Source organism: Maniola hyperantus, chromosome 7 (assembly GCF_902806685.2).
Source record: "Maniola hyperantus chromosome 7, iAphHyp1.2, whole genome shotgun sequence".
Taxonomy (NCBI): Eukaryota; Metazoa; Arthropoda; class Insecta; order Lepidoptera; family Nymphalidae; genus Maniola; species Maniola hyperantus.
Genome location: NC_048542.1, coordinates 14,966,289 through 15,095,203, shown reverse-complemented (window position 1 = coordinate 15,095,203; position 128,915 = coordinate 14,966,289). Strand labels below are relative to the sequence as shown.

Sequence of the window (128,915 nt, the reverse complement as noted above, 5' to 3'; positions counted from 1 at the left end):
AAATGTCGATTAAATACATACGATTGTAGTACAGAACCCTCAGTGTGCTAGTCTGACTCGTACTTGGCCGATTTTTTCAGCTTGTCATCCATTCCCACTGTCTACAAATACCTATCACAGCACCAATATTTATCCACAGCATTTTCATATTATCTCAAAGAGACGTATGAATCTGTCCCTTCATACAACAAGCGCACTTGATTGGTTGAATGTTATCAACAATCTGAAACGTGCTGCGACGGAGCCACGGCATCTGATAAGTCTGTCTGTACGCTCCCTCTTAACCGATGAACTAGTTAAACATGAAAGAAACTTGGTATGGGAACAAAAGGAGAATATTATAAATACAATAAGGAAAACTTCCTTACGAAAATAATAGAACTAGCTTTTTTGCCCACGACTTGTAATTCAAATTGTCTCATAGGTGACGTTCTTGGACGTCTGTGACCTGCAGGAAGGTTGATGCATCGATGTGGTTGATGGCTAAAGTGTGACTTATCTCGAGCTACGTCCGTGACGTCTCTTCCCTGGTCTTCCCAATTTCACTTGGTCACGTGACCTAAGAAAAATACCCTTAAATTCGTGTATCGTGTATGTCTTATGAGTGAGACAAAGAGATGAGAACTTGCGTGAAAAAATCAGAAAATAAGGCGCTTGTGAAATTTTAGACAGCAACGCAATATTAGGTGTTGGTCTTGTACCACATGAGCTGGTATGTTGGTTTGTCCTTCAATCACGCATGCGATGCATACGACTCGTGTGCGAGTGGTTACGTTTAAAGTCTAGGCTAGTTTTCACTTATGATTAGTGCGAGTGCAAGTGCAATTGCGAGTGCGAGTGCGAGTCCTTAGTGCTAGTTGTGTCCAATACTGTTTAGCACCTGCGCTTAGTAAAATTCAATTATTGGGCGTCGAACAGCAAGTAAAAGCTAGACAAGCTGCGAGTCAAGGGGAAGAAAGGGCGCGCGGGACGGGGCTACTCGCAAAAAAATAGACCGCCTCGGACTCTCGGACACTCGGACTAATCAGCTGCAGACCACACTTGTTTTGTACTAATCTCTAAGCACCTGCACTCGCACTAATCAAAGTGAAAACTAGCCTTGTAGGCGAAGAACCTCACGTGTAAGTGCCTACGCCGACACGTAACCTTAGGTTCTACGAAGCATCTACGCCTCTACGTTAAGTGAGTGTAGATGTTATAATTATGACGACCTGAACCATATTATGTATGATTTCTTCAATACTTAGTTCAATAAGTAAGTACCTACATCACTTACTGATCTATCATACGCATTGGATGTAGGACAGCAATAAATCCAGGAAACTTATTGTGTTTCATGTTTTCAACCCATTTCTCCCGAAACTGTTCATGCGCAGTGATAAATAACTACATAAAAGGCGTTCATTGAAAATATATTAATATGTCCGACGAGTTTCCCGTTGAAACTGACAACGGCCGTGGACATAATAAAGTTATTTACAACTCAATGTGTTTTAATTTACAGATTTAACGCCGATATGCCCTCCGCCCGCGCTGGGGGAGCTCAAACCGCGGGTTTACGCGATGGCCCAGTCCAACGGTAACTTTGTTGCATAAATTCATAAAAATCGGCGATAAATCAATCCAATTGTACGAAAATCTCCGAGTAAAATAAAGCATTTCACTACGAATATTATAAATGCGAATGTGTGTTTGTTAGTTGGTTTATTTTTCTTCTTCTGTGTACAATGCTTTAAGATTTGGTATCTATGGTTTGATCTGCATCACAATGTAATATTTTTTTATTCAGTTACAAATCAGCCCTTGACTGCAATCTCACTTGGTGGCTGGTGGTAATGCCCCTTTGGTTTCTACACGGCATCATTAAACCTCTTGGCGGCACGGTTTTGCCGGTAGGGTGGTAACTATCCACGGCCGAAGCTACCGGACAAAAGTAAGGGAAAAAATCCGAAAACCGTGAATTAGTTGATAAAAAATGTGTTTTTATTATTTCATTGTAATAATATATTCAAATAATTAGTATTGTCAACTTTCAAAGTAAGATTAATATACCAAGTGGGGTATCAATGAAAGGGCTTTCATTCTAAAACAGATTTTATTTATTTTTATGCATTATACTTTTCGATTTATCGTGCAAAATGTCGGAAAAATAGTACTTAGTACGGAATCCTCGGTGCGCGAGTCTAACTCAAACTTTGGTGGTTTTTGTTTTTAACTTTAACCATAAACTTTTACAGTTCTTCTGTTTTTAATAAACTTTTGTATAAACTCTGTAAGTAACTTTACATCAAAGATTTTGTTTTCATTCTTAACATATTTTTGTACATTAATGAAGAATTTTTCCGACCAAAGCGAACACTTTAAACAGAGTTTTTCACTGATTTTCATGAACGAAAATTTCATCCAGATTGGCAAAAAACTGCTTAAACTTAACTGGGTTGAATAAAACGTAGACTGCTTTGGCTTTGTCGCTAAAGCCATCCTGCTTATAATAGTGATGCCTGGTTTTATCGATAAGTCATTTAAACGCGATTTAATTTTTCTTTGACATTGAAATTATAGCTATTCTGCTTAAATAATGACGACTTTTATCATCTTAATTAATTATTATTATTAATTAATTATTGCTACACATATTGCATAGATATTTTGCATAGATTGTAGTTGAACACTTGGAGAATGACATAGGCTACTTTTTATCCCGACAAATTAAAGAGTTTCCCGAGTTTTTTTTTTTTGTAAAAAGGTTTTTAAAAACCTTAATCCATGCGGATGAAGTCGCAGGCATCAGCTAGTCTAAATACATAAAAGGAAAAGCTAACTGACTGACTGATTTATCAAGGTCAAACTACAGGACCGATCGGGCTTTTAGCATCTGGATAGCTATTATGACGTAGACATTCCGCTAAGAAAGGCTTTTTGAAAGTTCAACCCCTAAGGAGGTAAAATAGGGGTTTGAAATTTGTGTAGTCCAAGCGCATGAAGTCGCGCAGACATAAGCTCGTCTTAAATAAAACCTTTGTGCATGGTTTTTTATCATTTTCATCTCAACTCATCACTGAACATGGGTCTCCTCTTAGTATGAGAAGCGCTGAGGGCAAAGTCCACCACGCTGGCCAAGACATGCGAATCAGTTAAGAAATATGACGTAGTAACAAAAACACCATAACAAATTAAAGGTAACTTGAAATAATAACTAACAAAATCTTGACTAATTAACTTCTTGAATTTTCTTCATAACAAGTAAATCTGAGTTAATTCAGAAATGACAAAGCCCAGAACTTAAACAAACATTATTTAGGCATTAATTATCGAAGCAACCCGGTAGAGATTTCATCGATAAAATCAATTTAATTTAGTCGATAGCATCTCCACATCCCTATGTCAAAGGTTAAACCTGAAGTGAGGACATTTCCAATAGATTAGTTCCATTTTCAAACGGTTCCAGTTAGCTCTCAAAGATTCCAACAAATAATAATTACCGACGTAATGGCGGGGCCGCTTCACGCCCGGTGCTGGGCCACGTTGGGCGCTCTATGCAATTTTCAAATGTATCATAATGAAAGAGGTGGAGATTTTAAAAAGAAAGTCTCTTAATAAAGGTCGCTCTAAACTTCGTCATACTCGCGGCTTTAAAAGATTTAAAAATCTACTAAGGTTGGGCTAATTATACTAAGTCATACCTACTACTAGCGTTTACCAAAAATAACTATTTTCTAGATATTAGGGTAAAGTAAGGATAGATGCCCCACTTTTTGAAAAAGCGCTCTAATTTAAAAAATAATACTATTTAATTTGAATGATTCTTTGATTAACTTCGTCCGCGTGGACTACACAAACTTCAACCTCCTATTTCACCCCCTTAGGGGTTGAATTTTCAAAAATCCTTTCTTAGCGGATGCTTACGTCATAATAGCTATCTGCATGCCTTTCAGCCCGATCTGTCCAGTAGTTTGAGCTGTACGTTGATAGATCAGTCAGTCAGTCAGTCAGTCAGTCAGTCAGTCACCTTTTCCTTTTATATATTTAGAAGATGAACGAAAAATCTTCGCCTGATTTTTTTTTAACCAAATATACCCAGGCACAGAGCCATAATTCCCAATACAGAACAATGATAAAACAGCATCGATCGATAGGGTTGCCATACGTCCTGTATATACGGGACTGTTACCGTATTTGATCATCCCGTCCCGTATTAATATATGCCCCGGTTTTGTACCGTATTTCGACAAGTCTTCGGCAATGGCGATGTGCGGGGGCGCGCGCATGAGAGGCCTACGGGCCGATCGCTCACACAATTTTAAAATAACATACGATTTATACATATAAAAAAGAAAAATAATTTATTGCAAATGTAAAATCAATTTCTAAATATGACTTGGCGAAAAAATAAATTTACAATACCTAAATATAAAAAAATTTATTCAATCATTTTTATTTATTTATTTTATACTTTTGAAACGATTGAGATCACTTACACATGCATGCTATGTGTAGTGTATATGGGGTTTTCGGCATCGGAGGAGAAAACGTCCCGTAATGCTGAGGCAGTAGCCTTTTCAGCTCAAACAAGACATCATTTTTCTTTTTAGTACTGTCGAGCTCGTAGTTTTAAGCTTACCTAATTTTAATTTTTTAATTTGTAACATTTGGTTTGTGTGTTTTGCTTTTTTTTTGTCTCTTCTTGTTTTGTGAGCTGAATAAACTTTTATTTATTTATTTTATTTATTGGTACCTAGGAGTTATGGGAACCCTATCGATCGAGCCTAGCCGGGGCAGAAGGTAACGGTAATTGTAAAATATCTGTATTGGAACCGTTGGACACCGTGGAACCGATAAGCCAGATTAATGTGGACGCTGTGGAACTTTCGTACTATATGTTTGTACCTCGTCCAGAAGTTTGAAAGTAAAACAAATACATTTTAATTTGTTCATTGAAACTCGTTCCGAAACTTCCTTAATTAAATTTTTGATGGAAAAACTGATGTGTTCATCATACGAGGATTTTGACGACCTCCCTGGCGCAATGGTGTGTGGTCTTGTTAGTGGGAGGTCCCGGGTTCGATTCCCGGCAGGGGTGTGGAATTTTATAATTTCCAAATTTCTGGTTTGGACTGGTGGGAGATTTCGGCCGTGGCTAGTTACCACTCTACTGGCAAAGCCGTACCGCCAAGCGATTTAGCGTTCCGGTACGATGCCGTGTAGAAACCAAAGGGTTTAATAAAAACTGCCATACCCCTTCCAGGTTAGCCCGCATCCATCTTAGATTGCATCATCACTTACCAACAGGTGAGATTGCAGGTGGATTGCAGTCAAGGAGTAACTTAGTAAATAATACACATTCTGTGAAAATTTCAACTCTCTACCTATTACAGTTCAAGAGATACAGCCCGCTGACAGACAGACGGACGGATTGACGGATGGACAGCGGAGGCTTTATTGGCTTGGTCCCATTGGAACGCTTCTGGTACGAAACCCTAAAAACAGTTAAATTAATGAAGTAAATTTAAATTCTTGTGAATTTTTCATAATTTAAAGAAAATTTTATGATTAATTTTGAGTTAAAAAAAGTCACTCCTTTACTTTGGAGACCATTTACATCAAATAAACCCCTATTAAGGTTAGGTTTTTTTTTAATTATTTCTAAAGTGGTCCATAAAAGTTTTTAGAAATACTTAGATGCCATTGACGCCATTTTTTAATTTTTTTTTTCAAGTCTTGAAGTTTTGTAACTACTGCGCTCGAAAAATAATTTTGAACTTTCGATAAAATTTTAGTCATGTTCCATAATGCCTAGGTAAATCCTAATTTTTTAAGCGAATTTCCCGGATTCGGATCGCATGAGATCGCTCTCTGAGCCTAAGAAAACCAAAAGTAAGTATATGCGATGAGGGTCCATTGTACCTACCCAGTAGCTAGAATAGCAGTAACCAGGTGTAATTGTGAAATATCTGTATTCACTGTGCGCCGATAAGCCTGATTAATGTCGACACATTGGGGCTCGAACCTTATTTATTGTATCGCTTTTAACCTATTTTAAAACAAGACAGCCGTAAATATTGAAAAGGATTGTCGTGCGCTAATAGTAGGTACCTATAACCCGTCGGAAATATCTGTGAGCCTGGCTTAGTGACGTCATGCAACGCGCTCGCGTTGGCTCCAGTACTGGATAGGCGAAAATGGGCGAGCTGCGGGGAAGCGCATTCCAGCGAGGTGCGCAGATATTTCCGATGTGTTGTAAGTATAAAGGGGCTGATAGACTTGAGCATGATTATGTGAGAGATGTAACTCTGTCTTAAGTCTAAGCTAAGTCAAAGTGCGCTCTATAGATCTCACCCTAAGACCATCTTACAACTAAGTATTTCCACAAGACAGTTTCCTATGTTCCCGGCGCAATACAAACGTTCCTTCGGTAAACAAACTATTGTTTGCCCGAACTGGCATCATTCTCGTCACAAGACGAAGATGGGTGGCGTCAATTTTAATCAACGTAATATCTCGTCATAGCATGCGAGATCGTGGGAAATTTTAAGTAAGTGTTTGAAAACTCAATAAGTTAGTAAAGGCAGTTGTCTCACCGCCCGACGATGAAGCGACCAGCTATCGAATATTTATCTAGGTACTTATATCAAGAAACGTACTATCGATTTAATATGATTCCGTGTCAATAAAAGAGATAAATATATTAAGTAAAAGCTGATTGCCGACTGTGCATACTACTGGCATTAAATTGGATGTAGACTACAATATACTTAATTATGGATGCTAACATTCACGGTACGACAAATGACAATAGTGCAACAGACAGAGTTTGAACCAATGACCTTTTTGAAGGTTGACCTATTCAGGCTCAAATATTATCAAGCACCTCCACAAAATCCGCCACTATATCTCCAATTGCCAGCAGAAACGGCTATCTCAATTACATTAAGTCAAAATAGCTCCGTTTTGGTCCAGTTATGGTGGATGATGTAGCATCCATGTTTGTTAATAATTGAGGACAGTAAATAGCTGGCTCCTTCTGGCCGTGCGGCAAAATAATTGTACCCTAAGGGGTGGAAGTACATAGCAAAATGTACATATTTTATTCTGTAGTCATTGACTTATATATTACTTCGTAAGGACAACAACCAAAATGGCACCGACTCATTGGTAATAAAATGTTTATTTAGCACCAATGCAACCTCAGTGACGTCTGGATTTCAAACGGGTCGTTCATTATAGTATCTAAGAGGTGGCGCTGATTTATTTGGTTCCAAAACCATGAAAATTTTTGTTCGCTTGGCCATATCTTGTCATTTATATCGATGTCTGTAGTAAATGTTGTTACATCCGGGTGTAACTAATGGATGCTTTCTTTTTTTTCTAGCAACTATAAATAAACGTAAGTTCCTCATATAACAGTTTATCTCAATATGAGATCAAATTTTACACAACAAAAGCCCATTTTCAAATCGGTAGGTACATTATCATCCAACGTTACTGTCGGAACCATTCCTTAGGCTACCTTGACACCAGAACGTATAGTCTTTCAAGATAGCTAGTTTTCAATCAAACATAAAAGACGTGAATGGTAAGAAAGGATTTTTGAAAATTCACCCCCTAATAGCGATCACGCACCCAACCGATCCGAATCCGTGAAAATACAGTAGGGCGATTGTCTAAAACCTGCATCAATCATTATTACAATCTCAATTGTTCTGATTGGCTGAATTTGTGCGATTCTTGTTGCAACAATGCATTGTAGCCAATAGTGAGCGAGCATTAACCAATCAGAGATGATTGCGATCGTGACATTGTAGCTGTCAAACAACCGCGGTAGGGCCACTGATTTAAAAAATATCTACGACTACGAGTATGTCATTAGATTAGACTCGGATGGTTCCTAAAGTGTTGCCGATGTAAGCATGGCCTATCGGGTAGGTACACGGCTATGTATTGCAGACCAATTTCTATTGGTATCTACTATTACCTATACAAATTGTCATACCTATGTGTACGCGAACGGCCCGCACACCCGCACAGCCCCCGCGCTAACCCGGTGCAGCCCAGCGCGGGTGACGTGCGGGTGTGCGGGGCGTCCCCCGGCCTTATACCCCGATTGCCATCTCAACCTGGCGTGGACTATAAGTATACAAATATAATATGTCAGATGCTTCGCGTCCAATGCCGATATACCCGTTAATCAAACACAGCGTGGTCGCCCCAACAATGGCCAACATTGCGTAGGTCGTGTTGAGTAATCGGAATAGTACCAAACAATGCCCGCCCCGGCTTTGTGCTTTGAGCTCTACCTATATCTTGCTTGTTATCTATTGTTAAGTACAGTATTGAGATGAAGGGCCGACGTTTTACTCTACCTGTACGCTTAAAGATTTTACGTCTCACCAAACGTTGCTAGAATTCGAGAGTTGAAACACAATACCGTCAAAGTAAATTGGACCTAAAGTGCTTTGAATTGAAGTCAAAAATACAATGCCACTGATTTTAATTTCGCAACGTTTCCGCTTGGAGCGCTGGCTGTAGATGTGTAGACGAACTTGAGCTTTAAAACAAGTCAGTTAAGATCCAGTTTACTATAAAGCGGAAGGTTTTAGACACTCGAATACTATCAACGTTGGTAAGACATAAAATCTCGTACCTACTTACTTAGCGTACTGATTGGAATAGTAAAGAGATATTTTTAATTCATTATTATAGGCGCACGCTTGACCTGATGGGAAGTGATGATGTGGCCTAAGAGCCTATGCACACGGCGCTTTTTTCAGGTGCCGACGGGCACATTTGCCTAGAAGGTGCCTATTCACTGTTGTTTTAAGTACCTATACCCAGATTATATTTGGCAGGATACACTGATCTCGGAAGAGTATTCCAGACCCTATAGCAATGTGTATAAGGAATTGGGAATGATGACGTAAAGCATTTCGTACGCGTGGATATAAGTAGTTTGAGCTGTGCGTTGATAGATCAGTCAGTTTTTCATTTTTTAGATAAGTTCCCAAAATGACCTTACGAGGAATCAAAGCCTTGATCTCCCGCTTTATAAGCGCTAGCTAGCTATTACACAAACCGATGGGTGTATTTGAAGGCGTCATTATTTTTTGTATGTCATGGAATTCCGCAAATCATTGTCTGGTTCTAGTACCTACCTATAATGTAGGTAGGTTACAGAACAGATACCTACTACATAATATATGCTAAATACAGTAAACTAGATAGAGGTACAATTCAAACCTGTGTTTAAGCAAAATTTGATTGTGTCGGACGGAACGACGACGGGCCTTTCCAATCTGCAATATCTAGATTGTCGAGATTCTGCGCTGAAACTAGATTCAATTGTGTCATGTTAGACCGTGTCTCAATTTACATCTAATTCAAGATCCTAATAAAATAATTAATAGAAATATACCTAACTTAAAAATATAATAGAAAATACTTATCTACTCCTGAACTAGGTATTTTCTAAATGAAACTTTATCCTCATGACCCAAAAGAATTCGACATCCGCTCTCTAAAATTATTATCAATTTTAATTTTCCTGTCTCTAATTTTGTACAAAAGCTACTATCTATCCACCTCCCAATATTGTCAGATAGATGCTTATCACTCCAGACATAAAGCTCGATTACCCGGCAAAATTAAATTGGTACACTATACCGTTCAGTTCTTAGTACGAGTGGCATGAGATAAAACATCTAACCATACGTTGATAGAATTCTAGCGTCAAAACACAAAAATACCAGAGTAAAATGGACCTAAACTTGCTTGATTTAACGTCGAAAATTCAGTTGGTACCATTGAATTTCACAATATTTCAACTCAAACTCGCCGCATCGTATTGACACATTGCCACGTATCGCGCCGCGCATTATTGAAAGAAATCATCAACTTTACATCCTTTCTGCCATAACCACATTTTTCTTTACTAGATCGTAGTTTTATCATCTTTTTTCCTCTAGTGCAACCACCAGTCCACACGTCTGTATTCGTATGAGTCCACACGGTAGGAATGAAGATTGACTGACTGCGAGTTGCGACGCAGTAGCATCTGGTCGCTCAAAAAATGCGAAAGCCCGCTGTGGTACCCGACGGCATGCACTCGCATTCCATGACATTTTCTTCATCGGGCCGCACGCGGGTGGCTATTGCAGCATGTGGGCTTATACGATTCCATGCGATTCGATGCGATGCGTTTGATGTGAATCGTACTCAAAATAAGTTCATTTTGATTTGACACGGAAGTGTTTCGACGACGCTCAAATTCTATCAACGCTAGTGAGGTGTAAATGTCATACTAACATCCCGGTCCCGACAAATTTGTACGAATCTGTCCCATTTATACCTTCGTTGTCACCTCTACCGTCCCGTACGTTCATTTATAATTCATTCATTCTCTCACGAACCGAGTCGACATCCGAGTTTAAACCCCATCGGAGGATACGTCTATAATGCTACTAAATTGTAAATGACCATTCCCGACTTTGAGAACTTCGAATTTGGAGGTGTTTAAATTATTCATCTCAAATTGGCTGCGTGCCATACGGCTGTGGTTTTCATGAATAATTTAGCGTTTGGAATCTCTAAGGGTGCTGCTTGATAACGTTTAATTTTATTTCTACGTGATTTTACTAGCTATTTTGTGGGTGTATTTACGGTGAAACTTCGTCTGGAATTGAGTGGGTGACGGCGATAAAACAATTTTAAGCTCCTCGTTCAGCTATTATGCCTTGAGCAAAGACAAACTTAATATCATTTATGAGTTTCTGCGAGAGCAAGGCATGAAGCGTCGCATCACAACACTAATAATGTAAAAGTAAAGTAGGTAAGTAAAGTAAAAACGTTAAAAAGCTGTTAAAAACACAGTCTATGCAAATGACAACACGCGTTGAATGCGCCCGAATTCAATACATCCCCGGGTCGAACAGAACACACGGGCCGTAATTTGAAAGGGTCTCTCTAAACAACGGAAGTTACCAAAACTACTGTTAAAAACACATTCTATGCAAATGACAACACGCGTTGAATGCGCCCGAATTCAATACATCCCCGGGTCGAACAGAACACACGGGCCGTAATTTGAAAGGGTCTCTCTAAACAACGGAAGTTACCAAAACTACTGTTAAAAACACATTCTATGCAAATGACAACACGCGTTGAATACGCCCGAATTCAATTCATCCCCGGGTCGAATAGAACTCCCGGGCCGTAATTTGAAAGGGCCGCTCTAAACAACGGCCCGGCGTCCGCAACAACACAATCACTAGCATTCGCACTCACAATTGGCAGTATGACTACGAAGCGATTCAATTATTTCGTTCCGAACGTTTTGAATTTAGTTATATCCTTGTTAAAGCTCGTTACCTGCCTCTAGTCGCTTTAAACTACAATGCGACATGAATTGCTTAATTTGTTTAAAAGAATCGTTCGTTCGGTTGGTTCAGTGTCAACCGGTAGAAGGCCACGCCTGGGCATCTTGTAGAGACTCTCACACGCAGCGGTCTTGCACCGCCACCAGTAAATGTGGCAGTTATTTGCCAGTAAAAGTCCAGTGAAAATTGGTCCAGCAATTCAATTCAATTCAAATTTCTTTAGTTCGAATATGGGTAAACAGTGGAGATGTTACAAAAACAAAAAGGTACAGCCAAATTCTGCCTATAAGCATGCAATATGTTATTATATACCTACCTAGCAATTTTGGAGATACGAGTAATCCGGGCAAAGTCGGGGCAGACCACTCAGAACTCTAACAGAAGCCCTAGCTCTAGGTACTCTTCTAAATCCTCTGGGCAGAAACTTTCTCCCATTTTTGACCAAAGACTTCAGAGGTAACAAAAATGTAAAAATAGATCAATTGTGAGTCGGACTCACACACGAAGGGTTCCGTACCTTAGTACAATAAATAACAATTTTAATTGTTCTTAATTTTCATGGCGGCCATTTTAAAATCTTTATTATTTGTTGTTATAGCGGCAATAGAAATACCTACATTCTGTGAAATTTTCAACTCTCTACTTATTACGGTAACACGATAACACGAGAATATACAGCCCGCTGACAGACAGACAGACGGACGGACGGACAGCGGACACTTAGTAACAGGGTCCCGTTGGCACCTTGGCAAACCAAAGGGGCATGGCTTTAATCAAAACTGCAATACCCCTTGCAGGTTAGCCCGCTTCCATCTCAGACTGCATCATCACTTACCACCAGGTGAGATTGCAGTCATGGGCTAACTTGTATCTGATTTGATATACAACATCTTGTTTCAAACATATGTTTGAAACAAGATGTTGTATATCAAATCTTTGAAAAGAGCAACCGCTGAGTTTCTTGCTGGTTCTTCTAGGTAGGAAAGGCATTCTGAACCAGTGGTTGCAGTGATGCAGTTGACGATTCAAAAATACTTGTAATTAAGTTTAATTGAATAAAAATATTTTAATTTTTGAATAAATAAAACAAAAACCTTTTGGGTACGAAACCCTAAAAATGGAAAAAGACGACAAACAAAGAGGTTGTAGGTATAAAAGCCTACTTGAATAAAGCATGCCACTTAAGTGAAAAGCTCGGTTAGGAAGAAGTAAATTGAAAGCGTTCTGTTCTGTACGTGATAATTGAAATGCCTCTGTTAGCCCGCTAATGGAGTTCTCGTGATTGTTCCTTTGTCGGCTCGGCTCGTCTTAGGCGCAACGCACACCGCCAGAGTCAAGAGGAGCTGAGACGAGGCGTCTTTCCTAATGTACGTTCCTTTTGACGACCTCCCTGGCGCTGGTCTTATTAGTGGGAGCTCCCGGGTCACGCACAGTCTAAGCCGCTGTGCGTTGATATATATAATTATGTCAAAGGTGACTGACTGATCTATCAAAGCACAACTCAAACTACTGGGCGGATCGGGCTGAAATTTGGCATGCAGATAGAGACATCCGCTAAGAAAGGATTTTTGAAAAATCAATACCTAAGGGGGTAAAAAAGGGGGTTGAAATTTGTGTAGTCCTCGCGGACTAACTCGCGGGCATAAGCTAGTAATTCATAAACTATTGAGGCTTCAATACAATAATTAATCTTATGGAAATACATACACAATATTAATATAATAGCCATATGGTGACTGCATAAGTACAATAGAGAGTGAATTTAGCCATTTGTATAAAACAACAAGTGTACAATCCAATGCAGCTTGAATGCTATTGTACCAATACTCCAATTTGAAATTGGCAGTATTGCCGAGCGCAGATTCAATTATTTCGTTTCGAAACAGAATACGAGTACCCAAGTACGACGTCGGTACTTACCCACCTAACTAGTAACTATAACTCACCCTATACTAGGTATTAGGTATATTATATTCTGTGACCCTACACAGAGATATACTACGAGTACAGGTATCATTAATTATACAGGTAGGTAAAGTACTTGCACCTAATAAGGACTGGCTCCTAATAAAGACCACTGTAAAAAACCTCACACTTGTTATTTTTAAAACTAAGTAGTATAGACTTGACCTTGTCTAACTTTGAACTTTTTGAAAAGGTACCTACCTAATTGATGAAGTAACTTTTCAAAATCTCAAAATCAAATAAAAAGCCGATTGTGTTCAGAGACTTTAATGTAAATATCCTGGAAAACAGCGCGTTTAGTGGCAAACTATTAATAATTATTATAGACTGAAAACAACAATTCATAAATTAGGTGAGTAGTTTGGCTCTGACCAATAAAAACGCTTTAAAAACGATCATTTTCTGAGTTTTCTCTCACGGTTTCTTCATTGTTGCGATGTAGCTCGGAAATGAAATATTTTATACACATAAAATATGTTATTCATAACCATGTAAGTACGGAACCCTAAAAGAGCGAGGCCCGACTTTACACTTGGCTGGGTTTATTATTGGTTCTATGATTCTCTTTCTAATCACGTTGTTCTACTTATGTCAAAGTTCACCAACATGGATTTAAATGATTTAAATGACCGGAACCGGAAATCTGCCGTGTCGTTAGATTTGACGTGTCAAAAAGTTCTCTTAAAAATCAATTTAATAATAATTCAAAAGATTTTTAACATTATTAGAACAAAAAAAGCCAGATTTCTTACATCATTATTGTGTTTTACAAAAAGCCAAAAATTGCAAATTTTATTCATTTGAAAAATCCTAAATAGGTAATTGTAATATTCCGCATCCGGGGGATGTTTACTTTGTTATCAGATTTGACGTGTCCATGTTAGTGATGTTAACCCAAACAAATTGAAAAGTCTTTCTATATGTCAAATTCCCATACAATATAAATGACCCCTAAGTTTACTTAATTTAGTTGACTTCTTGTGTTTCTTGTATTCAGTCAGTGCATCATAGAGTAAAGTAATGAGTTAGTGGCAAAAAGTGCTGTGCAAAAGCGGGCAAAACTCAAAAGTCTAGACAAAAGAGGTACAGTGCCAGAATCTAGAAATTCCTGCTTGTAATTAAAAAATCTAATAAAATATAACTATTTACAGCAAAGAATAAAATTATAGTGGTTATTTGATCCAAAGACATTCTTTTATGGCACTATTATAATTATTTCTGTTTTATTTGCTATTTTCCTGAAGCCTGGAGTATCACTAAAGTGTTAATTAATTATAAGGATTTGAAAATACAATGCGATCAAGTTAAGAAAATAATAGGAACGTCAATGACCTCTCTCCATCCTCGCCCCTGGACCTGTCAATTGTTCCGAGTGTCAAAAAAATTTAGGCTGTTTATTTTTGTTGGATTTTTGTTTGTATAGGTTTGTTATTTTATTTCACTATTATTCTTCTAAATGAATCAAAATCAGAATAAGCGAGGCGTTGTTTTGGCTGGGAGAGCTCGAGAGATTGTCCATAATGTAGACAAATACTTTGAGCACGAGAAAAAACAGAGTCTTGCATTGCTCGAAGAAATGAAAACAGCGAGCGTTCAATCAAGACCAGATGGAGATATTACTGTGTCTCGTGAAGTATACGCAGGCATTTTAAAAACCCTTCAAAACGCAAGTAGAGTGGCGGAACGAGTCCATTTGGCCACTGGTATAAATAAAAATACAGTGACTCGTATTCGACGCGAATGGCGGGAGACTGAAGCTAGTAGTGGTGAACTGGCGACATCAATACTTGAGCCTCAAATAAAGCTAGAGGTAGAGGAAAATATAGAAAATGAGTAAAATGTAGACAGTGAGACTAACGGAAAAACAATAGTAGATGACTGACTAATCAGGTTAACTGATGTTCAAAGATTAATGGTATATACCTGTTTCCATTGTGTACCAAGACATTAGACATTGGCAAGGTAAGTAGTGCAGTCTGAAGTTGCAACATGACAGTCTCAGGCAGCTATAGCCTATGGACACAATCCCTACTGAGATCTGTTTTGTATACTGCACAGTTATTATTTACAGATTGGACTACTTCTTTGTCTCGGTAGGAAAGGCATCCCGAACCAGTGGTAGATGCATAATATGACGATTCAAAAGGACTTGTAAAAATTTAATTGAATAAAAAAAAAAATTATTTACTTATGTCTGATAGTGATAAGTAATTTGTTTGAAATATAAGTTCTTGAGTTAGAAACAGTGTTTTTTTTTATTTCCAGTAAACTAATTACTACTCCTCCCAGAAGAAGAACAAGAAATACTACTAACACTATACTACTGGATGGCAATGGAGGACTTCAAGTCTTTACTGCAAGTCTCTTCCGTTCTCACCAACGAGCAACTCAGTGAAGCTCTGACAGAATGGTTCAAGGAGCCTATGACGTTTACACATTGGGAGGTGAATCAGTACCATTATTATAAATGTGAAAGTGTGTTGGTTTGTCCTTCAATCACGTCGCAACGGCGCAAGGGATTGACGTGATTTTTTGCATGGGTATAGATAAAGACCTGAGAGGAGAGTGACATAGGCTACTTTTATCCCGGAAAATCAAAGACTTCCCACTGGACAGATAACTCCACAACTCAGTTTAAAATGCGTTGACTACAGTATCTATGATAATAACGCGTCCCATCTTAGGCAAGATATCATCACTTTCCATCAGGTGTGATCGTGGTCAAGCGTGCCTATAATGAATAAAAAATAAAAAATGTGTATCAGTTACTCTTAATTTTAATATAGGTACTGTTTGATATAGATAAGTAGAAGTAGATACTTATTAGTATCTAATCATTATTTATCAAAAGATAAATAACCATTTCAAGTGGTGTTGGAATAACTCAAATGTTCACTACTTCAAATGATTTTTATAGTAATTAGAGTCATCATCATCATCATCATCAACCTATAGACGTCTACTGCTGGACATAGGTCTCTTGTAGGGACTTCCACCGCGCCGCCTGAATTTAGCGGCTCCCTGCGATCGGCTGATGTCATCCGTCCACCTAGTGGGGGGTCTTCCAACCCTGTTCCTTCCGGTGCGAGGTCATCATGTAGTAATACCATATTTTACGTTCCAGTACGTGGGAGACACGGGAAAAGGAGACTCCTATTTAAGCGAACTGATTCGAATCAAAATCTACGGTAACTCAAACGGAGCATCGAAATACGTACAAGTCATACTCAAAAACATTCCCAAAAACGTGTGCAGACGCTTAACATACAGAAGCGACGAATTCTTCAGAAACGAGATCAATTTCTACCAAAAAGTCATTCCGAAATTACTAGAGTTCCAAGCAAATAAAAATGTTACGGATCCTTTCACAGGGTTTACTAAATTATTCCTGGCATACAGTGATGGTTTAAATGACGTCATATGCCTTGAAGATGCAAACGTCGAAGGTTTTGGCACAACTTCGCGACAAGAAGGTATCGATTTCGAGCATTGCAAGGTGACAATGAAAGCTTTAGCCCAATATCATGCCCTAACCTTTGCTATGAAGGATCAAAAACCGGATCTGTTGAACAGGATAAGCGACGCCGTTTTCGAAACTTACTACGATCCTAGGCTTTGGGATTGGTATAAAAGATTTTGGAAGAGAATTTGTGGTATTGCAATTGATGCTGTTGAAAAGGAGTATCCGAATTCGATATATGTAGAAAAAGTAAAACAGTTTGCTGTACCGGAGAGATATGAAGATATGATTCGGGCTGTGAGAGATAAAACCAATGCAGTTATGTCCCACGGAGACTCTTGGACAAACAATTTTTTGTACAAATATGATGGTAATTTATATTCATATCTTTATACTTAACTAGATGATGCCCGCGACTTCGTCTGCTTGGATTTAGATTTTTAAAAATCTCGTGGGAACTCTTACATTTTCCGGGATCAAAAGTAGCCTATGTCTTCCCCGGGATATAAGCTAACTCTATACCAAAAATTATCAAAATCGCTTAAACTGTTGGGCCGTGAAAAGCTGGCAGACAGACAGACACACTTTCGCATTTGTAATATTAGTATGGATAGTTAAAAAGGACTGACAGAATTTCATTAATTTAAAAAGTGTTTTCTTTGATTGGTTGAAGGCACTCGTCCGGTGGCCGCAAAGATTATTGACTTCCAACTGACTCGATGCGCCAGCCCAGTGCTAGATGTCGTATTCTTCATTTACGCTTGCACTGACCAGGTACATTTTATTATAAAATAAAATAAATAAACTTTTATTTCAGGCATAAGTACACCCATAATTGCGTGTTAGTACAGAAACAATTCCTTAACCTATGTTAGTACCTACTTATTACTAGCTTAAAGTTAAATTAACGCGGCATGCTTGCGCATGATCGCGTAGAAATCATCCACGCGACAGACAACCAGACAACATAATTTCATCCATTTTTTTTCGAATTGGATGAAAATGATGTTGTAATTAGCTGATGCCCGCGACTTCGTCCGCGTGGAATTAGGTTTTTCAAAAATCCCGTGGGAGCTCTTTGATTTTCCGGGATAAAAAGTAGTCTATGTCACTCTCCAGGTCTCACCCATGCAAAAAATCACGTCGATCCGTTGCTCTGTTGCGACGTGATTGAAGGACAAACCAACAAACAACACTCACATTTATAATATGGGTACTGACCATTGACTTATATATTACTTCATATGGACAGGGCTATTGGACAAATGGCACCGACTCAGTGGTGCTTTAGCACCAATGCAACCTCAGTGACGTCTGGATTTCAAACGGGTCGTTCATTAGTATCTAAGAGGTGGTGCTAATTTATTTAGCTCCTAAACCGTGAAAAATTTTGTTCGCTTGACCATATTATCTTGTCATTTATATCGATAGTACTGATCTATTTTAGTTTTTATTTTTGAATGTGTTTTTTGTAAAAATAAGTAATCCGGTATTTAACAATTATCAAATCAGTAACTTTTTATCAAACATCAAAACGCGCGCTTATGCGAAATTCTATGAAATGCCGGTATGTGACGTCACAATCATTTGACGTGCTTTTTTTTAGTTTAATCCATAATTTAAAATGGTTGTCACACATAAAACTAACAAAGGATGTGGAATTTACGTAGTAATAATATATAATTTACGTATATTACGTATTATTTACGCTCTATTTAATTATCACTGAGAAATAATTTATTTTTGACATAGTCAAATACCGTATTGTTTCAGGTTTTGCGAGAAAAGTATTACGATGATCTCCTAAAGTATTACTACGAAGTATTATCTGAACAAATCAGTCAGTTGGGCAGCGACCCTCACAAGGTTTACCCTGTGGAAACATTCATGCAAGAGATTAAAAAGTATTCCTACTTTGGCCTTGTCTTCAGTTTCGAGTCCACGCCGTTTATTATCTTAGCTCCTGAAGACGCAGTTAGTATGGATATGGAGGTATGTATTCCAGTCAGTCATAAGGTGCTGATAGACTTGAGCATTCACTTGTGATGAGCATTCGTGCGAATGTTACATCACAGAAAAATACGAGAACAGTTTAGCGAGCATTCTATCGAGCGTTCTGGCGAGCATTCTAGCGAGCAGATTTACGAGCGAGATTAGATTAAAAGTACCTGATTATTCATAAGCACTTGTAAAAAGTTTACATGAATAAAACGTTTACATTAATATGTAAACACATTTAATTGTACATTAATATGTAATTAATATGTAATAATGAAATGTTTACATTAATAATGAAACATATTCTATTCTATTCTATTTGCTTGGAGCGCTTTTTTCCGAGCCAAGCTGTCATCGTTCCGCGCCCCGCCGCTCTACAACGCCCTTCCCCGCACCCATGTTGCTTTTTTAACATAAGCAATGAGTATAAATGCAGCACACGCGACCGCCAAGTCTGACATCTTCATGAAGAATTGACGAGCATCGAATAGAGCGTTCGCTAGAATTCTCAAGATGTTTGTTGCAATATTTGGCTCTATGCTTGGCTCGGCTCGTTGTTTAGTTAGACAAAAATAAAAACGGCGAATGCTCGATGTTCTGTTACAAGTGAATGCTCAAGTCTATCAGCACCTTTAAGAGAGTAAGAGCACACCTATAGTAAGCGACAGGTTGAAATGGCAATCGCACCGCACACCCGCTAACCGGGTGCGGGTGACGTGCGGGTGTGTGGGGAGTCCCCCCCCCCCCCCCTCCCGTAAAATTTTGTAACGTAAAAGAAATAAGAATTGAGAATCTTTTTTAATGCGGCTAAAGATTTTCCTTATATTACAGGGTGATAAAAAACTAAACATCGACGACTTTTGGGCCATTCCACCCTTCAGGACCAAGGAGGGCCGCTTGAGGGAAGCCAACAATATAGTGCACTGTGTGGACAGAGGCTACATATAAAGCTGCATATCACACAACTCAGAATAAGAATACAGACCGATCACGGTTCACTATCACTTTGTTCCTTGCCGTCATGTTGGCACCATTGCACTTCACACAATAATAAACCCTAAGTTCTAAGGAATAAAGCCAATAAAGCAATAGTGCCAACATGACGATAAGGTAAGTTATAGTGAGAGGTCTGCAGTAGCAGCATAACATGCACTGACATCGACATATTCCACAACACTATACATATTTTAGATAGAATAGATAGATAGATAGAAATACTTTATTGCACACAAAAATATTACATAACTATTACAGAAACTTAAACTAACAAAATTATTGTATGCAAAGGCGGCCTTATTGCTCACAGCAATCTCTTCCAGGCAATGGTGAAAGGAGAAACTAGATGTGTTGGATAGTACTTACACGCAATACAGAAAAATGAAGTAGTATAATATTATATAATATAATTAACTATTAGCTTTATTTAGCTTATTATTTATTATTTTTATTTAGCTTTAAGAAAAAAAATGTAGTTACCTACCTGTATGAATAAATAAACTTTATTGTAATAATTTAATTTAGTCTAATGTTAATTTATTGTTTACTAGCTTGTACGGGAGCGATGTGCAAGCTCGACCGAACCAAAGGGAGATCTCCCACCGAGCGGTTGGTTGTGCTCGGTAGCGCCAGCTGGGCCGACGGTTGTGCCTTGAAACTTCTTTATATAGTCCAGATTGCAGAAAACTCCGTTAGTGCGAGTACTGTCGGCGGTACATTTGTTCGGGACTACGTCATGAAATGTTATCGATTGAATAGCGCCATCTAGTTGCATACATTTCTATAGTGTAGGCACTTCTAGTCTGTGGCGCTCAGTCGTGGTGGTGGGTGGCGGCGGTCGCGGGGTGTAGCGCGGCCGCGGGTTGGGCGCGCCCGTCATGTACTGCACTAGCTCGGGCTGCGGCATTCCGGTCTCGTTGGGCTCCAGAATCTTAGTATCCCCCACCGTCAAGTCTATACCCTGCGGCAGCTCGTCATCTGCGGATACCGATTAATCAGTAACACGTCTACCTATTACATCGTCGGTTTACTGCAAGAAGTAAGAACTCATTAATTACAAAAAAAATGGTCAAGTGCGAGTCGAACTCGCACACGAAGGATTCCGTCTTAGCGAGCTCCATTTTAGGCTGCATCAGCACTTGCCAGCAGGTTTTGATTGCAGCCAAGCGCTAATCTAAAAATTGAAAAAAAAAGCAATGAGAGCTCACCGGATCTCTTGGGCCTGGTGGTGGTGATAGCGCTGGGGTCGGGCGGCGGAGTGGTGGACCACACGTCGTACTCCGGCACCCACATGGACTCGTCCAGCGGCTCGAACCCATACAACGTTTGGTGACTCGGCCCTCTGTACTCTACTTCCCTCGCAGTAAAGTCCTTGAATACAAGAAATTGTTACAGCGGGGTCTTTTTCGTTTGACCTCAACCAAGACGGGAGTATACGGGCCTCAAAGCGTACCCTCGCACGGGAGTAAGGACTGCCGTCCTGGTTTAAGCCCCGTGGTTTTGGTCGGATGTTGGGTTCAGGGCCCCGAAAAGATTTGTGGCGGTCGCCACATGTTGTTGGCGACCACCACAAACCTTTTCGAGTTTTAAGCAATTAAATATCAATATCAGTTGCTTTAACGCTGAAGGAAAATACCAATCACGAGGAAACCTGTCCTGGGAATAATGTTCTTAAAGGTGTGTCATGTCTACTAATCCGCACTTGGCCAGCGTAGCGGACTATTGCCTTCCAAAAAGCCTTCTCATAATGAAACCCCTGCTTAGTAGTGGGCTGGCAATGGGTTGAAATGATGATGGGTTTGTCTTCAGTTAGTCCCTTACCTCATAATAGGTCCCCTCTTCCCACTTCCACTCCTGGATGTCGAGGAGGGTCATGTTCTTCTTCCAGCCCCACGCGAACATCTCGAAGCGACAGGTGTCAGAGAACATGAGGTATACGGATATTTCGAACACGGACCCTGAAATTTTACCCTGTTTAATAGTTTGGTAAACAGAGTATTCCAATATTTAGTAGAAATTTAGTCGAGTCGAGAAAACCGCCTACCGGAAAAGGGATTGATAGATTTGAAATATGGTGCTGGAACGGATGTTCAACATTTATTGGACGGAATATAGGACCAACACCTCGATTTTAAACAGATTGAAAATAAAGATTCGACGCATGTAGCATAGAGAAACTTATGGTTACTTACTGGCTACATTTAAGAAAAGAGACCCCCTGAGAAAAAAGCCCGAAACGTTTTTCCGACCAGATAAGAGAAGCGGTCGACGCACCCTTCTGCAATGCCTTTCGCTCGGCCTCCAACAGATTGAAAGCCACGATCCTCAAAGGTGAAGAACCGACGCGAGAAGAAGCCGAAGTCATGGAAGCTTGTCTCGTACCTTTGTACCTGTAGCAGGGCACGCCGAAGCCCTGGCGCACGCACTGGTGGCGGATGCGCATCTCGGACGTGGCGGACGCGTTCACCAGTTCCAGCGTGAGGCACGAGAACTCCACGTTGTCATAGATCGACAGCTAAAAGAAAGACAAGGTTTATTTAAAAATGGCACCACAACAGATGATTCAACCTCAAGAGTACGCATATACTCGTACAAGGTTTTATATGAAAACAAAATCGTAAAATGTTGGCGGGGGACAACCCACCACCTCTCATGGCCCCCACCAACCTTGCGGTTATATAGCCCGAAGCCCAGGAGAGCACCCGTTCGGTACTTGCTCGGTGCCTCTTTCCCGGGGCGCTTTCTTGACTCCCTACAAATTCTTTCTACCTAGTTCTTGTCCCCATGTGTCGTTCTCCCCTTTCTGCGCAGGTTAAAATCACCCACTCTGGAACTAAATCACCCACTGCACAGGTTAAAATCACCCACACAGTTAGAACTAAGTCACCCACTGCGCAGGCTAAAATCACCCACACAGTTGGAAATAATCACCAACTGCGCATGTTAAAATCACCCACACAGTTGGAACTAAATCAGCCACTGCGCAGGTTAAATTCACCCACACAGTTGAAACTAAATCACCAACTGCGCAGGGTTAAATCACCCACACTGTTGGAACTAAATCACCGACTGCGCAGGTAGAAGTTCCAGGCGGCCAGTATACTCACGTTGTATGTGAGGAACTGGTACTGCATATTGTCGGTGCGCAACACTATCATCTCGCGGAACACGAGGTTGATCTTCTCGCCCTCGTCGCAGTTGCCGAACTTCTGGATCGCGTAGCTGCCCGCTGGAAAAGGTCACTTTCGTGAGTTTTTGAACTTAGAAAGTTTTGGAGTCACACTTTTTGACCTTTAGAATGTGACTTCGTCCGCTACAGCTTCTTATAGGTCAATCATTATTACCAATCCCAATTGTTCTAATGGGCTGAATATATGCGATTCTTGTTGTAACAATGCATTGTAGCCAGTAGTGAGCGAGCGTCAACCATTATAGCTGTCATTCTACCGCAATCGAGCTGCAGATAGTTTATTGGAGGTCGGTGTACTTACTTCGCATGACGTATTTCTGTTTGGATATCTTGGAGATGCTGATGCGGCGGAACTGGCTCAGGCTGGACTCCACCCAGGGGTAGTAGCTCATCATGTCCAAGTACCGCGACGGCGCGCCGCAGCCCGGCCCGCGGACAGACAGACCGAGCTGAAATTGTGTAAGTAGGTACCTATAGTACGCGACAGGTCGAGATGCCAGTCGGGGTGGGGACGCCCCGCACCCGCTAACCCGGTGCGGGATAGCGCGGGTGGTGTGCGGGGCTTTCCCCCGCCTCATACCCGGATTGCCATCTAGACCTGTCGCCTTACTACTATAGATATAATTTGTTGTGCAGGTTTATACTTTAGGCACGACTTGAGAATAGTTTTTAAGGGTTCCGTACCCTAAGGGTAAAACGGGACCCTTTTACTAAGACTCTGCTGTCCGGCCGTCTGTCTGTCCATCTGTCACCAGGCTGTATTCATAAACCGTGACAGTTAGACAGTTGAAATTTTCATCGAAGATGTAGGTATTTCTGTTACCGCTATAACAACAAATACTAAAAAACCACTTTTTGTTTTTTACCATTTTAATAGAAGGTACGGAACCTGAACCTGCACGAGTCCGACTCGCACTTGGCAGTCGCTTAGCATAAAAGTCGGCCCACGCCCGTTCAGTACCCTCATTCCGCACATTGTGGCTAATTCCATTGTACACAATCTCTAAACTAAACTAAAATGGCACGTCTAAATCTATTGCTATCCCTTTCATAATGTTGCTTGCGGAAAAGGATAGCATTATATTTAGACCTGTTAATTTAGTTTAGTTTAGAGATTGTGTACTAGAGAATCGGCCCCATTGTCTTGATTACGTGACTTTTGAGTCCAACAATCATAACAAAGCATTCTCCCCTGTCCCCCGCCAACATTTTACGATTGTTTTCATGCAAAACCTTGTATATGCGTACTCTCGAGGTTGAATTCTCTGTGTTAGTGCCACACAGTGTTTCCATGTACACGGTAATTACCGTAGATGCACCTTAATTCAGCCCTAATCTACCGTCAAGGTAATATGGCCATTACCTTGACCGTGTCACCGTAATACAAAATTACGTTAAAAATTCATAATACGTAATACGAGTACGAATCTCAGTCACCTAAGCATATTTCGTAATGGCAACATTTCTCTTGCTCTCGGTTTAAGCATCAAATCTCAGCAATCTATTTTCGTCCTTATTCAAGCAATTAGGAAGGAGTAAAATGTAAAACTAATGAGATTTAACAAAATATTAATATGAATAAATCCGTATATGAAAAAGATATTGCTATGCTAGGAGAGTCAGATTCAGAATAATAAATAGTTGATTAAAAAGCAAATTCGTGACGTTTTTTCTTTTAAAAATGACACGGTATTTTACACGGTATTCTTTTAGCTAATCCACCGTAATTTAATCTAGAAACACCGTAATTTTAACCCTTGAACACGGTAATTCTCGATTTACATATGGAAACACTGGTGCCACATACCAGTTGCCACCGCCCCCATACGTCTCGCACCACGAGCGCGGCGCCCGCGTCCCAAACGCACACGTCCTCTTCCAGAGACACAGCGCACGCCACGTGCGGCGGACGCATCTTCTTTGCGTACAACTGCATATAAACAAAAGTACAAATCTAAATATATAAAATGAAAAGGTGATTGACTGACTGACTGACTGACTGACTGATCTATCAACGCACAGCTCAAACTACTGGACGGATCGGGCTGAAATTTGGCATACAGATAGCTATTATGACGTAAGCATCCGCTAAGAAAGGATTTTTGAAAATTCAACCCCTAAGGGTGTGAAATAGGACTTTGAAATTTGTGTTGTCCACACGGACGAAGTTGCGAGCGTAAGCTAGTGAAAAAATAATTAGTATTTTCAATTTTCAAATACCAAGTGGGATATCATATTAAAGGGCTCTACCTGTGCATTCTAAAACGATTTGTATTCATTTTTATGCATAATATTTTTTGATTTATTGTGCAAAATGTCTCAAAAATACGACCGTAGTACGGCACGCTCGGTGCGCGAGTCTAACTCGTACTTGGCCTGTTTTTTTTAATAGGACTATTGATTAAAAAGACAACATACGTTCGCACGGAGATAGAACTCTCGACAGAGGCCTGGCGGTACGTGCGTCACCGAAACCACCTGTTTTTGTAGTACATTGTAATCTGAAAGTTCAGAAGTAGCCATAGAGCCAAGGGGGGGAGAGCAATGGAGCCGACGTGAGCATAGTTCGTAACTTACCTAACGCATCGAAAACTTATAGATATGATTCTAATATTATAAACCAATGCGAGAATATTTTCTATGTCGTTTTTATAATGATATACTAGCTGATGCCCGCGACTTCCTCCGCGTGGATTTAGGTTTTAAAAAATTCCATGGGAACTCTTTGATTTTCCGGGAAAAAAAGTAAAATGTCACTCTCCAGGTCTTTAACTATATGCAAAAAATCAAGTCAATCGGTTGCTCCGTTGCGGCGTGATTGAAGGACAAACCAATAAACCAACAAAGAAACACACTTTCGCATTTATAACATGGGTAGGTACTGATAAAGAAGTGGCTGGATGAAGAAGACTTAGAACCAGGTGTTCTTTGAAAAACCTTGAGCACTGAATGTCTACAGGCCGATATAATGATGATGATGATGATGATAATTGGTTGGGTACCTATGTATAAAGGAGGTACTTAATTGTAAAGATTGCCACTCACCGTCGCCCTCTTTGAACTTGACAACATAAAATTCTGGATTCCTCAGTCTCTCCGGAGGTGGACATAAAGGTCTAATGTTTACTGAAACAAAAATTGTACCTAGTCAAATTGGAAATTTTTAATTTCTGATGTAGCTATAACTCTACTGGTAACTGGTGCGCATTATTGCCACCATAATGCATGTAAAACAGAATGTTGAAAATGTAAACAGAAACCCGAAGAAATTAGGAAAAGACAACTTTTAACGATTTCTTTGAGTGTGACTAAACATATGCGACGTAAAAGCGGCAGTTAAATCCTCCAGTATTGTTATGCTGCAACACTCTCCGTGCGGTATTGTACGTGCCGCAACACTCTCCGTATGCTGTACCTACTCTCCCAGCAGCACGCGACTGTTCTCTCTGCGACAAAGCATATATATTCATAGTTACGGTTCCGCACGGGCGACCGCAGCTGCACCAGCGCGACGGTGTTGTATGTGTCGCCGTACTCCGGGTGCAGCACGAAGTTCCGCACGCGCCGCCCGCCCGCGCCCCAGCGCTCTCCCAGCAGCACGCGACTGTTCTCTCTGCGATAAAATACTTAGAATAAGTACGCTACGACAATGCTACTCCAAAACAATTTGTTTTCGGGCGCAGCGTCGCCAAAAGAGCCTAACCTAGAACTGGTATGTGTTGTTTCATAATTTGATGGATCAATACTTAAGTATATAGGTCCGAATATGGAACCGAGTCATTTCTATCCTGAGACTTTTAGTTGATTATTGGTGTGATTCCAAAGTGTTAGACTGAGATCTGTCACAGTTTCACTCTGGACCTGTAGAGCGTAGGTACTTTTCGTACTTTTACTTTTCTTAACTTAAGCTTCAGTTAAAACGAGACAGGTCAGCGATATAGCGCTCTCTCGTTTTAACAGTGTCTTAAATCTGAGCAAAGTCAAAGTGCGCTATATAGAACTCAGGGTTAGATTGGCGTCTACGCATCACGACGCAGACGACAAAAGAACCGCTGGAAATTAGCGGTACAAAACTGTGATGCCCGAAAACTCTTACAAGACATCGATGTCTATAATTATCCAGCTGTCCAGCAGTTGGGACCCACCTAAAGTCCAGCTTGGGCATCGGGCCGATATCAGCAGCCGGCGCGATCACGAACTCCGCCTGTATCAGCGCCACCATGGTGACTGCTCGCGCCTCACTGTCGCCGCTATCTATAAGCATTTCCAATGTACGAGTAACTTAATTTATTACTACTATGTATAACTACAATTTCGGTACATGAAAAATAAAAATAAATAAAGTATAAACAAACGATAAGCAAATTGAAACCTGACAGGCCAATCAATGATGGAGTGGAATTGAATCCGCAGTAAAACTCAAAGTTTCAAACGTAATTACTAGACTAAAGTTTCCAGCTGATGGTATATTTTTACTTCGCCTGACGTCATTTCGATGTTAATGAGACATAGTTCCAGAGCAATAGCAATTTGCGAGACTTATAACTGACGTCATATTCTGTTAAAGTAAGTACTTGCGTGTGGAGCGTGCGGTTCTTATGAAAAAGTGCTAACACACATTTTAGATCAAGAAGGTTTTCCCTAGAATGCAATAGCTAACTTTGCACAGAATTTTATCGAGATCGGTTTAGTAGTTACACCGTTGAAAAGTTACAGATATACTAGTATTTAGGTATAACATCTGCCAATCTCCATTGGGCCGGCGTGACAGACTATGGCCTAAACCCTTCTCACTCTGAGAGGAGACCTGGCTCAGTAGTGGGCCGGTAATTAATTGATTATGATGAGGTATAAACAAGCGTAAGTAGCTGTACTCACAGAATGAGTAGTACAGCACGCCCAGCCAGGGGTACTGCGATACGTCGACGTCACCTTGCGTTACGTCAAGCTCGTGGTCGATGCCGCAGTCCACCACGTCCAGCTCTACAGTCAGCACCTGTAACACTGCAACAAGTACCTAATAGAGTAGAACGCAATTTTGCAGGTTAGCCCGCTACCATCTTGACTGCATCATTGAGTCGGAAAAGGTGACTGACTGACTGACTGACTGATCTATCAACGCACAGCTCAAACTACTGGATGGATCGGGCTGAAATTTGGCATGCAGATAGCTATTATGACGTAGGCATCAGCTAAGAAAAGATTTCTGAAAATTCAAGTCTTAAGGGGGTGAAACAGGGGTTTGAAATTTGTGTAGTCCACGCGGATGAAGTCGCGAGCATAAGCTAGTTCAATACAAATGAACAGCCCAAAAAGAAAATAAACTTACCTTTCACTAATATAAATATTGAAAGTAACTTAACACCCATTTTACAACAACACCAAATTAACTTAGGTATAAGTAAATAAATTGTTAACTCTATTGTACTTTCTTGGTTGAGTTACTTTTAACACTGAGTAACAACCAAATAGTCCATAAGACAAAATTATATAAACAAAATTGTTTATTATTTTGTTTGTATTGAGAAAGATTTCTTGTAGATAGGATGTTGATAATAAAACATTCCAAATGAAACAACAAATTTTTAAAAATATTTTATGTTAATCAGATGAAAAGTGGTTCTTTTAAGTTAGACTTATCTAATAATAATATGTTCTTAAACCTATAGAAAATTCTATAAACATCCATGTGCCATTCTATGAGTCTTTTACAAAAAATAAAGTACTAAAATAATCGTCATCATCATCACCCATCGCCGGCTCACTACTGAGCATGGGATCTCCTCTCAGAATGAAAAGGGTTTGGCATATTCTGCCACACAGGCCAAGTGGAGATTGGCAGACATGTTTTTTTTTATTCGTTATAGGCGCACGCTTGACTACGATCACACCTGATGGAAAGTAATGATGTGGCCTAAGATGGGACGCGTTTGCCTAGAAGATGCCTATTCACTCTTGTTTGGCTGTAGTCTACTATACATATTTCAACATTTAAATTCTATCAATATTGGTGCTATATATAAAACTAGCTGATGCCTGTGATTTCGTTCGCATGGATTTAGGTTTTACTCCTGTGGGAACTTTTTGATTTTCCAGGATAAAAAGCAGCCTCTGTCACTTTCAACGTCTTTAATTATACCCATGCAAAAAATCACGTCGACCCGTTGCTCCGTTGCGACGTGATTGAAGGACAAGCCAATAAACCAACAAACAAACACACTTGCACATTGATAGATAATATGGGTAGTGAATAGTGATTTCATACACACTGAGATATTCTCAAGTCGCGCCTAAAGAAGTTTCACTTCGAAACGGATCTGGAGAACATACACATAGTGGTAACATAATGTTGCAACAAAACACTACACTTAAACTGCACTTCGCATTCCTGTGCTTTTCCTGTAAGCACTGAAGTGTTCTAGGTACTGGTATATAGTGTCTATGGGGGTGTAGATCTCGTTCATTCTGCTGAGGAAATGCTGTGGGGGCTGCACGGGCACCGGGGGGCCCAGCAGACCCTGCAGGAACTCGCGCAGGAGACCCCACACTGCGTTCGCCATTACGCATGGACGGTACTCTACCTAAACAGTACAAAAGTAGATCATTTTGATTTTCTTCACAAGCTGATAGCGCGTAGGTAATCAGTGCCAACTGGTTAGTTGATTTAACCTTCAGAATCACTTCTAGTCTAAATACATAAAAGCAAAAGGTGACTGACTGACTGACTGATCTATCAACGGCTGAAATTTGGCATACTGATAGCTATTATGACATAGGCATCCGCTAAGAAAGGATTTTCTGAAAATTCAATCCAAATGGGGGTGGCAACCTCGCACCGGAAGACGCAGCGTTGGAAGACCCCCCACTAGGTGGACGGACGACATCAGACGAGTCGCTGGGAGCCGCTGGATCCAGACGGCGCAAGACCGTGGCGTGTGGAAGTCCCTACAAGCTATGTCCAGCAGTGTACGTCTATTGGTTGATGATGATGATGATGATGAAGGTGGTGAAATAGGAGTTTAAAATTTGTGAAGTCCACGCAGACGAAGTCGTGAGCATAAGCTAGTGATCTATAAACCGATTGGCCAATTGAATCTCAGTTGGCAAAGTAATGTAAGGTTTCTCTATACAGTGAACAACACAACAACTAGTTGAGCAAAGGTGCATTGCAGTTTTGAGTTAACATCCTCAAGTTGTTTAGACAACTTAAGGGCATATTATGTGTTTCCTAAATATATAAAAGGAAAAGCTGACTAACTGATTGATTGACTGACTGATCTATCAACGCACAGCTCAAACCACAAGATGGATTGGGCTGAAATTTGGCATGCAGATAGCTAATATGACGTAGGCATCCGCTAAGAAAGGATTTTTGAAAATTCAACTCCTAAGGGGTGAAATAGGGATTTGAAATCTGTGTAGTCCACGCAGACGAAGTCGCGAGCATAAGCTAGTAAAATATAATTAAATGAAAAATGTTTACCACCTACTAGCTGATGCATGCAACTTCTGTGTGGATTTAGATTTTTATAAATTTTGGGAACTCATCGATGGGGTGATTATGTAAAACTTAGCAGTAGCGACAGCAACACGACAGCAGTAGCAATCCGACAGTTCATTTGCTGTTTCTCTTCTTCTTATTTTGCTTTGTGGCTATTGCTATTATGATCGCGAGATTTACGCCTGACGCGAGATACGTAATCACCCCGCCGGCCTTCTTTTTATTATCACCACACATACATGGCACTCACCTCCACGAGGATTCCCTTGAAGCTCTGGTTCATAGTAACAGAGCCAAGTTTAACACAGAAGTCACCCAGCTCAAACCTGGTGCCCTTGCTCTCCATCTTGGTCTGTTTCTTAGAGGTGTAGATGTTGCTTAACTTCATCATGAGCAGGTCAAACAGGCTGTCTGCTACCACGTGGATGTTCTTTGAGCCACTCTCTAGTATCGAGAATACAGATGCTGGTTGCTCAGAGTTGTGTAGAACATGCACTGTTTTTGTTGGACCTAGAAGTGAAATAAATAATGTATGTCGGGTTCACTCGGAAGTATTCGGAACGCAAACGTTGTATAGCGACGTTGATATTAAGTTGAAAGGAAAACGCTATGGGCTTCTTATCTTATTTAACTTCACTTACCCATTTGAGGAAGTGACAGATAGCTCTCACAGTCGACGAGGAATTGTCCCTGTTGAGTCGCCCCCAGCGCTAATAGCCTCTTCGTGAGCAAATCAATCACATAAGTGCCAGTCTTGTTCTCTGGCACTGGATACTGCTGCAGACTAAAAAAACATCCATTACTTACTATTAACTTCAATATTAAGTTGGAAATTTTGGTACCTGTAGGATACTTACACTGTTACGCCCATTTTTTATTAAAAAATATGTATACAATAATTTATTGGGCTCTAAAATCGGCATCAAGTATTTCGTGTAGGTTATGTTTAGAGAACGCTATTTGTACGTGTAACACAGTAATTAATGCGTTTAAACTATTTTAGACGTAAAATTGTCTTCTCCGATAGTCTAATAAGTTTAAAGAAAAGGGTTTTATTGATGAAAATTAAGAAATTCAACAACGAACAACCACAAACACAAATCACAACAATAACAAAAAAAAGCAAAAAAAAAACATTCACAATGAGTTCACAATATTGACCACAGATTAATATTGACATTAGACAGTTGACACATGCGACGAGGCCAACGGCCAAGGCCATGCCACACAGATAGTCTAATGCCGGCTCCAGACAGTCGGCCAACACTCCAACTGTTCGTCCAACCTTCATCGTGTGGAGAAATATTTCGTTCATGTTTGACGATATTTGTTGATGTTGGCGCGTGATAGCTCGGATGGCGGTAAATCGTACCCAGCCGGCTTGATTGGGAATCGCCTACATCAATAATTTAATGCTCAGAATAAATACCTGTAAAAGTAGCCCTATTGTGACTGTTACTGTTAGAGCGAGATAGCTAAACACATTTATTATATAACAGCTCTTATTAGAATGTGACGAAATGATTATTTTTTGTCTGTCCTTATCACCGTGGCCATTTTTTTTTTGTTTATCAAGATGTATTTTGTACGTGAGATCTTGACAAACAACATAAATTGAGTTTATGCTGATGTTGAAAGAAATAATTGATTTGTTTTCTGTTTATAAAGTTATAATGCAATGGTGCGTTGCAGTATACTAGGCTACAATAGCCGAAGAGAACGTAAAATAGAAGGAATAACTTTCACAAGTACCTCTTGAGCGAGGGGCTGAGCGGGTCACGCTAGTTGCATATCTATAGGCATATTAATAATAATAATAATAAATACACTTTATTTGCACAACCACAAGAAGGATTACATTAAAGAATAAAAACACAGACAGAAGGAAGACACAAAAGGCGGCCTTATCGCTAATTAGCGATCTCTACCAGGCAACCTTAAAGATTGGAAAGTATAAGGAAAATTAGACTGCAGGTGGTGTGTAATATATAGGTACTAATAAACATACATTCAAATAACTGATACATACTAATACATAAACCACTAATACATGTATTAAAACAATATATTGTATAATACCAATATACTAATAAAATAGACTAATATATACTCTTTAATCGTACTTAAGGAGAAACAAATATGATTGTCGTCTTCAATTTGTAAGATAATGATTCTTCACTGCAGTTTTAAAGGAGTCTAGTGACTTTGATATTATCTGTGGGTCGCACCATAATTACCCGATTTACACGTTGGGCATACAGTGTTGGGGCCAGCATTGAGGCCAACGTTCTTCATCTTACGCTGACTCCACACATTCACCCAACGTATGGATCGGGAAATTAGCATTGGTCCCAACGATAGCAAAGCTAATTTCCCGATTCACACGTTGGGCGAACAGTGATGTGACCAGCGTTGGGGCCAACGTGTGGAGCCAGCGTTAAGTATTCTTGTGTCGGTTATTGTGTGGTATGAGAACAAATCTACTTCTATGATCATAGACAACAAAATAGACCAATCACAAAACGCGAACGCTTTATTAAAAATGTTTTCACCAATGACAATTAAGATTTGATGATAACTAAAACAGACATGCTTAAAAATACCTACTTTGCTGGACCAATAGGAAACGGACAGATAATTTTAATTTTTATGGCAAATTGACAAGTGCGGGGGTATCTACTATTATTTTGCGAAGTATTTATTTGCGAAGTATTATTCAACTAAAATCGGCTAATTTGCAAAACATGTTTGAAGATTCAGCAAAGGATTAGTGAAAATTACTTGTTGCATCATCTAAAAGTGATAAATTTGCGGGTCCTAGCTAATAGTATTATCTAACAACGTTCTCATATTTAATTAGATGATCAAAAATGATAGCAGATAACGTGACATTGATTGTGAAGGCACCGAATCAGCAGATCGAGGATCAAAACATCGAGTGCCAGACTTCTTGGACCGTGAGGCAACTGAAGGGTCATCTTTCAGCAGTATACCCAAGCAAACCGGTAATTTTATTTATATTTACTTTGTCTTGTCTTTATACTTGCCTGTCGAGCGCGGAAGTTTATTTTTGTCTATATCTAGTCTCTACCTTCTGTATCCTAGCATGTTCTCAGGGTTATCTTAACATCATTTTTTAACTGATTTGACAGGGTCTAATATTGTTATTTTTGTCTCTACAAACTTTAAATTGGCAAAGGTAATTGGCTTTTTCAGCGTTATCTCAGCAAAGTATGCAGATAAGATAGTTAAAATTACTTTGAACTCTGCTATTTTTATTCATGAAATTGGAAACTTTAAATAAGTACTGTTTATAATTTTTTAGTGTTTTTACCTACACTTCAAGGAAATTACTAAATAATTTTAAATACATATCAAAAAATGCGTAACCGGCAGGAATCGAACCTGCATCTTCTAGGTTCGCGCCCGATGCCTTGACCAACTTGGCCACGGTTTGTACCAAATTTCATCAAAATCGGTTAAACCGTTGGACAGTAAAAAGCTAGCAGACAGACAGACAGGCACACTTTCGCACTTATACTATTAGTATGGATTTAAGATGTAACATAATAAGTCTAAGTATTATGATCAAACTATTTCATGACAAAATGCATGTAGTCATACAGTCCAGAAACAGACCAAATCCTAAAGTAATGGCAGGGATATTTGATGATACAAAAGCACTAATAAAAGTTTATTATATAAAATGGATGAGGAAGGCTGAGGATCGTGTGTGGTGGCGCGCTCTAGGGAAGGCCTATGTCCAGCAGTGGACACAAACAGGCTGATTGATTGAGTGATTGATATAAAATGCGGCCTTCCGGACCACAATAACAAATCAATTGACACCTCATTTATTAAAATTGGCTCTGTAGTGCTGGCACTATGGTGGAATCATCGATGGGTGGAATATAATATGTAACTATAAGTCCCACAAATTGCTAATACGCGTGGTCTCCATTTTAGTGATGTCAGCACTAGACTGAAGTTTCGAGCTGATAGTATATTTTTATTTCGGCTGACGTCAAAATGACGTTATTTCGATGTTAATGAGACATGGTTATCAATTTGCGGGACTTATACTGCCTTTTGGCTTTGCCATAGTTGGGTAAAAACAATTCTAGATTATTAATCCTTAATTTTATTACCTTTAAATTGGAATGAAGGTTTATGAACCCACAAACTAAAATGATAAATTTGTTCAACAAATAAAGACTTAAGATATGCAAATTACATTGTTATGTATCTTCTGTGCATAATGTAATATATATTATGTACTGAAAACACTTGTATAAATATATGCAATATATATAAGTATAAATATTGAGTAGGTATATTATATGACATAGGTAACTACTTTTATCTGCATATTATTCATACTTAAAATTATCTCAAATGTTACCTACATGTGTGTACTTAATAATTTAATGTGATAAGTATGACATGCTTAGATCTCTACATAATATAAAATAAAGTCGCTTCCCGCTGTCTGTATGTATGAACGCGTAGATCTTTTAAACCACGCAACGGATTTTAATGCGGTTTTCACTTATAGATAGAGTGATTCAGGAGGAAGGTTTATAGGTATATAGTTTAATATTGGTTTGTGTTAATTTGTTGAAATATGACGATATTTGAACAAAGTGTTGGAAGAAATCAAGCTTCCATCGAAAATTAACAAATATAAAATAAAGTCGCTTCCCGCTGTCTGTATGTATGAACGCGTAGATCTTTTAAACCACGCAACGGATTTTAATGCGGTTTTCACTTATAGATAGAGTGATTCAGGAGGAAGGTTTATAGGTATATAGTTTAATATTGGTTTGTGTTAATTTGTTGAAATATGACGATATTTGAACAAAGTGTTGGAAGAAATCAAGCTTCCATCGAAAATTAACAAATATAAAATAAAGTCGCTTCCCGCTGTCTGTATGTATGAACGCGTAGATCTTTTAAACCACGCAACGGATTTTAATGCGGTTTTCACTAATAGATAGAGTGATTCAGGAGGAAGGTTTATAGGTATAGTTTAATATTGGTTTGTGTTAATTTGTTGAAATATGACGATATTTGAACAAAGTGTCGGGAGAAATCAAGCTTCCATCGAAAATTAACAAATATTCCGCGCAACAAGACGAGACGGAGGCGGCAGTGGTCGCATTTATAATATTAGTATGGAAGTGACACTACATAAGTATCTACACTGCCACCCATGCAAAGCTGATATTGTACAACAGAACTCGGATTGGCGTGATTTCTTGCATGGGTATAGTTAAAGACTTGGTCACGCTGTACGGAAAGTGAATAATGACGTCACAATGTGTAAACGACAAATAGGTATTTTTCAGTTTTATTAACATAAAAGAATAGAGTAATTTCTGCTGATAAATATTAGTCGCTTACGAATTGTGACGTCATTATTCGCTTTCCGTACGGCGTTAATAATAATTAATTATGTTAAAAATAAATAAAAATCATGTTTTTTTTTAAATCATTCTTTTTAATAATGAATTTTAGTCCCATAAACTACCGCTATGCAAAAATCACATAATTTTATTACTACAGTCCAAGACCCTATTATACATAGAATGATTCATTAAGTTCTTCTAAACAATTGTCCTAAAACGTATCATCGCCGGCAAACTACAGAGCACGGGTATCCTCTCAAAGTGAGAAGGGTTTTGGCCATAGTCTACCACACTGGCCATGTGCGGATTGGTAGGCTTCACACACCTTTGAGAAAATTATGGAGAACTTTCAGGCATGCAGGTTTCCTCACGATGTTTTCCTTCACCGTTAAAGCAGATATTTAATTACTTAACACGCACATAACTCCGAAAAGTCAGCGGTGCGTGCCCGTGATCGAACTCCCGACCTCCGATTAGAAGGCGGACGGCCTAACCACTAGGCTATCACAGCTTAAAACGTATAGCTCTACCTATATTACCAAGTAGGTATAGAATATAATAGAAACAAATTAATAGTAGACTCGGTAAAATACATACTGTAAAACCGTTATCAGTATGAAACTGATTAAATCCTAGTTGTACCCAACTACCATTGTTATTTTATACTAACAGGCAATTTTATTGTTGAGTGTATCCAGTCGTAAAAACCATTGTTAAATCTAGTTGAAATGAAATGTAAAATAAATATATAAAACGAAAAGGTGACTGACTGAGTGACTGATCTATCAACGCACAGCTCAAACTAGTAACTACTGGACGGATCGGGCTGAAATTTGGCATGCAGATAGCTATTATGACGTAGACATCCGCTAAGAAAAGATTTTCGAAATTCAACCCCTAAGTGGGTAAAATAGGGGTAAAGCATAAGCTAGTAAAATGTAAATCTCAGCATACCTACCTACCTAACCAAACTTAATAAAACAACAGGTAAAACTATAAAGGTCACGTGAGGAGGAAATTTTAGACAGGTTCGTTACCTACTATGTACAGTACGCGGCAGAAAGTAATGTACATCGGCCTTTACAATGACATTTCGGCTTTGTAGAGCGTTGTCCCTGTCACTCATACCTATATGACGTTTTGTCGGTCTCAACAACAGGGACAATGCTCTACAAATTTGCTGTCTCCTTAAAGTCGATGTACATTACTTTTCGCCGCGTACTGTAGTTGTATTTTTTTACTAGCTTATGCCTCGACTTCGTCCTCGTAAAAATCCTTTCTTAGCGTATGTCTACGTCATGTCATATTAGCTATCTGCATGCCAAATTTCAGCCCGATCCAAGTAGTTTGAGCTGTGCGTTGATAGATATATATTTTTATATATATCTATCAACGCACAGCTCAAACTACTTGGATCGGGCTGACTGGCCTATTAACGCACAACTCAAACTACTGGACGGATTGGGCTGAAATTTGGCATGCAGAGAGCTAATATGACTTTACCCGGACCCTACGACAATGCGCAGAGAAATCAGCTTTTATAAAATAACGAAGGTCTAGCCCTCACGGGCTCTTAGCCCGTAACATAACAACATCCGATTAATTTTCCTATTTCCGCTTAACATGTCGCTTATCACATTGTCCGAGTGTAACAGATCAGTCCGGAATACTCCGAGCCGTAATAATTTAGCGTCATCCGCTTGTGAACCGCTTAGGTCATTACCATAATATATTCACCTACTACATCAGGGACCAAAGGTCGAACGCCTAACTACTAAATAGCAGTACTAGCTAGAGACCGCCTCGCAACTCGCGAACAAACCATTTTTAGGGTTCCGTACCTCAAAAGGAAAAACGGAACCCTTATAGGATCACTTTGCTGTCTGTCTGTCAAGAAACCTACAGGGATCGCGTTGACCTAGAATCATGAAAGGCAGGTAGGTAGGTTATATAGCAGACATTAGGGGAAAAATCTGAAAGCCGTGAATTTGTGGTTACATCACACAAAAAAAATTAAATTGTGGTCATGAACTAAAAATTAGTATTTTCAATTATCATAATGAAAGTGCTTCACCTGTGGATTCTAAAACAGATTTTTATTTATTTTTATGCATCATAGTTATTGATTTATCGTGCAAAATGTCTAACGGGGTGAAATAGGGGTTTGAAATTTGTGTAGTCCACGCGGATGAAGTCGCGAGCATAAGTTAGTTCTAAATAAACCTTTCATTGTTCCAGAAAGAAGACGAGCAGAAAATAATATACTCGGGCCAACTTCTCGACGACAGCACGATCCTCAAGGATGTGCTGAGGAACTACGAGACCCAGATCGCTCATACTATGCACTTGGTGTGCTCCAACAAGAGAATGATGGAACAGAAGCCAGAACTACCCAAAACCGACGGCCTCCGCCAGAGGAACGTCACGGAGACCGCCCCGCGGCCGGCCGAAACCACCTCCAGGCCCGAAACCAGGCAAAACGACCAGAACCACACTGTAGAAATGCAGAACTACCTTAATTCGTACCTAAACAACTACGGCAGAGTGCCTCCATACCCAAACTATAACCTAAACCTTGGACAAGGTTACCTTCCCGTAGCAAACGATCCAGCGTCCATGGCCAATCACGTCCTGATGGTTCAGCAAGCGTACATCCAGTATATGCAGCAGTATAATAACATGTAAGTGCTGATATTTTCTTTCTGACAAGCGGTGATGGTTAATACGTCAACATCCTAGTTGGGGGTCCGATCTCGGATGGATACACACTTTAACTTTTCGAAGCTATATGCTTTTTAACCCTGTATAGATTCTGCGTGATGCCCAGTGGTTAAGACGTCCGCCTCCTAACCGGAGGTCAGGGTTTCGATCTCAGGCACGCATTAAAGATGCGTGCCTGAGATCGAGACCCGAGACCTTTCGGAGCTATATATGCATTTAGGTATTACTTGCTTTAACGGCGGAGAAAAACATCGCGAGGAAACCTGCATGTCTGAGAGTTCTCCATAATGTTCTCAAAGGTGTGTGAAGTCTGTCAATTCTTACTTGGCTAGAGACCCGTTCTCAGTAGTGAGCTGACGACCATGTAAATCTTTTCACATACCTTTTACACATTGACTTTAATACAAAGTTCTCACAGTTGCCGATAAGATTACATCATTATTTTATACTTACCTAATATTCATGTGTACTTAATATGTTGCGTGTAAGCACTTGAATGTTCGAGAAAATTGACAGCTGCAGACGAAAATAATTTTATTCTTATAAAGACATTTAGTACCTTTGAGCTGAGGCTAGAGAGCCTGTGTTTGTGTCTTGTGAACATGCATAGGTAGTTGCGATTCTATCTATTAGTCCAAGTCAAAGTCAAATCATTTATTTCAAAGTAGTTACTATTGTACTCTTTTTGATAGTCAGTTGTTGGGTTTGTAGGATGATAGTGGTGTTAATTACGTAATTAGGGTCCAGTATAGATCTAACAGTGTAGTTTGTGATTTAGTAAATTCATACACAACTGCCCATGAAAAGAATGAGCTAGCGTGCACCACGGTGCGGTGACTTGTGGTGCGTTTTAAAATCGGTGCGGTATTAATTCCGCAGTGCGAGCACTTTCACAAAAACCTTGTATATGCGTACTCTAGGAGTTGAATTATCTGTGTCCAAAACATTAAATAAAAAGACTAAAAAATGAAACTACCCTCAAATTTCCAGGAGGCAAACGTTAGCCGAGACGCAGCCGACCCCGCCCCCAGTAGAAACGCCCCCGCAGCCCCCGGCTGAGGCGCCCGAGGCCGAGCCGGAGGACGGCCAAGCGAGAGACTGGCTCGACCATTTGTACGCGGCGTCAAGGTTCGGCATACTGCTGTCGCTGTTCTGGCTGTACGGCAGCCCGGCGAGGCTGCTGCTCGTCGTGCTTCTGGCGGCTGCAGGCTATCTGTGAGTATTCTTTATTTTTCTTCATAGTCTTGATCCAAAGTTGGACAATGGATCAAACTCAAACTCAATGCATTTATTCAAAATGGATACCATTGTACAATTTTTGATTATCAATACTTGAATTTGTAAGATAAAGTAATAACAGTTTCCTTTCAATCCTTGCTTGCAATATTAACCTAACCCCACTCCCCCCACCCCCTTAACTGACTGAAAACAGGTGCGGAGGCAGACTTAAGTTACTTTTTATCCCGGAAAAAGAGCTCCCACAGGATTTTTATAACATCTAAATCTTTGCGGACGAAATCACGGGCATTGCCCAAGCTAGTTGAGAAACATGCTGCGCAAACCATAGTCAGGGTTTTTTTTAAATTTTTTTTTAATTAGTTGTGTATATTGTGAAGTAGCATTAACAATTTAGTATGTCCTTTGCAGGCACCAAATCGGTTTCTTCCGCGACCTCCACTTGAACCCAGGCAACAACCAACCGAACCAGGCGAACCAACCGAACCAGGCGAACCAACCGCCCCGCAACCAGCAACCGCCCGACAACCAGAACCCCGAGCCAACCGCCCGACCTAACAACGAACCGGCGAATAATGTCAATGACAACCAACAGTCGTTATTAGCTGTCACATGGATGATATTCACTACATTCTTCGCTTCATTAGTACCAGATACCAATAATTAAGTTCTGTGAACATAATGTAATCTGTATTATGTATGTCAGACACTGACCTCTATTAACACAAGTACGCTGGGCTTGCGATTGCCGGCCTGTTTTTAAAGCAGCTTAATTTTCACAATTTTGGTGCGGATAGCAGCCGTGAGGGTACTCGGAACTAAATGTTAGCTCTGTTCACGACAGTTAAGGAATTTGTAACAAAACTTCGAGGCTTCGACGTCACTGGCAGGCGTCAAATGTAACTTACATTTGACGCTAGGTAGCATATGAATCGCCTATTTTTCTTTGTTTACCTTCACCTTACCTTTTTATTTCACGTTACCCATAGCCTAATATTCCACATATCGTCGATTCAGTCAACTTATTGTGTACCAAGACAAGACCATTTGACACAAAGTGTAAATTTTCAATTCCGGTACGCTTAATGGAGCTGTCATTTTGCGCCTCTTCCAGCGTTCTTTTATATGTCCATTTCATTGATGTGTGATATTATTGTGTTACCTCTGTGGTAGTATTTTATTAAGAGGTTCGTAAAATGGGCTATAGAAATTGCTGTGGAATATAGCCCAGCCATAATAAAATAATGTTTCATTTCTTTTCAGTTGCCAGCTGTAAAATTGCTGGTAACTTAAGTTTAGATTTGCTGTCAAATTGCTAGCAATAAAAATTGCTGCAAAATATAGCCCAGCTATAAAATATAATGTTTCGTTTTTACAGTCGCTAGATTTATTCACAAGTTGCCAGCTGGCAATTTTAGAAATTCGAATTTGCTGTCAAATTGCTTGCAATAAATAGCATAAAAGTTGCTGCAAAACATAGCCCGGCAATATAACTCTGCCATAAAACTAGCAGAGCTATGCCATTGTTGGTTACTTCAGAGTAATATAGATTTGCTGACAATAAAAAACATTGCGGTCTTCTAATCATCTTTATGCGCGTTAGACACAAGTTGCCGGCTACGAAATTGCATGCTTAAAATCATTTTTGGGCTATAAAAATTTGCACATTTGCTGTCAATATAGCTCGGTTCTCTTAATTACTTGTTAGCCCAGGCAACTTGCGGGCTACCAGTTCATAGTAGCCTAGAGTAGGTAGGGCTTTCCATTAAACCCGTTTCTCTTATAAATAATTTGTGTAAAATAGTGCCAGTTGAAATAAATCCAGTGTTATTGACAATTTTCAAGGTAGCAACACTGTAAATATTATACACTATTTTTTTAAATAATAATTGTCAAGTTAAATTATTTAAAAATAAAATAAAACTATTAATAATAAATGCTGAACAATCACAGACTATAAAAACAATATTTAAATCCAAAATGTATTTACTCGGAAAATCGTATTTCAATTTTAAAATGTTCTCGACATTTTGTCTATCGATTTTAAACTCATGCCATAAGATCATAAGGGTCCATTTCTAGTGAAGCGGCGCGGAGTGATTCTTAGATGACATGATTATTGGATCACGTCATCTCTCTCCAGTTCGCTTCAGTGGAAACGCACCTTAAGCGTGTAATGAATAATAGCATAACATATTTTGGGACAATGACACTCATTTATCTATTATTATTATGTAGTCTGTGAATGAACTGCTTAAAGATATTCGAGATAATTTATATTGAGTTGGTTTTGGTGAGATTTAGTGAAGTTAAGAAAATTAAATTTGAACTTTGAAATTTTAAATCTATTAAAAAATGGGTGCGTCGGGACTCGGGAAAACTCTGACAGAAGCGAAGCTTATGTGTTCGAGACAGTAGTGTAGCCGCGCGCTAATGGAAGGGTAGTTAAAGGTGACGGTGACGTTTTTCTCCGTTTACTCGGCGTCCGAACGCGCAACGACGCTATAGAAGCTTCGCTTCAAAATATTTTTGGTGAATTGTTAACTTTATTTTGTCACTTGTGGATTTCGGTGTACGGAATACGGATCAAAGTTACACTAAAATGCGTCTCGGATAAGGTTGAAACATTAATATCTGTAGTAATCAGTTGAACAGATATCTCTAAACTAAGCAAATAAATTACTGCTATCCTTTCCCTAACATAGTAAAGGATGACAGTAAGATATCAGTTAAGTTTTTTAAGAATACTTTATTGCAAAATGGCGAGCAAAACTATCATAATCTATCTAACAAGAAAATAAGAAGACGGGATAAACAACACCCTGATAACAAATTCCTGAAAGGCCGGCAACGCATTGGTGGTACCTCCTCTGGTAGGTACTGCAAATGTTTATCTGCGGTGGTTTGCTCGCTATTTTTATCAAAAAAACCCAGTATGGTTGAATAAGAGTTCATTATTGATTTTAGTTTCATAAATGATGTGTCTAAGTTTAGTTTAGAGAATTATGTAACTGAATAATATTAAAATTGCTATGTAAAAACTAAAACGAAAATTACCCTCATAATTTGAAATCCGTGCGTGCAAACTAAGTATGTACTCCAATCTGAACACAAGGTGTATAACTACACGCATAGTACAAAAACAGATCTCAGCCAGGCTTGTGTATTTAGTGTATGACCTGCGCAAGCTAGCATGTTGCAACTTCAGATTGGACTACTTGTTTGGCGATCACTGTACCAACCACCAGTGACAAATTAGTACTGATGTTAAACCAAATATTAATTGTATATAACTTATTTACTTGGTAGTGATAGGATAGTTTTACGGTTTCAATGATATTATCTAAGGGTGCATCCGCTGATAGGTCAGAAATTACTTATTGGTGTTCTCACACATGGTACAAATTGATATTTATGACATTTTTGTCACAAGATATTACAATGCGGATCTGCATAGTACCAATAACTGTGAATATAGGAGAGTATTTCTATCAACAAATTAATATCACATGATGTTTTATAATTTTTATAATGTTTTTTTACCTACACTTCAAGGAAATTTCTAAATACAAGTTTGAAATCCTATCAAAAATTGCGGACCACGAGATCACGTGATTATTTTATCACGTCATCTTTTAACCACATGATTGCTGTGCTGAAAACAGCTCCGCTTCTCTCCGTTTCAGTGGACCGGCAGCCTTAGGTGGCTTAACTTTTTCCCTTTACGAAGTTTTATTGAGTGGAGAGAGCCAGTGAATAAACATAGTCGTAAAATGTTAAAGTAGTTGGTTACCTATCAGTCCGTAGGTGACCTTATACGAATATGTGCAAAATAATATTCTCTTGTAAATATTTTATTGATGGTTACGCTTTTATCAATGTCATATTGTCTCTGTTCCTTATTCCTAACTAGCTGATGCCCGCGACTTCGTCCGCGTCTATTTAGGTTTTTAAAAATCCCGTGGAAACTTATTTTCCGGGATAAAAAGTTGCCGGTCACTTTCCCAGGTCTTTAACTATACTCATGCAAAAATCAAGTCAATCCTTTGCTCCTTTGCATCGTGATTGAAGGACAAACCAATAAACCAACAAACAAACACACTTTCGCATTAGGGTAGTGCCAGTGATAGGCTGTTTCTAGATTCCAATAATTTATTGATCAACCAAACAACCATTATTTTTTAACATTTGTTTTGCAGTTTGCTGTTTTGACGACATACAAAATATCAAGCATTTTTTGTAATATTACTTAGGTGTTTTTAATTATATATAAATTTAATTTTTGCGTATGCTTGGTGTAAATCAAATTCATACTGTGATAAGTTTCGATTATGTTTGCTTTCGCATTAATAAAATTAATTAATACTGAGAACACGTGTTTTATTTTACGAGATCTATTTGTTTTTCAAGCTGTGCTAGCTGTGAAGCTGTGATAGCCTAATGGTTAGGACGTCCGCCTTCTAATCGTTGGTTGGTTCGATCCCTCGAGTTCGAGGCACGATACTCAAACTTTTCGGAGTTATGTGCGTGAATAAAAACCTACCAAGTACGAGTCAGACTCGGGTATTTTATATATACCCTTATAGGATCACTTTGTTGTCTGTCTGTCTGTCGGTCTGTCAAGAAACCTACAGGGTAACTTCCCGTTGACCTAGAATCATGAAATTTGGCAGGTGGCTAGGTCTTATAGCAGGCATACGGGGAAAAATCTTAAAACCGTGAATTTGTGGTTACAACACAAAAAATTAAATTGTGGTCATGAACTAATAATTAGTATTTTCTATGTAAGATAACTATATCAAGTGGGGTATCATATGAAAGGTATTCACCTGTGCATTCTAAAACAGATTTTTATGCATCATAGTTTTTGAATTATCGTGCAAAATGTCGAAAAAATAAGACTGTAGTACGGAACCCTTGTTGCGCGAGCCTGTCTCGCACTTGGCCAGTTTTTTTGACATTTTACCCGATAAATCAAAAACCTTTTTCCTTTTAAAGTAAGGAACCCTAAAAATCAATATTAATCCTTCAAAATAATTTTTATTAGAATTCATCGTCAAATTCAACATCCATCAAATCGAGATTATTTTCTACTGCGTTTTCTGATACCCTTTCAACTGGAACCTCCTTTTCACTGAAAATTGCCTCTTGGTTCTCTTCCACTTCTGCATTATGTTTAGTTTCTTGACTATTATTAACTTTTGAGGATTGTTCATTACTTGCCATATCTACATCAGTATAAGAAATTACATGGTAACTTGTATTACTTTCTGTTATAATCATTGCTAAACCATTCTCTTTATCAATTTTAGCATTATTATGATCTAGATTATCAAATGCTTCATTGTTATCTATCTCAAAAATTTTATTACTTGCACTCTCACTTTCTTTGATTCCATGAACTTTAGTTGTAGCTTTTTTCTCATTAACATCATGATGACTTTTGCTTTTTTTTATATCTAAATTATCATTATCGTCAGAATTTCCAATTATTTCCAAAATTACATTATCGTTGATCGTATGCCCAGCTGTTAATTTAGGGCCCTGTTTCATACCTTTTGTATGGCCTTTGTCACTATCTGTTTCATGTACATCAACCCTAACAGACTCGTTCATTAAAACAACGTCATCTTCATCAGGACTATTATTATTTTCTTGATTATTATTAGAATTTTCATCAATTTCTAGAATAACGTCATCGAAGATTTTATCAATTTGTTTAGGTCCTTCTTTTACGCCATATGTATGTTTTTTGTAACTATCTAATTTATATAAATCAGCTCTGACAGATTCATTCATTAAAACAATATCATTTTCCTCAGAACTACTATCATTTTGTTGATCATTACTAGAATTTCCACGTATTTCTAAAACTTTATCATCAGTTTCTTTAGGTCCTCCTTTTATACCATTTATATACCTTTTGTCATTATTCACTTTATGTACATTAGCCTTAATAGATTCATTCATAAAAACAATATCACCATCTTCGTCAGAACTATCAATAACGTTTTTCCTAGCTTTCTTTACCTTTCCTACATGATTTTCGTCAATGTCAAATATATTTTCTGTATTAACTCTATTGATTTTATCAATTTCATCATCACTCAACGCTTTTTCATGAGTATTAGTCTTGGATGCAGTATTTGCAATATTATCAATGTTTCTAATAGGGTTATATTCTGTATTTGCATTAGTAGTTGTATTATTTTCGTTTACACTCATCTTGTTTTGAATGAAAGTAGTATTATCACTTTTTGATGGAGTTTTAGATATATTGGCGATATTTTCATGGTTTTGAGAAGTGTTTATAGTATTTGAAGCATTTTTAAGCCTAGCCAGTCTCCTTTCTTCAGCAAGTTTTCTGCTTTTAAGAATCCTTGCACGTTGTTCCTCGCTTATTGATGGCGAGGAGGTCGCTATTGGCATCATTAATGTTCTGGAATAATAAAAATAATAACATAAGATTTTATAGAATACTAGCTGACATGCGTTGCAATAGGATTCGCGCGCCATCTATAATTGTACGTGAATCTATCTATCTCACCTGTTCTCTTTGACAACACTTTCCATCCCCTTCTTCACAGAGGCAGGCGTAGACGTGGCTCGCGCTAACTCTATCTGTTGCTGTAAAAGCTTGTCAAACTCGTCTTCAGGTGGGGCTTCGCTGGGGGCCTCGTTAGGGGCCTCATCATCACTCGAGTCCCTCTGCACCACAGTTTCCTCTGACAAGTACTGATCTGTTCTTATTTTATGGAGATGCACCTAGAATCATCAAAATCTATCTCACTGACACATCTCGCGTCACGTCATTACACCCCTCCCGCACCGCTCCACTGCCGCAGGCTCTACTCGGTTATGCGTTACGCCTGTAGTAGAGTGAACTAGAGTGAGGGAACTCTCCGTTTGATCCTGAATCGACGATATGTTAAATATTAGGCGATGTATAATCAAAGAAAAATAGGGCTATTTTAGGGCTACCTGCGTCAAATGTACTAACATTTGACGCCCGCCAGTGACGTCGAGGCTTCGACTTCACTTTCGTCATGTCGTTTTGTTACCAGTTCCCCAACTGTCGTGAACTGTGCTTGTAGTATATTTTTTTATTCCCATACAAGTTAGCCCTTGACTGCAATCTCACCTGGTAGTAACTGGTGATGCAGTCTAAGATGGAAGCGGGCTAGCCTGGAAGGAGTATGGCAATTATATGAGTATATTTACCATAACAGGCCTCTTCTTGCCTAGGGTCTCAATTTTCTTCAGGCAGTCTTCAAACTTAAACTTTGGATACAATCTGTACGCCCAATGCTCTAACTTCTTTAAAACTAAATCCAAATCCTCCTTTTCATGGCCTTTACCTGTTGATGAGTAAAAATACTTTCTATAGCAACTTTTAAATAAAGATTTTCTTTAATATTATTTTTAGGGTTCTGTACCTCAAAAGAAAAAAAGGAACCCTTATAGGATCACTTTGTTGTCTGTCTGTCATTTCTGTCAAAAACCTATAAGGTACTTCCCGTTGATCTAGAATCATGAAATTTGGTAGGTAGGTCTTAAAGCACAAGTAAAGGAATAAATCCAACACCAGTGAATTTGTGATTATATCACCAAAAAAAATTAAAATTCAGTCACCTTTTCCTTAAAATATAATTTTCCTTTTAAAATATATAAATATTTTAAATTAAGTACCTTTAAATTTGAAATCCTTGAAATGCTCAGGTATCACCTGGATACCTCTAGGCCCAGTCAGTCTAGCCGGGTTTAATATGAACCTTGGGTTTTTGATCACCCGTCTGGCTTTGGTTGATGGATCAACACGCTTCTTCTCTTCCTCTGAAATTATTGTACTTTCAAATAAATGACAAATAAACCCACACAGAAACAATAATAAGTAAACACATTCACCACATCATATCAATGCATGGCTGGCCTACTACAGAGCACATGAATGAGAAGAGCTGGCCAAGTGAGGATTCAGACACCTTTGAGAACATTGTACCTAACTATGCAGTGTCTAGGATTGAACCTTCAACCATCCAAATAGGAGGTGAACATAATTTTTTTTCATTCTTCATACTAGAGTAGCTTATGCCCGTGGCTACGTCCGCGCGGGATGCATGCTATGTCTGTATGTCCCAAATTTCGTTAAAAGCAGAAATACAGACGCACTTTCGCATTTATAATATTCGATAGTATGAATTTAGGCACGCTCTAATAATATGGTCGTGGTGGAAATGAAAACAATGAGAAAGTTGCAAGCTTGGCTATCCTAAACTGAGTAGGTACCTATAATAGCTAAAGCTTTGGTAGGTAATTGGTTGCATTGAGTTTGACGCTTTTAGGTTACCTGCTTCGTCTTCTCGTTCACTGTTATTTTCGCTGTCGGATCGTGAACGAGGCCTTTCGTCGAATTCGTCGCCTTCAATGACTCTTTCTAGCTCCTGGGCCTCGTTTGCCTCATCTTCCAAAAACACATCTTCAAGCAGCGACATAACTATTCTATAATAAAGAATTTAGTAGGTAGGTAGGTTAGAGTAAGGATTTTCCGGAGTCGGATCAGACACTTTTACTTAAAATCTTAAAATTAAATAAATAATCGGCTGAGAACAAAGTTTATTTCTGAATCACAGTTCTGAATTTACGAAATTAGGTACCGATTTTTGTAAAATTTGGCGGTAGGCGCAGTCCGTAGATGAGAAAAGTACTCTTTTTTTTAACTGCTTTTACGGCTCTGGGTTCTATTCTAGCAGAAAAATACCGTAAATTAGTTTACATAAGGAAGTAAATAGCCGCTAGTGATACAGTGAGTCCAACCGTTTAGAATGGAAAATAAATATTTTGGAAATTTTTGTACAGAGCAACCCTACAATTAATGTCAGTGCTGTAAAAGACAAAAGTCTTATTATTTTGTTGATTTCTAGATAGGTTCTAAGAACTTACTAGTTTATTTGTACGGAAAAGACATAATAACAGCCACATTATTATAAGTCCCGCAAATTGCTAAATGCCAAATGCACATTTTAGTGACGTCAGCAATAGACTGACACTTTTGAGAATCATCTTGTTATAAATAGACCATCTAGACTTGTTAAAAATAGACCATCAGCAAAAATTTTGTACTGGTTGCTTGAAACTTGTTGTTGAAATTTGTCGCTGAAACTTGTTCTCTAAACTTTTTGCAAAAACATGTTCTTGAAACTTGTTGCGAAAACTTGTTACAGAAACTTGTTGTTGAAACTTGACGTAACTTGTTGCAAACCAATGTGCCCCAAACTGATATAATTATAAAGGCGATTAAATATGCGATGAAAGTTTAAGAGTTTTTATTTTTATAATTAGTATAGTAGCATACGCTGGGCACCTGCTAGTTTTGTTATATTCCAGAAGAAGGCATGTTAAGCCAATGCTAAAACTTAAAAGTGAATTAATATGGAGTTAGAAGCAATTTGATAGTTTACACAAGGTATATTAAACATACAATTTTACTATTTTTACGATATAGGCTTCTCCAGTGTTTTTAATAATTGTTGTGTTTTTAGACACGACAGATAGTTAGATAGAAAAAGTTGGAGATAAATTAATAAAAACTGAAAACTGATTTGCTTACTTGTAAGAACACAGAAACTGAACGGTTATACTATTAATACTATGATACAAAGTAGAATGTAGGGTAGGACTCCCTTGAAAAAGGACCCCGGATGGGTTCGAAACTAGTCGGGCTAGCGTCGACTAAACTCGTAAGTACAGCCAGGACAGATATTATTTAGAATAATTACTATATATAAATACATTTTAATTTGATACGATTATCTCTAAATTTATCACAATTAAAGTCTAAATAACGGTCAGAGTCATTAAGTGCTCAGCGTTATTGCAGAGCCTATGGGTTGAGCCAAAAATACCCCTTTATGAAGAACAGATTGTAAATTCACAGGGCATGCTTGAATAACAGAGCATCTAGTATACTATCCTCGGTACATAATTTGAAAAATATCAAATATCAATATTGTTTTGGTTGCAGTACATTGTGTTACCACAAGAACGAAAGTGGCGCCCTCATTTAATTTCGACTTTTTAGCCGAACTATTTCTTGATAACTATTCGATGAATTTGCAATAGATTCTTTACACGACATGATTTGATTTGGTATGGATATGGATTTGGCCGGGTTTGGTATTGGTTGGGCCATTATATTATCTGTGGAATATACCTATACAGATTTAAAATATATTGTTAATAAAACCGGTACGGATTGGTACGGATGTTTGGTACAAATTATACCAGAACAGGATTTGAGGATTGAAAGTGGTTGAAAAAGTAGAAAAACTAATAGAATTAAGTTTATAAAACACTACAAATAGTCTTATTGCTGAAGCATTGTCAGGAATTACCTGAAAAATTGGCCATTATGAGAATCGGAACTTTGGAACTTTGACATTACGGTACAACACTATTATGTCACGTGACCAGCTTGCGTTTTGAGAGCGCATTCACAGGTATGGAAATTCGTAAATTTTATTAGAAACCGTGTTAAATTACGGATAAATCCATAGCTCTAAGGTAAATTCTTAGATTTGGGGTGGAAAACGTATTAATGAGTGAATAAATGAGGTGTAAGTTGGTGTGGTGGATGGTTATTTCGTCAACAAAGACTGTCATTTTGATACCAAGAAAGGTGCTTCAAGAATGGCGTCCCCCACATGTGCCGCCTATTGAATTTCGTCGTCGTTGGGAATTTTAGAAATTGATGACGTGAGCTCTCCTATTACAAGCGAAGGTGCAAACGGCCGAATCTGCGCGGCTTACCTACCGTGGGAAGTCGTTGCAGTCGCGCTGCAAATTTTCAAATTTGTATCGCCCTTGCAGTTTAGTGATTCATTGTCCTGGTTTCTGCGAAAAGTAATGCAAAATTTTGTGTTTTTCACAACATAACTCGTTTTGGAAACATATATTCCAAGTCTGATCGATTTTTTTTGTTGAATAATGAGGTTAATCATTCATTTATCCGCCCAAGTGTTTGTTTACTTATTTTCCGATAAACGATAATACTGCTGATTGGCAGTTCCTTCCGTATCATGTAATAATAGATAATGCGTATAATAATGAATGTAGTCTTCCTTTTTACTTAAGTCTTCTATAAAATAACCTTTGTCATAAATCTAGACTAAATACATTACACAACAAAGTTATTAATTGATATTTAACTCTCGGTAAATTCATTTCCACAGTAGGTACTATATACAGTACCTATGGCTAGAGCAAACAATGTTATTGTATTACAACATTCTATATGGTTTGGAAACTTTGTTTTGATGTGCATTATGCAAAAGAAATCATATCCAAAAAATCTTGCAATGGGTTTTTTGTTTTTTCATTTTGTTTCAACAGAAAATAAGTGTTATCTTCTAATGAATTGAAAGATTTTGCATCATTATGCTTAATTTTCATGTTTCAAAAATTCCCATTTAAGGGAAGTGTTTATTTAATTATAGGTGATGCTGTATAGGTCAACATTTTCCATCTTTATCTTATTGAGTAGGTACATTGTTTGTTATGATTATTTTATTAGTATTTGTAATATGCTAAGCAACTTTTGATGATGTATTTATTATACCTGTGCAATCTACTTTTTAATAGAAGTAGTTTGTAATTTGTGTAGTCCACGCCGACAAAGTCGCGGGAATAAGTTAGTCTGACAATAAGTTACTTAGCAATATTGTTATTTGTCAAAAAAGACTACAATTTTCCCAAAATATAACATTGCTAAGAAACTTATTGACAGATTATAGGTAGGATTGATTTATCTTATTTATTTTGGCCGTTAACCACATAACCTCAATAAACGCTTGTCTTTTTCTCGATAGAGATTTGTGCCTTAACTTATGGAGATGGAAGTCAATAGGTTATGTAAAATTTAGGGTTTTGTTTTGATTTGCTGTTAATCTGTATTATTTTTTGTGTGTTGCAGCTGCTTGTACATAGAAGCTGTAAATATTTAGGCAGTTAAAGATGAGTTTGGGTGCGCGCGCCACCAAGGGTGGTGCGAAGAAGGAGGGCAAGGCGGACAAGGGCAAGCCCGCCGACAAGCCTCAGCCCAAGGAGAAGACTAAACCACAGGTGAATATACTTGCCTTACTGTCCAGTGCTTGAAGACCAAAGTCTTCCAATAGTGTGTGTTGCCAGTGATGACATATGTATCCGAGACATGGTCGCTAACTATGGGCCTCATAAGAAAGTTCAGAGTCACTCAGTGGGCGATGGAGAGAGCGATGCTTGGAGTTTCTCTACATGATCAAATCAGAAATGAGGAGATCCGTAGGAGAACTAGAGTAACCGACATAGCTCAACGGGTTGCGAAGCTGAAGTGGCAATGGGCAGGGCACATAGTTTGTACAACTGATAGACGTTGGGGTCTCAAGGTGCTGGAATGGCGACCTCGCACTGGTAGACCCCCCACTAGGTGGACAGACAACATCAGACGAGTTGCAGGGAGCCGCTGGATGCCTACAAGAGACCTATGTCCAGCAGTGGACGTCTATCGGCTTATGATGATGATGACTGCTCAAATGAATCTCTCTGTTCGTTCATTTATTACTGAAGATTGTGGTCCTGACTAGATCTCAGCCGTGAAGCCTTAATTGGATCAGCTGCTTCCGTTTTCCTCTGTCAGTTGCAAAAATAGAGAAAACGCGTATGGAACCGGAAAGGTTCTAAGTGCACTCGTGACCTCTGGGACAGCGGGTCAGAAAATAAGTTAATTATGGACAGCGCCATCTGTGATGTGATTTAGTAATCATAATATTAAATCCACTCGGATGAAGTTGCATTCATCAGCTAGTAAAAAATATTTTTCGTTGCAGGCCACTACAGAACAACTTCGTATGGCAAACATGATAGACTGTAAAAGCGAGGACGCCTCTGATGTGCGACGAATGGTAAGTTTTTTTTAAAATAAAAATAGCAAAGAAACAAACCAGCAAGCAAGCAACCTGGGTGATCGCCGTCTAAGAACATAAAGCTGTGATAGATAACCTAGTGGTTAGGATGTCCATCTTAACCAACCTATTCAGAAGTTGGGAGTTTTATCTCATGTCTATGTTATTTTTGGATAAAGTAGAAATGATAAAGAATTGTTAAAATCGGTTCAGTAGTTTCAGATTTTTCAATTACCTACAAAATACCTACCTGCCAAATTTCATGGTTCTAGGTTTCTTGACAGACACAACAATGTGATCCTATAATGGTTCCGTTTTTCCTTTTGAGGTATGGAACCCTAAAAACAAATCTTTCCACTTTATGTAAATAGGATTTTTATGTTTGTTATCTTATACCGTTTTTATCTTGAGCATCGCAGAAAAGTCGCGCGCACTAAGGTCGTTTACCCGCGCGTACATTCATATCATAGTGTTTGTTTATGCAGTGTTTTTATGTTACTGCATTTGCAAACATTTTGATTAATATGTCTTGTATAAGTCCCGCAAATTGCTAATGCGAGTGGCTGCCATTTTAGTGACGTGAGCACTCGACTGAAGTTTCGAGCTGATGGTATATTTATTTTTATTTCAGCTGACGTCAAAATAGCGTCATTTCGATGTTAATGAGACATGGTTCCAGCGCAGTAGCAATTTGCGGGACTTATTATGTGCATTATTATGATAATACGGATACGAATTTATTGTAATTTTTTTAATTTCTTATTAATTTGTATTTTGTTTCTATTGAATTATTTCAATTAAATTACGGACTTTTTGATTTACGGAATTCACTGTGCTGAATAGTTTCTCTATTTGTAGTGGTGTTTATGGCATTGCCACGGATATATACAAGAAGTAGCTAGTTATGTTACTCCTTGCCTACCAGCGCCGGCTCTCGGCCCAGAGACAGTGGCTGATCGCTGAATTCGCGATACATTATCGTTTCTAGGAACCAGCCCGCCCGGTGAGAGAGGGGCAGCTGTCGCGGTCGTCACTTTTTATTGTACTGTTAGTTACATCATAGGTCTCTGATTTTTCCAAACTTAAATTATACTAATTTTAATTAGTATAAATTATAAGTATTAATTACAATTACAGATTACAAGTGGTGATAATAATATGTAACTAAGTGTAGGTATATTATGCTTGTATATGTAATTATTAGTATAAATTAAATCTTCTCTATATATAAAACTAGCTGATCCCCGCGGCTTCGCCCGCGTAGATTTAGGTTTTTAAAGATCCCGTATAGCCTATGTCACTCGGGAATAATGTAGCTTTTTACTGCTGAAAGAATTTTTAAAATCGGTTCAGTAGTTCCAAAGATTACCCCCTACAAACAAACTTAACGACATTACCTCTTTATATAATAGTATAGAAGATATAGATATAGAAGTATAGATTGAATCACTAAATGTGTTGCTGATCGCAAATCTCGAGAACAGCTGAACCGATTTTGTTAATTCTTTTTTTATAATATTCCTTGAAGTACGGAGAGAAAAAATTAAAAAATTGCCTGAAAAAGAATCGACTGGTTAGGCGGTACGAAGTTCGCCGGGTCAGGTAGTTTTAAATATAAGAAGTCTATTACTAAAACGGCCATTTACACCCCAAAACACTTGTCTAGCTTGACGCAAGCGACAAACACAAAAATGTTTAAAACACGTCGTATTTTTAGGGTTCCGTACCTCAAAATGAAAAAACGGAACCCTTATAGGATCACTTTGTTGTCGGTCTGTCAAGAAACCTACAGGGTACTTCCCGCTGACCTACAATCATGAAATTTGGTAGGTAGCTACGTCTTATAGGAGACATTAGGGGATAAATCTAAAAACCGTGAATTTAGGGTTTCATCACACGAAAAAAATTAAATTGTGGTCATGAACTAATAATAATAAATACACTTTATTTGCACAACCACAAGAAGGATTACATTAAAGAATAAAAAACACAGACAGAAGGAAGATACAAAAGGAAGGAAGATATAATTAGTATTTTCAATTTTTTAAGTAAGATAACTATATCAAGTGGGGTATCATATGAAAGGTCTTCAACTGTACATTCTAAAACAGATTTTTATTTATTTATATGTATCATAGTTTTTGAATTATCGTGCAAATTGTCGAAAAAATACGACTGTAGTACGGAACCCTTATTGCGCGAGCCTGACTCGCACTTGGCCGCTTTTTTTAAGCTAACAGGTGTAAAGGCAAGTTCCAAAATAGATTGCGGAATTTTGTTATAAAAGGTTATACCCATTCCCACAAATGACTTTTAGACTTAGCAAAACATATCAGAAGCAAAACGGGCCCCTTATGCTCCGTTTTTCATTTTGAGGTACGGAACCCTAAAAATAAAATGAATGTATGAGGAATGGGGATGGTTTGGTTCAGGTCACAGAGCTGATGGAAATGACGCGTCGCACGGAGGAGGAGGTGTGTTCCGCTTTACACGACACCAACAATGACATGGCCGCTGCTTGCAACCTGCTGTTTGAGGAGAGTCAGCGGATACAGGTATTTTAATGTTCCATATGCAAGCCACATATATAGAACGATTCAAACTTATATGCGTCTGCATGAAGTTAGCTTTGCGATCTTGCGCATGGTACACTCGAGAGCTAAATCACTTAACGGGCGTCGGTAGGTTCCACACCAGATTAAGCAAGCTTAAACAAAGTAACTTTTCAACTCGACTGTACAAACAAACAAGACACGTATAGCGAGAGAGAGACGCATGATAAGGAACTGGCGGGAATGTAGGAGCGAGACGTGCGCTGTTACCCTCCCCGCTACCTCCCCGACCTCGGACACCCAAAATGTGTGTTCTGCGCAACGTCGTGCTCAAATTTCAGGGGCGCATTTACGTTTGAATCTCAATTTAACTACAAAAAATAGTTTTTGAGTTATTGACGACTGACGTTGGGAGGTGGTGTAGCTATATCTACATATAATAAACCTAAATAAAATAAAAATTATTTTAGCGTTTAAACTACCGTGAGTGATTTCCATTATAAATAATACCTGTCCGGGGTCCTTTTTCAAGGGACTCCTTTGCAAAAGGACCCCAGATGGGTTCGAAACTAGTCGGGATAACGTCGACTAAGCACGTGAGTACAGCCGGCACAGATATTATTTATAATAAAAATTCTTTTATTTTATTTATTTTCATATATGTATACAAAATAAATATAATAGACATATAATAAACTATGTCGTTATTAATGATGTCAATTTTAAACATCCTCTCTTGACAGAGTCGAGTTGAAATTTGTCATATTTCTTAAGTCTGGAGTGCCCAATGACTATGCCTTGATAGTATTTGTTTGCTGTTTAATTGCAGGAGATAGTAGTATATTTTTGCGTATAACAGTATCTGTCATGATGTGTAAATCGTACAGGGGGAATGGCAGACGAGAGAGAAGAAGAAAAAGAAGCCGCCCACGACCGCGGGCAACGGCGACGTGGAGCCGCCCAGAGACGCGCCGCGCTCACGCTCCGGACCGCGCACACGTGAGTACAATACGCGGACGAAAGTCATGAACATCGCCCTTTAGAATGACATTTCATCTTTGTAGAGCGTTGTCTCTGTCACTCATACCCATATGACGCTTTGTCGGTCTCAACGACCGAGACAGTGCTCTACAAATCTGCTGTCTCCTTATAAAGATCGATGTTCATCAATTTTGGCCGTGTACTATACTATAACGCTGACATCTGCCCAGTGGACTTTAACTTTGCTCAGACTCTTTAGGTGAGATCTAGGAAGCGCTCTGACTTAGCTTAGACTTAAGACAGAGGTAAAACGAGACAGAGTTATATCTCTCGCATAGATCTGTCTCGTTTTAACTCAATCTTAAGTCTGAACAAAGTCAAAGTGTGCTCTATAGATATGTCTAAAAATGTAAAGGATGCGTTTAAATTATAGCATCTATATGATATGCGGTTTCTTAATTCTCTATTAGCTCGTCTCCGTGAACAAGGTACTTATATCGTATAGTTATATTAAGGCGGCTAATTGGGTATTTGACTCCAATTTTTTTATTACTTTAGTATAAACTAGGATAAAAATAATGACGTAAACTGAAAAAACTAATTAAATCGATCAAATAACAAAATTTTTCAGCGTACGTCATTATTTTGACCAAGTTTATAATAAAGTAATAATATTTATCAAATCCAAAAGTATGAAAATACCCAATTATATTTGTTTGTGTTTGGCATAGGTCGCGGCGAGGGCGAAGGATCTATGCGCGGGCGCGGCTCAGGGCGCGGGCGAGGGGGTGCGAGGGGAGGACGTGGCGCGGGACGGGGCGCGCGGCGTGGCGGCACCTCGCGCCCACACGCGCAGCGCAACGACCAGGACTGGCCCCACACACCTGACACTGGTACTTTATTTTTATTCTTATGGATAAGCAATCACACTTGCTGTCAAGTGATCCAATCATCATCATCATCATCACAACCCATCACCGGCTCACTACAAAGAACGGGTCTCCTCTCAGAGTGAGAAGGGTTATGGCCCTAGTCTACCACTCTGGCCATGTGCGGATTGGTAGACTTCACACACCTTTGAGAACATTATGGAGAACTCTCAGGCATGCAGTTTTCCTTCACTGTTAAAGTAAATGATATTTAATTACTTAAATCACACATAACTCTGAAAAGTTAAAGGTGCCTGGCCGGGGTCGAACCCCCGACCTCCAATTAGAAGGCGGACGTCCTAACAATTCGGCTATCACAGCTTTTTTTGATCCAATAATGAACATGCACCTCTGACTTTTCGGAGTTATGTGTGATTTAAGTAATTAAATATCACTTGCTTTAACGGTAAAGGAAACCTGCATGGCTGAGAGTTCTCCATAATGTTTTCAACAGTGTGTGAAGTCTGCTAATCCGCACTTGGCCAGCGTGGTAGACAATGACCAAAACCCTTCTCACTCTGAGAAGAGACCTGAGCTCTGTAGTGAGCCCGCAACGATGGGTTGATCGTGATGATGAATACAAATTTTATTATTTCATCGCAGGTGGTAACATCGACTCGTTCCCCACCACAGAGGACTGGGACAACGAGGAGTGGTCCGGCTCTCTCTCAGATACCAAGGTGAATATTTCTGTTTTGTTAATTAAAAACCAAAATCTCACTTTCATCTGAAATTAAGATGCTGCATTTGCAGTATGGTCCATTTTTGCTATTTTCTATTTGGGTGCGTGCTTCGTATGCGTGAAATTTATGATTTTTATCTGGTATTGATGTAATAGAATCCTAGCAAAAACTTATTATACTACCTCTAAACACGATCCAAAACCAGTAACCATATTTCCTTATACTTGTAGTTAAAGTCATTTAGTATGTTTCAAATCTGCAATGTATAGCGTGCAAACTTTGGGGTTAACTCACCGCCTACGACACGGCATTGGCTCCGTGGCACTTATCTATGCAACGTTCGTTGACCTCTAGTGTCAATCAGATGTTTTATTTGCAAGACATTGCGAATTTTTAGAAAATACAGGATTTTTAAAAAAAATTGTTGTATCTTATATTATCACCTGTCTTCGTTTTTGCTTGCGTTCTACTTACTACCTGAACAGCAATTCTCGCACTCTGTTGGGTAGTTATAAACATTCTTGTACTGGTAAATGGTATTACATCCTTTAAATGTAAAACGAAATATCATTTCCATTTATTTCCGAACCAAATTTACAGCTTATTATTTTTACCAATTTACAATAAGAACTTCAAGCCTACAGTAGTCTAGGGTGTTAGACACTTTGCTTAGAAACGAGACAGAGGTACCTATATCTCTAACATAAATCTGTCTCGTTTTAACTCAATCTTAAGTCTGAGCAAAGTCAAAGTACGCTCTATAGATCTCAGTCTTAGTCTTTACAAACATAAGTGCCGTTCAACCTAATATTAAATTTCGTATCATAACTCTATGTTTCCATCAGATATGATAGTCATTAGCCAAATCTTGCAATTAAAAATCAAACAAACAAATAAAGTAAATAATAATAAATAATTTTTGTTGACTTTAAGTTGCTGAGTGCTGACATAAATTATATTATGAGGAACACAAAAAAATACTAATAATACAGATAAAAAACAAGTAATAACAATTAAGTAGACATAGGTCTAGGTCTAGGACTAGGACTAGGCCTACTGAGGACGTATGAATGGGCAACCCCTGCACTAGTAAACACTGTATTACAGTGGGTTGCCTTCTCCATCAGAAATAGAACAATTTTTATTTGGAAAGGAGTGTATAGTCCACGACAGGTCGAGACGGCAATCGGGGTATGAGGCGGGGGGGACTGCCCGCACAGTCGCACGTCACCCGCGCTCGCCCACACCAGGTTAGCACGGGGGCTGTGCGGGTATGCAGAGCGTTACAACCCCGATTGTCATCTCAACCTGTCACACAGTCGTGAGCGCTGTGATCTTATTAGTGGGAGGTCCCGGGTTCGATTCCTGGCAGGGGTTTGGAATTTTATAATTTCTAAATTTCTGGTCTGGTCTGGTGGGAGGCTCGGCCGTGGCTAGTTACCACCCTACCGGCAAAGCCGTGCCGCCAAGCGATTTAGTGTTCCGGTACGATGCCGAGTAGAAACCAAAGGGGTACGGGTTTAATAAAAACTGCCATACCCCGTCCAGGTTAGCCCGCTATCATCTTAGACTGCATCATCACTTACCATCAGGTGAGATTGCAGTCAAGGGCTAACTTGTATCTACATTTAACAAAAAAAAATTAAAAAAAAAACTGTAGTTTATCATCTGGACGGGGTAATATAACATGATTCAGATGATACTATTTATAGATACGAATCTGTTAAAAAATTAAAATATAGAAAATAGTATAATGGACGAAGTAAAAAACAAAAACACAAATTAATCGCGGTATGTACCTGTTTCTACATTAAAATAATGGACGAAGTGTATTACTGTGACTTACAACAGGCAACACTTTTTTAATCGTTGTACGTTGTCTGTAAGCTGTATCGGATATACTGCAGTGAGTGTCAATGGGCGATTCATTCAAATAACAATTGAACAATCGATTGTTTTCGATTTTTCAATTGTTAATGAGTGCTATACTCGAGTCTGGGGCGAATGAATCGAAAATCGAATGCAATCGCGCAATTGATTTAGGTTTTCGATTTATTCATCTGTCGATTTTTATTAGATTATTTTTTATGAAGACGAATAAATCGATTGTTCGATTTAGTCGATTGTTTTTTGTTGTAATAATCGGCCATCGCTAGAAGTGAGTGTCGTTTCGCTCTACATTGGTGTGTATTTTTAGGTGTTCACGCCGAGCGCCAGCGCGCAGGCCGCTGGCGCGGACGACCCGACGCCCGTCGTCCCCTCCACTGTAAGTTACTGCCCACTTGCGATATGGGGTCAGCCGGGGTAATTGTAAACATGCTCCCAAAATATATGCTATTGGGTATTTGACTCCAATTTTTTATTACTTTATTATAAACTAGGATAAAAATGATGACGTAAACTGAAAAAACGAATTCAATCGATCAAATAACAAAAAATTTATAAGCATTTAAATATTTCTGATTAGACAGAGATAGCGATATAGCATTTTGACGTCTCACCTTACTAATGCCATAGTAGCTTCATACAAATTTTCGTTTTGCGAGAAAGGGATAGACGACCCTCCCACTCCAAAATTAAAATGCCTGTAACTTTGTAAATCTTTGTTGGATTTTAATATTTTTTCAGCGTTTCATTATTTTTATCCTAGTTTATAATAAGTAATGAAATTTATCAAATTTAAAAGTAGGAAAATACCCAATTCGGAAATCTTGACCTGTGTTCAAAAAATTTCTCGATTTGTGACATATTGCACAAGAAATTGTAGAAAGAATATTGACCCTTAGGCAGAGATCTATAGAGTGCACATTGACTTTGCTCAAACTTTACTTAGCGTTAAAACAAGACAGAGTTATGAATCCGATATAATCTGTCTCGTTTTAACTCTTAAGTTAAATCTGGACTAAGTGAAAGTATGCTCTATAAATCTCAGCCATAGAGTAAAGTAATAGTTTTTTTTTAATTTAATTTGTCATTAGAAGTTTTTTAAATTATGTGTTTACATTTACCCCTGCAAAATTATGACATTTGAGTGTTTTGGGGGTAAATGTGATGAACTGCTAATGCTGCTATATGTAATGCATTTTATTATTTAAAAGAGAGAAATGTGAACAACGCTGAGAAGCGTTATATTTTCGACCTTCTTTCGTGTGTTGAAAAGTCAGGTTAATTTCCTGAAAAGTGTATTTTTTTTACCTTAATAATTCAAAGGTTCCGTTAACCTTTTAGTCGATTGATTAACCATATTTGTTAGATTTTTGAGATAGGTGTTATAATTACCCCTGTTTACACTTACCCTGGATGAGTATACTTACTTTGCAATCGTTTGCGAGCAAACCCACGACGGGCGGGCGAGGACGGTATATCTACGAGGGGGTTATTTTTACTTTTTTTAACATAAAAGGGGTAACCAGAACGCTAGGTAAAACTTAACGGTATACTACATAAACACAATTCAATGCCAATAACCATTTGCCTTATCTTGTAGTTTGGTTAAAACCCGCAATGTATAGTGTGCAAAACTTTTTAGTGGCCTTTTTATGCAACTTTCGTTGACCTCTAGCGTCAGTCAGATGTTTTATATTTGAAATATATTTGTGATCTTTAAAAAAAAAAATTTATTTTAAAAAATAATCGCGTTTTTTGTGGTAGATATCTTATCAGTAATCATTCACCTGTCTTCGATTTTGCTAGCGTTCTGGTTACACCCTGTATCGCGCTCTTTTGTGTATGTGTAAAGAGTTAAAGATTTTTGCCTGCCTTACGCTATCCGCGGAAAAAAAATAGTATAGCGCTCTCTCTGTTACGTAATCCCATAAAAATGACAAAGACAAAAAGTCAGTAGGCGTTAATTATTTTGAGTTACCATTACCAATCACAAACGAATCCATTATAATATGTTTCGTTTGTGATTGCAAAGTGAATATACTTGTGGATTTTGACTAATATCTGCTTTTATAAACTATTTTGCTTTTAATGCAAAACATTGAGAAAAACATTGCCTACACCAAATACAGGATGTAAGCAGAACGCTAGCAAAAACTTAGCGTTATTGTTATACTACCTATACACAATCCAATACCAATAATACTCATTTGCCCCATTTTGTAGTTTTAGTGATTTAGGTAGTATTTTTCAAACCCGTAATGTATAGTGTGCAAAACTCGGGTCAATGCCCTACCTACGATGCGGCATTGACTCCGAGTGGCCTACTTACGCAACGTTCGTTGACCTTTAGCGTCAGTCAGATGTTTTATTTGCAATATATCGTAAACTTTTACAAAATCAAAAGATTTTTTAAATATTTTTTTGCATTTTTTTTTTGCGGTATCATATCAGTACCAAATCATCAGTATTATCATTTGCCAGCGTTCTGGTTACACCCTGTATAACACACGAATGAGATGATAGATCGCGACCATAGCGCTTGATCGCTGTCTAATGGCAGAACCCCTCTGAATGGGTGCGTTTGCACTAAAGTGGAGCGAAGCGGAGATGTATTCAATAGCCAAACTGGTTATTGTTAGATGACGTTTCACGCCATCTCTGCGTACACTGAAAAAAATATTAAAATCCAACAAAGATTTACAAAGTTACAGGCATTTTAATTTTGGAGTGGGAGGGTCTTCTATTCCTTTCCCGCAAAACGAAAATTTGTATGAAACCGCACGAAGCTACTATGGCATTAGTAGGTGTGACGTCAAACTGCTGTATCGCTGTCTCTGTCTAATCAGAAATATTTAAATGCTTATAACTGTTTTGTTGTTTGATCGATTTGATTAGTTTTTTCAGTTTACGTCATTATTTTTAATTTCAGTTTATAATAAAGTAAGAAGAAAATTGGAGTCAAATACCCAATTTCGCTCCGCTTCAGTAGATACGCACCCTTAGTATGTGTTGTGTCGCTAAGCTGTGTCGCGTTTGTTCGCAGGAGGACTGGGAGTGCGGCACGGAAACAAACGGACCCAACATCCCCACCTATACCTACCACAATACGCAGCAGCACATACCCGTGAGTATACAGATTTCTTTATGGGAGGTCGGGGGTTCGATCCTGGGCACGCATCATTAACTTTTCAGAGTTATTTACGTTTTAAGCAATTAAATAGGTAATACAGTATAATTATAATAACTAGCTTATGCCCGCGACTTCGTCCGCGTGGACTATACAAATTTCGAACCCCTATTTTACCCTCTTAGGGGTTGAATTTTCAAAAATCCTTTCTTAGCGGATGTCTACGTCATAATATCTATCTGCATGCCAAATTTCAGCCCGATCCGTCCAGTAGTTTAAGCTGTGCGTTGATAGATCAGTCAGTCAGTCACCATTTTCTTTTACATATTTAGATTTAATAATAATTTATTTATTTAATAATTCAGTATTTATTTAATAATTCAATACAGTTCATTTCTCTGGAATCCTGACCCCTAAACTAGGAAATCCCGTGTCTTAGGGGCAGTATGCGGCAGAAAGTAATGTACATCGGCCTTTAGAATGACATTTCGGCTTTGTAGAGCGCTGTCTCTGTCACTCATACCTATATGACGTTTTGTTGGTCTGAACGACTGAGACAATGCTCTACAAATCTGCTTTCTCCGTCTAAAAGTCGATGTACATTACTTTCTGCCGCGTACTGTACTTGCTTTAACGGTGAAGGAAAACATCGTGAGGATGTTCATACCTAAGGGTTCTCCATATTGTTCTCAAAGGTATGTGAAGTCTACCAAATACGTACTGGACCAGCATGACAGACAATGGCCTAAAGCTAAACCCTTCTCATTCTAAGAGAGAATCGTGCTCAGCTGGCGATAGGTTGATCATGATGATGATATAGATTTACCCCTGCCCTATTACGAATTACGATTTGACGAACTCCCTGGTGCAGTGGTAAGCGCATGTTGTCTTATTAGTAGGTGGTCCCGGGTTTAGTTTGAATCCAAAGGGATGCGGGTTTAATAAAAAACTGCCATACCCCTTCTAGGTTAGCCGGCTTCCATCTTAGACTGTATCATCACTTACCACCAGGTGAGATTGCAGTCAAGTGCTAACTTAACAGCCTACAGTGTAGGTGAAGCCTCGAGGCTTTGTTACAAGTTTCGTATAGATAGATATAGCTGTATTAATAATATGTATTTTATATTCTTACTAGCTTATGCTCGCGACTTCGTCCGCGTGGACTTCACAAATTTCAAACCCCTATTTTACCCCCTTAGGGGTTGAATTTTCAAAAACCCTTTCTTAGCGGATGCCTACGCCATAATAGCTATCTGCATGCCAAATTTCAGCCCGATCCGTCCAGTAGTTTGAGCTGTGCGTTGATAGATCAGTCAGTCAGTCAGTCAGTCACCTTTTCCTTTTATATATTTAGATTATATGGTTTAGTTTATTTAGCTATTGGTATTTAGGTTTATTTTACACCACCTCCCATTGTCCATTCGTTCCTTTTCTCCCTAGCGTTAAGGTTGTCTGGAAGAGATCGCTATTTAGCGATAAGACCGCCTTTTTGTACCTATTTGTTAAGATTTCTTTTTGTAACCTGTCATTTGTGTTTCTGTGGTGCAATAAAGTATATACATACATAGATATAGGCTTAGTTTGAACATGTCGGTTGTCCGTCAGCAAATGGGCGGTGCCAGTAACGCGGTGTCGAGCCCGCCCTCCGTCGCACCCAAGCCGGAGCCGCCCGAGACCTATGTGCCGCAGCACCACCAGGTACGTTTGACGCCGTTCACTCCATATAATTATTAGCTAAGTCCCGCAAATTGCTATTGCGCTGGAACCATGTCTCATTAACATCGAAATGACGTCATTTTGACGTCAGCCGAAATAGTCAGTAGTTCAGTCTAGTGCTGACGTCACTAAAATGATGGCCACGCGCATTAGCAATTTGCGGGATTTATAGCCTAGTGGTTAGGACGTCCGCCTTCTTATCAGAGGTCGGGGGTTCGATCCTGGGCACGCACCTCTAACTTTTCGGAGTTATGTGCGTTTTAAGTAGGTAATTATATATCACTTGCTTTATCGGTGAAGGAAAACATCGTGAGGAAACCTGCATGCCTGAGAGTTCTCCATAATGTTCTCAAAGGTGTGTGAAGCCTACCAATCCGCACATGGCCAGCGTGGTAGACTATGGCCAAAACCCTTCTCACTATGAGAGGAGACCCGTGCTCTGTAGTGAGCCGGCGACGGGTTGGTCATGATGATGAATAATTATAATTACCGCTTCGCTCCATTCAGCCTCATAGACTAGCTTTATTCAGGATCTTTTTTTTTTATATAGAAGAACTGCCAATGCTTTGCCTGCCTTTCAAGAATTTGTTGATCCGCCCCTTGAATAGCCCCATAATGGGGCCGATTCTCTTGTACACAATCTCTAAACCTAAACTAAATTAACAGGTCTAAATCTAGTGCTATTCTTTTCTGCAAGCAACATTATGAAAGGGAAAGCAATAGATTTAGACGTATCATTTTAGTTTAGTTTAGAGATTGTGTACAACGGAATTAGCCACAATGTAATCTAGTGGGAACACCACCGAAGGGAAATATTGGTTCTACAGTTCGCACATGCGTGTAAAAAAGATCTGACACAACGGGCGGTCGAAGCACACCCAGGGGTGGCGAGAGTGTAATTGCTGACGGTGGCGGGGTGCGGTGCGGTTGTAGAAGATAGCGAAGATGAAATACGCAAAGAGAGCTTACGTCTATGTGGTGCTCCAGGCTTTCCAACGAGTTTAGGATCGTCTACGAGTTGAATAGCACGCCTTCGGGAGCTTCTGACTTCCCGCTTTACGAAAACACTCTAGGAGTAAAATTACCTATAGACGCCTAATAGCCAGACACCCGCAATCGCCAAGCTTAGGCAGTTGCTTAGCATAAAAGACGGCCGACGCCCGCCCGGTACCCTCATTCCGTACATTGTCTTGATTGCGTGACTTTTGAGTCCACCAATCACAACGAAGCATTCTCCCCTGTCCCCCGCCAACATTTTACGATTTTGATTTCATACAAAACCTTGTATATGCGTACTCTTGGGATTTTTTCTCTGAATTCTCTGTGTAAAACAGTTTATAATGAGGAGCACAGTAGAGCAACGAGCTAGGACCTACATGACATGTTCCTGCATGAACCTGTGTAGCTAAGAAACTTAGGCTGAGATCTATAGAGCGCACTCTGACTTAGCTTAGACTTAAGACAGAGTTAAAACGAGACAGAGCTATATCTCTCACATAAATCTGTCTCGTTTTAACTCAATCTTAAGTCTGAGAAAAGTCAAAGTGCGCTCTATAGATCTCGGCCTAAGATACGTATCTTGTTGTGATGTTTGCCAAACATGTTTGCTGTGGTGTTCTAGCCAATGGGTATTTTGGGCAGCCTATATCTCTCACATAAATCAGTCTCGTTTTAACTCAATCTTAAGTCTGAGAAAAGTCAAAGTGCGCTCTATAGATCTCGGCCTAAGATACGTATCTTGTTGTGATGTTTGCCAAACATGTTTGCTGTGGTGTTCTAGCCAATGGGTATTTTGGGCAGCCTATATCTCTCACATAAATCAGTCTCGTTTTAACTCAATCTTAAGTCTGAGAAAAGTCAAAGTGCGCTCTATAGATCTCGGCCTAAGATACGTATCTTGTTGTGATGTTTGCCAAACATGTTTGCTGTGGTGTTCTAGCCAATGGGTATTTTGGGCAGCCTATATCTCTCACATAAATCAGTCTCGTTTTAACTCAATCGTAAGTCTGAGCAAAGTCAAAGTGCGCTCTATAGATCTCGGCCTAAGATACGTATCTTGTTGTGATGTTTGCCAAACATGTTTGCTGTGGTGTTCTAGCCAATGGGTATTTTGGGCAGCCTATATCTCTCACATAAATCAGTCTCGTTTTAACTCAATCTTAAGTCTGAGAAAAGTCAAAGTGCGCTCTATAGATCTCGGCCTAAGATACGTATCTTGTTGTGATGTTTGCCAAACATGTTTGCTGTGGTGTTCCAGCCAATGGGTATGTCGGGCAGCCTGAGCGCTGCGCAGACGCAGTATCTGTCGCAGCTCACGCAACAGACGCAGCGGCACGACCCCGGTAAGTATATACGCTTTAATTTTTTTAAGTTAGAAAACCAACAACTTAATTAAACTAAATAGGTTTTTACAATTAGATACAAAATCAAGCGCGAGTCTATATATTTAAAAAAAAGAAGAAAATAGAAAATAGACCCAAAAATATTTATCGAGCGCGTCAGATATTGAGAAGGGATGTTAAGTGAATCTTCAAGTAGCTCCTATTCAAAAAACTGACGATTTAGACGCAACCAAAAGTCATGGCCGATGTTTGAAACTTTGTGACTCTCCTATTTCCTTATGTCACGCTCAAATTGTCAGATTAATGAAATGCACACTTTGCTGCATGTAATTAACTTATCTTGTCTTAATCTGACGCGCTCGAGTAAATCCCAAAATCCCCTCTTGGGCTCTACCATTAGGAAATACTCCGGCTACCAAAAATATACTTCACACACACACACAGTCCTCGTTAATGGTCTAGTGTTGCGTTACCGTAATATGTGTCGTTTCGCAGGTGTATACACAAGCAACTACGGCGTCTACGGTGCGACGGACATCAGCGCGCAGAGGAAAACGCAGCGGGTCAGGGTGCCTCCGCCTTCGAAGGTAAGCTTATATATTCACTAGCTAATGCCCGCGACTTCGTTTCGGTAGTTATAATAAGTTTAAATGATCTTTCGCGTAAAAATTATCACTACTATATCATCATCTTTGAGCCTCAATAGCTCAACCGGTATAGGAGTAGACTGAAAACCGAAAGGTCGACGGTTCAAACCCCGCCCGTTGCACTATTGTCGTACCTACTCCTAGCACAAGCCTGACGCTTAATTGGAGAGGAAAGGGGAATATCAGTCACTTAATATGGCCAATATTCTTTAAAAAAAAAAAAATCTTACAAATGTAAACCGACTATCAAAAAGTGTAATTTTTTACCTACTTTGAATAAACGTTTTGACTTTGACTTGTGAATTCTTGTAAAGTGGTGATAATAAAAAAAAACCTGGCTGAGTTTGTTGTGGGCTCTTCTCAGACCTGGGCGCGTTTGGTACCCTCGTAGCTTTAGTTTTAAGTACATATTAATTATCACCACTATATCATCTTACAAATTAAAATTTTAACCATCAGTAAGCGTAAAGTTTTACCTATTCTGAAAAAATAAGTGGATTTTGGTTTTTAAAAATCCTATGGGAACTCTTTGATTTTCTGGGATAAAAAGTAATATGGCACTATCCAGGTACCACTATACTCATGCAAAAAATCACGGCGATCCGTTGCTCCGTTGCGAGTTGCGACGTGATTGAAGGACAAACCAATAAACCAACAAACAAACACTTTCGCATTTTTATAGTACTGATTCTTTTCAGTACACTTAGTTTCTTATTTAAGTAAAAGGGCTCAATATCTGGTTGGGCCAGTTTGCAAAGCTATGTATTTTAAATACATTCACATATCTAATCTGAGGGATTGTGGGATTGAAGCCATATACATCTAACTCTGCAGCACTACCATCTGTGTGACACCCAATTGTTGTCTGTAAGTATGGAGATTTCAAATACGAGCCTCGCCTATCGATACTAAATTATAGATTCATCATGATTCTGTCAGAAAGGTACTCTGTTCTTCAACCCATAATTTAGCCAGATTGTTGTATGCTTGTGATGTTTGCAGAGTGAGTTCGACAAAGTATCGTTGAGAAATAATTTCTGATAATATACGCGAATCTGTCAGTAATAAAAACGTTTTATTTTAGCGTTTAAACTATCGTGAGTGATTTCCATTATATATAGTATATTATAAACTAGTCGGGCCAACGTCGACTGGATACGTGAGTATAGCCGTAGAAATATACTATATATAAAGTAAATACGTTCCTTTATTTTGTCAGATACCATCGTCAGCGGTGGAAATGCCGGGCGGTACAGAGAACAGCGGCAACATGTTCATCGACGTGCAGTTCGGCGCGATGGAGCCCGAGGCGCTGCACGAGACCCCGCCGCAACCCGCGCATGTCATGCATCCCGCGCATGCCACGCACCCCGCGCATGTGCCGCACGCCGCGCACCCTACGGCGCAGCCCACGCACCCCGCGGCGCAGGCGTCCCACCCCACGGTGCAGACGACGCACGCCGCGGTGTCCAACCACTCGGGGCATTCCGTGCAGCCCTCCGTCACGCCGTCGCCGCCCACGCCGGTGCCCGTCAAACAGGTACATAGTAAACTGATATGGACAGTGACATATACATAATACAAGTACACTGGAACAGGTGTACCTTGCAAAATGACAGTTACTTTTGTGCCAATTCGAAGCGCCCCACGGAGCGTACCTAGCGTGTTAACAGGTGCATCATCACAAACATTTAGTTTCGAGTACGTTCACTGCTGCTATCAGCGCCAAAATGCCGAAATCAAGTTGCTTTAAAAAGCGCGCTTATCTTTCTCAAGATGATGATAGCACTAAGCACCTAACTTGCTTTTTAGTTTATATAATTTATAAAGTGGGGTTAAAGTTGTATTTTTCCGTAGTCGGATTGTAGTGTTTTTATCTTTTTCTTTTATAGTAGAGTAGATTAGTACCAATTTCTCAACCTATTCAAGATGGCTTCAATAAAATGCACATTTGTCTGTCGGTAGCAGGTGACGTCACAGCCGGAGCCGCAGCCCGTGCCCACCAGCCACGAGACAACGACTGAAGCCCCTAGTAATAGCTACCCCAACACAAACAGTATGGTAACTATCACATTATCTACGTCTCTCTCCCTGCGTCGTGTTCCTCGTCGTGAGGGGCATGCCCCCCGTATATTGGTAGCAGGTGACGTCACAGCCGCAGCCGCAGCCCGTGCCCACCAGCCACGAGACCACGAGACCCCGACTGAAGCCCCTAGTAATAGCTAGCCCAACACAAACAGTATGGTAACTATCACATTATTTACGAGGCACATCGGGGTTTTTACCGACTGCAACGCAAAGGAGTGGTTATGTGTTGGTTGGTTGTTCATTGGTCTATATATGTTTTTTTTAATCTCTCATGGCGCTACAAAGAGTAATGTTCCAAGTGCTATCTATCCATAATATACAATATATAATTTACCAGCGTGGTAGATTATGGCCAAAACCCTTCTCTAGGAGGACCCATGCTCTGTAGTGAGAGACGATGGGTTGATCATGATGATGAGAACTCTGAAATTGATAGATTAACTGTGTAATATGTTTCCAGTTAAATGATAACTTATCAGTGGAGACGACGCAGACGAGTCAACCTGTCGCGTCAGAGCCTGCAGTCACCAACAGCACGTGTAAGTTACAAGTGTTAATAGTTAGGCCAAGATTACACCTGTAGTTTTACACACGTAAGTAATTTACGTGTCTAAACTACAGTCCAGTACGCGGCAGAAGGTAAGTAAACACTGTGTGTGTGTATGTAAACACCATATGTGTTTACATACACACTCTCACACACACACACACACACACACACACACACACACACACACACACATACACATATACACACACACACACACACACACACACACACACACACACGCACGCACACCCATCGAAACGCGCGCTCATACACGCTGTAAAGCTAAAATAATAATCATTGTCATTGCATATCTGGGAAGAGACTGACCCCTAGACACGGGTTAACCTAGTTTGGGGGTCGAGGGTAATTTTAAGCAAAATTGTAATTGTAATTTGGAACAAAAAAATGGTACGTCGGCCTTTAGAATCATATTTCGGTTTTGTAGAGCGTTGTCTCTGTCACTCATACCTATATGATGTCGGTCTCAACGACAGAGACAATGCTTTACAAATCTTCTATCTCTAAAGGTCGATGTACACTACTTTCTGCCGCGTACTGTAATTGATTAAATGACAGCTTTATTTAGGTAAATGTACTTAGAGTGTTTACATTAGTAGTTTTTTTAAAATAAAAATGGCGAGCAGCGGAGCAGGCGGGTCACCAGGTGTTAAGTGATTACCGCCGCCCATGAACATTTGCAGTAGAAGTAGGTACGACAATAGTGCAACGGGTGGGGTTTGAGCCGGCGACCTTTCGGAATTCAGTTCGCTCCTTAATCGTTGAGCTATTGAGGCTCTATTATTGGTCGTGCTGTACCAATAGCCGCAATAGCTCAACGGTTAAAGGCGCGGACTGAAATTCGAAAGGTCGCCGGTTCAAACCCCACCCGTTGCACTATTGTCGTACCTACTCCTAGCACAAGCTTAACGCTTAATTGGAGAGGAAAGGGGCAATGTTAGTCAAGTGACATGGCTAATATTCTTTAAAAAAAATGACAATGTTCCTTGTCCGCAGCATTGGAGAAGCTGTCTGCGTCGATGAAGCAATTGGGCGTGTCGGCGGTGTCGGCGGCGGCGAGCGAGGCGGCGCCGCCCCCGCAGCCGCACCACCACTACGCGCCGCACCACAGGCCTAAGGTATACCTGCTGACAGAGTACGGGCGTTTGTGCACTCATCCGTATCCACATCCGTGGCCGTCATATAAGTCCCGCAAATTGCTATTGCGCTGGAACCATGTTTCATTAACATCGAAATGATGTCATTTGACGTCAGCCGAAATAAAAATATACCATCAGCTCGAAACTTCAGTCTAGTGCTGATGTCACTATAATGGCGGCCACGCGCATTAGCAATTTGCGGGACGTATACAAAGACGTACATTCGATTCGTATTTTTTTGACGAATTGAATGTTTTGATGTATCGTCTCAAATCACGGATGAGTCTACAATCTTTTTTTTACTAGCTTAAGCTTCCCAATTACTTAGAATTATGAAATTTAGCAGATAGCAATGTTTTATATAGCACAAGTGTGGTGTGTATGGGGAAGAGTTGAAAAAGTGTCCAGCTATAAACAGTAAATAATAGTTCAAAAACTTCGAAACATTCGAAAGCTGTTATTTATTATTCAAATAATTAATTCAAAGTGGCTAATAAATTACACTTTTTGATGGTTGTTGGATTTGTAAGATGATTTAAGTGGTGATGATTATCACGCGAACTTAAAACTAAAGCTACGAGGGTTCCAATACCGTGTTTTATAAAACGTTGTGGTACATACAAAAAATTAAAGTGTTCTTTCTTGTACGATGGTATGGAAGTGGCGGGTATCATCTAGTTTTTAATATCAAACGACAGCTTGTGGCCATCTAGAGAGTTCCTTTAAAAAACCTTTATGTTTACAATGATCATAACGGTTGTGGTTGCGCAGACAGTCGGCCAACAGAACGTGTACGCGGCGCACCACGCCGTGTCTCACCATCCGCCCGTCTACGGCGCCAACGTCTATGCGCCACAGGTGAGTTAACATACTATCAGCCGCACTCAGAGTCGCTTAATCGTTACAGTTTAGTTAAAACGTGACAGAGATAATTATATCTCACATAAATCTGTCTTGTTTTAACTCAATCTTAAGTAACGATTAGCGACTCTGAGTGCGGCTGTAAGTCTTACATATACAGCATGTAATCAGAACGCTGACAAAAATGAAGACAGGTGAAAGTACTGATGAGCACCTCACATGTAAAGAGAGAAACAGAAATCTGCGCATCTTACCAAACTACAAGAAGTTTAAAAGTTTAAATTACCTAAGACTAATAATAAGTATGGAACTAGAACATGTTCATATATCTTAGCAAATATAATGAATAACTTACCATTAACTCTGCAAAATACCTACAGTAAAAGCGATTTTTATAAGAAATTGTTAGAGGCACTTCCTGGATCTAGGTGCCTCTTTGGATGCCTAGTCTAGGTCTAGGAAGTGTTTCATGTAACGATATTTTATATGTACAAATATGCATTAATTAACAGCTTTTATTTTTAGAACAGTTTTTTACCTATATTTTATTAAATTTGTATAACGCGAACTCGCTATCCTCACATAAACTATAACAGTTTCTAGAGGATGGCGAACTGTTTATTTTAAAATGTATTATTGAAATTTACGTGATCAATAAATAAAAATAAAAAATAAAAAAGTACTGATACGATACCACAAAAAAACCGTTAAAAAATAATATTAAAGAATCGACTGTTAGGCGGTACGAAGTTCGCCAGGTCAGCTAGTAGCAAATAAAAATCAGAGACCATATTGACTTTGTTCATATAAAATGTAGCTGTACGTAAATGTAGTTCATGTAATGTGATATTATGTTGGTTGTATGCAGGTGAACTCCACAAACGCAACGATGTCTGGCGCGTCGATCGCCAGCGCGTACCCGTCCAGCGTCACCCTCACACAGTACCAGCCCATGATCAACTCCTACCAGGTAAGAGGCTTGCGGACTTGTGGGGACCAGTGTTGATGTATGCAGGTGAACTCCACAAACGCAACGATGTCTGGCGCGTCGATCGCCAGCGCGTACCCGTCCAGCGTCACCCTCACACAGTACCAGCCCATGATCAACTCCTACCAGGTAAGAGGCTTGCGGACTTGTGGGGACCAGTGTTGATGTATGCAGGTGAACTCCACAAACGCAACGATGTCTGGCGCGTCGATCGCCAGCGCGTACCCGTCCAGCGTCACCCTCACACAGTACCAGCCCATGATCAACTCCTACCAGGTAAGAGGCTTGCGGACTTGTGGGGACCAGTGTTGATGTATGCAGGTGAACTCCACAAACGCAACGATGTCTGGCGCGTCGATCGCCAGCGCGTACCCGTCCAGCGTCACCCTCACACAGTACCAGCCCATGATCAACTCCTACCAGGTAAGAGGCTTGCGGACTTGTGGGGACCAGTGTTGATGTATGCAGGTGAACTCCACAAACGCAACGATGTCTGGCGCGTCGATCGCCAGCGCGTACCCGTCCAGCGTCACCCTCACACAGTACCAGCCCATGATCAACTCCTACCAGGTAAGAGGCTTGCGGACTTGTGGGGACCAGTGTTGATGTATGCAGGTGAACTCCACAAACGCAACGATGTCTGGCGCGTCGATCGCCAGCGCGTACCCGTCCAGCGTCACCCTCACACAGTACCAGCCCATGATCAACTCCTACCAGGTAAGAGGCTTGCGGACTTGTGGGGACCAGTGTTGATGTATGCAGGTGAACTCCACAAACGCAACGATGTCTGGCGCGTCGATCGCCAGCGCGTACCCGTCCAGCGTCACCCTCACACAGTACCAGCCCATGATCAACTCCTACCAGGTAAGAGGCTTGCGGACTTGTGGGGACCAGTGTTGATGTATGCAGGTGAACTCCACAAACGCAACGATGTCTGGCGCGTCGATCGCCAGCGCGTACCCGTCCAGCGTCACCCTCACACAGTACCAGCCCATGATCAACTCCTACCAGGTAAGAGGCTTGCGGACTTGTGGGGACCAGTGTTGATGTATGCAGGTGAACTCCACAAACGCAACGATGTCTGGCGCGTCGATCGCCAGCGCGTACCCGTCCAGCGTCACCCTCACACAGTACCAGCCCATGATCAACTCCTACCAGGTAAGAGGCTTGCGGACTTGTGGGGACCAGTGTTGATGTATGCAGGTGAACTCCACAAACGCAACGATGTCTGGCGCGTCGATCGCCAGCGCGTACCCGTCCAGCGTCACCCTCACACAGTACCAGCCCATGATCAACTCCTACCAGGTAAGAGGCTTGCGGACTTGTGGGGACCAGTGTTGATGTATGCAGGTGAACTCCACAAACGCAACGATGTCTGGCGCGTCGATCGCCAGCGCGTACCCGTCCAGCGTCACCCTCACACAGTACCAGCCCATGATCAACTCCTACCAGGTAAGAGGCTTGCGGACTTGTGGGGACCAGTGTTGATGTATGCAGGTGAACTCCACAAACGCAACGATGTCTGGCGCGTCGATCGCCAGCGCGTACCCGTCCAGCGTCACCCTCACACAGTACCAGCCCATGATCAACTCCTACCAGGTAAGAGGCTTGCGGACTTGTGGGGACCAGTGTTGATGTATGCAGGTGAACTCCACAAACGCAACGATGTCTGGCGCGTCGATCGCCAGCGCGTACCCGTCCAGCGTCACCCTCACACAGTACCAGCCCATGATCAACTCCTACCAGGTAAGAGGCTTGCGGACTTGTGGGGACCAGTGTTGATGTATGCAGGTGAACTCCACAAACGCAACGATGTCTGGCGCGTCGATCGCCAGCGCGTACCCGTCCAGCGTCACCCTCACACAGTACCAGCCCATGATCAAATCCTACCAGGTAAGAGGTTTGCGGAGTTATGGAGACCAGTGTCCTTACAAAACGATTAGAACTCGAACATCCTAACCACTAGGCTATCACCTGACCCGTGCTCTGTAGTGAGCCGGTGATGGGCTGATCATGATGATGATTAATGATTCTAATTTGGGGGACAAGTTTGGGGTTGCTTTGGAAACCTACGTGTTCGACTCGCTGCGGGTTTTATATTCCTGCCGTTTCTGTATTAAAATGATATTTTCAGCAACAAACGTCAGCGACGTCGGTATCGGCCGTGACGGCGGCGGCGTACGGCGGCAGCGCGCTGTACACCGCGGCGCCCTACACCGCGCCGCCCTCCCACCCCGCCGCGCCCTACCACCATCCGCCCACCAAACACCACAAAGAGCAGGTGAGACTTATTGCCGTGATCACCATCAAACGTCAGCGACGTCAGTTTCCCCATTTCTGCAGTCTTACCGCCGTACTCAGAGTCGCTAATCTCTCACATAGATCTGTCTCGTTTAACTCAATCTTAAGTAACGACTGAGTACGGCGGTTAGAATCTTACAGCACCTCCTCCTAAAGATCGATGTTCATCACTTTTGGCTGCGTACTGTAAATGTTTTGGTGGGATTTCTATTGCCGCTATAACAAAAAATAAAAATTTCAAAATGGCCGCCATAATTTTTTTTTTAAATGTGTTATCCGACTCGCACTTGACGGATTTTTTTATTAATGTAATGATATATGTCTGTTATTCCAGTATGACAACTCAGTAGCATCAAGTAACAGTTTAACGAGTACGTCCACGACGCAGACGTCGACAGCCAAGGTTGCGACCACGACAGGTGAGAGGACGAGCATTGTTTTATACTCACGACTAGCTTATCCCCGCGGCTTCCTCCGCGTGGACGACACGAAGGGCAATGCCAAAAACAATATTGGCCTCATCTTGATTGTACTGAAATAACATCAGTACCCATATTATAAACTAGCTGATGCTCGCGACTTCGTTCGCGTGGAATTAGGTTTTTTAAAAATCCCGTGGGAACTCTTTGATTTTCCGGAATAAAAAGTAGCCTATGTCACTCTCCAGGTCTTTATCTATACCAACAAACAAACAGACTTTCGCATTTATACTAAGGGTACTGATGCGAAAGTGTGTTTGTTTGTCTTTCAATCACGTCGCAATGGAGCAACGGATCGACGTAATTCTTTGCATGGGTATATTTGAGGACCTGTGGCCCTACCGCGGTTGTTTGACAGCTACAATGTCACGATCGCAATCATCTCTGATTGGTTAATGCTCGCTCACTATTGGCCACAATGCATTGTTGCAACAAGAATCGCACAAATTCAGCCAATCAGAACAATTGAGATTGTAATAATGATTGATGCAGGTTTTAGACAATCGCCCTACTGGAGAATGACATATAGGCTACTATTTATCCCGGGGAATCAAAGAGTTCCACGGGATTTTTAAAAACCTAAATCCACGCGCGTACGAAGTCGCGAGCATCAGCTAGTTATGGAAATAATTCAATCTTTCAACCTAGATATAAAATGAAAAGCTGACTGACTGACTGATTTATCAACGCACAGCTCATACTACTACTAGTTTTGATTTATCATGCAAAATGTCGAAAAAAATACGACTGTAGTACGGAACCCTCGGTGCGCGAGTCTGCCTCGCACTTGGAGTTGATTTTTCTTGCATATTTAAAAAACTAGAAACAGAATGGTAATAAATGAAATAAACATTATAGCAACACTGATGCTGAACTGTCAAAATGAAATGGTTTTAGTCGTGTTTGTTCCCTTTTATACACACACCCACATAGCACACACAACCGATAGACGTTGGGGTCCCAAGGTGCTGGAATGGCGACCTCGCACCGGAAGACGCAGCGTTGAAAGACCCACTAGGTGGACGGACGACATCAGACGAGTCGCAGGGAGCCGCTGGATCCAGGCGGCGCAAGACCGTGGCGTGTGGAAGTCCCTACAAGAGACATATGTCCACCTGTGGACGTCTATTGGTTAATGATGATGATGATGATGATGATGTTCCCTTTTTTGACACGATTTGGACATTTTTTTTTTTTTTTTTATTCGTTATAGGCGCACGCTTGACCACGATCACACCTGATGGAAAGTGATGATATGGCCTAAGATGGGACGCGTTTGCCTAGAAGGTGCCTATTCACTCTTGTTTTAAAGATACCCGGATTATAATTGACAGGAAACACTGATTTAGGAAGAGTATTCCAGACCCTAGCCATGCATATAAGGAATGATGACGCAAAGCGTTTCGTGCGCGAAGATGGAATGTTGACGACATAGGGGTGAAAACTCGCCCGGTGTCTTGCGGTACGGTGGTAGAAAGGTGAGGGAGGGACAAGATCGAACAGCTCCTGCGCACACTCTCCGAAATATATCCTGTAAAACACCGATAGGCCGGCAACTTTTCGGCGGTGATCAAGACTTTGAAGCTTCCCCAAAAGTGGTGAATCTTCGCCTATAAGTCTCCTGGCTCGACTATCAACGGCGTCTAAAGCGGCTAGTTGGTATTTAGCAGAGCCATCGAAGAGATGACTGCAGTACTCCATGCACGACCGGACCTGGGCCTGATATAAGGTTACCAGTTGGTGCGACGTGAAGTACTGCTTGACTTTGTTGAGAATACCAAGTTTTTTGGCAGCAGTCTTGGCTTTAGCTTCGATAGCCCTTCCGAAGTTGATATTGGCTGAAATGTCGATACCTAAGAGATCAATATGATCGGTGATAGGAACGGAGACACCTCGGAAAGTGGGAGTCAAGGTGAAAGGACTCCGTTTAGCTGTAAGCAGGCACGCCTGAGTTTTTGTCGCGTTAAACTCTACCAGATTGGCATCACCCCAATCTGAAACATATATGAGACATGCGCAAATAATAAAATTAGTTTTGCGCATGTGTCCCCATAACTGACAAGTGATTTTGCTTCAAGTTTAGCGCATCACATAGAAATACCCTACGCATGCACGAATCGCGCACATGCGCACAAAGAACACAAACGAACATGGCTATTGATTCACTACACTGACACATTGACAGTTGCCTTTATTGTAAATGTGATGATTTTCGTGACTCGGTGTCTAAATTAAAGATTGTGTGGAAATCTTTTCTCAGCCACCGATAGATGGCGCTAGTTGATCCTTATCTCACGCTTTATTCTAAGGCCATACTAACAGTATAAGGAAATGATTTGATTTGTGGTTTCAGTAAAGGTGTAAATCAAGTGTATTAAGTTCTAGTGTAAATAATAGTGCTATGCTATAAAGGCGTGAGTAAATAGTTCATTCGGGAGAGAAATTGTGAGTAATAGAATTTAATGAAAAGTGATTTAGTGCAATTCGAGTTGAAGACTAGTTAAAATTAGTGTGAAAAAAACTAAATTTTAGCTGTGAAAAACTTTGAAAAATTTCGTCTGTGATGTGTGAAAATTGAAATAACTTAGACTAAATTTCGCTTTAAAAAGACTAAAAAAATCAGTTGTGTAAGAATAAAATCCCAGTGTCCATGGAATTTTTTTGTTTTAATTTCACTTTGAATTTACTTGTGAATAAACTTTTAATTATTTGTGAACATTAGTGACTTAACTTAACTTTTAGAACTTAGAAGTTACTAATTGGTACATTGGACATGTTTGGTAATGTTTGCACTATCAAGATTCAAGCTTAGTATTTTGTACATTTTTTAAATTGTTTCTATGATACGACTGGACTTTATTATGTTGAACTTTAATATTGTGTTAATTTAGTCCTTCAAACAATTAAAAATAACAATGAATTCGTTAATACTTGTTCAAAAAGATCGTTTTGAAAACTTAATGAAGGCTGATAGAAATTACAAAAAGACACCTAAAGAGAGACTAACTAAGGCTTACATTGAATCTAAATTAGAGTCTTTAGAAACACTATGGAGCGAATTTAAGTCTGATCATCGACAGATCGCCTCTATCTGCGGTAATCAGGCTACCATAGACACGAGAAAAGATTTAACATATTTTACAGAAGATTTATACGAGCAGTTTGAAGAACTTTATACTATTTACAAATCAGTGTTAAAAAATAAACTCGAGCAATTTAAGCCTACACAAAATAGCGAAAACTCTGGATCATGTTCATCGCATAATGAAGTACAATTACCATCGATCAAACTACCCTCATTCAATGGAAAATATAATGAATGGCAATCTTTTCACGATTTATTTGGTAGTTTAATTCACAACAACAGCAATTTAAAGAGTGTTCAGAAACTTCATTATTTGAAGAGCTGCTTGAGTGGAGAACCTGAAAATTTATTACGCAATTTGCCTATTACTGATGCTAACTACGAGGAAGCGTGGTTGCTCTTGAAAAGGCGATATGATAACAAGAGATTGAATTGCAACGCTGTTCTTAAATCATTGTTTTCTATTAAACAAACGAGTCATGAGTCAGCTGGTGCACTTAAACTCATTCTTGATACAACATTGAGCTGTCTGAACCAGCTGAAGAACTTGGGTATTGATGTCAGATCTTGGGATTCATTTTTGATATACTTAGTGGTGTCTAAATTAGACGTCGAATCGCATAAACAGTGGGAAACTCAAATGAGCCATTTATCACCGGATGAAATGCCCACGTGGAATAAACTCGCTGAGTTTTTAGAGGCTAAGATTCGAGCACTAGAAATGATCGATACTAACAATACCAGAAGTCAAATTCAAAGTAATCAAGCACCAAAATCCAAATCATTTCATAGCACACTTGACAATCAGATTAAGAAGGACCCAGTTTGTGCACTTTGCGGAGACAGTCACCACCTTTTCGCTTGTAAGAAATTTGGTACGTGTTTAATGAATAAGATAGGTGAGTACCTACTTACGCAACGTTCGCGTCTACTTGCCTACATCACACACGTCAAAATTCTTCGCTCACACAACTATACTCGATATATTTTATTTTATTTTATTATAAAGGCACACAAAACAGGTTTCAGCTATAAATGGTCCAAATACAAAAACAATAGATTAAGATCTAAGCGGTAACCCTTAACATGTGTACACAATGCTTAAATAAATATATGCACTAAACAAGGTAACATACAATTTGTAACATACAGAAAAAAGAAATCGACAATCATTATAAAATATATAAAGTGGTTTAGGTAAGTAAATAGTCATAAATATTCGAATGGTAGACAAATGAGTTAACTAGCATACAAGAAAATTAACTACGAAAAATATACTTAAAGTGGAGAAGATGCAAAATGTTGATAATTTTTTTTTAAATGTGTTCAAGATATTATTAAGCTAAGAATTGTAAAATATATAAATAAACCAACCAAGTGCGAGTCGAAGGGTTCCGTACTATCGTACAAGATATTTTAACATTTTTATGTGCAACACTGCAAGAGTATTATTATGTATGTTCACGCAGTGCTGATGGGACTGTTAATGCCATCTATAATGTTTCGACAACTGCAAAGTGTCGCTACTAGATGGCATAAACAGTCGCTTCAGTACTGAGTGAACGTACATATCACAAATTTCGTCACGGGCAGTAAGCGAAACCGTGGCCTAGCGATCAAAGTGCCGGGCGCGAACCCAAAAGACGCAGGTTCGAGTCCTGCCGGTTTCGCAATTTTTGATATGTATTTAAAATTATTTACAAATGCAGCTAATTGTTCTTTTTTAACCGACTTCCAAAAAGGAGGTGGTTCTCAATTCGGCCCGGTTTTTTTTATGTATGCACACCGATTTTTTCGAGGTTTCTGGACCGATATGCAAAATATTTTTTTTGTAGTAAGCGGTGCGGTAAACTCGGGAGCGTCGGCGGCGTCAACGGGCAACTCGACGGGCGCGAACGCGGCCAGTGCGGCCGGCTACGCGGGCGGCGCGCTGTACGGCGGCGCGTATGCGTACGACGAACAACTCATGAGGAGCGGACTGCCGCACCACATGGTGAGTAAACACACGGTATACAATGAACCAAAAACTTAATTTGCTGTAATCCGCTGAAACAGGTCTAATCTGTATGATGCAACATGCAGCGTGCGAAATGCACCGCCCGCCCTCCCACTGCTAACCATGCTGGAAAAGCAGCCACTCGGCAAGCAATACGCACCACCACCACGCAGCACCACAAAAATCCCAAAACACACTCGACGCACGTTTCGCCCCGACACCGGAGCATCCTTAGGAGATGTAGACCTTACAATGCACAAATTGAATATACAGATTCGACTTGTTTCAGCAGATTACAGCAAATTAAGCTTTTGGTTCATTGTATATCATGGACTTCCGCAAAGTAACGCCTGCTTCTATACAACATTCAAACACACGGTAGACTTTTGCAGTCAACCAATTTTTGGTGACCTCCCTGGTGCAGTGGTCTTATTAGTGGGCGGTCCCGGATTCGATTCCTGGCAGGGGTTTGGAGTTTTATAATTTCTAAATTTTTGGTCTGGTCTGGTGGGAGGCTTTGGCCGTGGCCAGTTACCAGTCGTGTAGAAACCAAAGGGGCATGGATTTAATAAAAAGTGCCTTCCAGGTGAGATTGCAGTCAAGGACTAACTTGTATCTGAATAAATAAATCGAACCCCGACCTCCCGAAGGCTTACGTCTTAACCACTAGGCTATCACATTGCAGGGTGGATACTACGAGGTGGGCTACGGCGCGCGGGAAGGTACCTTCGGCCTGGGAGCGGGCGAAAGGTTTGGCAGGACGGACGCCGCCTCACCGCAACAGGTGAAAACCTTTTTTTAGGGTTCCGTACCTCAAAGGGAAAAACGGAACCCTTATAGGATCATGTCTGTCTGTCTGTCAAGAAACCTAAAGGGTACTTCCCGTTGACCTAGAATCATGAAATTTGGCAGGTAGGTAGATCATATAGCTGACATTTGGAGAAAAATCTGAAAACCGTGAATTTGTGGTTACATCACACAAAAAAATTTAAATTGTGGTCATTAACTAATAATTAGTATTTTCAATTTTCTAAGTAATATAACTATATCAAGTGGGGTATCATATGAAAGGTCTTCACCTGTGCATTCTAAAACATATTTTTATTTATTTTTATGTATCATAGTTTTTGAATTATCCTGCAAAATGTCAAAAATACGACTGTAGTAAGGAACCCTCGTTGCGCGAGCCTGACTCGCACTTGGCTGGTTTTTTTTATAGAAAAGAATAGATAAATAAGAATAGGTTTTTTGTAGGAGTTTTATTAAAAAAAAACCTATTTATCCATTCTTCTAGTGAAAGAAAGAAAAATGTTTATTTTTGAAAGCTGTGCCACACATTACCAGTTAAACCTACGGGTTAGGTTATCCCGGTACCTCTAATACTTCAGCGGGACACCTGATGTTAAGTGATTACCGCCGCCCGTGAACATTTGCAGTACCAGAGGAACCACCAATGCGGTGCCGGACTTTCAGGAATTTGTTGGTCCGCCCCTTGAATGACCCCATGTTGTAATCTAATGGGAACACCGCCGAAGAAAATGTGTTTTAGGGTGAGATCTATAGAGCGCACTCTGACTTTGCTTAGACTTAAGACGCAGTTAAAACGAGACAGAGGTATATCTCTCACATGAATCTGTCTCATTTTAACTCAATCTTAAGTCTGAGCAAAGTCAAAGTACGCTCTATAGATCTTAGTCTTAGTCTTTACAACGATGAGCTTAATTTTTTTATTGTTCTATTCTAGGTACCTGCGGCGCTACCGCCTGGCTACGCGTACTTCTACCAACCCCCTCCCACCACATACCAGTACGGCGTTTCGTACCACCCCACGGTAAGACAACAGGAAATACCTTTTTAGACACTGACCGTTTCGATTGACGTTGGGGTCCCAAGGTGCTGGAAGGGCGACCTCGCGCCGGAAAACGCAACGTTGTCAACGCAACGAGACCCCAATGGGGAATTTTTAGAAATTTTTTAGGGGTAGGATTTCCAATAATTCTGAAACGTTTCTTCAATTTTTACCGTAAGCATAAATGCCAATTTTCTTGGATATAACTCGAATATTAACGGACTTCCATACGAACTTTCACCCCTTATGCACCATAGGATTTACTAGAAATCCTTTCTTAGTTGATTCCTACGTTGTTAAAGGAACCTACTGTCAATATGTATAGATTAACTTAAGTTTTGCAATAAAATTAGATTTAACTATTATAACTCTTACCACTGGTTTGGAATGCCTCTCCTACATTACATACATTCTGCCATGTTTTGTACGCGCGAATTATGAGCGAGATGGCACGAATTTCTGTTGTTCTTATGTTTTAAGTCTTAACGTCAAGCAATAAGGTCTGTATTTCATGTCGGGTCAGGTCTGTATGTACACAGTTTTAGTCGGCGTTAGGATGAGCTCTTCTGCGCAAACGAGTGGTAATAGGTAATAATCGCGTCTGACCTACGATGCGAGTGCGCGCTTGCGCAGGTAAAAGTGCTTCCCTGTCCACTTTGACTCTCATTTTCTCTTTATTGTAAATGTTTTTTGTACAAATTAAAAAAAAATACTGTTCCACGCGTCGTGTACTGTGTACGGATGAGCACTCACACTAATGCAGATGGCAAACGCGGGTTGCGGAGCGGCACCCGGGCTGGTGTGTTTCGCTCGCTCGCGTCTTGCGGTTAACTTCAATAACGACTATTTAATATGTCTGCACATATTGTACATTCGTAAACTTTTTCTGTCTGCAACTTCCGCTAAACAACAAATGAATGAACTTAGCCAATAATTTTTTTTTTTAATTTTGTTCCTCTGTATGAAATAATTTTAACTCACTCTTATATATTGTTAGTTTTTCGAGAAAATCTGTAATTGGCCATACTTCTGTAATTAGCATTTAAGAAACTTATTGTATTATTTCGCTGTTGATTTTCCTATAATAAATAAAATAAAAAATAAAAAATAAAAAATAAATAAAATGTTTGGTACAGTACGGCGGTGGTTCGAGCGTAGGCGGCGTGGGTGGAGTGGGCGGCGTGGGCGGCGTTGGCGGCGTGGGCGTGACGGCGGGCGGCAAGGTGTCGGCCTACTCGCAGCAGCAGCAACCCCCCTACGACGCGCAAGACACATACAAACCAGGTACTTATACAGAGAGTTCGTAATGTTCTAAATCATTTTAAATACATATTTATTTTTATTTTTCATGTACCGAAATTGTAGTTATACAGTAGTCATAAATTAAGTTACATTGGAAATGCTTTCCTTGGAAAGGCATTCCGAACCAGTGGTAGATGCATCCGACTATTCGTAAGTACTTGTAAAAGTTTATTCGAATTAAATATATTTTTATTTTATTTTATTTTTATTTTATCTCTAAACAGAGATCTCTTCCAGCTTCCCATTCAAGGTTGTGAGTAAGGCATATTAATATGAGGAATAGGTCGTACTCGTACGGTACTAGAATAAATATAAAATGAATACAAGAATCCTTAGTACATATTCTAACCCCCGACCTCCGATTAGAAGGCGAAAGTCCTAACCACTAGGCTATCACAGCTTCGGGGATTGAATGGTCCATACATTTTTGTCCATGGTCCTTTGTTTGATGTGTAGGTAAACGCTGAAATATAATTATAAATACTCATTTTGATATAATGTCGTTCAATTCCCAGCCGGGCCATACACGGCCAACGCGAACAAATCGGCCGGCGCCGCGTCGGCGGAGCTCACCACTGCGATGTACGCCAAGACGCACGTCGCGCTCAACAAGGTTAACGTGAGTATAATACCTTTTTTTTAAAAACAAAAATGGCGAGCAAATAAGCAGGCCGGTCAGCTGATGTTAAGTGATTACCGCCGCCCATGAACATTTGCAATACCAGAGGAACCACCAATGCGTTGCCGGCCTTTCAGGAATTTGTTGGTCCGCCCCTTGAATAACCCCATGTTGTAATCTAAAGGGAACATCACCGAATTGATTCCACAGTTTGCATGTGCGTTTTGCTATGATATATTTTATTGTATAGAGTGAGATGTCAAATGTTCATATAATCCATACTAATATTATAAATGCGAAAGTGCGTCTGTCTGTCTGTCTGCTAGCCTTTAACGGCCCATCCGTTTTACCAAGTGAAATTTGGTATAGAGATAGCTTGCATCCCGGGGAAGGACATCGGCTACTTTTGAACCCGGAAAATTAAAGAGTTCCCACGGGATTTTTAAAAACCTAAATCCACGCGGTCAGTCGCGGGCATCATCTAGTATAGTATACTATTAAAACATACAAAGCGACAGAAACCCAATTTTACTATAATATTTCAGCGGTTATCTAAATATATAAAAGGAAAAGGTGACTGACTGACTGACTGACTGACTGACTGACTGACTGACTGACTGACTGACTGACTGACTGACTGACTGACTGACTGACTGACTGACTGACTGATCTATCAACGCACAGCTCAAACTACTGGACCGATCGGGCTGAAATTTGGCATGCAGATAGCTATTGTGACGTAGGCATCCGCTAAGAAAGGATTTTCGAAAATTCAACTCCTAAGGGGGTGAAGTAGGGGTTTGAAATTTGTGTAGTCCACGCGGACAAAGTCGCGAGCATAAGCTAGTTAAGATATACGGGTGTTAGTTTTCAACATTATCTTGTATTTGTTTATATTGCAGAGTTACGAGAAGGCGGGTTTCCACAGCGGCACCCCGCCGCCGTTCGGTGCGGGCAGCCACCTCTACATCCCCGCGCCGCCGCACCACCACGCGCACCACCACGCGCCGCAGCAGCACCAGGTAACACCGACGACACCTCCTCCGACAACACTACCACACACCTTGACAACACCGACACCTCACACCACCAACGCAACACCTATAACACCATCACCAATACCAACACTAACAACACCAATACCAACAACACCACCATCATTTACAACATCAACACTAAAAATATCACCAGTATCAATACTGACAACAGCCCAATACTTACAACATCACTAATATTTACAACACCAACAACACTCACACTCAAAACACCACCAACATCAACATTAACAACACTACTAAGACAACAAAGTTCAAAACTCCTTAAACACGAAAGCATCATAAAATAAAACATTCTTCACATACTATTTTCTTTCCCGCTAGTATTGTATTTTTGACATTGACATTTCGGCTTTGTAGAGCGTTGTCTCTGTCACTCATACCTATATGACGTTTTGTCGGTCTCAATGACAGAGACAACGCCCTACAAATCTGCTATCTCCTTCTAAATGTCGATGTACATTACTTTCGGCCGCGTACTGTAACGCGTATCCGAACGTGCATAGACATCCAGACCGCCACTCGAGCTTGTGACAGCTCAAGTTGTCTATGGTCCTTTCACTTTTCTGTGAGTGAACAATTTGTTACTGCATCTTGTCTCTCTTTGATATAATTATGATTTTAACGTTAAATTGATAAACCATTCTTTTATTGTTTTAACTTTTTTTTTTAAAGAATATTAGCCATGCTTATCAGGACTAAGATTCCCCCTTGCCCTCCAACTAAGCGTAAAGCTTGTGCTAGGAATAGGTGCGACAATAGTGCAACGGGTGGAGTTCGAACCGCCGACCTTTCGGAATTCAGTCCGCTCCTCAACCGTTGAGCTATTGAGGCTTTAACTATATAATTATTAAGTGAAGAAGTGCAGAAATTATACCCACTACAAACTTACATATATAAATTCAGCAATACGAAAATAATCATCCAGAGTCCTAGTTCATTAAAAAACAACAATTGTACAGATCATAACTACGAGTTAGATATAGGTTTGTTGAAGTAAACACCACAACCACAAAAATTCACACTATATAAATAGCATGATGTGATTTTGTTGAATAGTGATTTTAAATTTTATTATTATATTCTTAGAGTTTGCTTTCGTTTGTAGATGGATGGTCGGGTGAACAGTAGTCATAATAGGCGGGTAAGTTATACATATTATATGTTTATTTTGCACTCTCTATGTTAGGGTTGTCAATTGATCTCAATTATTTTTATCTCTGGCTGATTTCTTGTACTAGACAATATCGTGCAATAATTTAAATTAAAAGTGAAATGAATTTATTGACTATCATAATCGAATGGATATAAAAGGTCATAGATTTTTTATAATTTTTTATATGTCCATGGTTTTTGATAAAAAAATAAGTCAATAAAAAAATATAGTATCAATTGAATGTGGTCGTAATTAACTAAGTTCACTAAAAATAATAATAATATTTGACGTTTGGCAACCCTAGTGTGTATGTACACTATGCAATGTTTATCTATATTTATGTATTATATATTTTATCTCTATAATATTACCCGCCTTTTAATAATGCATGTGAATGAGCATTTATATTTGTTTATATGCTGGCTAAAGCTTGCTATCATAGTTTAGGACAGTTAAGAGAGCTTCTAACAAAACATCGATGCTTCGACGTCACTGGCAGGCGTCAAATGTTAGTACAGTGCGAAAATCGCAACTAACGTTGCCGTCAAGTGACCTCTTTGTTCTTGTTTGAACATTTTAAGCCTTTGTTCTCCAACAGCGCCCCCCTGTTAATGTCATTCAAGTGCCAAGAGAGAAGCCTTGTCGAACTTGACGCAGGTAGCTCTATTTTTTTTTACGTCACCATAGCCTAATATTTGTCATATCGTCGACTCAGAATCAAACCGAGAGTTCCTTCACTCTAGTTCACTCTGTAGCTATTAAGAAATCGCCCCTCGACCTCCTTATTCAGAGTAACTGAAATCGGAGGATCTACCATCGTCATTGCTAATGTAGTACTCCATAGCTGATATACATAATACTTTAAATGCGAAAGTTAAGTTAAGGGGTATCATATAAAAGGGCTTCACCTGTGCATTCTAAAACAGATTTGTATTTATTTTTATGCATCATAGTTTTTGAATGACCCCCATGATACGGGTTAACCTAGTTTGGGGGTCGAGGGTAATTTTAAGCAAAGTTGTAATTGGAACAAATAAAGATTTATTATTATTATCGTGCAAAATGTCGAAATAAATACGACTGTAGTACGGAACCCTCGGTGCGCGAGCGCGACTCGCACTTGGCTGGTTTTTTTTTTTTCATTAAACAAATACTTTATGCACTCAGCACTTAAAGCGCTCAGAGCAATTTAGGTTTTTGTATCGGACATCTTCGCGTTGAGTCTGACAGGACAGAACTAGTATTATAGCCATGTGGACGCCTCACGATGTTGGTACGAGCGTTGGCACCAACGTGTGGAGCCAACGCTGGCCTAAGTGGTGGTATTATACACAAGGTGAACTTGTTACAGGAGAGCGGGTCGGGGGCGCGCACGGGCGCGGCGAAGCCAGCGGCCAACAAGCCCACGTACTCCTCGCAGTCGTACTGGACGCCCAACTAGCGCGCTGCAGCTCACGAGGTAATAATAAGTCTCAACCCATCTCATCTATACATCTGGCACTGGCACAGGTCAGAATGAGAGGAGCATCTTCTCATTCTGGGGGTTGTGTGTTATTAAAGGGGGACGCATTATGTTAAGGCGCGTATAGACTGACGCACGGTAACATGCAATGTCACATGAAAGGAGCATTTCATCATTCATTGTCAAATACCCTATGCTGACTTTGACGATTATCAGTGCCTCATTATTTTGTTAGAAGAAAAAGAAAAAGCCTAATTGTATGGATTTTTCATCACCCGTTCACTTCATTGGTACGGACCAATGAAGTGAACGGCCGGGGGACGCACGCAAACACGAACTGATACAGCTACGGAGCTGTGTCCATACCTGGTTCAGTTCGTGTTCGCGCGCGTCTCAACAAAACCCGTACACACTGGGCGCTCTGAGCACACTGCGCGCCTCTTCAGTCTTCGTGTTCCTCGAAAACCCGACAAATTGCGGCGACCTGCAATGCTCGTGGCGTGTGCATGAAATGCACAGTTCACACTATGAGAATTTGTGTTACGTTGCACCAGTGTGGACGGCGAATTCTTTCATTGCATGTTACCTTGCGTCAGTCTGTACGCGGCATTAAAAAATAAGATCATTACACAAAAGATTAGTTTGTTAAAGGAATGAATTTCTCTCCCCCTTGCTCGGAAATTTTTACTTGAATTTATTTGTTTATTGAAGAAAATATAATTTATAATGTTATTTCCAGGCTCTCACCGCAAAGATAGACACGTGTACATAGAAGGCGATCGCTAACCTCAAGTCAACAGCCGGCTTGCTCGGCCGAGCATGCTCCGGGCTCTGCACGTGCCCGCTCCGGGCTCGGGCACGGCTCCTCACCCCAAGTGTAATCATGTCCAAACATGTCTTTCTTCCAAAAAGTGCCTAACTGCAAAATATGATTTGTGAGTTATTGGTACATACCATGATTAGTATTGGATTTTACTTGCGTAAGTAGCTTACGTAATTAGTTTACAACAAATTTTCTAATGTAAATGTACTTATAAGAGTGTTTACAATAGTAAATTTGTCGTAAGTTAAATCACATAAGCTGTTTACGTGTGTAAATCTTCCAGGTGTAATCGCGGCCTTAATGTGATGATTTTGAATTGATATTTCGGCCCAGTTGCACGAGTCGTGGCCACGACGAGACCGTTATTTACATTATAATACAGGATGTAACCAGAACGCTGGCAAAAACGAAGACAGGTGATAATACTGATGATTACTGATATGATACCAAAAAAAAATGTGAAAAAAATATTTAAAAAAATCGTATAATTTTGTAAAAGTTTACAATATATTGCAAATAAACATCTGACTGACGCTATAGGTCAACGAACTTCGCTTCGCAACGAAAACGCTTCGTAGACGGGGCATTGACCAGAGTTTTGCACGCTATCCATTGCGGGTTTGAAAAATACTAAATCACTGAAACTACAAAATGAGGCAAATGGTTATTGGTATTGGCTTGTGTTTAGGTAGTATAACAATAACGCTAAATTTTTGCTAGCGTTCTGTTTATATCCTGTGTCCGATACACAATAACCATGAAAACCATGAAATGAAATAAGAATCTTTCATAGTTATCGCCATAAACATGAGAACTTTGAAAAAATGGTATTTCTAGAAAACTCAAACTACTTTTTGCAGTTAGGCCCTTTTTAGTAGGACGGCAGTAAACGCGTTACCACGAGACACTTTTCTGTAATAAGGCTCGCTCTCGTTGTAAGAATCACGCGCGTGCGTGCGATCGTTGCGCTCTTTTAGGGTGCCTATCCACTGAACCTGATCAAAGTGGAGTGAGTTGAGTGTATCCTAGATATGTGTGATAGTGGTGTGTATTGCTTGCTTTTCCTGCTTCTTAAGTAGTGGGGGGCGGGCAGTGCATATCGCATTGTCTGTTTTGGCGGATTACAGTGAATCAAGCTGTTGGTTCTTTGTATAGAGAAGTTTAGCAGACCAATCAGATTATTGATAGATATGATAAAATTATCAAATCTGATTGATCATCTCTGTTGTGCGTGGTGGACAGGCACCCTTAGCGTTGTTAAATGATTAGAAGCCTCTCGCCCGGCGTTCCGAAGCGTTGCCATGTGTCAATTTGTATCGAAGTATTTAAAGATAATAATAAATTGATAGTGTATAAGTCGAATTGTAAATGCTCTCATTAACTAAAAATATTAGACGCCAGCGAACGCCGGGCGGCTAGCTAAGTGTTATGTTAGGGCTGTGTACACACCAATATAATGTAGGCTAGCTATAAGGCCAGATCTTTTGAAATTTCCATGGGTGCAAAGCTGTGCCGTACACGATCAAGTCTCTCGGTCAAGTTTGCAGTGGACTTGAAGCGGAGTTCAGTAAACTGGACGCTACTTCAAGTCCGCTGCAAACTTGACGGTAAACTTGATCGTGTATGGCCAGCGAATGAGCTAAAATTGGCAGAGTAATATTTTAGTCAATATTTTGATTTCTTAGTTGTTATCAATACGTATTACATATTAAACGCTAATTATTAATTCGCTAAATAGATACCGAAAAAATATGTACGCGTCGAATCAAGAACCTCGATCTATAGAGCGCACTTTGACTTTGCTCAGACTTAAGATTGAGTTAAATCGAGACAGATTTATCTGAGAGATAGTTATGTCTTGTTTTAACTCTGTCTTAAGTCTATGCTAAGTCAGAGTGCGTTTATAGATCTCACCCTAAAAATCGATTTGAGCGAGCGATCGTTCGGTGTGTATCGGCCACGCCCACAAATTCGCCTTCTCTGATAGGTGTGTACACGCCATTATAGAATGTATAGTGTAGCAAAGAGTAACGGATCTCTATGAACAGAACGTTGCTCTATGTGTCATCTGTCACTTCTACTTTGACAGATGACATATAGAGCAACGTTCCGTTACATATAGAAGTACGGCGACGGACGCATACGTACGCGCAGCCTGCAGTGTCTCGTGTGTGTAAACGCATCCTTATTGTTTGTTAGTGAAACTTGTAAGAAATCAGCCCTCATTCTGTTATGTGCGTGATATATAAATAAATTATACATTATAACAATAACAGACGGTACGTGTATCTATTTTAACGTGTAACTGAATATTGTAAAATAAAATGAAAGGTAATTAATTGAATGAGAAAGGTAATCTATGTTAATAAAACTTGTTTAATTTGAAATTCCTAGTGTATTTATGCGACGGGGCGCCGCGTTTTTAGTATACATTTTTATAAAAAGCTGCGTTTTAACGCGAGATTAGGTTAGTTAGCTATTATTCTGGTGTGTTACGACTGATGCGGAGCGGAGCGTAGACGCGTGTGCTTCGACAAATGAAATTATTCAACGTCAAAGATTGACTCAGCTTCGCTCGTCTCGTGCTCAGTGGGAACGCACCGTTAGGGTCGTGTTAAGGCGGGCACACACTCTGGGGCCAAATCGTTCGTGTTCCTGCATCGCTCTCGGTGTGTCTCGGCTTAAGGCTCGCCGCGCTCCGTCGCGTCTCATTTGTGTAAGTCTGCTCCGTTAGGTTACAATGTTTTTTTTTAAAATAAATTAACAGTAGTGCTACATTTATCTTTATAACATATAAATTATGTATTGTATATGTAAGTGTTTGGTACGCTATGCGCGCCTTGACTTTTGTATTTAGTTGTCATACTTTTTGTAATTACATATTATTATAATTAAAATGGACGTCATAGTTCGTCGACTGTATGTAACAACGTATTAGTAAATAAATAATCGAGGTCTTTTTTATCGTGAAAGAATGCTGAGATGATCTCGCGGGCATTTGAGAGACGAGGAAATACACATATTGGAACATGAACTGACGTTTTATTTGCTCGTATAATCGTATCTCGACTCATAGCCAGCCTATTACTACCGAGTCCACCACTGAGAACATTGTGGAGAACTGAGAGGCATGCAGGTTTTCCTTCAGCATTTTTAACAAGTGATATTTTATTGTTAGAACGCGCTTACGCCATGGGGTCCGAACTTCAGACCTCTAGATTAGGAAACCGAATGTAACCCAGTTATTACACTTATAACTATTATACAAAACCAACCATTACAAGACTTAAATATTTATTACAATAGGAATGTATTTAACATTTAATTAAAAGGCACCAAATGCTTATTTTAACACTACTATCACAAAAATTATGTGAAATTCTTCACATCGTATCAAAAATATCCTTAGGTACTTAAACATTGTGCATACTTTATAAGCTGCGCTGCTTAATAAGAGAACGTTGTTAAAAAAGCACTTTTTTTAGGTGTTTACAAATGTGCTGCGGCTGCATCGTCTACAATCCAGTAAACGGAGCCTGCTTCTGGCTTCACTCTGCCTGCAGGAAGGTCTTCTTTGTCTTTTAGAATGCGCTGGAAACAAGTGTTTTATTATAAAAACATTTCTTTGACTGCAAATTATTTTTTGATGACAACTTTTAATCCTCTGGAAAATCCTTTTTTTGAGAAATAAAAATTATAAAGTGAATTGTATTATACAAATAAATGTACATATATAAAAAAAAAGCTGACTGACTGACTGATCTATCAGCACAGCTCAAACTACTGGACGGATCAGGCTGAAATTTGGCATGCAGATAGCTTTTATGACGCAGGCATCCGCTCAGACAGGAATTTTGAAAATTCAACCCCTAAGGGGGTGAAATAGGCGTTTGAAATTTGTGTAATCCACGCGGACGAAGTCGCGAGCATAAGCTAGTTTATTTATGATTTCTAGGAGGAATAATGACCACCAATACACAGGAACATATAGCATGAAACTGCATGCAGAATTTCTGCTGCAATTTCATTCTGCGAAGATAATAGTGTAGTGCATCCATACTCCAGTACATTGCAATGGAATTCCGCACTTTCCACTAGATTGGTTCCTATAGTCGACGCATTTTAAACTGTCGTCGAGTTATGTGTCTGTTTCGCTCGCACTTATCTACAACCTGTAAATGCGAGCGAAACAGACAGATAACTCGACGACTCAGTTTAAAATGCGTCGACTATAGTAGCCTAATGTAGGCAAATATTAGCTTAAAACTCACTTTAACCATATCAGCTTTGCCAGCTCCACTTATTGCGAAAATACAATTCCTTGCATTATTGATAACAGGGTAAGTGAGCGTTATTCTTTCTGGAGGAGGCTTAGGTGAGTCGGTAATAGGTGCCACTTTCAATGCAGTCTCTTCTAGGAGAGGGTGGTTAGGAAAGAGAGAGCAGGTGTGGCCGTCGGGTCCCATCCCCAGTAGGAGCAGGTCGAATTTGAAGTCTTCACTTTGGAATGCTTTTGCTAACTGTTCTGTATAGTCTTTGGCTGCTTCTTCAGCTGAAATAAAATATTACTGGTCTTCATCATGATCAACGCATTGCAGGCCCACTGTTGGGCATGGGTCTCCTCTCAGAATTAGAAGGGTTTAGGCCACAGTCTGCTACACTGGCCAGTGATAGACTGAACTGAGAAGCCATATAGAAACCAAAGGGCCATACGTGGTTTTAATAAAAACTGCCATACCCCTTCCAGGTTAGCCCGCTCTATCTTAGACTGCACATCACTTACCACCAGGTGAGATTGCAGTCAAGGGCTAACTTGTATCTGAAATCTGAATTAATAAAAAACAATTAAGAGAACTCATTTAATTTTTTATTCTAGTTGTAGGAAAAGTAATCACTAACAATAAGAATCTCAGAATGACCAATCTAGTCAGACTTTAAAACCGTCGTAACCGATGTACCCCAAACTGATTTCATTAGAAAGGCAATAATGCGAAGATGGTTTTACACCACTAACACAATGTATTAAGCACATTCTTTCTTTAGCGAAAGTTTCACACGCGGGGTATTCACTAGTAGTACATAAAGATAGTATTAGAAGTATTAATTTATTAGTTACCCGAAACCCCCTGCTTTATCACAACAAACTGTTTTCGATCCAGGCTGGTTTTTGGTATCAACTGTTTCTCGTATGTTCCAAACGTAGAGTCCTCGCTGTCCTCTGGTACCACCCTCTCGTCACAGAAGGCTATCACCCATTTGCCCCACTCTGTGTCCACAAGTGGTAGTCCCTCACATAAGTACTTTACTACTGAACCTCCTAAAACGAATTTTAGTTTATTTGATGAAAAATTTGGGACTGGACCAGGCACTTAGTCATGTGACCCGAGATATATACCAATAACAATCTCATAAGAGAGAGAGATATATATAAGCAGGCACTGGTAAAAGCTGAATGCAGATTGCAGATAAACTAGGTACTGATAGTGGTTATTAAAGGTTAAAGGTGTCTCAGATTAAATGATGGCTTGAAGTTACTCATAAGTTACTGTTAATTTCAGAATTTCTTGAACAAATTCTAAGTTCTCTTATATTATTAACTAAACGAAATCGTTTTATTTGTTGTTGGTTTTTTACATGCAAAGAAATAGATAAATGTTTACCGGAAAGACCGACGAAAAACTTTCCGCGATTCAAAATAGCATCGTTAGAAATTTTTTCAATGTAAGATGACAACTTTTTAATGATTTCTTGCTCGTTTGCGACTTTTATTACTGTAGGCATTATTAGATTTTATCCAAAGGAAAAGTTTTCCGAAGTTGTTAATAAAAAATAACCTCAAAGTCCTCAACCTCAAACTCAAAATCACAGAGTACTTTTTACCTCAAAATCAAATTCAAGTGACAAAAACAAAAATACGTGATACAACCTATGAGTGACATTGACATGACAAATTAACTGACATTTTGGTTCAAAAGTAGTGTGCGTTCAAAAACATGCAAAACTGTCTTTTATATAAATCAAGATACCCAATACCCACAGCTGATACTTATTATTTGGTGTGATTATTACTATTTCATTTCTTCTACAAATCTGTGTGCTTCATCAGTTCATCCGGCCAAAAAAACTACCTAAAGAAATGCTGATCACTCTTGTACCTCATGTGCGATCAGCATTATTCCGAACCGAGTTGGTACAGCCGAATTTTACCCGATTCAGCTCGTACTTTGGCGATAAAATCACAAAAAAATAGTTTTTTTCAAATTAATAAATCCGACGATGTTCAAATTCTTGCAAAATTCGGGTCAATGACTCGTATGTGGATTAGACCTATTTGAACAAAAACCATAAAACAAAAATGGTTTGTCAGAAGTGGGATTCGAACCCACGCCCACAGAAGTGGACTGCGACCTGAACGCAGCGCCTTAGACCGCTCGGCCATCCTGACTTATCAAAGTGGGACCAAATTGACAATTAAGTGCTTAATTTCATACAAGTATAAATAGGTTTCACTACTCGACACTAGATGGCCCGAACCCACGCCCACAGAAGTGGACTGCGACCTGAACGCAGCGCCTTAGACCGCTCGGCCATCCTGACTTATCAAAGTGGGACTAAATTGACAATTAAGTACTTAATTTCATACAAGTATAAATAGGTTTCACTACTCGACACTAGATGGCCGTAATTGGTCTAGTTTTAAAATTAGAGTCGAGCGAGGTAGAAAAAGTGAAAGTATTATCGAAAATGGGCACGCGACGACCGTCATCGTGCGGTTGTTGACCGTCAAAATTGTTTGTAGTGATGTAATTGCTGTAATAGCAACGGTGAAGCTTTTACTCCACTATCGATTTCGTTACAGCGCGGCGCTAGTAGAGCTTTTTGTTAGGAATAAGAGATACGTTGCGAATACGATTAAATGGGATGATTAAAGGATAATTTTTATGCATTTGTGCACGGACGCCACGCGGTGAAGCATAAACAAACTGCTTCATATAAATTGTTCGTAATGTTTTGAATCCGTGCCTCGTCCGCGCCTCGTATGTGGGACGGCCCATTGCATGCTGCACGTGCTGGCATAAAATAATTCCTTATGCTAGACCGTGCCGGGCCCGAGCCGTGCCACGTTCGAGGCACGTCCGACGAGCAGACGATCCACGGAATGCTATTTTGTATGAAGCAACGTAACACGGACGAGGCTCGGAAGACTCTGTTATGGCAGCGTCTAATGTAACTTGATATATTTTCCGATCTGTGTGTCTCGGACGTGGCACGGCTCGGCACGGTCTAGCATAAATCACCCCTAAATTGCAATAGGGAACGTAGCTACCTAGGTATTTAGGTTGGTAACGGCTTACTTTGAACTTTTTCTAATCCATCATCATCATGATCAATCCATAGCCAGCTCACTACTGAGCACGGGCCTCTTTTCAGAATGAGAAGGATTTGGCCATAGTCAACCACGCTGGTCAAGTGCGGATTGGCACATACCTTTGAGAACATTATGGAGAAACTTTCCGGCATGCAGGTTTCCTCACTTAGTTTTCCTTCACCGTTAACCTATTGAATATCAACATCATCATCATCAACCGATAGATGTCCACTGCTGGGCATAAGTCTCTTGTAGGGACTTCCACACGCCACGGCCTTGTGCCGCCTGAATCCAGCGGCTCCCTGCGACTCGTCTGATGTCGTCCGTCCACCTAGTGAGGGGTCTTCCAACACTGCGTCTACCTGTGCGAGGTCGCCATTCCAACACTTTGAGACCCCAACGTCTATCGGTTTTACGAACTATGTGCCCTGCCCATTACCACTTCAGCTTCGCAACCCGTTGAGCTATATCGGTTACTCTAGTTCTCCTACGGATCTCCTCATTTCTGATTTGATCACGTAGAGAAACTCCAAGCATAGCTCTCTCCATCGCCCGCTGAGTGACTCTGAGCTTTCTTATGAGGCCCATAGTTAGCGACCATGTCTCGGATCCATATGTCATCACTGGCAACACGCACTGTTTGAAGACCAACTTCAAGCAAAATCCTCAGTGCTTGAAGACCCTGAATGATAAGTACCAAATATCAGAAGAAGAATAAAATTACATGTTTGCAATACACCTATAATTTTTCATTAACCCTCAAAACTGTTTACCTACAGTGCGAGCTCAACTCAATTCACACTAATTACAGGCAGGGCCGCGTGGATGGAGATAGTTCAAGGGTGCATTGATTTATCGTGCCGTGATTACAGCGCGGCACATCAATACAGATAAATGGTAGAGATCATCTCTGCAACACACTTATTGAACTTACAGTTAGATCTGTTCGATATTTTGCGCACGGTTAGGTAGGTAGGCTAGCCTAAGACTACCTAGGTACCTAATATTGATCTTGTGAATGTTGTCATTTTACCCTTTTATTAGGGTTCTGTACCTCAAAAGGAAAAACGGAAACGTTTTTTTTAAACTATTGGTATTTAGGTTTATTTTACTCCCATTGTCCATTTGTTCGTTTTCTCCCTAGCGTTAAGGTTGTCAGGGATCGCTAATTAGCGATAAGACCGCCTTTTTGTACCTACTTATTAAGATTTCTTTTTGTAACCTGTCATTTGTGTTTCTGTGGTGCAATAAAGTATATACATACATACATACATACGGAACCCTTATAGGATCACTATGTTGTCTGTCTGTCTGTCGGCCTGTCAAGAAACCTATAGGGTACTTCCCGTTGACTTAGAATCATTAAATTTGGCAGGTAGGCAAACCTCTATGGCAAATATTATCTGAGGTACGAATACATACCAGACGCCCCAACGCTGATTTTTATATAACATACTCTTTGGGAGCTAAAATTCGCCAAGTTTTTCTTAGCATGTCTTTTTTGGAGAAAACCACAATCAAATCATAGATACCTAATATTAAGTTACATAGACACCCACATAGAAAAACCCACCTCTGCAAATCCTCAAATGGTGATCATTTAAATACTTAATTAACGAAATATATATTTAACGATCAAACGTACAATTAATTTTATCAGTGACCTACACTTGACAGCGTATCCGTGTATTATCGCCTGTAAGCTATATACTCAATAATTAGTTTTCAAAATACATAATATTGTGCCCGCGGCTATGTCGAACTGTTGAGAACTGAACGGCCTTCTATGTTCAGCTGCAGGACTGAAACCACGCATTAATTTTACACGACTGCGAGGAAGCCAAAAGGAGGGTTATGTGTTTGACCTGTATAGGTATGTATACAGTCTTCACGAAGGCGAGTGAACTTTACTTGTGGTTATGTCGTATACACTGGCATTGCGTAAGTATGCGTGCATGTCGGACCAATCAGTCGCGAGCAAGCGCTCGCAAACGCACACTTATACCGATACGACCGGTACGGTAATGCTTTCCGGTAATCGTACCGCAAAGCATCATCAAGGGTGAAGGCACACTCTCCAAAATTACATCCTGTAGAACACTAAAAGACAGGCAACTTTGCGTCGATATGTTCCAAACTTTGAAGTTTATAGAGTTAACCAGCGCGCGCTTCGTCACCAATGAGTCTTCTAGCGCGGCGGTATTTCTTACTATGTGTTTACGTCGTTTGTCGTGCCTATTCAGCCATTATTATCAATAATATAGAGACACAATAATAATGAAATGAAATAATAATAAGAGAACATGTTGTTCTAGAACCATAGCCTTTGCTCATGTGAGCAGTTACACTTGACCCACATATGTTTCGCTTTCTGCACTCGATACATATAAGTTCATATGCTGTCACTGGTTATGCTTGAAGCTTTTATTATCTTACAAAAATATTAATACCTAGAACTTCGACTAACTTCTTTGGTGCACTTCGACCGTCCGCTGCGCCAGATCCTTCTTTTCACGCACGTGCAAACTGTGGTACCAACTCCCATCGGCGGTGTTCCCACTAGATTACAACATGGGGTTATTCAAGGGGCGGACCAACAAATTCCTAAAAGGCCGGCAATGCATCGGCGGTTCCTCTGGTGCTGCAAATATTCATGGGTGGCGGTAATCACTTAACATCAGGTGACCCGCCTGCTCGTTTCTTAGAAGTTCTATCACAGTTCACCACAGTTAGGGAACTTCTAACAACACGTCGAGGCTTCGACGTCACTGGCAGGCGTCAAATGTTAGTACATTTGACGCAGGTAGCCCTAAAGTAGGTAGCCGTATTTTAAACTAGTCGGGCTAACGTCGACTGGATACGTGAGTATAGCCGTTGAAATATTATATATAGCCGTATTTTTCGTTGAGTTTACAGGATTTTACACGGGATTTTACGTTACCATAGCTTAATATGTATAACATAATTATCGTCGTTTCAGATTCAAGCTGAGAGTTTGCTCACTCTAGTTTACCCTGGTTCTATTAATTGCAGAGTAAAGGACAAGAAAACATGTTACTTCAGGGAACAAATCTTACGGGAAAATGTGTTGTATGATAAAACTTTAAATTTAAAAATAACATGTTACAAAGAGAATATGTCAAACTCAAACTCAAACTCAAATTATTTATTCAGAATTGGTAAAATTTTACGCTTCCTGATTGTCAAATTTTTTTATTTGTAAGATGATATGATATAGTGGTGATAATTAATATGTACTTAAAACTAAAGCTACGAGGGTTCCAAACGCGCCCAGGTCTGAGAAGAACCCACATCAAACTCAAACAATGTTCACAGTCAATACAGTGAATTGAGCTGCTCGCCGCGTTGCAGTCGCCGTAACATACCTACACGTTTGTTGCGAATGTTACTTAACGATGCAACTTTGAGTCAGTCACCATCTTTAGGAAACCATAGATATTGCAACATACAGACATACACATACTTAGCAGAACTATACTAGATAGCGTATATATAAATAGCGTAGGCGTAGGTATAAATACTATAACCTCTAGTGGCAAAGACTAAGGTTAGTGTTTAAGTGCGACTAATGGGCGGCGCTAATCTATTATCACCACTGAATTTGATTATCACTTAAGCCACACCTAGGTACACCACATTATTATAATGTCTTCCTATACTTGATTCATACTTATCTAATACTTACAGCTGTTTCCAGCTATACTCACGTGTAAGCCCGACTAATTTTGAACCCATCCGTTGCCCTTTTTCACATGGACTCAGTTCGCAACTCTAAAAATTAGTTTTTTTAAATGTCGTATTGCAGCAAATTATGCACACATCGGAATTAGGTAATTTTATCTCAGACAAATTCTCGCTCCATAAAATTATATTCTCCTGGATTTAATAAGCAGGAAATAAATGGAATATAGATATAGGAAACACCTAATAGGTTTGACATAACTGCACTTTCCAATTTTTTTTTATTATTATTAAAAGATTGTACACGTAAATATCACTTCAAGTACGTTAGTACTATCTATTATATATTCTGTGCTTCAAGGCACTTTACTTTTTTAGGGTTCCGTACCTCAAAAGGAAAAACGGAACCCTTATAGGATCACTTTGTTGTCTGCCTGTCTGTCTGTCTGTCAAGAAACCTACAGGGTACTGCCCGTTGACTTAGAATCATGAAATTTGGCAGGTAGGTAGATCTTATAGCTGACATTTGGGGAAAAATCTGAAAACCTTGAATTTAGGGTTAGATCACAAAAAAAAAAAATTGTGGTCATGAACTAATAATTAGTATTTTCAACTTTCGAAGTGAGTGACTATATCAACTGGGGTATCATATGAAAGGTCTTCACCTGTACATTCTAAAACAGATTTTTATTTATTTTTATACATCATAGTTTTTGAATTATCGTGCAAAATATCGAAAAAATACGACTGTAGTACGGAACCCTCATTGCGCGAGCCTGACTCGCACTTGGCCGGTTTTTTTATTAGAGATGAATTTATCATCCAATGTTTCAATAATAAAAAAACTTCGTAAAGTGCATTTGTCAATATATTGTAGAGCTTTGCCGGTCGTCTCTTGCACTAGAACAACTTCAGAGAAGTGGTTGAATGTCGCGTGTGAAATGCGCACCGCAACTGTTCGCCACTTGCTAAAATACACAATTACCACGAACGTGTGATTGATGATGATACCAAATAAAATATTATGTACTTGCGTAGTCTAATCTAATCTAATCTAAGTCTAATCTGTCTAAGGATGCGTGTACGCTAAACCGTATTTTTACTCGGAATTATGTTCCTGACTGGCCTGACTTGAATTTTGGCTACGGCGGCCACTCTCAATGGTATAGACAACAACGCATTAGGCGTTGTTGTCTATACCAATCCAATCATGTTTACGCGCACGGAACTGAATTTTCTGTTCCGTGTGTTTACGTAAGTATAATTAGTACGCGACAGGTCTATATGGCACTCGGGGTATGAGGCAGGGGGACGCCCTGCACACCAACACCAACACTGAATCATACAAAAAATAATTACATTATTCAAATCCTTGGTGCTAAGTTATTCTTATTACATAATTATATAATTTCCATTATAGGTGGCTAAAGCATGCAAATTTAGACGTATTAGTCGTGCAAAAGAACAGCTTATAAAAGAAACACAATAATTATAAGAAAAAAAAACAAAAATGATTAAGTGTTCGAAAACCAAATAGACGTTGGGGTCCCAAAGTGCTAGAATGGCGACCTCGCACCGATAAGCGCAGCGTTGGAAGACCACTAAGTGGACTATCCTATCTCGTATACTTATCACGCTACGAGCTTCATTATTTTTTGGTGCATTTGACACATCGTACATCGGTCCTAACCCGAGCTTGCTATGTTATGTTACGAACATTATCTAGCACCTCGTATATGTCATCGGAAAATAACAAGAACTCCAAGTGTAAAACCCAGGAAATTTATAAACCTTCGTAGGATTCTAAACGAGAGATAAATTGTATTATTTTACGCTCACATTTTCGCAAATTTATCAATTTGCGATGTCTTGTGGTAAATCAACATGATTAAAGTTTTAGTTTGATTAACTTTCTCCTTTCACAGATAAGTGGTCCAAAGTGTGAATTGGCAATAATGTATACTCGCCGGGTCGGCGACCGGCGCGCGGCGCGGCGGTGCAAGGTTGTTGCATTCGGCTAATTCAGTTCATATGTCCACTTATCCGCCAAATCAATCTTGCACTTAACTATGTAGCGTTGACAAAACAATAATTATCACATGGCAGACTTCTTCGCGTTCCTTCTTCGCGTTCTATACCTACTGTAGCAGAACTTACCTTGTTTTTCTCAAAACTGGATTATTTCTTTAAGTAATTAGTTAATACCTGATCGTTGCAGCTAGGCACTGAGGACAAATCTCTGTGATTTTTTCGGTGTTTTTAGACTAAGCTTTTTGAATTGTATTTTGATTGCTGGAAGGGCGTTCCATATCCTAGCGGTTCGAGTTAGAAACGAGGTGGCAAACCGCTTCGTACATATCCGTGGAAACTGGAATTTCGCCTACGTATTAGTGCAGATCTTGGCGATGCCTTGCGGTACAGTAGTGGAAAGGTGAAGGAGGAACCAGGTCAAAATTTCTTGGGTACACTCACCGTTTTTCCTTAGATTCGATGCATTGTCCTAAGTTAAGATTGAACGATATACCTACCTACTATAATAATTAAATAATTAATTAAGTTTTTTTTTTTGTGAACGCTCCGTGAATTTGGTACTTGTTGCGTACAAGATCCGTTTACAGCCTGACATGCCATTAAATGGTCTGAATTCATAGTATTAATATGATAACATACTTATATCATACTAGATGATGCCCGCGACTTCATCCGCGTGGATTTAGGTTTTCTTAAAAATCCCGTTAATTTTTCGGGATAAAAAGTAGCATATGTCCTTCCCCGGGAAGTAAGCTAACTCTGTATCAAATTTTAACAAAATTGGTTGAACTGTTGGCCCATGAAAAGCTAGCAGGCAGACAGACAGACACACTTTCGCATTTATAATATTAGTATATGGATTTGGATAGTTACAGTAATTATAACTCAATCTTACATGCACCTACATATTACAGTGGTTACGACGTCCACTTCCTATTCGGGAGGTCGGGGGTTCGATCCCGGGTACGCACCTTAAACTTTTCGGAGAAATTTTAATTTCACTCACGGTGAAGGAAAACATTGTGAGGAAACTGCATGCCTGAGAGTTCTCCATAATGTTCTCAAAGGTGTTCTCTGCCAATCCGCACTTGGGCATCACTTACTGCAATCGCATACTGAGACTACCTGTGCTCAGTAGTGAGCCGGCTATGGGTTGTTTTTTTAAAGAATAGCCAAATTAATTGCTAACTAGTATTCCTCTTTCCCCTCCAATTAAGCGTCAAGCTTGTGCTAGGAGTAGGTACGACAATAGTGCAACGGGTGGGATTTGCATTTCTTTAACCGTTGAGCTATCGAGGCTGTAACGATTATGATGATGGTGATTATAATATACTTACCTATGAAACATGATATTGTAGGTACGAGAGAGCAAAACTACTGGCCTCTGTTAGTGTAACATAAAAAGTTGTTTGAACAGTAGGTACCTACACATACTCGGGGATTAACACAAAGGTCAGAATGTAGGTGACCTACATACGTACACCTACTGTTCTTATCACTAAAAAAGCCGGCTAAGTGCGAGTCAGGCTCGCGCACCGAGGGTTCCGTACTACAGTCGTATTTTTTGACATTTTGCACGATAATTCAAAAACTATGATGCATAAAAATAAAAAAACATCAGTTTTAGACTGCACAGGTAAAGCCCTTTCATATGATACCCCACTTGATATAGTTATCTCACTTCAAAAATTGAAAATACTAATTATTAGTTCATGACCACAATTTTTTTTTGTGTGATGTAGGTAGCTGCCAAATTTTTTGATTCTAAGTCAACGGATACCCTGTAGGTTTCTTGACAGACCGACAGACAGACAACAAAGTGATCCTATAAGGGTTACGTTTTTCCATTTGAGGTACGGAACCCTAAAAATCCGATCTAATGTAATTTGTAATAGGTACTTTACCGTGATTGATAGTAAAAAATAATAATTAGCGTTTCTTTCGTTGCTATTCGTACTTAATTCGTGGAAAAGTAATTGTTAAGTGTATTTTATATAGGTTCCAATAATTACAAATATCGGTCAAGTGCGAGTGAGACTCGCATACGAATCGTTCCCTACCATCGTACAAGAAATAACACTTTTAATTTTTTTTTAATTTTCATGGTGGTCATTTTGAAATTCTTATAGAAATAGACATTCTGAGAAAATTTCATCTCTCTACCTTTATATATGGTTCACGAGATACAGCTCGCTGGATAAACAAACCTCCCTGGCGTAGTGGTAAGCACTGCGGTCTTATTAGTGGGAGGCACTGGGTTCGATTCCTGGCAGGGGTTTGGAACTTCGTAATTTCTAAAGTTCTGGTCAGGCTTCGGCCTGATAATGATGATGATGATTTGAAGATAGGGTTTTGACCTTTGAGATATTCAAAGGGGGTTCAATAAAAAACCTAAATCTACGCGGATGAAGTTGGGTAAACAAAACCATGGTTGTTATATAGGTACCTTAGTATAAAACCTAGGCGCCACAGTCTAGCCATATGGCATTCATCTCCGGATATAAAACGTGTTTATTCATAATATAAAGTTCTGTGACCCTGACACCATTGGCCATAAGCCAGGTTCAAGTATATGCCTTTGAATTAAGCATGCCTGTGTCATATAGGTATGTCTTTTTCTGCGTGCCTGTTATTCTTGTACTGGAGACAAGTACACGACTCACCGTTGGAACTATAGAGTTGAGTACATTTTTTATCTAAATAATTTAAAATACATATCGAAGATTGCATCCGCAATTTTTTATTATTTAAAATTATTAAAAATTAAAATTAAAAATTAATATTAAAAATTGAAAATTATTCATTTAAAATTATTTAGAAATTTCCTTAAAGTTAAAACATTATAAAAATATAATAAAAAAACCGGCCTAGTGCGAGTGCGCACAACGAGGGTTCCGTACTACAGTCGTATTTTTTCGACATTTTGCACGATATTTCAAAAACTATGATGCATGAAAATAAACAAAAATCTGTTTTAGAATGCACAAGTAAAGCCCTTTCATATGATACCCCACTTGATGTAGTTATTTTACTTCGAAAATTGAAAACACTAATTTTTATTTATTTCAAAATAGAAGTTTATGTATATTTTTAACAGGAAAAATAAAACCTACGCTCTAACTATCATAGTAGCTTTTTGATATTTTAACAATAAACCTTCACAAACAAAGTTAGTTTTATTTCGTTTGTAGTGCGCAAGCCTGACTTGCACTTAGCCAGTTTTTTGAAATGGAGATTTAAAATAATTTTATTTCTTTTTAATTATTAACTTAACGTTCTAAACGTCGCGTACATACGTTAAGTTACAACGTTAACTAGTTACAACATTAAGTTAATTAGAAACATTAGGTCAGATTTAATAAAATTAATAAAATATCTGATCAAGTTGCAATAGTCAGTAGCTTAGTTTCATAAATAACACGCAGACATTGTGATGTGTCGTGTTGTCATATTTGCATATAAATATGGCTTTTACATGTAAAAGGCCGTTTCATTGTAATTTATTGAATTGAATTACCCACACTTGGATTATACTTACTATAGTAGGTATCTTTTATTCTTTCATATATCTACCACATATTAAAACAAGATAATATGCCAGGTACTTTATTCTATTTGTGTACGCTTTATATAAACTAAGAAGAGTGACATCTAAGGAAGCAGCTCTTTGCGCATATCATGGGTATGTTTCCTCTCTCCTACGTTACGGTCTCATCCTGTGGGGTAATTCCGTGGATGTTTTAAGAGCTTTTAGGGTCCAAAAAAAATGTATTAGAGCTATATGTGGAGCTGAACCCCTACAAACTTGTAAGCCACTTTTTAAAAGTTGCAAGGTGTTACCTCTCCCGTGCCTCTATATACTCGAAGCCTCTGTTTTTGTACATAAGCATAGAAATTATTTTTTGAGTACGGCTGACACAATTTCAAGGTCGAATAGATTTGAAAACAAACTTGTAGTGCCAAGACAAAGAATAAATTTATACCAAAAAAACGTGTATTGCATGGCCATACGCATCTATAATAAGTTACCAGAAAGTTTAAAAAAACTGAATACAAGTATTTTTAAATCAAAACTGTTTCAACTATTGTTAAATAGGTGCTATTATACGGTGAATGAGTTCTTCGAGGATAATATTAATACTATGGTATAATTTCTGATTTTGGTCGATATACTAATTTTTTATTTTTTATTTTGATAAATGAAATTTGACATTATAAAATTGTACCCATCTATTATTATGTATTTTGCTTGAAATTGTGTTTGACTACTTTTTTGTTCACTGACTATTAATTATTTTTAAAATTGTCACTCAAAAATATTTGCACACTATTAATTTAGTAGAATGTTATGGCCTCTGATTATAGTGTAATTTCCATCTTTCTTGTACAAACATTCTTGCAAATAAATAATTATTTATTTATTTATTTATTTACTATTATTACCTAGTAGATTAAATTAAATTCAATACTAGAATAGAATAGAATCAATACCCTTATCAGTACCCTTATTATAAATGCGAAAGTGTGTTTGTTTGTTGGATTTTTGGTTTATTGGTTTGTTGATTTGTTGGTTTGTTGGTTTGTCCTTCAATCACGTCGCAACGGATTGACGTGATTTTTTGCATGGGCATATTTGCAGACCTAGAGAGTGACATAGGCTACTTTTTATCTCGAAAAATCAATGAGTTCCCACGGGATTTTAAAAACCCTAAATCCACGCGAACGAAGTCTCAGGCATCAGCAAGATATAAATATCTTTGCAATCGAAGCAATAAAGTAAGTAGAAGTGTGTAACATACGTGGTATTTCGATGGTGGGATATTTGACCTATAGGTTTTTTGGTCTAGCTATAGGTCTCATTGAATGTAAATGTCCACACAAATCTCGTTATTATATTTTAGCAACATGTCCGTTGCGCAACTAACACGTGCGTTACGACATGCTGCTCGCTAGTGATGTGTCACTGGTGCAGCTATAGTGGTGTAAGCATAAACCATTACCCATATTATAAATTCGAAAATGTGTTTGTTTGTTGGTTTGTCATTCAATGGAGCATCGACGTGATATTTTGCATGGGCATAGTTGAAGACCTGGAGAGTGACATAGGCTACTTTTTATTCTGGAAAATCAAAAAGCTCCCACGGGCTTTTCAAAAACCTAAAAACACGCGGACGAAGTCGCGAGCATCGTCTAGTCTATGCACGCTGTACGGAAAGCGAATAATGACGTAACAATCCGTGAACGACAAATATTTTTCAACTATTTAACATTAAAAATAAGTAGAGTAATTTCTCCTGAAATTTTTGTCCTTCCCCGGGATGCAAGCTATCGCTGTGCCAAATTTCGTCAAAATCGGTTGAACGGATGGACCATGAAAGGCTAGCAGACAGACAGACACACTTTCGCATTTATAATATTAATATGGATAAATAAAAATAATGTTTTTTTTATTAATCTCTTTAATATTGATTTAATATTAAAATATGATTTCTAGGCCCATAAACTACCGCTATACAAAAATCACATCATTTCATTACTACAGTCGAAGACCCTATTGAATATGGTAGGGGCACATCACTAGTGGCCGGCCGGCATGGGCGCGGTTGTTCACCTTGCATATGCTCTGACACATGCATTGCGTACACGCGCCGTTTGTGACTTTTTCATAATATCACTCAAGACTAGTCGTTGGTCTTTTAAATTCTATTGCCTTTAACTTTACCTCGTACTAGCATTTGTAGGTATTGGATTTTTGGATATTTTATTTTAATCATTCAATTCTTATGAACCGATTCCTTAATATTTGTATTTTGTATATTGTAAATCAATAATAATAATGTGTTTAAAAATATAACTACTTTTAAGTACGTACTTTCTTTTATTACTTACCTTCTTTACGCTAGACCAGCGTTTCCCATTTGCCGGGTCGCGACCCAGTACCGGGCCATCAGAATAAAATCCCGGGTCGCAAAATTCCCGCATTGTTTTAAAAAAATTACCAAATATCGATAATATTATCTCTTTCTATAAAAATGAATCGCTGAATGTGTTGCTGATCGCAAATCTCACACAGCTGAACAGCTGAACCGATTTCGCTAACCTTTTTTTCATAATATTCCTTGAAGTACGGTACGGGGATGGTTCTTACGGAGAGAAAAATTTAAAAAAAAATCCTGAAAAAGAATCGACTGTTAGGCGGTACGAAGTTCGCCGGGGTACCTAATGGAACCAGCTTGGGAAGTGTTAAGTGGGTCACGAAGGGGCAATGTGAAAATTACCGGGCCATGGCAGAACAATGTTTGGGAAACACTGCGCTAGACAATAATCTACACTTCTACACTAATATTATAAAGAGGAAAACTTTGTTTGTTTGTTTGTTTGTTTGTTTGTTTGTTTGTTTGTTTGTTTGTTTGATTGTACTGAATAGGCTCAAAAACTACTGGACCGATTTTAAAAATTCTTTCACCATTCGAAAGCTACATTATCCACGAGTAACATAGGCTATATTTTATTTTGGAAAAAAATAGGGTTCCGTAAGATATTTGGGTTTTTCGGACACAAGGTGTAAAAAATCAACCAGAAAAGTTACTTATTTTGCGTACGCTGCCTAAACTATAAAAGATAGAACCATAAAATGTTCTAATTAATTGTAGATCTTATAAATATCTACAAAAAAGTCCGCGACACACTATACCCATCTATGTCGAGTGAGGCACAGCAACCATTTTTTTATTTAAAAATCTTGAATTTTTTTTGGACTACATTTAAACGCGTTTATTTTACTCATGCTATTAATCCTTATCAAAATAAATGATTTCATCACTAAGAACAGTTTATGGAGATAATATTTGGTCTTTGAATGATTAAAATTGGACGTTTGGTTTTGAAGTTATGGCGAAATTAAAATATTACGATTTCTGCTGCACGGCCCGTTGCGAAGTGGGCGTCACCAAGGCGGGGGTGCGCGTGCGGGAGGGGAGTTTAGATCTATGAGTAATTCGGCAACAAATGAAGAAATACCTATGTATTTCAGGATTTTCGGAAATTCAACCCCCACCTCGATTTTCTAAATTCCACCCGAGCGAAGCCGGGGCGGGTCAGCTAGTGACAAATACAACATTATTCTTTCCGCCATGCTACGTCTCGTAGAGGCTGCGTAGACATCGTAGCTATGTGTAATAAGTTTTTATCGCAAAGATGACTTGTCTGTCTGTTAATCTTCCTTTTCAAGGCTCACCTATTTGAAACCTGTTAGCGCTAAACAGAAGCGTAAATTTTTTTTGAAAAAAAAAAAAAAAGATTTTTCAGGGTGCCTCCTGAACATGAAAAGTGAGAGTCGAAAAAGAAATTTGATTTACCCCCTGCATGAAATACTACATTACTGCACGAGACCGGGAAGTAAGCGTTTTCTATGTGTGTTAGACTGCCGAGCCTTGGCGAGGACGTCTATAACACGAGGCCAGAAAGGCACTCCTGGTCGAGGCATGCATAAACCTGCATGCCTGAGAGTTCTCAATAATGTTTTCAAAGGTGGGTGCAGAAGTCTGCCGATCCGTATTTGGCTGGCGTGGTGGACTATGGCCAAATTCTCATTCTGAGAGGAGATCGGTGCTCAGTCGTGGGCTGGCGATGGGTTGATAAATCTAAAACTGACATTTCAGTTTTCGCCTCACTACCTGATTATAAGATAACATCCTGTATAAGCAGTTTTTAAATTAAATTAAATTAAATTATTATTTATTGATCAAACAGAGGTACAATTATACATACTTTACTTACGAGAACTAATACATGCTTATACATAATAACAAAGCCAATTTGTAAAGTAGGTAGGTATACAGAAAAATCGACTGTCCCTAAGCTAGGTATACACCTGTGTTTTAGGCGACAGCACTCTCCTTAAAATTGATGGTTCATTTTATATTCAAAAGAAAAGGAATCTGCATGTAAGGTAGATATTATAAAATTTAACATGTTTACTATAACTATTAGAACTATAACTATTAGTGTGCGTGTATGTGTGAGTGTATGTGTGTGTGTGTGTGTGTGTGTGTGTGTATTATATATTTATTTTGTAAATAATAATGTATATTTTGATAATATATTTCATATATATTATATGTATTATATTAAAATTTCCAACAGCTTTTCAGTCTCCGAATATGTTCGTGTAAGCATCCATTCTTTAACTTTTTTTTTGCATTGCTTTATTAATTTCATTATAAAACGTTTGTTGATAACAATCAACAAACGTCTTTACTATGTATTTGTCCAGGTTAAAAGTATTAATGCTTTGCCCTTAATGGTATGGTGGAGGTCAGATGTCAATCGCAAGCATTAGCAAACCTGTCATACTCGTTTAATGGTTTGTTTGACAAGTTCAAATACCTAAGTACTAACTATTGAGTGGCCGCCTGATTATCAATGGCTATACCATTCGGTCTTGTGTCGTCTCCCCTACAAGGTCCCCTCGCACTGGAAGACGCTGCGTAGGAAGACCCCCCACTAGGTGGACGGACGACATCAGACGAGTCGCAGGGAGCCGCTGGATCCAGGCGGCGCAAGACCGTGGCGTGTGGAAGTCCCTACAAGAGACCTATGTCCAGCTGTGGACGTCTATTGGTTGATGATGATGATGATGATGATGGTGATGATGATACCATTCGGTGATGTGTTGACTACGGTTTTTAACTTCAATGTGGTGGTTATTGATTGTCTATATACAGGGTGTAACCAGAACGCTGGCAAAAACGAAGACAGGTGATAGAAAGCACTGATGATTATTGATATGATAACGCAAAAAAAACGTGTAAAAATATAAAAATCCTACAATTTTGTAAAAGTTTACGATATATTGCAAATACAAATTCCGACTGACGCTAGAGGTCAACGAACGTTGCGTAAGTAGGCCACTCGGAGTCAATGCCATTTCGTAAGTGGGGCATTGACACGAGTTCTATACATTGCGGGTTTGAAAAATACTAAATCACATAACTACAAAATGAGGCAAATGGTTAATTATGGGTTATTCCCGTTGAGTCACACCCCCGTGTGTAACACTGTGACACAAGGTGCCAAAAATTTCAAAACATTTTTTGAACTTGTTGGCACCTTGTGTCACACCTACATGAATACATATTATTGCGCGTGTATCAAGTATTAACTGATTGTGCACTTTTCTTTGCACTCGATTTCTTTGTTAAGTTTATTCTGGAAAATTGTGTCCCTTTAACACTTAGGTACTTTATAAAAATGCACCGCAAAGCCTTAACCGCAATTCTCAATAGGATTACATATTACTTCGCGCGGGTGAACTATTGCGTAACCCTATACTTGCGCCCTATTTATTTATCACTTCTATTAAATTTATACTTTAACACAGTCACATAAAGTTCAAATTCACATCATGCCACATGAAGAAATGTAGCACGGGACGTTAAAGTAAAGTGAACTTTAAAATCTAGATTATATAGGGTTGAAAGTTAGTTGGATGTGAGTGAAATAAATTATAAAAGCCTGATATATTTTTTCATGTGGAGGAAGGATGCTTTATTGGATTAGGGTCTGTACTTGATATGCATTGGTATTTATGTTACCTAAGCAATAAGTAAGTATTGATAATATTATCTACATTGTTGGTAGTGTATCGATAAATAAAGCCTAATTTTTTTTCAAATAAACAATGCAGCGCCGTCTCCCTACTAAACCGAAAATTGCCGTGCAGCTGTGCCCCAGCGGGGTTCCAATATTTGACATAGACAATACTATAATAACATAATGAGAAGGTTTCCAGGCAACGTTCGAGAAAATTTTCATAGATGCCGCTGAATATATTACCACCACTAAAGACGAAAAATAATACCTACATCTATATCATAAATGCTTTAAATTTTTAAATTTAAATCGGATGCGAAATTAATTAATTACTTCTATTATAGTTAACAGATTTTGTGAGGTAGAAACGTAAGGAAAATTGCAGTGCACGCTAGCTCTCTCTTCATCTATGTGGTATTGTTTATCCTCTTTCGTGGCGACCTATGCGAAATATTCAAGAGACATCTATGAAATTTTTATTGAAGCTGTCCCTGAAACTTTCTCATTGTAATAATTGGAATTATTGTAAACTAGATGATGCCCGCGATTTCGTCCGCGTGGATTTTGGTTTTTTAAAATCCCGTGGGAGCTCTTTGATTTTTCGGTATAAAAATTTGCCTAAGTACCTATATAAATTTTTCTTGATGCAAGCTACCCATATAAACAGATGGGTCTTTAAAAATCCCGTGGGAACTCTTGATTTTCCGGGACAAAAAGTAGCCTATGTCCTTCCCTGGGATATAAGCTAACTCTGTACTAAAAATTTATCAAAATCGATTAAACTGTTGGGCCGTGAAAAGCTAGCAGACAGACAGACAGACAGACCGATACACTTTCGCATTAAAATAAATGACTATAATGACTTAATTATAAAGTGTCTGTGAAGTGGGAAATAAAAAGAGACTGACTTTTTGGCAAGCTTTATCTTGATAAGAGAATAAATAAATAAAAAATAAGACCAGAAGGCGAGCCAGTATTTTAGAATAAGCATTTACTTCAAGTGTTAACAGTACCACACATTACACGAACAGAAAGTAGTATTGAATCAACGTTTAAAAGTCAATGTTCATATGTCAATATTATAAATAAGTCTATACGGAGAGCAACAGGGACTTTTAATGAATACAATTTTGACCCTTAGATCTAATTCAATAAAGGTTAAAATAGAATGAAGGATTTATGCGTGGGTGTGGCTATCCATACAAACTCGTATGGTCCATGTGTGTAGCGACAACGCACCAAAACTGTGTCAGGGTCTTCCACTGATTTTTAAAAAGAAATATCTTCTTATTGACAAACATGCGACCATATCAAACTACAATTGGATAAATACCAATACATGCTCAAAGCAAACTTTACTTAGTTTACTTAGACATGGTTGTATGTCGCGCGTCGAATAAATCAATTCGAGCTTATAATTATGGCGAGCGATTTTTTTTTCAATATGGCAACCGCAGGGTTAACAAGTTCGCGGGAATATTGCTTTTAATCACTCTCCTATGAACCTTGGACTTTAGTGAAGGAAAAAGGAAGTTGGGTTGCCCAATACCTAGATTATTATTTTTAGGGTTCTGTACCTCGAAAAGAAAAACGGAACCCTTATGGGATCACTTTGTTGTCTGTCTGTCTGTCTGTCTGTCGGTGTGTCAAGAAACCTACAGGGTACTTCCCGTTGACCTAGAATCATGCAATTTGGCAGGTAGGTGGGTAGGTCTTATAGCAGATATTAGGGGAAAAATCTGAAAACCGTGAATTTAGGCTTACATCACACAAAAAAAAATTTAATTGTGATCATGAACTAATATTAGTAGGTATTTTCAATTTCCGAAATAAGATAACTATATCAAGTGGGGTATCATATGAAAGGGCTTCACCTTTGCATTCTACAACAGATTTTTATTGAATTATCGTGCAAAATGTCGAAAAAATACGACTGTAGTAAGGAACCCTCATTGCGCGAGCCTGACTCGCACTTGGCCGGTTTTTTTTAAACAGTAAGTATTTTACAGTTCATGAGGAAATGTTAAGACGAGTTTCACCTTAAATACTTACATTTGACGTACCTAATAGGCAATAGGTAATCATTTTACAATCAGTGTACCTACCTACTTATCGCTTATCAATCGACTCTTCAGGATTTTTCAACAATGTTGCTCTTTCAGGAAGATAATTAAATTTAGAAATTTTGTTTCTGAAAAATTGTCCACTCTATCATGCTATTCCTATCTACATTTTTTTTTCATTCGATAAGAACTAAGAAAAATCACTGAATTCTCTGATGTTTTTACAGTTTAGGTTATTATTAATAGGACTTTTTCATTTTCTGAAAGTGTATTTATTTTAAAACGTATATTCATCTTTATTTTGTTAAGGATTTATTCTATACTTAATTTTTAAAAAATGAGGGTAGTTGTTACAAAAAAAATTAGATACTAAATCTATTTATATTCCTTCTTAGAAAAAAATGGTTACCAAAATGCCCAATTTATCTCTCAATCTACAACCGAGTAGGTATATATTCCAAAATAAGATAATTTATGTATCATTTCAATACGAAGTGTAAAACGATAAAAATTAATTATGTACAGAAGATTAAGTATTCATTAATTATTTATAATTCAGGACGGATGCTATCAAAAAATTAATTACTTACTTAAATATTAAGCTTTAACAAAATATATAACGGGCGATAACTATCAAAATACCCATTAAATTACCATTATGATTCAACGTACTTAAAAGCTGTTTTATTCGTAATGCGCTCCAAACAAACGTAGAAATGTAGACACGTTCTAGGAATTCTAGGAATTCTGTGATTTGCCAGATTTCTGTAAAAATGTTAGTCTGAAAGTTACCCGGACTCTAGGATTTACATACAAATCATTAAACCCGTGTTTCTTTAAAATTAGATAATATTATAGTCCCAATAATTTTAAATACATACCTATCAAAAATTGTGGACCGCCAGGAATCGAACCCGCGTCTCCTGGGATCGCACCCGATGCTTTAACCATTAAGCTACGGCACGCTTGCTGCCAGTGACGTTGATCCCAGGAGACGCGGGTTCGATTCCTGCCGGTCCGCAATTTTTGATATGTATTTTAAATTATTTAGAAATTTCCTTGAAGTGTAGGTAAAACACTATAAAAATTATATTAAAAATATAGATATAGTCAGTACAAAATGACTTTACACGCGCCATTTTAACGCTATGGGTCAACTGTCATGTCAAAAGTACGGTTCACCTTTAAAATAAGAACTAAAACGAAACTAGGTTTGTAAGTAGTTACGGATAAACTCCTCTTAACTTAATCAATACAAATTTGGTACTTACAACCAGGCCAAGTTTTCTCATATGGGCAGACTAGAGTGAGTAATTCAAAAGAGGTCCGTATTTAGCAACAAAGCACAAATCCCATAGTAAGTAATTATACTTAATGAAACGCTTAAAGGAAAATAGTATTATAATTCAGTGTGACCTTAGCTCGGGCATTGTATGTAAATGCATAATTTAATTCGTATTATGTTTAGGTAACATATGAAAAGCACGTGCCGCAACTGCTCCGAAGGATTTAACCGGCTGCAAATCATGGACCAAAAATTTCCATAGCTTGCTATCTCACGACTGAAAAGGTTGTATTTATTAGGTGGCAAAATATTCTAAGTTTAGTTTTTGTTAACGATGGAATAGAGACTGCGTATAATATCTATTTATAATAAGTATAATGCGTTTAAGGTTGTTGGTAAAGTAAAAGTAAAAAGTAAAATATGCCGTTGGAGAATGCTTCGTTGTAGAGCCTCAATAGCTCACTCGGTAAAGGAGTGGACTGAAAACCGAAAGGTCGACGGTTCAAACCCCGCCCGTTGCACTATTGTCGTACCTACTCCTAGCACAAGCTTGACGCTTAGTTGGAGAGGTAAAGGGAATATTAGTCATTTAAAATGGCTAATATTCTTTAAAAAAAAATAAAAAAAAAGGTTGTTGGTAAAGTAAAAGTAAAAAGTAAAATATTCTTCATTGTACACCAAAATCATAACAATATAAATATAACAAAGATGTTTGCAAGTACAATAGGCGGCCTTATCGCTAAAATAGCGATATCTTCCAGGCAAGTAGAGGATATAATAAAAGTTAAAGAAAGCGGAAGGGATGTTCTAATTAAATAAAGTAAATACACATAATTATTTAAAACATATTGTTAACTAGCATAATATTGGGAATTATTTTTAAGGAGTAAAATTGTAAAAGTCATCTATATTTGTAAACAATTAAATAAATTGAATTGAATTGAATATATGACGAACACACATACACATAATACACAACGAAGTCGCGGGCAACAGCGAGTAGGTCAATAAGTTATAACTTATTTGCCTTAATCGTGCTTTATCGGAAACACCCTTGACATTCAAATATAATGATTACTTACAATAATATATTTAATAGCATTAAACTGATATATCTGCCGTATTAATCACTATGATGTCACTTGTTATCTAATAGATCTTATTTGCTTTTCACCTGAGCAAGGCTGGGAGTGACGGGTGATTGATATTATACTCATATCTAATCACATAATTACAATACACAATGGAGTGTAAGATATTAATTTGATTATTGTGTAGGTACATGTTAAGGTGGCGTTTGGTTATAATCTCTAAATCACAGATAATTCAACCTCAGGAGTACGCATATACAAGGTTTTGCATGAAAACAAAATCGTAAAATGTTGGTGGGGGACAACCCACCACCTCCCAGGGCCCCACCAACCTCTCGGTTATATAGGCCGAATCGCGGGAGGGCGCCCGTTCGGTACTTGCTCTTGGCGTTTTCCCGGGGCGTCTTCTTGACTCCCTACAATTTATTTTGTCTCTTTCTTGTCCCTTATGCTCACTCTCCCCCCTTGGGGGCTAGACATCACTAGCACAGCTGAGATCCCCGCTGCTGCTCCTCCATGGTGCCGGCCGGCATCTGTACGCTCCGAGTTGCTTCGCCTCTTATGCCGTTGGCGGGGGGCAGGGAAGAATACTTCGTTGTGATTGGTGGACTCAAAAGTCACGTAATCAAGGCAATGACGCGGAATGGTTGTACTGAACGGGCGTGGGCCGACTTTTATGCTCAGAAACTGCCTAAGCTTGGCGATCGGGGGTGGTCCGGCTATTAGGCGTCTATAGGTGGTAGTCTGTGTCTCTAAATGAATCAGTGAAAAACCCGACATGTTACATTTTTCAGAACTGGATTAGCACCAGTCCCTTTGTAAGTATATGAATCTATAAAGCTACGGTCATACCCGCGCGTCATGGAGACGGGACGCGATGCGGGAGCGTGCTATGGTGCATGGCGTTCATATTGCACAAGTGTGTCCGTAAAGCTACTCTAAAAGATAATATCTACAAAAAACATAAAAAGAAAACGATGTATACTGCTAACTAAATTAATTGATAAGCAGCTATACTCTATACAGAGAATCTCCATGTAAAATCTTAAGTTATTTCATTCAGCGAGTGGTTTGAGGTGTTTGTTGATATGTCCACCACTATATCTTACAAATGTAACACCATACCAGACCATCAATACGAGTAATTTATTACCTATTTTGAATAAATCATTTGACTTTGACTTTGACTTTGTCAGTTAGTCAGTTTTTCTCCTTTTCGAGCGACTTCCAAAAAAGGTGGAGGTTCTCAATTCAGCGTCTATTTTATTAACGGTCTATACATCTCAGCCTAAATGATTTGTTTAGGTTCAAACGTTGTTCAAAGGTTGTTATTTAGGTTCAAACTTCAAAAATACGTAAATAAGACTACGACTATTTATAAAATAAAACTACTTAAACTTAATTTTTTCTTAACGTTGACTTGCTCGACTATCAAAACGTTTCCTTATGTTTCTTTAATACTTCGATTCTCTAAGATAAGCGCAAATTGCAGTTCCGAATTAAAATGCTTATTCGCTGATCATTGATAACAAAAAATACCTCACAGTACAAAATAGCACTTAAACCATTCTCTTAGGGCTCAAAATAAATTGCTTTGTCTTTAATTTCAACTAAATTAGAGCGCAAACTTATTTATAGCAAGACGTAGGATTTTAGGCTTTATCAAAAATGAGTAGAGTTCATTACAAACGCAAATTAATAATGGTTGCGGTTAACTATTGTCCCAGTGATGCGACATTGGGGAAGGTCGTATTACGAGTGCGCGTACGGTCAGCAAAACAACAAACAATTAAATAATAAATGTAACACCTCAATTGTTAAAACGAGTGTGATGTAATAAAGATCGTGGTTTGAAAGGCTTTTATGTAATTTGTCAGAAAACATAATTTTGTAATAATAGAGCTGTGCAAGTGTCAGATTAATAGTAAAAGATAAGTCGCCTTTATTTCACCTGATGCCTTATCGATCTTATAATCAGAGTAGCAAGTTTCCGCGTCGTTGTACGTAACATCTGCCGTGGAGTAGGTACAGTTCTTGCAATTCACGAAGGCTAGTGAACTTTACTTGTGGTAACGTCGTTTACATGGTCATTGCGTAAGTGTGCGTCCATGTCGGACTAATCAGTCGCGAGCAAGCGCTGTCAAACGCACACATTTAGTGTACCTTACGTATACCGATACGACTTAAAAACAAGCATGAGTCAGTGGCCTTCGTGAGATGCAAGAGCTATAATAGGTATATACATTCTAAGTATGGTGATTTAGCTAGGGTGCACGGGCTCTTAGTCCATAATCCAGAACCCTCATAAGGAACCATATAACCAAGTGGAAGAGTTATTAGCCATAGGTTGCTGCTACTTCTAACCTAAGCACTTACCGAATGGAACAGCTGGTCGAAATATAATTGCTCTGATCTCGTAAGTTGTGAATTGTAAGTGCAATACTATTCCATCTGCGGCGTCCATCCGTCTGTCTATCTGTCTGTCAGCAGGCTGTATCTGCATATGTATGTGAACCGTAACAGTTAGAGTTGAAATTTTCACAGTAAGAATACTAATTATTTATTCTGCAGACGTTACTCTTTATCTTTCACCGGTAGTCGCAGATTTACGTGAGGCCGGCTGGCGGCGCGCAGGAAGTGTTTATGTCAATGACACTTTGCCTACACTACTCTATTTGTTTTGTGACATTTTGCAAACGTACTGAATCATATTATACCTTCTGTCAGAAGTAAATTAATTGTTAAGTCTGTGGTTGAGATAAGTGTGGTAAACCAGTGGTAAATTAAAACTACCTGACTATTCATAAGCACTTTTAAAAAGTTTACATGAATAAAAAAACATTCTATTCTATTCTATAACAAAAGGTTAGCAAAAAATAAAAAAGTTGAAATCTATCTAAATCTAAATCTAAATATATAAAAGGAAAAGGTGACTGACTGACTGACTGACTGACTGACTGACTGACTGACTGACTGACTGACTGACTGACTGACTGACTGACTGACTGATCTATCAACGCACAGCTCAAACTACTGGACGTATCGGGCTGAAATTTGGCATGCAGATAACTATTATGACGTAGGCATCCGCTAAGAAAGGATTTTTGAAAATTCAAGCCCCATGGGGGTGAAATAGGGGTTTGAAATTTGTGTAGTCCACGCGGACAAAGTCGCGAGCATAAGCTAGTATAATATAGAAGGAAAAGGTGACTGACTGAGTGATCTATCAACGTACAGCTCAAACTACTGGACGGATAACAGTATAAGTAATTCCGTGGTGGTCCCATAAAATTTCTGGATCCAATTTCTTAATCCTGATGCTGCAGGGTTACTGCCAGTCTAAGTTATCAAGATTCAGAAAGTGTTCATAGTGAATTAATATTGTTGGTACTAAGCAACGACTTCATGCTTAGACTCCAAGTCCCAACTTCTCAGTCCTGATGATGCAGGGTACAACACTCATAAACTATAGTGATTAAGGAACTGTGGATAACGCAAAATTATTTTAGGTACCAAGCATAGATTACATCATTGAACTTCGGATCTCAAATCGTCAATCGTGATGCTGCAAGGTACTAAACTCCTGAGCCTTGGGGATTCCGGGATTACTGATGATGAATTGATATTTAAGGTATCAAGCAACGCCTTTGTGATAGCACTCCAAGTCCGAACTCCACAAACCTAATGATGCAGGGTGCAGCACTCCTAAACCATAGAGATTCAGAAACTTTTCCTGGTGAAATAATATTGTAAATGCTGAGCTTAGATATTTGCTATTGAATTCCAAGTCCCAACTCTTGAATCCTGATGCTACAAGGCACTGTAAAGTTTTGAGAAAGTTTTGCTGGTGAATTGATATTTAGGTACCAAGCAATGACTTACACTAAAAAGCTTAAAATAAAAAAAATCGAGGGGCTTCACTCTTTGATTTCTAGTTTCTTTTATTGTGCTCTCCCGACTTCATACATAAGTACGCTTAATATAAGATTTTACGTTTCACCAACGCAACGTTGCTCGAATTCGAGAGTCGAAACACAATAACGTCAAAGTAAAATGGACCTAAAGAGCCTTGAATTGAAGTCAAAAATTCAATGCCATTGATTTTAATTTCGCAACGTTTCCGCTTGGAGCGCTGGCTGTAGATGTGCAGACAAACTTGGGCTTTAAAACAAGGAGGTTAAGATCCAGTTTACTACAACGCGGAAGTGTTTCGACACTCGAATACTATCAACGTTGGTGAGACATAAAATCTTGTACTAAGCGTACAGGTGTCCCACGTCATCTCACGCCTTTTGTTTTTATGATGAGCGAGCAAACGAGTAGTGTCGCCAGTTCGAGTATCTCATTTTGTACAGGTTAGGGAATCACCACAATTTTGTAAGGAACTTGATATAGCAAACGCCCCAGGCTAGCCTAGCAGCCTAGCAGGCTATTATCAAGTCGCTGTGCCGTCAATTTTTCATATGTATGTACCTCTACCTACTAGCTACATAGGTACTCGTAATATTGACATTTTCTCTCACAAAATGTCAAGGCTCGAGTGTGACCTATTGTGTAAAGAAAGGTCATTAATTTTAATTAGGTTTAATCGTGATGGCAGTGGTAAAGACGTTCCGGCGCTCGATACCGGGCACGCACCTAAAAAAAAAATAAAAAAAAAATTAAGTCATTAATTTATTTTTTATTCAGATACAAGTTAGCCCTTGACTGCAATCTCACCTGGTGGTAAGTGACGATGCTGTCTAAGATGGAAACGGACTAACTTGGAAGGAGTTTGGCAGTTTTTTTATTAAGCCCGCACCCCTTTGGTTTCTACACGGCATCGTACTGGAACGCTAAATCGCTTGGCGGCACGGCTTTGCCGGTAGGGTGGTAACTAGTTACTAGCCACGACTGAAGCCTATTCTAAATATTATAAATAAGTAACCCGAATGGGTTCGAAACTAGCCGGGCTAACGTCGACTAAATACATGAGTAAAGCCAAGTGTGAGACATATATAATGGAAATTACTAACGATAGTTTAAACGCTAATATAAAGTGCGGGTTCGATTGTAGTCCACGCGGACGACGTCGCGAGCATAAGCTAGTAATAAAATAAGGAACGTAAACATCATTAGGATAACACGAGCATTACACAAATACGCAGAAGTTATCTACAAGGCCTCAGACCTGCAGCTCGACCTAGGTTACCTATAAATAATTGCGCCGATAAGGAAACGCGTCGGAAACAAGTGACAAGGATGGGTTTAAAATGTACTTTATAAATTATTATCCGAGAGCTTGTGGGAAGTATTAAAGAGGTGCTTGAAAAGCTCTTGTAGCTAAGGTGTTTGAGTGTTAAGCTTTTTTATTCACTGGGACACTGTTGTGGCCTAAGATGGGAGGCGTTTGCCTATTTGCTCTTTCTTGTTTTAAAGATACCCGAATTATATTTATAATTTTTTATCATTGTGTTTTACCTACATTTCAAGGAAATCAGTACCCTTATTATAAATGCGAAAGTGTGTTTGTTTGTTGGTTTATTGGTTTGTTGGTTTGTTCTTCAATCACGTCGCAACGGTGGAACGGATTGACGTGATTTTTTGCATGGGTATTGATAAAGACATGGAGAGTGACATAGGCTACTTTTTATCTCGGAAAATTAAAGAGTTCCCACGGGATTTTTTAAAAACCTAATTCCACGCAGACGAAGTCGCGATCCCAGGAGACGCGGGTTGAAATCCTGCCAGTTCCACAATTTTTGATATGTATTTAAAAATTACCCGAATTGTAATTGGTAGGAAACACTGATCTTTTAAGATTCCTAAGCCCTACCTATATGTATAAGGAGCTAGATGATGCCCGCGACTACGTCCGCGTGAATTTAGGTTTTTTTAAATTCCGTGGGAGATCTTTAATTTTGCTCTAAAAAGTAGCCTATGTCCTTTAATCTGTTGAGCCATTAAAAACTAGCAGACAGACAAACAGGCAGATAGACAGACACAGTTTCGCGCAAAGCATTTCGTGCGTGTTGAAGGAGGCAAAATTGGCCACCAGCTATTGTCCTATAAATTATTGACGTTCATTTAAAGAACAATAGGAAGTATGGGTGAAGTGTACACAGGTTTCCATGCTTTATAGGAACATTGGAATGTCGGAAGCGAATGTGTAATATTGTTTAAACAATGATCATTTTAATGCTATTTATGTATTTTCCTACTAGTGTTTATGAAACCGCAGAGCAAAGTAAAAGCACAGGTAAAAGCGTGTAAAAAAGAATAATCCATACTATCCATTCCATACTAATATTATAAATGCAAAAGTATGTCTGTCTGTCTGTCTGTCCGTCTGTCTGTCTGTCTGTCTGCTAGCCTTTTCACGGCCCATCCGTTCGACCGATTTTGACGAAATTTGATACAGCGATAGCTTAAATCCCGAGGAAGGACATAGGCTATTTTGCATCCCGAAAAATCAAAGAGTTCCCACGGGATTTTTAAAAACTTAAACTTTAAGTCGAGGGCATCATCTAGTGATTGATTTGACATGATTTGTGTGTTTTTATGGAATTTCTTTAATCTTCTTAAACATAGGTAGGTAACTACAAAGAAAATATAATAGTTGACCTTACATCAAATATTTTAGAAATTATTTATCAACCCGTTCTAGTCTTCTCAAAAAATGAATGCTCAATCATGGGTCCAATGGCTCTCTTAAAGGGATTTCTGAACTCCAGTAACATGCAAGTTAGATCCAGTTAATCATATAATGTTATATGGATTTTAAACCTGAGCGAAGTACCATAGTAAATCTGATCATTTCATCTTTAAATAAGTCAAACTTCAAAAACCATTATATACAGATAAGGTTCTCTTGGCACTTCCATGACATTGACAGGGGGGCGCTGTTGGAGAACAAAGGCTTAGATTTTTTTTTAAATAGAGATAGCGAGCAAACGAGCAGGCGGGTCACCTGATGTTAAGTGATTACAGCATTTGCAGCACACAGGAACCGCCGATGCGTTGGCGGCCTTTTAGGAATTTGTTGGTCCGCCCCTTGAATAACCCCATGTTGTAATCTAGTGGGAACACCGCCGCTGATGATATTCAAACAAGAACAAAGGGGACACTTGACGGCAACGTTAGTTCCTATTTTCGCCACGCGCCAAGATAGCCTTGTCGCACTGTATACATCGTTTGCGAATGCGATGAAGTGATAAAATAAATATTCATCATAGCTAAGTTTTTTCTGCAGACACATAATATTATGATACTTTACCAACTGCACGCTTAGCTAAGTAAGTACCTACTTGTGACTTTCTAAACGCGAAGGAAATCTCCGCAGTTCCTACAATCTCAGATACATTAATCTGCTTCCGTAACTTGCTTGTTTTATTGTTTTTACTTTCTAAAAGCGTTACTTATTCAAACGTTTACCAAGTTACTAGCACACCTCTGTGATTTTAATGATAATGTGTTTTTGGGTCACTTAATAGAGAACATTCTGAAGATCATACGTTATCAGGGTTCCGTAGCCAAATAGCAAAAAACGGAACCCTTATAGATTCGTCATGTCTGTCTGTCTGTCTGTCTGTCCATCGGTATGTCACAGCCACTTTTTTCCGAAACTATAAGAGCTGTTGAAACTTGGTAAGATGTATTCTGTGAACCGCACACACAAAAATAGAAAAAAAAACAATAAATTTTGGGGGTTCCCCATACTTAGAACTGAAACTCAATTTTTTTTTAATCAAACCCATACATGTGTACGTACGCGCGTTCGTATCTTATCTATGGATAGGTCTTCAAAAATGATATTGAGGTTTCTAACATCATTTTTAGTTCGCGACTTAGTGCGCGAGACTGATTCGCACTTGGCCGATTTTTTAATGTTGCTAGCTAGAATATCTATTATTAAGTATTTATGATTAGATGATGCCCGCGACTTCATCCGCGTGGATTTAGGATCTGCGTAGACAATACTTACTATACTGCGTAGACAATACCTACTAGGTACCTACCTACCATGCAGCGTCAAGATTGAAGAGCCTACTTCAGCCAGTAGTTGAAACGCCGAGTTTAGTGGTAAAGTATAGTATGGTAGGTGGCTAAATTGATATCAATTCATGATCTGCAGATCCTTGCGCCGGCTCCACACGTTGGCCCCCGCGCTGTGGACCGGGAAACTAACCTTGGCCCCAACGTTGGCGAAGCTAATTTCCCGATCCACACGTTGGGCGAACAGTGTTGGGGCCAAGGTGTGGAGCCGGTAAGTTCCCATAGTTTACGAATTACGTGGGCTGTTCTTATAGGTTCAGCATCATGTTTAAAGAAGTTTGTATGTATAGGATTATTTCAGGAACTTCGTCCTTCCTCATTTTTTGGAGTCGGTTAAAAGTAAAGTTTATTTTCAAGTTGCGTGAACCTTAACAATCTTTTCTTATTTTTATGTTCTTGATTATTATTATTCATCCTCTGAAAAATTGAGGATATAAAATACAACTAAGATTACCTAAGTAACGGAAATGTTTCATCAGGTCTTCGAGGAGTGTTTACATCAGAAAATTAATCCTTATTCTTTCACAAAAGTATCACGAATGTACGCAATAATTGTTAATATTTTTCCCGATTCCTTATCATTTGCAATCTATTTCAGGTGACCTGCGCAATCTGTATTTATAGAAGAATTTTATTACTATTTGCACTAGTGCAATCAATAGGTAAGTATGCTCAATTATTTCTTGACAAATGTTGCAAGAGATAGCTGCACGTATCTGGTCTTCTCAGTTCAGGGTGCATTTAAAACCCTCGTAGCTTTAGTTTTAGTAACTAGTTTATGCTCGCGACTTCGGACGCGTGAACCACATAAATTCAAACATATTTCACCCCCTTAGGGGGTTGAATTTTCAAAAATCCTTTCTTAGCGGATGCCTACGTTATAATAGCTGTCTGAATGCCAATTTTCAGCCCGATCCGTCCAGTAGTTTGAGCTGTGCGTTGATAAGATCAGTCAGTCAGTCAATAACCTTTTTCTTTTAGGTATATATTTAGATTAATTATATCACCAATATGTTTCATATTCATTAGGTAGGTACTAAGTACTTCGTAATTCCATGGACTTTGCCACGAAAGTCTTTGCCGTTGGTCTTCACATGTAAAGCTACAGCCACATCTGCGCACCATGTACACGGGATGCGAAAAGCGATGCGGGAGCGTCGCGTCGACGACGCAAGTACGTGCTCACTTACGATACTACAATGCGAGTGGCGAACCTCATGTATTAGTGCATTGTTGCTTATCACTAGATCCCTAGATGCAAGCATCCCACTTTGCAGACGCGGTCTAATCGCATTGTAGTCGAATACAATATATGCCTGAGTGGTGCTATTAAATATATCGTAGGATACGACTGCCCTCTCAGCTGATTTTCCCGTTTCGTAGTCGCTTTATTCGCGACGTGTGCGCGAGATTTGGATGATGCTTGAAACGCATAGCTGTGCAAGCAAACCGACTGTAAGTTATTTTTAGTATTTTTATAAATAACTTTAGGTTAACTGTTAAGTAAGTACTAAAATATTATTCATAAAAATGATTGAATGATATTGTGCATTGTGTAACCGTTTAATGTGAAAACACTTAATGCCAGGTAAATAAAACCACAATAAAACTGTTTATTTGGCACGTTAAACATGTCCAAAAAAGGCCGACGATATTTTATTATTTGTTAAGTGCCGTTTTATAGTTTTCAAGTGAATAGGTAGGCCAAATAAATATAAATAAAATTACTGACATAATTTTAACTTTTTCATTTTGAGTACTAGATGTCGCGACATAGATTTACGTTTTTTAAAAATCCCGTTTCAATTTTCCAGAACAAAAAAATTGCCTATGTCTTTGTCGGGATGCAAGCTAGCTGTGTACCAAATTTTGTAAAAATCATCCTGCAATTGCAATTGCATCCTGGAAATGATTGACGGACTAAAGGTTCGTACGCACCTGAGCGGCGCGGCGCGGCGCTTCAGTGAGCTTCACGTCGCGGCACAGAGCTTCAAAATATCATTTCTATCATTTTGTATGGCGCATATCGCACTAGAGCGGCGCGGCGCGGCGCTTCACCGCGCGTTGCCGCGCGGCACGGCTGGAGAGAATATTTTGAAGCGCACCGAAGCGACGCGCAGTGCAGTGACGCTAGTGCGACATACCCAGCGGCGCGGCGCGGCGCTTCAGTATGCGTACGTCGCTCGAATAAGATACACGCGCATCTTGTTAGGTATTTAAAGTACAGGCAAGAATCGGCAAGATAGACCTCAAAATAAATAACGTAGGTTTAATTTTTGACACATGACGTGTTCCTCATGCTCTTAGAAGTATATCCTCAAAGGTCCCAACCCCTAGGATGTCGGCTTCCCCCCTTCCCAGTGTCTAAATGTATAAATGTCTCTCCGAGCGTTATGAGAAAACATCAATGGTAAAAATAATCCTGATTAAATAACTATAATATATTATGTACATATTATACCTACCTACTTCATCTAGGTAGAATTAATAGTTTCGGAAATATGCCTACCTATTGTACTTGTGTTTATATTATACTAGCTTATGCCCGCGACGTCGTCCGCGTGGACTACACAAATCTCGAACCCCTATTTTACCCCCTTAGGGGTTGAATTTTCATAAATCCCTTTTTAGCGGATGTCTACGTCATATTAGCTAGTTAGCTAGCCAGCATGCCAAATTTCAGCCCGATCCGTCAAGTAGTTTGAGCTGTGCGTTGATAGATCAGTCAGTCAGTCACCTTTTTCTTTTATATAGGTATTTAGATATAATATGTACCTGTGTTTACCTGCCTATTTTATATATTCTATTGCACATAAAAGAAAGACATTTTGCGAAAATGCTTTTTCTAATGTAATTTCCACAGAACCTAAGGGACTAGCTGATGCCCGCAACTTCGTTCGCGTAGATGTAGGTTTTTTAAAAATCCCGTGGAAACTTTTTGATTTTCGGGATAAAACTAGCCTATGTGTAGGTACACATAGGCTACTTTTATCCTACAGGGTATAATCTATCTCAGGTATATAGGTACTAGTAGGTAATTCCCGGAAATGTGCTCACCTATAGAAAAATCTAAATCCACGCGGACGAAGTCGCAGGCATCATCTAGTTGCATTTTTTTTTAGATTTTTAATCCCGTGTGAACTCTTTGATTTTCCGGGATAAAAAGTTGCCTACCTCTGTCAATTCCCGGAATGCAAGCTACCTCTGGTCCAAACTTCATATAAATGGGCCTTTAACAATCCTGTGGAAATTCTTTCATTTTCCAGGATAAAAAGTAGCCTGTCCTTCCCCGGGATGTAATTCAACTTTGTACCAAATTTCATCAAATTCGGTTAAGCTGTTGAGCCGTGAAAAGCTAGTAGATAGACAGACAAATACACTTTTGCGTTGATAATAATATAAGTATGGATATGCATAAATATTTTTTTATAATTTCCATAAAAACTATCATCATCATCATCATCATCATCAACCGATAGATATGTCCACTGCTGGACATAGGTTTCTTGTAGGATTATATTACCGACCTGTGTGGTATACCTATTGTTTCTAATGTAATTTCCACAAAAACTATTAGGCAATAGCATAAAGAATTTTGTCTTCGACATTCTGAAGTAAATGTGAAATGGTACAGAGTCATTAAGAAGGCGAGGAAACAAAATGTGATATCCTTCTTGATATCGTGACTTTGGTATGTCAGCAATCCATTTCTTCTTCTTTTTTAGGGTTCCGTACCTCAAAAGGAAAAACGGAACTCTTATAGGATCACTTTGTTGTCTGTCTGTCTGTCTGTCTGTCTGTCTGTCTGTCTGTCTGTCTGTCTGTCTGTCTGTCTGTCTGTCTGTCTTTCTGTCTGTCTGTCTGTCCGTCTGTCTGTCAAGAAACCTACAGGGTACTTCCCGTTGACCTTGAATCATGAAATTTGGCAGTTAGGTAGATCTTATAGCTGACATTTGGGGAAAAATCTGAAAACCGTGAATTTAGGGTTAGATCACACAAAAAAAATTAAATTGTGGTCATGAACTAATAATTAGTATTTTCAACTTTCGAAGTGAGTGACTATACCAAGTGGGGTATCATATGAAAGGTCTTCACCTGTACATTTTAAAACAGATTTTTATTTATTTTTATGCATCATAGTTTTTGAATTATCGAAATCATACGACTGTAGTACGGAACCCTCATTGCGCGAGCCTGACTCGCACTTGGCCGGTTTTTTCTCTTCGATAATTCGTTCTTCTTCTGCACAACAAAGAAATAATAATCAAATCCTCTTCACTGTCGCTCATCTTGCGACGTTGTTGCTCGTACGCGAACGGGTGTAAAAGTGAC

General features: G+C 39.2%; 8 protein-coding genes and 1 non-coding gene across 13 annotated transcripts; 4 read left to right on the top strand and 5 right to left on the bottom strand.

Moving 5' to 3' along the window:
- The first annotated feature begins 14,294 nt into the window (after nucleotides 1-14,294).
- LOC117983982 (uncharacterized) lies at nucleotides 14,295-20,308 on the top strand. 5 transcript variants are annotated; one of them, XM_069499992.1, is made up of 6 exons: nucleotides 14,295-14,417; nucleotides 15,600-15,778; nucleotides 16,459-17,164; nucleotides 17,468-17,568; nucleotides 18,568-18,786; nucleotides 19,624-20,308. In XM_069499992.1, the coding sequence occupies exons 2-6, from the start codon at nucleotides 15,662-15,664 to the stop codon at nucleotides 19,738-19,740; spliced, it is 1,260 nt and encodes a 419-aa protein (XP_069356093.1). In that variant the 5' UTR covers nucleotides 14,295-14,417; nucleotides 15,600-15,661; the 3' UTR covers nucleotides 19,741-20,308. The 5 variants fall into 5 exon arrangements, with proteins under 5 accessions (XP_069356093.1, XP_069356091.1, XP_069356092.1 ...); XM_069499990.1 differs by having other exon boundaries at nucleotides 14,327-14,757; XM_069499991.1 differs by having other exon boundaries at nucleotides 14,327-15,144.
- LOC117984085 (uncharacterized) lies at nucleotides 20,276-28,019 on the bottom strand. The gene is made up of 12 exons (XM_069499984.1): nucleotides 27,857-28,019; nucleotides 27,124-27,232; nucleotides 26,455-26,591; nucleotides 26,024-26,104; nucleotides 25,397-25,479; nucleotides 24,786-24,908; nucleotides 23,280-23,427; nucleotides 22,896-23,017; nucleotides 22,171-22,303; nucleotides 21,610-21,746; nucleotides 20,997-21,159; nucleotides 20,276-20,766 (listed from the first exon to the last, which is right to left on the bottom strand). Exons 2-12 carry the CDS (start codon nucleotides 27,198-27,200, stop codon nucleotides 20,570-20,572), a joined length of 1,401 nt encoding a protein of 466 aa, XP_069356085.1. The 5' UTR covers nucleotides 27,201-27,232; nucleotides 27,857-28,019; the 3' UTR covers nucleotides 20,276-20,569.
- A 1,295-nt stretch (nucleotides 28,020-29,314) lies between these two features.
- On the bottom strand, nucleotides 29,315-31,584 carry MED20 (Mediator complex subunit 20). The gene is made up of 4 exons (XM_034970633.2): nucleotides 31,337-31,584; nucleotides 31,121-31,263; nucleotides 30,730-30,989; nucleotides 29,315-29,559 (listed from the first exon to the last, which is right to left on the bottom strand). The coding sequence occupies exons 1-4, from the start codon at nucleotides 31,348-31,350 to the stop codon at nucleotides 29,347-29,349; spliced, it is 630 nt and encodes a 209-aa protein (XP_034826524.1). The 5' UTR covers nucleotides 31,351-31,584; the 3' UTR covers nucleotides 29,315-29,346.
- A 1,539-nt stretch (nucleotides 31,585-33,123) lies between these two features.
- Herp (Homocysteine-induced endoplasmic reticulum protein) lies at nucleotides 33,124-40,799 on the top strand. Its single transcript, XM_034970629.2, has 4 exons — nucleotides 33,124-33,484; nucleotides 38,126-38,568; nucleotides 39,599-39,823; nucleotides 40,256-40,799. The coding sequence occupies exons 1-4, from the start codon at nucleotides 33,350-33,352 to the stop codon at nucleotides 40,509-40,511; spliced, it is 1,059 nt and encodes a 352-aa protein (XP_034826520.1). The 5' UTR covers nucleotides 33,124-33,349; the 3' UTR covers nucleotides 40,512-40,799.
- A 2,758-nt stretch (nucleotides 40,800-43,557) lies between these two features.
- On the bottom strand, nucleotides 43,558-97,725 carry LOC117983981 (putative uncharacterized protein DDB_G0287457). Its single transcript, XM_034970624.2, has 7 exons — nucleotides 97,714-97,725; nucleotides 48,499-48,530; nucleotides 48,192-48,343; nucleotides 47,534-47,677; nucleotides 47,066-47,202; nucleotides 46,392-46,609; nucleotides 43,558-46,283 (listed from the first exon to the last, which is right to left on the bottom strand). The coding sequence occupies exons 3-7, from the start codon at nucleotides 48,334-48,336 to the stop codon at nucleotides 44,888-44,890; spliced, it is 2,040 nt and encodes a 679-aa protein (XP_034826515.1). The 5' UTR covers nucleotides 48,337-48,343; nucleotides 48,499-48,530; nucleotides 97,714-97,725; the 3' UTR covers nucleotides 43,558-44,887.
- Nucleotides 50,227-92,448, top strand: LOC117983987 (protein lingerer-like). Its single transcript, XM_034970634.2, has 29 exons — nucleotides 50,227-50,340; nucleotides 51,813-51,961; nucleotides 52,705-52,779; nucleotides 55,212-55,334; nucleotides 56,219-56,330; nucleotides 57,044-57,205; nucleotides 57,845-57,921; nucleotides 60,122-60,190; nucleotides 62,855-62,935; nucleotides 64,544-64,636; nucleotides 66,912-66,996; nucleotides 67,492-67,583; nucleotides 68,863-69,183; nucleotides 69,609-69,704; nucleotides 70,192-70,270; nucleotides 71,296-71,417; nucleotides 72,210-72,296; nucleotides 73,168-73,269; nucleotides 75,422-75,568; nucleotides 75,923-76,007; nucleotides 80,988-81,145; nucleotides 81,834-81,932; nucleotides 82,893-82,979; nucleotides 84,134-84,281; nucleotides 84,815-84,918; nucleotides 85,821-85,940; nucleotides 87,082-87,117; nucleotides 88,481-88,588; nucleotides 89,331-92,448. The coding sequence occupies exons 2-28, from the start codon at nucleotides 51,854-51,856 to the stop codon at nucleotides 88,568-88,570; spliced, it is 2,958 nt and encodes a 985-aa protein (XP_034826525.1). The 5' UTR covers nucleotides 50,227-50,340; nucleotides 51,813-51,853; the 3' UTR covers nucleotides 88,571-88,588; nucleotides 89,331-92,448.
- Nucleotides 78,923-80,845, top strand: LOC138402615 (uncharacterized). Its single transcript, XM_069499995.1, has one exon. The coding sequence runs from the start codon at nucleotides 78,983-78,985 to the stop codon at nucleotides 80,228-80,230; it is 1,248 nt and encodes a 415-aa protein (XP_069356096.1). The 5' UTR covers nucleotides 78,923-78,982; the 3' UTR covers nucleotides 80,231-80,845.
- On the bottom strand, nucleotides 92,676-95,325 carry Pgls (6-phosphogluconolactonase). The gene is made up of 4 exons (XM_034970630.2): nucleotides 95,075-95,325; nucleotides 94,531-94,731; nucleotides 93,686-93,966; nucleotides 92,676-93,005 (listed from the first exon to the last, which is right to left on the bottom strand). Exons 1-4 carry the CDS (start codon nucleotides 95,193-95,195, stop codon nucleotides 92,904-92,906), a joined length of 705 nt encoding a protein of 234 aa, XP_034826521.1. The 5' UTR covers nucleotides 95,196-95,325; the 3' UTR covers nucleotides 92,676-92,903.
- On the bottom strand, nucleotides 95,776-95,859 carry TRNAL-CAG (transfer RNA leucine (anticodon CAG)). Its single transcript has one exon. It is a non-coding gene; the product is annotated as a tRNA-Leu (tRNA).
- Nucleotides 97,726-128,915: the final 31,190 nt, after the last annotated feature.

Excerpts from the sequence above, each read along its gene's own strand:
- LOC117983987 (XM_034970634.2), top strand. The coding sequence starts at position 51,854 with ATGAGTTTGGGTGCGCGCGCCACCAAGGGTGGTGCGAAGAAGGAGGGC. Across the intron at positions 71,418-72,209 it reads CGCCGCACCACAGGCCTAAG|ACAGTCGGCCAACAGAACGT; the intron begins GTATACCTGCTG and ends GTGGTTGCGCAG. Across the intron at positions 85,941-87,081 it reads ACGCGCCGCAGCAGCACCAG|ATGGATGGTCGGGTGAACAG; the intron begins GTAACACCGACG and ends TTTCGTTTGTAG.
- Herp (XM_034970629.2), top strand. The coding sequence starts at position 33,350 with ATGATAGCAGATAACGTGACATTGATTGTGAAGGCACCGAATCAGCAG. Across the intron at positions 33,485-38,125 it reads CAGTATACCCAAGCAAACCG|AAAGAAGACGAGCAGAAAAT; the intron begins GTAATTTTATTT and ends TCATTGTTCCAG. Across the intron at positions 38,569-39,598 it reads ATGCAGCAGTATAATAACAT|GAGGCAAACGTTAGCCGAGA; the intron begins GTAAGTGCTGAT and ends TCAAATTTCCAG.
- LOC138402615 (XM_069499995.1), top strand. The coding sequence starts at position 78,983 with ATGAATTCGTTAATACTTGTTCAAAAAGATCGTTTTGAAAACTTAATG.
- LOC117984085 (XM_069499984.1), bottom strand. The coding sequence starts at position 27,200 with ATGGTGGCGCTGATACAGGCGGAGTTCGTGATCGCGCCGGCTGCTGAT. Across the intron at positions 23,018-23,279 it reads ACAGAAATACGTCATGCGAA|CGGGCAGCTACGCGATCCAG; the intron begins GTAAGTACACCG and ends GACCTTTTCCAG. Across the intron at positions 21,160-21,609 it reads AAGAGGGGACCTATTATGAG|GACTTTACTGCGAGGGAAGT; the intron begins GTAAGGGACTAA and ends CTTGTATTCAAG.
- LOC117983982 (XM_069499992.1), top strand. The coding sequence starts at position 15,662 with ATGGCAATGGAGGACTTCAAGTCTTTACTGCAAGTCTCTTCCGTTCTC. Across the intron at positions 17,165-17,467 it reads TTTTTTGTACAAATATGATG|GCACTCGTCCGGTGGCCGCA; the intron begins GTAATTTATATT and ends GATTGGTTGAAG. Across the intron at positions 18,787-19,623 it reads CAGTTAGTATGGATATGGAG|GGTGATAAAAAACTAAACAT; the intron begins GTATGTATTCCA and ends CTTATATTACAG.
- Pgls (XM_034970630.2), bottom strand. The coding sequence starts at position 95,195 with ATGCCTACAGTAATAAAAGTCGCAAACGAGCAAGAAATCATTAAAAAG. Across the intron at positions 94,732-95,074 it reads GTTTTTCGTCGGTCTTTCCG|GAGGTTCAGTAGTAAAGTAC; the intron begins GTAAACATTTAT and ends AATTCGTTTTAG. Across the intron at positions 93,967-94,530 it reads GATAAAGCAGGGGGTTTCGG|CTGAAGAAGCAGCCAAAGAC; the intron begins GTAACTAATAAA and ends ATTTTATTTCAG.
- LOC117983981 (XM_034970624.2), bottom strand. The coding sequence starts at position 48,336 with ATGTCGCTGCTTGAAGATGTGTTTTTGGAAGATGAGGCAAACGAGGCC. Across the intron at positions 47,678-48,191 it reads TGAACGAGAAGACGAAGCAG|AGGAAGAGAAGAAGCGTGTT; the intron begins GTAACCTAAAAG and ends CAATAATTTCAG. Across the intron at positions 47,203-47,533 it reads CAAGGATTTCAAATTTAAAG|GTAAAGGCCATGAAAAGGAG; the intron begins GTACTTAATTTA and ends ACTCATCAACAG.
- MED20 (XM_034970633.2), bottom strand. Across the intron at positions 30,990-31,120 it reads TCTGTCACTTCCTCAAATGG|GTCCAACAAAAACAGTGCAT; the intron begins GTAAGTGAAGTT and ends TTTCACTTCTAG. Across the intron at positions 29,560-30,729 it reads TCAAGGGAATCCTCGTGGAG|GTAGAGTACCGTCCATGCGT; the intron begins GTGAGTGCCATG and ends TGTACTGTTTAG.